Raw genomic sequence first — 144,179 nt, 5'->3', positions numbered from 1 at the left:
ATGTGGATGAGATTTGCCAGCGTACAGGCTGTGCTACGTGATTTGCTGGCGTACGGGCCGAGCTATGTGATTTGCCAGCGTACGGGCTGTGCTATGTGATTTGCCGGCGTACGGGCCGAGCTATGATAAAATGTGTAATCCCGGCGTACAAATCGATGATTTTCATGAAATATGTATATGTGAAAAATGATATGATTGATTTGATAATTATTGATATGAGATATCCATGTATCACGATTTTAGTATATGTATATGATATCATAACCTGGTTGGCTTGGTCTAGGCTAGCACTTGCACGGTACCGTTGCTATGTGTTCATGGTCCTCGTGATCATTATATCTATGTTAACGCCGCTGTACGGAGTGGTGTGAGATTGGATGGTCGATGTGGTTATTTTCAAGAAGTGTGCTGTTATCGCCCCTGGTGTATGGACCGGTCTGGGTAGACCCATCGGACCTACAGATTACTGTTTGGCTTGGCAGTGGTCTGCTAACCATTGTCAGGTCCCGCCTTCGGGCCACACAACCCAGTCATGTGGGGGTAATACATGACAACAGCTAGCTAACCTACCAGGATTGTTTTATGTTATTATTAGTGTATGAGATGAGATATGTTTATAAAAATGCTGTATATTCTGCTATGTGTTGATATATATGTATGTTTTCCCATATTTGATAAACAGTATTGAATATGTTATGTATGGTATATGTAGAACACATAATACTCATGTTGCCACAAACTGGTATTAGTTTATTTCCCTTACTGAGAGGTGTCTCACCGCTAAATCTTATTAACTTTTTAGGAGCCCCGGATAGGAGAGCGGGAAAAGCCCCGCTGATATAGTACGGTCTATCTGCCCTTTTTGAAGGGTAAGTTTTGTAGGGACAGTTAGATTTTGTGGGAAATGTCCCTAGGTTTTATTGGGATGTATATATGAAAATACAGTGATTGTAGTAAGTATGGTATATTATGGTATATGGTATTGAGATGTACATGTTTGTATATTTTCTGTTGTTAAGGCTTCTGCTTTATGTTTTGATATATCCCTAGTGCCCTCGGGCCCAGGTGGATTGTGACCTGCTGAGTTGGAATGTATGATGTGATATTGATATTATATATATATATAAATATGTGGAAAAAAAAAAAAAAGAGCAGGTCGTGACAGCTTGGTATCAGAGCCTAGGTTGCTAGGTTCTGTAGACTTTAGAGTGCAGCAAGAATAATACCAGAGTTTAGGAAAGGATTTGAGGTTTTTTTCTATAGTCTAGAGGCAAGACTTCCGTGGTAGTTTCTGTGTTTTTCCTAGGCTGACAATTTCAAGAAAACCATAGTAAGCTATTGTCGGGTTGTGTTCCTAGAATGTAGGACTAGGGATTAGCAATGAGTTAGAGATGTTGAGATAAGTGGTGAGGATAGGTGGGTAAATTATAAGGATATGATTACTGAATTGCAACTGCTATTTTCCAAGATGGATCCAGAAGGAAATAGTGCCCATGCGAGTGGCAGTGATGGAGCAGGACCATCAGGTGCAGTTGGGACCGACTCTGATGCGGTATTACGTAGCGTGGCTCAGCAGGTTATGGCTGAGATTGCTAGGAGCTCGAGGGAGTAGAGTGGTCCATTTACAGGCCATGGGTGCACTATAGAGAAATTTATGAAGATGAATCCTCCGGCGTTCTCAGGTGGAGTTGATCCTGTAGCCGTTGAGAACTAGATGTAGGAGATTGAGAAAATCTTGGTTGTGCTGCAATGTACTGAGGAACAGAGGGTCCTCTTTGCCACCTATAAATTGACAGGAGAGGCTGAGAGGTGGTGGACTGCGGTGAGACTATTGGAGCAGCAGAGGGTGACTCCGATAGCTATGACATCGGACCGGTTTAAAGATCTGTTCTTTGACAGATATTTTCCAACTACTGTGAGGGAGGCTAAGGTAGAAGGGTTCCTAAGTCTGAAACAGAGACAACTATCCGTCCAACAGTATGCAGCACGTTTTATCGAGCTCTCTCGATTCGCCCCATACATTGTTCCTGATGAGGTGAAGAAGGCGAGGCAATTTGAGAGAGGCTTGAGGCGAAGTATATTTAGGTAGGTGGTGGTGCTGCGGATCCAGGACTTCTCTGAGTTGGTTGACAGGGCGGCCTTGGCAGAGATTGGTGAGCGTGTTGATGTGGATAAGCAGGGACAGAGGAAGAGATCTGCATCTACGAGCTACCAGCAGGGACACAGGCCGGGTCAGTGGAGGAGAGATAATCATGGTAAAGGGTGGATACAGGGGACGGGAGGACGCGAAGTGCAGACAGGGCAGGGTCTTTGAGTTTGTTAGACTTGTGGTAGGAGGCACTGGGGAGAGTGTCGAGCTGGTGGTGCAGTGTGCTACCGCTGCGGTAGATTGAGACATATAGTGCACCCTACCCCACCAGATGCAGCTTCGGTGTGTTATCGTTGCGGTAGATCGGGGCACATGGTACGAGACTGCCCTACTCCACCAGATGCAGTTCCAGCTCCTAGACCATACCGGGGAGGTTATCAGGCGCCACGTGGGGGCCAGCAGAGGAATACCGCTCCAGCCAGGGTGTTTACTCTGACTCCGGGTCAGGCTGAGGCGTCAGGTGACATGGTGACAGGTATGGTCATTATGCTTTCTTTTAAAGTTATTGCATTATTTGATTCAGGAGCTACACACTCGTTTGTATCCTTGGGGTGTATTAAATTATGTGAGGTTGAAACACAATCATTAGATGTTGAACTGTTGGTATCTACACCGACTGGGTCGGTAGTAAGATGTAGTAGGGTACTTCGAGATTGTCCAGTTGGTATGCAAGGGAAGACCTTGTCTGCTGATCTGATAGTGTTAGACATGCACGAGTTTGATGTTATATTTGGCATGGATTGGCTAGCAGCCAATTTTGCCAGTATAGATTGTCGAGCACGAGAGGTGATATTCAGACCTCCGAGGAAAGCAGAATTCAAGTTTGTAGGGTCCTGTGTGCAATCCCCGGCTCAGCTCGTTTCAGCTATTCAAGCCAGGAGACTACTGTTGAGTGGTTGTTAGGGGTTTGTGGCTGTTGTGAAAGAGATGTCAGAGAATGAATTGAAACTTGCTAGCATGCTTGTAGTAAAGGAGTTTATAGATGTTTTCCTAGATGAGTTACCAGGCTTGCCACCTGGTCGTGAGGTAGATTTCTCTATTGATCTACCTTCCGGTACAATGTAGATTTCTAAAGTACCTTATCGGATGGCGCCAGTAGAGTTAGCAAAGTTGAAGAGTCTGTTGCAGGATCTGCTTGATAAGGGCTTCATACGACCCAGTGTATCTCCGTGGGGAGCTCCAGTTTTATTTGTGAAAAAGAAAGACAGGACTATGAGGATGTGTATAAACTATAGGGAGATAAATAAAGTGACAATCAAGAATAGGTATCCTTTACCCCGTATCGATGATTTGTTTGACCAGCTCTAGGGTACATGGGTGTATTCGAAGATTGACCTCAGATCTAGCTACCATCAGGTGAAGGTAAAAGCAGAAGACATCTCGAAGACGGCTTTCAGGACCAGGTACGGGCATTACGAGTTTCTAGTGATACCGTTGGGTTTGACGAATGCTCCTACGGTATTTATGGACTTGATGAATAGAGTCTTCCACCAATACCTAGGCTAGTTTGTTGTTGTTTTTATTAATGATGTACTGGTCTATTCTAGGAACTATGAGGAGCATGAGACGCACTTGAGGCAGGTTTTGCAGACACTTTAGGAAAAGAAGTTGTATGCCAAGTTCAGTAAATGTGAATTTTGGCTTGAGAAGGTTGTGTTCTTAGGGCATGTTGTATTTGGAGACAGTATTTATGTGGATCCTAGGAAGATTGAGGCTATAGTGAATTGGGCTAGACTGAAAAATGTCCACGAGATTCAGAGTTTCTTGGGGCTAGCAGGCTATTACCGTCGTTTCGTTGAGGGATTCTCAGCGCTGTCAGGACCTTTGATACGACTTACGAGGAAGAATGTCATATTTGAGTGGGATGATAGCTGTGAGTAGAGTTTTCAGGAGCTGAAGCAGAGGTTAGTCACAGCGCCTGTATTGATCATTCCGTCTGGGAGCGAGGGGTATACCATTTACAGTGATGCGTCCTTGAAGGGACTTGACTGTGTATTGATGCAGCATGGCAGGGTATAGGCATATGCATCCAGGCAGTTCAAAGAATATGAGAAGAACTACCCTACCCATGATCTTGAGTTGGCTGCAGTGGTACTCGCACTGAAGATTTGGAGGCATTACTTGTACGGTGAGCAGTGTGAGATCTTCTCCGACCATAAAAGTTTGAAGTATTTCTTTACGCAAAAAGAACTGAATATGAGGCAGAGAAGGTGGTTGGAGCTGATTAAGGATTTTGATTGTACCATCAATTATCACCTAGGGAAAGCAAACGTGGTAGCTGATGCGTTGAGCAGGAAATCCAGGGAGACAGTGTTGGCGGCTATGGGGATCCAGCATCCGATCATAATGGATCTGGAGAGACTCGGTATAGAGTTGGTGGAGAGTGATCTCCCAGTATGTATTGCCAGCCTAGTGATACAGCCTACCCTACAGGAGAGAATTAAAGCTGCCCAAAAGGAAGATCCAGAGCTAGTGGAGGTGATAGACAGAGTACAGAGTGGGCAGGGGGAGGAGTTCAGTATCACAGATGACGGAGCTTTGCGGTTCCGTTCCAGATTATGTGTTCCTGCCGATACTAAGATCAGGAAGACTATTCTAGAGGAGGCTCATAGATCTTTGTATACAGTTCATCCCGGTAGTACGAAGATATACAGAGATCTGCGAGAGTCATACTGGTGGAGTGGTATGAAGAGAGAAATTGCCGAGTATGTAGTGCAGTGTTTGACGTGCCAGTAGGTAAAGGCTAAGCACCAGAGACCGGCAGGGCAGTTGCAGCCGTTATTTATCCCGAAGTGGAAGTGGGATCACATATCGATGGACTTCGTGTTAGGACTGCCGACGGCGTTACATGGCCATAATGCCATCTGGGTGATTGTTGATCGATTGACGAAGACCGCCCACTTTATTCCTATCAAGATCAGCTACTCCCTCAACCGTTTAGCGGAGATTTACATTCAGGAGATAGTACGTTCTCATGGGGTGCCTGTATCTATTGTGTCGGATCGAGATCCACGATTCACATCACAATTTTGAAGGAGTCTGCAAGAGGCTCTAGGGTCTCAGTTATCGTTTAGTACGGCATTCCATCCTCAGTCAAACGGGCAGACTGAGAGGACGATACAGATATTAGAGGACATGCTCAGAGCGTGTGTGCTAGACTTTGGGGGTAGTTGGACTCAGTTCATGCCATTAGTAGAATTTGCATATAATAACAGTTATCAGTCTAGCATTGGCATGACACCAATTGAGGCTCTGTACGGTAAGAGATGCCATTCTCCTTTGTTTTGGGATGAAGTGGGTGAGCGGCGAGTAGTGGGGCTAGAGCTGGTTCAGTAGGCGTGTGATAAAGTTCGTCTTATTAGGGACAGGATCAGTGTAGCTCAGAGCTGACAGAAGAGTTATGCGGACCATCGCTGCAGGAATTTAGAGTTTGTCGTAGGCGATCACGTATTTTTGAAGATAGCTCTGATGAAAGGGTTATGCGATTTGGGAGGAAGGGTAAACTTAATCTTAGGTTTATCGGTCCATTTGAGATTCTAGATAAAGTGGGACCGGTAGCCTACAGGCTAGCTTTGCCACCTGTATTGTCGAGGATTCACGACGTATTTCATGTTACTATGTTGAGGAAATACGTCCCAGACCCTTCTCATGTCATCAGTTATGATGAGTTGGAGCTTAGTGATTCACTGGGATATGAGGAGGTACTAGTACAGATTCTGGATAGGAAAGTACATGAACTACGTAATAAGAGAATTCCTTAGGTAAAGGTTCTGTGGAGGAATCATGTGGTAGAAGAGGCTTCTTGGGAGTCCGAAGAGCAAATGAAACAGAGATATTAGCATTTATTTCAAGAGGTCTAAGTGGATAAAATGTAAGTAGTTAGGTAGTTTCTTTTGTAGGTACATGTAATGATTTGAAAAGTGTAGTATTTTAGTTCTAGAAGAAGTTTCTTTTGTACATGTAATCTTCCAGGACTTGGAATGTAACCACGGTATTCCTCCGTCATAAGTGAGGGTAGGTAATAAAATGAGTAGACCCTTTTTCCTGATTAAAGGATGGCGAGTTACGGAAACAGTAAATTTCGAGGACGAAATTCTTTTAAGGGGGAAGGAATTAGTAACCGGGGAAAAATAAAATTTTAAAAAATAATAATAATAATAATAATAAAAGAATAAAATAAAATAAAATAATTAAATTAACAAGTAAAATAAATAGTATGATAAGGAAAAAATATATATATATATATAAATATTGAAGCATGTATATATATATATATATATATATATGTGTGTGTGTGTGTGTGTGTGTGTGTGTGTGTGTGTGTGTGTGTGTGTATAAGTAAGTTATTATGATATGCATTTAATATATAGGTTAAAGGTATATATATATATATAGGTTAAAGGTATATATATATATATATATATATATAAATATATAATAACTCAAGCTTCTTCAAGAAGCTTTGAAAGTCAAAATCCAATTTGAATTGGATTTTTGGTGTGCGTAGTGCACTCTCTCACTCTCTCTCTCTCCTACGACTCTCTCTCTCTGTTCGATTCCGGGATAGTTTTACGTCGAATCGACAAACCGAAGCCACCATGACGCTCCTAGCGAAGTTCTTTACAAGTCTGCCGGAGCGGATCGTCAGGGAAACGAAGTTGGATTTCATCCCAAATCCAAAGTAAGGCTTTATATTTAATATTTGGATTTTTGACAGTTGAAGAAAGTGATATACGTGTAAAAATACTGAACTTTAATACTGAAAATTTTCAGTTCTAGGGGTGTTGGTTGGGAACGTTGGGAATCATCCCTAAGTTGAGGTAAGACTTTTTAAGCTAAATTTGACTTAGTGGTAGTTATAAAAAATGTTGTAAGTACGAAAATATTAAACTTTAATTCTGCGAGTTTCATTTTCAGGGTGTTGAGTTGAGAATCTTGTGGGTACGGGGAAAATTTTCTTAGGGGCTTTTCAGGAATCAGGTAAGGGGATAAACTAAGTTAGTTTTGTTTTGAGAAAATGCATGTATATATATGTAGCATCTGGTTTCAGGAAAAATAAATATATTTATATATATGATTTATATTTGAAAAATACTGTTTAAATGATGATATGTTGAACAAGTGGAAAATTTGTTTAGTGTGGCATGAGTATAAAAATGTTGTGAAATACTATTTTCTGGGAATGGGGACAATATGGATTTCTATGATGGAAAATCGGCGTACGGGCCGAGATATATATATATATATATATATATATGTGATTTGCCGGCGTACAGGCCGTGCTATATGGATATGTTTGCCAGCGTACGGGCCGTGCTATGTGGATGAGATTTGCCAGCGTACGGGCTGTGTTACGTGATTTGCCGGCGTACGGGCCGAGCTATGTGATTTGCCAACGTACGGGCTGTGCTATGTGATTTGCCGGTGTACGGGCCGAACTATGATAAAATGTGTAATTCCAGCGTACGAGCCAATGATTTTCATGAAATATGTATATGTGAAAAATGATATGATTGATTTGATAATTATTGATATGAGATATCCATGTTTCACGATTTTAGTATATGTATATGATATCAGAACCTGGTTGGCTTGGTCTAGGCTAGCACTTGCACGGTACCGTTGCTATGTGTCCATGGTCCTCGTGATCATGATATTTGTGTTAACGCCGCTGTACTGAGTGGTGTGAGATTGGATGGTCGATGTGGTTATTTTTAAGAAGTGTGCTGTTATCGCCCCTGGTGTACGGACCGGTCTACGTAGACCCATCGAACCTACAGACTACTGTTTGACTTAGCAGTGGTCGGCCAACCATTGTCAGGTCCCGCCTTCGGGCCATAGAACCCAGTTATGTAAGGGTAATACATGACAACAACCAACTAACCTACAAGGATTGTTTTATGTTATTATTAGTGTATGAGATGAGATATGTTTATGAAAATGCAGTATATTCTGCTATGGGTTGATATATATGTATGTTTTCCCAGATTTGATAAACAGTATTGAATATGTTATGTATGGTATATGTAGAACACATAATACTCATGTTGCCACACACTGGTATTAGTTTATTTCCCTTACTGAGAGGTGTCTCACCCCTAAATCTTATTAACTTTTTAGGAGCCTCGAATAGGAGAGCGGGAAAAGCCCCGCTGATATAGTACGGTCTATCTGCCTTTTTTGAAGGGTAAGTTTTGTAGGGACAGTTGGATTTTATGGAAAATGTCTCTAGGTTTTATTTTTGGGATGTATATATGAAAATACAGTGATTGTGTAACTCTGGTATATTATGGTATATGGTATTGAGATGTATATGTTTGTATATTTTCTACTGCTAGGGCTTCTGCTTTATGTTTTGATATATCCCTGGTGCCCACGGGCCCAGGTGGATTGTGACCTGCTGAGTTGGAATGTATGATGTGATGATAATTTATTTATTAAAAAAAAATATGTGAAAAAGGAGCAGGTCGTTACAATGAAGATCTACGACTCGGGCCCAATAGTGATTACATTGCTACATACACAACTACACAAGGTCACTCAGTCTCATCCCGATTACATTGCCATATGCAAAACTACGCTGCGACGATCTCAGGCCCATAGTGAATCCATTGCTACAAACGGTGTAGAGCACACCCTTCGGTGACCAGTCGAAACATACTGGTGATATTTCACACCCCGGATATAGAGCCGGCCACTCTCACCACTGTAGTTAACTGATACATGGCTATTTTACAAATCCCTGGAATCATTTTGGAACTCACGTCCCTATACATTTCAGCGTACGATAATTAGCCGCCACATAACTGTTTTACAAATACCTGGAACAATTTCATACAACCATACATACTACACTTATTTGGTTTACGGCAAATCATATCATTAATAATTTCAAGTATATAGTTTATGCAAATATGGATTACGGTCACCTCAATAATACAATTTTAGCATAACCAACAGTTTTCCAAATAAAGTAGAGATGATACCCGAAATCCCCAATTTTCCCGAAAATTGTAACCCGAAAATCTCACATTTTACCCTCATAAATTTCCCCAAATAAGTAGCCAAAACATACATATGATCGTAGCCTACAAGCTTACCGATCCTGATTTCGAAAATAAACTAATATAAACAGAATCCCCTTACATTAACCCGAAATCCAACTACGAACTCTACGGTCCTCAAAACTACGAACCGAGACTCTGAAATCTACAAACCACAGTACAATACATACTTACAATCCGTACTACTACACATATACCTAATCAGAAATGAAAACCGAGCCTTACCTCAATTTTAGCCCGAAACACGAAATCCTCCGAAACAAGATTCCGATCCGCTAAAAATGTAGAGAATCCTACACTGATCCTCGTTGTAACTTTGAATTTGCGAATCAGATGACGTACGGCGAAGAAAACTAGAGAGAGAGTGTGTGGGGAGAGTTCTAGAGAGAGAGGGAGAGCTTTTAGGAAACTTAGTCCCAAAGCAATCCCAAAATATCCTTTTATAAGCCTTTGACCCAGGGCATTTCATAGACGAATTGGTGTCCTCGTCAACAAAGTCTTTAGAGATTTCGTCGACGAGCCTCTGAATTTCGTTGACGATTTCTTCACTACCTTCGTTGACGAATTATGGCCTTGTCGACGAAGTCTGTACAATTTCCACTTTTACCCGTCTTTTACAAAATAAACTCATATATCACGGTTTGGGTTCTTACATTTAGTTTATTCTCTTACATGATTACTGAAAAGAAACCCCTTAGAATATGCCGGTCCTGCACTCGCAGGGTTCCCCAACCAACACCCTAAAACCAACAATTCTCAAAACTAAACTTCAGTATTTCTCCATGAATAACCTTTCCTATAACGACGGAAAGACCAAATTTTGCATAAAAAGTCTTACCTTAAAATAGGGATGAATTTCGACTCAGTCCCACCAACGATCTACTCTGGCAAACTTGGAGAGAACTTCCTCAGGAGCGTCATGGTGGCCTCAGATCGTCGATTCGGTGAACGACGGAGCCGAAATCGAAGAGAGAAGAGAGAGAAACCGTAAAGGAGAGAGAGAGAGAGAGAGAGAGAGAGAGAGAGAGAGAGAGAGAGAGAGAGGGTATTTTCTGATTTTTCCTATGTAAAAACCGAGTTTTAGCCTATTTATACTATGAGATTCGTCGACGAGCCACATTACCTCGTTGACGAGATCAAGAGGCAATTCATCGATGAACCCTCCCCTTCGTCGATGAAATTTTGAGTTGGCCAAAACCCCCTCTCGGTATTTTCTCGTTGACGAAACGCACCCTCGTCGACGAGCCCAAAGTGCAACGTCGTCAATGAACGCAAAGCATTCGTCGACGAAGTCTGTTGCCGCCTCTTTACTATTCCCATTTTCCTCTCTCTTAATAATTATTTAAATACCATTATTCCTTGGGTCATTACATAACTCCTTTTTTAAATGGGTCGGGTTTGGGTTGACCCGTTTATAAACGGGTCACCTTCTACTAAACTCGAACCTGATTTAAACGGGCGAGTTGCTTGCTAGGTTCTGACCCATTTTGCCACCCCTAATTGTATTTCCACAAAAATGTTATGAAAATTTTATTTTAAGAGAATTTTAGATATTATAATTTATTTTTATTAAGTAAATTTGGCAACTAATTAGCAACTCTCTAAGCCAAACTTAAAAAGGATTCTCCAAACCCCCACGGGTATGGTGCGGTGGAAAGACATCAACACGTAAAAAGGAGCATCAGGGGTTCCAGGTAGATACGCTCACGGAGCCAGCAGTACCTGTGGATGATAATGGAGATGTGTCTCGGGAGTCGGGTTGGCCGAACGTCTAACTGATGCACGAAAGCCATGTCCGCATCCGGACTTTACCTTGATTAGAGAAACTTAGGAGTGGAGGACACTGATCCGTAGGTTTGGTGTCGTACTAGGGGGTCCGAAAAATTTGTTGGTGGTTGGAGTTCCTATGTCATCCCAAAAAAAAATAAGGGTTAATAATCGCCCTAACTTAAATACATTTGTGTTTTGCATCAACCAACCTTTGTTCAAATTTAGAATTTTTCCTCAAATTCATATCGAGATATAATTTTAAAATATAATAATTTTATTATTTACATAAAATACCTTTTTTTCATGTTTAGATTTTTACTTTTTAAATAATATTTAATTAATAAAGTCAAAAAATATGCACTATCACATAAATATTGTGCGTTTCACGCAGATTTTTACTAATAACTCATTTATATTATATATATATATATATATATATATATATATATATTCATAAACATTAAATCATGTGTCGATACTGGAATGTGCGCACATGTAATTAAAATTTTTAACCATTTGTTAATATATAATAATTACGATATCATATTTAAATCTTTAATTTTTTTAAAATTTTTAGGAGGCTTAATAATTAAATTTCAAATAATATTACTATTGGAATATGACTTGCAAAATTAATTGTCAATTTAAAGTCAAATTAAATGATTAAATTCAAACAAAAATAATTTTTTTCTTTCTCTAGAAAAACTAAAAAAAATAATAAATTCATCCAGGATACGGTATATATTATATTAAATAATAAATTATTTAAGTCTCAAAATTGCATAATTTCTAAATTTGTATTCATAATATTTTTCTACCCTACCAAACACATTGCTTCTAGTGTGATTGGTATTAGTATATTAAAAAATAATAATAATAAAATTAAAAATTAAAAATAGAAAAAGAAAAGCAACTCGCACATGGTTTGAAACTACTGGCTAAGAAATGCTGCGGCTTCCCCCCGAATTGAATTTTGGAACTGCGGCCTGCATAATGCATACACCAAACAGCGCCTTAGCAAAATGAATTCTAAAAAATAAAAAAATAAATATGTACACACACACGATCATTAAAGAATGACATGTTTAATTAAATTTTTTAGTTTATGAAACAACATATTTTTTTAATATTTTTATATTTAGTTACCAAAAAAAATGAAAATAAATTAATGTCGTCAAAATTTAATTTTCTTAACTCTTAGTCAAATTAGAATAATTTTTCACTTTAAATGAATATAATATTGAAAGAAAATATAATAAAAAATATTTTTTCTTCTTACTATTCTTTATTTTCTTTTACTCAAGCAAAATTCTTATTCTAAACAAAATCAGTTTCTATAATTTTTGTTAAAAAATGAAAGTGTATCTTACACCAAAAAATTGAGTAACACTAATTATGTGTTTGGAAGCTTGGAAATTTAAGATGTGGATGTGGATTTATGTCCAAAAATTATATTTAATTGTGTCCAAAAATCCATCACACGAAAATTGAGTTCCAAACACGACCTAAGGTAATGAATAAGAGCATGAATTTTGAAGTTTAGATTAGATTAGAATAGATTTAGAAGCGTTCAAAACAATTTTATATTGAGTTTTATTCAAATCCACACAAATTTAAATTTGATATTCCAATTACATGCTCTCATGCATGCATTTGGATCATTAAATTTAACAAAGTAGAGTACAAAACTGTATTAAAACCCCATCTAAATTTACACGAATCCAAACCCAAAGTTTCAAATCCAAACTCCCAAATAAAAAATCTATCATTCTTTGAGATTTCAAGAAAAATTTTGACCTAATATTTTGTGGCATCTTAAATGTTAAATATTTCACTTGTGAGTTTGTCCCACATTGAAAAAATTGAGTAGATGATGGGTGCTTATATACTGGTTGGGCCCAAAACCTAATAGATTTAAGTTTTTAGGTCAAGTTGGTGCTCATCCATGTGTATCATGCCCACCCATGGACTCTTCTGGTGCTAGCAAGTGGTATCAGAGCCGACAATTCGTAACTCTAGGTAAGTGACATTATAAAAAAAGGTTGAGACGTGAAGCTAATACTCCTGACGTACTAACAGTTGGAGGACCAAGTGTGTAACCGAGACTAATAAGGAATCATCTAGGCTTGGAAAATAAATCCAAATACAGTCAAGACGTGGGAGGTAAGATTGGTTTGGAGGGACATGGAATGCAATTCGAGGCAAGTAATGTGCAGTGATAAGGTTCACTTGAACCACTGTTGGATAATTGAGCTTACTTCCATAAGGGATACAATTTTCGTTCAAAGGAGCAGTAGTTGGAACTCACAAGTGAGAGAGAGATTGTTGAGAATTCCACTTGTGAGTTGGTCCCATATTAAAAAAATTGAGTGGATGATGGGTGCTTATATATTGGTTGGGTAGACCCAATAGGCTTAAGTTTTTGGATTAAGTTAGTCCTCACCCATGTATATCATGTCCCCCATGGACTCCTCTGATACTAACATTAAAAATAACATAGATTTTTTTTTCTCTCATTATTTAAATATTATGGCATCTCCTAAGAACATCTCAACGATGAACAAATGAGACTGTTATGTTGGAGGTTTTAGTTAAAACCTTCAAAGAGAGAGAAAAAGTATGGAATGAAAGATGAATGGCCTTCTTTTGTATAGTCTATGTCCATTAAGCTTCCAATTGAATTAATATATACATATATACATACATAACATAACACATAGTAAGTTAAAGACACCCTAAATTTCATGGGGCCCTCTCCAGAGAAAACAAAATCTTATAAAAAGATGCGAACTTTCTTTGACATAAGATTTTTTCTCCCTCCCCGTACTTGTCTTTTTACCTGATAATATGAACATTTTCCATCTTTTTATTAGAATTTAGTGAAGTTCTGTGAGATTTTGAGACCTTCAAAGCCAAATCTTGAAAGAGGTCCATAAAATTTTTGAAATCTCATGAAAGGTCTACACCCTTTCGCCAAATCTTGAGGGAGATTACAATCTTTTTCCTTAAACTTCTCTCCTAAAAGTCACATATCCTAATATAATACATTGTCTATAATATTTTTTGATCTATTAGAAGTCACACTAAATCTAAACTATACGATAACACAATTGGAGGCGATGCAACACATCTCCCATCTCATAGGTGTGGATTACATAAAAGAAAATAGTGCATTATCCCAATTTGGGATTTGTAAAATTAGCATAAGAATGAGGAAGTCAATAACTAGTGGAAAGTGAAATGCATTCCATTTCCAATTTCCACATCTCACGGAATCCAAATAGACATGTGGTATTGGTTGATTTCCATTTCCTTTGTTTGGCAGCTTGTGTTTTGTTTGGCATGATGCTTCCCTTGGCGCACCACAAACCCTTGTGCGCCTTCACGCACCTTTCCCAAAACAAATGGCTTCACCTCACAATCACAATTGGGTGCAATGCATTCTTATTGCTTTGGAGTGTTTGGCAATTCAATGTGTGATGCTAACATTTCCTTTTCAAGTAAACAAAATGAAAAAACAAAGAGAAAAATAGATAAAAATTTCATAAAAACCATTAAATAATTTAAAAAATTGTCGTAAAATACACAAAATGCGAGATTCTTAACCGTCATTCTAAAAAATTAGCTATGTGTTTAGGAAATAAAAATAGAATAAAATTAATTTTGTCACTTTTCGCTCATTCAAAATTCATTTCTATTATATTATATTCAGAAAATTAAAAATAAAATTTTAAAAAATATGATTAATATATGCTATATAATTTTTTCTTGATTGTCATGTTAAGATAGGAAACACATTGGGTTAAAATTGTTTAATGAGAGTTGCGTGGGCTATACACTTCTTTCAATTTGAACTTGGGGACAAGGGAATAGAATGAGAAAGGAATGTTTTCCATTTCAAAAGGAATGTCTTTCCATTTTTCTCATTTACTTGACATTAAGGAAAGAGAAAAAATGTGAAGAGGAAAAATGGAGTGAAAATGATTTCTTTTCTAATCATTCATACGTTGAGTGGAGCATGGATTTCGGACCTTAAATTTTGAATTTGGACGAATTTGAACAAATTTCAATATAATTTTATATTATATTTTATCAAAATCCAATACAAATCCAAATCTAAAGTCTTTCCAAACATGGAAAAAAAATAATTTTTGACGAGATATTGTTCAAAATGACTTATTTTAAGTTAAAAATGACAAAATGGGTCGAAACTCGATAGATGAGCTGTGACTCACCTATTTAAATCTAGTTTGGGTTTAGGAGAATATGATCCACTTATAAATGGGTCAACTCGAACTCGACTTATTTGATAAACATGTTAGACGGGCTTAGGCTGTGTACCCATCAGGTGACCAGTTTAATTATATATGTGTGTGTGTGTGCATTACATTAAAAAAAAATTAATTAGAGAGATGTACTATTTTTTATATTTTTTTTCGTTAAGATATTAATGTAACACCCAGACCCTTAATACGGCCCCAAGGTGCTACTATACATACATATCTTATACAAATCCTCGGAAACCATAACTACTCGCCCTAAACAGGGACATACAAGTATTTCATAATGATCTGTACTCACATATATTGCGAAAAATATAAACATTCATATGGATTCTAGTAGATATACCAGAGTATCTAACTGTTTTTTATCTACATTCATCCATACGTAAAACATAAATTGTATTATATTCCCAAAAAGAAAACACATCTTGACTAAACAACCCAGAACCCATACAAAGCTTACGCCAGCTAACCAGACGCTACTCTCCAAAGTCTTTCTAGAAGACTAGGACCGATTTCCTATAACCCCTGAAACAAAGGTTGTAAGATTGGGGTGAGACACTTCTCAATAAGGTGGAAGAAATTACATCAGTGTGTGACTGTATAGTTATATTCTTGTTTGAAAACGGTTACAAAAATTGCACATTCTCAATACTGTAATATATATATATATATATATATATATATATATATATAACTCCTTGATAATAAAAAAAACTCAATATCATTACAAGTGAGAGTTCTCGAGGTTAGGGTAGGGTACAGGCCCATACACTGTACAATCCCTCCGCCCGATACTCAGACTTGTAACTTTACCCAATAAAACGTTTAAATCATGTATATGCATATTTAGAACATCCTCCAGTTCGAAATTATCATAACTATGTCAGTAACTCCCCGTGGCAAGGGTTGTGCAATAATAAAGCACTAATCGAGCCTTGTTCATGCAAGCATTGTCAGGCATCATAACATACTATAGTCCGACTTGGCTATCACCGCCTTGATCCCTTTTGACCAGTGACCCTTCTTACCAAGCCTACTACTAGGTACACACACTGAAAAATAATTGCGTGTGATTGCACTGTACCTTTGTTTTGGCAACGGTATCGAGCCTACATAATATAAGATTTTTAAGGCTCATATACTATCGAGACAAGTTGCGGTCCCAATATCATATATATAATTTACATTAAAATATAATCACCTGTGCAATTCTAGTATTTTCATAATCTCATTCATGCATACTTTCATTTATATTGTGGTAAAAACTAGCTCGTAACCTCTCGGTTTTACCCTTTTCTCATACTTGACATGGTATCTAATCGACACCTATTTTCTACTATTTTTGATAACTACTAGGAACCTTAGCCCCCATAGTTCATATACATGCATCCCAAATTAGTATAAAATCAATTCATATCATACGTCGCACTTATCTGGTCAAATAAACATTTCATATAGACTGATTCGTAAAATATCATTTTTGCTGCTATTAATAGTTTCAAGTATCTCTTACTTTAGTATTAGTGCAAATAGTGTAGTTTAAGAAGTTTGGAGATCAATGCCAAAAACCTCATTTTTTTCCAAAACTGTAAAATCGTGAAAACCGTAAGAATCAACATTTATACCCAGTAAAACTTTGCAAATAAACAATCTATAAGTACATATAAACATAAGCTACATATCCTGTGGTTTCTTTTTCTAAAAATACTGATGTAAACAAATCGCCTTACCTTTTTATTGAAAACTGAAACACGAGCTTATTAATCCAAAATTACGACACATGATCCTAAAAACCTAAAAACCGAAGAACAATACTTCAATATTATTCAATCTACTACAAGTCTTCCTAAACGAAAATGAATTCAGATCCTTACCTTGATTTTAGGGAAAATCCCAAAAATCTTCAAAATGACGATTTGATCCACTATAACTGTAGAATTTCCTCCCCTGATCCACGCAGAAACTTCCAATCGTAGAAATAGACGACGAACAATGAAGGATCGTAGAGAGAGAGAGAGAGAGAGAGAGAGAGAGAGAGAGAGAGAGAGAGAGAGAGAGAGAGAGAGAGAGAGAGAGAGAGAGAACTCGCTGATTCTAAAGAGAGAGCTTTTGGGTTTTCTTACCCCTTAAGCAACCAAAGATGATATTTATAGAGCCTTTGACCGAGTCAAATTCGTCTACGAAGCGGTGCCTTCGTCGACAAAGCACCCAAATTATTCGTGGACGAAGCTCTTCCTTCATTGACAAACCCCATCTGGATGTTTTCTTTGGTTTGCTCAGTATTTCTTTGTCAACAACGCTCTGAATTTCGACGACAAAGAACTGAAGGGATTTCGTTGACGAATATACTGGCTTCGTCGACGAACACTGCTGAAATCCACTTTTTACCATTTTCTTATTTATTTTCCTTATTTATGGGTTCAGGTCTCTACGATTAATAAATAAAATAAAAGAGTGCAGTTTTTTTTAAACGTCACTTTATATGAAATATTTCAAAAAATAAAAAACAAAAAAATTATATTTTTAAATGGGTTTTTAACGAGTACCCGTTTATGACTCATTTATTAAATGAGTGAGTTTGGATTTATGTTAGTCACTCGTTAGTAAACGGATCAACTTGAATCTGAACCTATTTAAGACCCGCCCAAACCCAACTCGCTAACCTGTTTTGCCACCCCTACTTTACGTTGGTGTTTGGAAACATGAATTTCAAAGTTTGAATTTGTATTTTGTATGGATTGGAATGAAATTCTTTGATTTTGTATTGTAATTTACCTAAATTCGCACAAATTTTAATCAAACACTGAAATCCGAACTTCCAAATGTAGGGCAAATGTATTTTAAAAGTAAAACAATAAGTGATATTATTATAAATAATAACTATTTTTGTGGAGTTGGGGGGGGGGGTAAATTGGAAGTTACAAAATGTCATAGAATTTAATTTAAATTTATTTTTAAAATTAAATTTATATACACATGATTTATATATATTAGAATGAAGTAATAATTCAAATGACTCAACCAATAATTAGAGTCTGCAACTTCAAGAAAGGTTTGGAGGTTCAATACCTCACTATTCGTCAAATAAGCATTCAATATTTAAAATAATTTTTTATTTTATAAAATAAGAAACTTTAACAATAAATTAAAATTAATTAATATTCATTTCTCTCTCTCTTTTAATTTATTTCTTAATTAAATATAGGGTTTCTGTCTTTCGCAACTTGAAATTTGAACTTTAAATTTAAATTTATATAAATTTAATAAAATATAATATAAAGTTATATTAAGTTTATTCTAAATTTACATAAATTCAAATTAAACTTCTAAATCTCAGTTAAAATTTACTAATTTATCATAATTTTATTATGTTCTTAAAGTAATTTGGAAATATTTGTGAAACAATATATATTTTTAATTCTTACTCATACTTCATACTAAATAAAATGAAATGAAATGAAATAAAATACAGGGTAATTTTCCTATAATATATATAATTTTTTTATTTATTAATTTTCCACTAAGAATTAACTTTGTCAACAAAACACTTTCCCTTGTTTTCCTTCTTTTTTTTTTTTTTTGCCCGTTCAAAAATATATAAATGCTTCAAGCGCCGCCGGGTTCTGCACTTGCGATCTCTCTCTCTCTCTCTCTCTCCTCCGGAGCTCCGAGGAAGCTCGCGGTTAGAGGGACCACGGAGAAATTTTCCCATTGCGAAGAAATCTCCGAGCAAAAATCATTAACAAAAACCCTAGGGATTCATTCTTCTTTCGGCGGCTGTATCTCCACAACCAATCCCTGCATTGCTCTCTTCGGAGCAGAGCCTGCCTCGATCTACGGTGCGTAACGTGCTTTTCTGTCTCTTTGATCTCTTCGCGCTGTTGTTTCGTCAATGGAAGAATAAAAAATGTCTTGTGCTTTGTTCAGATTTTAGTTGTTTTCATATTCCCTGTGGCTTCGTTTGGCAGCTGAGAAAACGGAGGTTGGAATGAAAACGTGGCGTAATTGTGTTGTCTAACGTTTTTCCGCAGTTTTGTTTCGATAAAGAATCCAATGGCAGGAACAAGTTTTTTTCTCTTCGTTTCTTGGGTCGAATTTAAAAAGTTTCGAAATTTATGTTTTTTTTTTTTTTTTTTTTCATAACTCAGATTCTTAAAGCTTTAAAAAAAAAATTGTCGCGTTTTTCGGATTATTTATGCGGGTTTTCAGTTTAATGCGGATTCGCTGCTTTATTCACTTTCTGTAGTTTTATTATGATTCGAATGATTCACTGAATTGTGGAATTTGCAGGTTGTCTGTCGGATCGAGCTCGAAATTGGAGAGTTTGAAGTATTTAGCTAAAATTACTTGTTCTCTATTCAGATCTTTGAAAATATCAGTCATAACCGGGTGCATTAAGCATTTGAGCCCCTTCCATTGAGAAGACTACCCAATAACTTGCATTATTTGTCGACACAGCTGTCCTATTCAGTCATTTTTATTTTTAGTACATCAGTATTAATACTGTTCAATTTTTTTGAGCTCATTCGACATGGCGAACACATTGCATTTTTGTGGAGTTAGAACTCCCTACCCTGTTTTTTCAAAGATGTCGTTGTGTCACCAACCTCTTTGGGCACAGCAGCAGCAGCAACCCGATTTTGCAGTCTCTGTAGGTTCAAGTTTTAAACTTTGTAGAAGTTTGAAGGGTTCTTGTAGAGGTAGAGTTCTGAGAGTTTGTTGCGACGGAAAGTATATAGATGTGATTGAAAGGAACAAAACTGATAGCCGAAGTCATGAGCAACTCGAGGAGCAATTGACATGTGTTATGAAATTTGGCGGTTCGTCTGTTGCCTCAGCTGAGAGGATGAGAGAGGTTGCTGACCTTATTCTAAGCTTTCCTGAAGAGAGGCCTGTAATTGTTCTCTCTGCAATGGGAAAGACCACTAACAAGCTTTTACTGGTACTCATAACTTCAATGCTTTTTTTGGTATTCATTCTACTTGCTCGTTTTGTCATGTCAAGTTGCATGTGTGATGAGATTAGTTGCTCGCTTATTAGGCTGGAGAAAAGGCTGTCAGCTGTGGTGTTTCTAATGCCTGCAGTATTGATGAGTTGAGCTTTATCAAAGACCTGCATCTCAGGTTAGAGCTAAGAACCATACATGTTCTCATTTTTTCTTGAATTGCTAAGAACTATAATTGCATTTCACAATTTTTTCTGATTGGGCATAATTTTACTTTATTTAGGACTGTGAATGAGCTTGGAGTAGACAGATCTATCATTTCAAGTGAGTTTCTATTTTGCATGTTTTCCAACTTGATGTTTGTACTTCTTTTTTCTTGTACCTTAATCCTAATTTTCTGCATATTTCCCATATTTAGATTAGTTCATAAAAGGCAGAAAAACAGAAAAATAATTTGTTTAATTCAATAGCTTATACAAATTCCTTCGATATTCCTTGCAATTTATTTGTATTTTATCATATCAGAATGATTTCAAGATTTTCCGCATTTTCCAGTTTCTCTCATTATCTTTTGCCCGTGGACATCAGGTAGAATCATAGGGTATTCTCCAGTCCATGTCAAATCTTACTCAGTTGTTGTTCACACGATGTATTTGTATCCGTTTTTCACAGCCCACCTAGAAGAATTGGAGCAACTTCTGAAGGGTATATCTATGATGAAGGAATTGACTTTACGCACAAGAGACTACTTAGTTTCATTCGGGGAATGCATGTCCACAAGGATTTTTGCTGCATATTTGAACAAGATTGGGGTTAATGCCCGTCAAGTAGGTTTTTTATTTTCCTTCAAATCTCAGAAAATTAGGCTTTATTATATTTTTATTTTATAAATTATTTTATAGCTATGGTATTAATATTTTTTCTAAGAAAATGGCAATGAAGATGACAATTTGTATCTGTTTAATGGTTTATGTGATGCACTTGCAATTGCCTGCCAAGGGTTGGGGAAAGGAGGGGTGTTTCATTATGTGTGGGAGTTCGCAATTTACTCCCACATGCACTTCCTTTTTTGTAGAGGCATGCTCAACCCTCCAACTTCTTGAAAAGTTGGAAAACATGGTTACAATGATGCATTAATAGTTATTGGCTCTGTACTTTGTTTATAAAGAGGGATAGGATTGAAGCGGTCTATGTCAGTTTTTCTCCTTTTTTTAACTTGAGGAATCCATACAAGCAACATGGGCAAACCCCAATCTCAAATTGCCTGTTGGCAAATGACTGATGAATCATGGGAAGTTTGAAGTATGCATGTTTATTTTTGTTGCTACTCTGCAAAATTTGAAGCACCTTCTATGATGTCCAACATTGGCTGCTAGGGAAATTTATTGGATACTTTCCCTTTAACTTTGTAGTTATATTTGGTAAAAGGGCTTTCCTGCATTTTTAATTTGTACTCACATTACCTCCTTGAGAGGAAGTTGTACATTGTTAACACTATTATTGATGAAAATTGATTAATTTTCTTTGTATTATTTTGCAGTATGATGCATTTGATATTGGTTTTATAACAACAGATGACTTCACGAATGCGGACATCTTGGAAGCAACCTATCCTGCTGTTGCAAAAAGGTTAAATAGTGATTGGACTAGTGATCGTGCAATTCCTGTTGTCACTGGCTTCCTTGGAAAGGTCTTTCTATGGGCTAGCTACTTCATTTTTTTGCCTTATTTGTCACTGAAAGAAATCATATGCCCACCCTACTTGATATACTGTTTTCATCTGAGTATTTTGCAGCCATTGATATGTGCTTGATTTGATGCTAGGGTTGGAGATCTTGTGCAGTAACAACATTGGGTAGGGGTGGTAGTGATTTGACTGCCACAACCATTGGTAAAGCACTGGGTTTGCAAGAAATTCAGGTCTGTATGTATCTAGAACATGCGTGTGGCAAAAAAAACCTTGTTTGTATATCTTCATACACGTCTGTCACTACACATGATTCTTGTGTCTGTGGGTTCATGCTCACATCCACACACATGATCACACACTTTTTTGGGGATGCGGTCCCTAACTGATTCATGCAAGCTAGTACTTTTCCTTCGAATTGTGAAATTGTGTTATTTTATTGAGACAATTTTCTTAATGGTTATATTGCGATTCTGAAATTTGGTCCTGTGCAACTTTCATACGTGTTTCAAATGAAAATATCTAAGTACCTTATTTTGATTACATTGCAGGTGTGGAAGGATGTTGATGGTGTTTTGACCTGTGATCCCAACATCTATCCACGTGCGGAACCTGTGCCATTTCTGACATTTGATGAGGCAGCTGAACTGGCATATTTTGGTGCTCAGGTTTTGCAACTTTTTTCTGCTAGCATTCATTCAATTATTACAAAATTTGCTGGTTTCAAATATTGAATTCTTTTTTTTTTTCTCAGTGAATGCTTCAATTTCTTAATTCCACCTTTCAGAAGCACACGAATAATTATTTTGGCTAGATTTTGTGCTGATTCTGTTGCAAGTGTTTTTGGTGAATTAATGATAGATAAATGTAATTCAATTATTCCCACTTTCTAGCAAAGCAACTACTCTTGAGAAATCTACCTTTTTCGCACTGAATTTGTTATCAACTTGACTCAGATGCCATCTCCCTGTGCTGATCTGTATCCATCACCGTTAAGGAAGGCTTTTTTGTCATGTTGGCTCATACACAATTACACATAGTTACCGAAAAACACCAACACCCTAGCAGACCATGTATTGGTGCAAATGTTCCAAAATGTGACACATTTTCATTCCAGAACACCAAATCTGATAATCCAAAGTTTTAGTTTAGCATTATTAGCATAACATATGCTTTTTATTAGAGTGGTGAATCATGGCTGTATAATTCTATTTTCAGTCATTATTAGTCTATCTCATAACAGAAAATCTCTGTGATAATTCAAACACCTAAACATCCTCCCAAATATACCAGTGCCATTACATATTTTTCACCAATATACCTATACAAATATATCCCCAACATTCCACATATTGAGCATGTGCTGTACCTCAATCCCGTTCTTGTTTCATGGACCAGAAAGTTCTGTGTTCTAGGTAACATTTTGATCTCCCAGTCCTGACCTGTATCCATCACAGCCAAGGAAGGCTTGGATTGTTATGTTGGCTTTACCCGCATCTATAAAGGCATGCTTTCAAAGTTAAAATCCTGAAGACATAAGATGTAAAGGTTTTGGAGAGTGTAAAATTACTTCAATGAAAGTGCTTCAGATAACTGCACTTCAACTTCTAAATTTTCACCAAATCCGCCAAACTCATAATTGTGCTCCCTATTTGATTTGCTGTATCACAGATCGAGCTAGCGATTGTATGAATAGAATGATAATTTTACTTGCTCCATTCTAATGTTCTACATCTAGCTCTTTTACAATGTCTTTTGACTGACATGCAGAGCCACTGGCTGTCTTTATTTCTGTAGTTTATTTATTTTTTATTTGTTTCCTTTTTCTTTGTTTTCAAGAGGCTTTATTATCTTTTAAAAGTATTCTTTGCTCCCTTAACAAGTTTCCCTTTTGTTAAAAAAAAATTATAAGAATGGAGGCACTTGGGATTTGAACTATGCTTAATAGAGCTATGAATACCTACCATATTCAGGAACCAATCTCCTTAAAAGCTTAAGTGGGTTGGTGAGGGCTTAAGAATAATTTTGTTATCTAATTATGAGGGACTATACAATTAAATATATATTATATATATTTAAGCTCCCTGAATTACATAGTTTTGTGCCTTTTGCAGGTCCTCCACCCGCTGTCCATGAGGCCAGCTAGGGAGGGCGATATTCCTGTTAGGGTTAAGAATTCTTACAACCCTAATGCTCCTGGTACCCTCATTACTAGAGCAAGAGATATGAGTAAGGTTTGTAGCCGCATGAAGTTTGCAAAATGAAATCATTACCGTGCGGAATACTTAAAATAACATTTTTTAACTTCTTCAAATTCCAGGCTGTACTGACAAGTATTGTCTTAAAACGGAATGTCACAATGTTAGATATTGTTAGCACACGCATGCTTGGCCAATTTGGCTTCCTTGCCAAGGTAAGAAGGCTAATTACCTTCTTGTGCTCGGTCTTCCTGCTGTAATTGCTTTTTAATTCAATGCCACGTATATGACTTTGGGTTCATGCAGGTATTTTCTATCTTTGAAGACCTTGGCATTTCTGTAGATGTTGTAGCTACGAGTGAAGTCAGCATTTCCCTCACGTTGGATCCATCAAAACTTTGGAGCAGAGAACTCATCCAACAGGCAAGCATACAATATCATGTTCCATCTATTATAATTGTATATATTATTTCAGAATTGCCCCTCGTGTACCTTATAAATCTTGGTATTGATAAATTCTTTGCAAAATTTCACCATTTGCATAGGGGTATCTGCATTTGTTTGTTAGTGCTTATGTAATGCACGAGATGCAGTACCATTTATAGAGATCCAAAGCAACTTTGTGAATAATCTTATTTTTTTGTGAATAATCTTATTTTTTTCTTAGTGCTATGCAGTAGAATATCCTTACATTGTATGTTAGTAGTGCTGTCAGTAACTACTAAACTCATCTTGCATGAGTTTTCATTGAGCAGGAACTCGACCATGTTGTGGAAGAGCTTGAGAAAATTGCTGTTGTTAACCTCCTGCAGCATAGGTCAATCATATCTCTAATTGGAAATGTTCAGAAGTCCTCACTGATATTAGAGAAGGTGCAGCATTATTGATTGTTCGCAAGTTGGCTTGATTATTTTTGGATTGCCATGATGGTTTTGTTGTTTCACAATTTAACCCAGCTTTTCCGTATCTGATATTCTTCTTTTGATCTCACATGTTTTATTAGTATTTATGGGGTTATGTTCTGGCAGGTATTTTGTGTTCTTCGTACTAACGGAACCAATGTTCAGATGATATCGCAAGGCGCATCTAAGGTCTCCCATCACTAAATTTCTTGTTTTAGATCTGCTCACTATAACTGCACTCTCTGCGGTGCCGGTATGCTGGCACCTTTAGGTTTTCAATATGAAAACTGCTAAGATTTAATGGATTTCTTAATATATGATCTTAGAATTTTTTCTAGAACTCCATGGTAACATTATTTTTGAGTCGAGTCACATTGGGATACTAGAACTCAACTCAACTTAAAAAATTTTAAGCTCGAAACTAAACTCAAACTAAGTTGATTCTCTAAGTGTTGAACTTCAATTTGAGTCAAGTTGAGTCACATTGGGATACTAGAACTTAACTTAAAAATTTTAAGCTCGAAACTTCAAGTCAAGTTGAGAGTCACATTGGGATACTACTAGAGCTGAAACCGACTTAAAAATTTTAAGCTCAAAACTCAACTCAAACCAGGTTGATCCTATAAATGTTGAACTTGAATTTGCCTTGTTGGGTTCTTAAAACTTGAATTTGACTTGATTAAGTTCAATTTAGTCATAAAGTAATATTTAATATGTGTAGAGAGTATATAAAAGTATTAAAAAAATGTATAAAGTAGAAATCATGTTACTTTAAAATATTGTAAATAGTAAAATAACAAATATTCAATTATGAGGCTTGTGAGTTGCAAAACACGAGTAGCTTGAGGTTGACTTGAACTCGAATAAAGTTAGTTGAGCTGCAGGGTGAGCTTAAGAGCCTGCTTGTCTCTCATATACCCCTACTCAATGTGCATACGAGTCACAGACACACATCTAATCTTGGATGCCCACCAATAATTTGTTATTCGTGTACCTCTATTCAATAACTTGTTATCATGTCCGTAATATTATTATGATCATCTTCCTCTAGCAGGTCAATATCTCACTAATCGTAAATGACAACGAAGCTGAACAATGTGTGAGAGCTCTCCACTCGACCTTCTTCGAGACAGAACTCTCTGAATTAGATTTGGAGTGCGATTCTCTGAATGGTTCTGTTTGACATCTTCAGTGGGACGATGATGAGCATCTTGCTCGGGTTTCCATTCAGAGTCTTAATCATTCCTGGCTTTAATTGTATTCTGTTTCAATCTATTCTCACCTTAGCTTGGGGAGCTGATTTTTTTCCCCCTTGTTGTAGGCTTAAGATGTAGCGTTGTGACCCTTCCTTTACAAGATGCAAGGGTGTTCTGCTTTTTCCTTGAATATGTTGTATCTTCTCCTGCATGGAGGAACAATGAATTAGGGTTTCCTTTGTGGGATATGGCATAGCAAAAATTTATTGGCCAAGTTTTAGGTTCTTATTAGGTTGCATCTCTTCTTCTAGGGTTATTTAACTGTACTATTTGGTGTCATATTTAATAGTTCAAATCATTTTTGGATCGAGTCTTGTTCATGTCGTATTTTTTCCTTCCATGTGAATACTTTGTTAGAAATTTTTTAAGTAGACTACATAATTGATGATTAATTCATCGATCTATTGCTTCTTGTGAAAAAAGGGTATCGAACTAAAGGGAATGTCACTTATAGAAAAATATTTTTAAGGCTATTTATTGATCCAAGTACTTAAAAAAATATTTATTTTTAAGATGTTTTAAATGGGGTTTAAGTTACTTTGATGTCAATTTGTATGTCGTTGATTATTGAGGCTCTATTTAGAACTCGAAAATATTGAAGAAAGGAAAATATTAAGGAATTTACTATTTTCATATCTGGTTATTAAGAGAAGTAAAAATAAAAATAGAAATATATTAAATTTATAAACAAAATTTTAATTTTACTCATCATTAAAATTTGATTTTTATTAGTTTTTAATCATATTAAAACATATTTATAATTTTAATAGCATTTAATATTTAAGAAAATTAAAATAGAAAATTAGTTTCCTCTTCTTTCTTTTCTTTCCTTTTTTCAAATAAAATATTTAATCTAAGCGGAACCTTATAGCCCGTTTGGATTAAGGATTTTATTTGGGAAAATGAAAGAAAAGAAAAATAAGGAGAAAATTCATTTTTTATTATATTTTCCTTCTATATTAAATTCTATTAAAAATAGAAACTTATTTTCATATGATTAAAAATTAATAAAAATTAAATATTAATGATGTGTAAAATCAAAATTTTGTTCGTGAATTTAATATATTTTTTATTTTTTTTCTTACTTTCCTCGATAATCGAACATGAAAACATGAATTTCTTAATATTTTCTTTTCCTCAATATTTTTCAAATCCCAAACAGCGCGCTATTGTGTTATGAAATAGGAAAATATATTTATTAACATTACAATTCCTTTTTCTAAGACTTCAATTGTTATTATCTCATTATTTAAAATACACATGGATTATAATCATTATAGCATTATAGTGTATTGTCACAAAATATTTTTATGTGATTGTATACAATTTACCACATATAATATAAAAAAAGTGGGCGGGGTTAGGCTGGGGAATAAATTATAGCGAAGACACTCATATTTGAATTGATAGAAGATAAAAAAAAAAAAGAAAAATTAATGCTCTAAAGCCTGTTTGAAATTCAAAAATTATTAAATTTTAATTTATATATTATTAATATTTTATTTTTAAAAAAAAATTTAGTCATTTTAAAATAAATTTTAATTTTTGATAGTATTTAATAGAGAAAAAAATAATTATTTTATTTTATTTTCCTTTTTCACATAAAAACTTTAATCCAAACATACCCTAAAATTCTTACAATTTTTTAAAATAGAGTGAATGTGAGAGAGAAGAAGTGTAAGATAGCTAACATGGGCCATGGGCGGCTGGATAGGACCCGGCCCAGTGCAGCCCGACTATGGGCCCATGGGCCCTTGGCCGCTTCCATATCGAAATTAAGAAACTCTAGCACAGCCTCCTCTTTTAGGGTTTAGGGTTTGCCTGCGAGCAATTTGGATTCTGACCAGTACCCTCTCATCACTTCTTCTAAGTCTTTTAGGGTTGATCATGGCGTGCACGATCGATTTCAGATTCCTCGACGATGGCCTCGCGGGCCCTAAGAACAAGCGAAAGAGATCAGAAGAAGGCAGTACTCAAAACCCCACCAGCACCAACGATGATGTCTCAATGGAGATCGACAACCCTCCATCCTCCAAGCGACAAGCCGTACCCTCTTCAGAAGACCCCGATAAACCGGTGTTCGGACGGCCGACCTACGACGGCGTGATCGCCGGAAGAGTCTCCGGGCGGAAGTGGAAGCAGCCGCGGAAGAACCGGGCGTCGGCGGCGCAGGTGAGCCGGAAGGGCACGACGTTCGAGCAGAGGGCGAAGGAGAAGGAGATCAAGAAGGCGTACAAGGAGAGGATGAACGAGCTGAAGGAGCAGATTAGGGCTAACAAGATCGAGAAGAGGAAGATGAGGGAGGAGAGGGAGAAGAAGAAGCAGGAGAACATTCTCAAGTCTGGGACTAAGCTCCAGAAGATCACCAATCCCAAAACGCTGAAGAAGATCGCCAAGTCCAAGCAGAGGAAGCTTCTCAAGGTTGTTCCTGATGATGTGCTCAAGAAATAGACGAGTATGAATCGTATGATTATTTTTTTTTATTATCATCTAAATGTTGAATCCTTTAGTGGGTTTTTGAATTTATAAATTCATTTCTGCAATTGCTGCCTTGCTGGTTCATGCCATTTTTCTGAAATCTATGGATGGTGGTTGATGAATGTTCATCAAAGCTTTCTCAATTTGTTTGCCAGCCAAAACTGTGTTTTGGGTGACTCTGAATTTGTGGGAAGCTTAACAAAATCAACAGCTCCAAATTCAAGTTCTAATGTCCATGTTCTCAAACCGAGTAAATGAAAATGATTTCTTTCATCCATTTTGACACTTCTGCCATTTGAGCTGAGCAAATATAACACTCGTTGATGATGAATAATGGATCACAACACCAAAGGTTCTCAGAAGGTTGATGGTGATTTCTGATCACTTGGAGGATTTGCAAAATGAACAGAAGCTCTTATATGGTCTCAATGGCCTCTGGGAATTTGTTTCATGTAGCTTTACCATCTTATTTCTAGCTGCAAATTGAAATCTACAAATAAATGAAATGAAAAGAAGTATGTATTATTTGTAAAAATATTATTGTTAATTAGAAAATCAAATCCATATATTATTCTATTTAATAAAAAATATAAAAACATTGAATTAAAGTAAATATCAATTAACCACAAAAGTAGAAAATTTTAAAATGTTAGCTAATAATAGTAATTTGAAAACTTTAATTAAAAATTAGTTAATTTTTATTGAGAACATATATATATATATATATATATATATATAATGTTAACTAAAATTGAATTAATTTGTTAATTAGAAAATATTTAAAATGTTAACTACAAATGTCAATTAGAAAATTTTTGCTGAAATCTAATTAATCTATTAATTAGACCATAATTTAAATTTTTTATAAAATTTTATAATTAAAATGTTATTTTTCAATTAGACAATTTTTAAAATTTTAATTAATTTTTCATTAAAACATTAAAAATTAATTACAAATACTAATTAAAATGTTAAAATAATTTAATTTTAAACAACATTTAAAGCATTAATTAATTAAATTGTTAAGAAAATATAGTAAAGTTTGAGCCTACAGCAGGTGCAGGCTTGACAAACCTTGAATCATCAAATGCTAATTATTCATGTGCTCCACCCTGCATAACTCAAATAATTGACTACTTAACTTCAAGGGGCGCAGAATTAGTCACATGGACCATAAAACGGACACGTGGATACCCGGTGTGTAATCCAAAAAAAAAATAATTGACTACTTAACCTATGTTTGGATTCACTTTGAATTTAGATTTGTATTGAATTTGAATAAAATGTAATATAAAATTACGTTAAAAATTTTCCATATCCAAATTTAAGATCCATAATCCATACTTCCAAACAAAGCATAAAAGTTTACAAAAAATATTTTTTCTGTTCTTACCCCTTTGCCAATATACAGTGCCTGAGAGTACAGGAACATTCGGATTATATGATTGTGCGAAAGAAAAAAAAATAGCCTCAAATTAACTTCACTCTATTTTTCATAGAAGTGGCATAACACGATGCAAAACAGAACAATTCCTTTCTTATTTATGAGCATCCATTGCACAAGAATTTGCAACGTTTATGAATCTAACATTACTCAAAAGAGCAATTTGTAAATAAAGTTGATCGAACCTTGCTCAGGAAACATTATTCATCATTGTATATCAGACCTTGGTCTACAACAGATTCTTCTGCATTTTCAAGTTTACTGTATACTTTCTCAGGTAGTCCTCACAATTTATGTTTGAACCTGTTTGACCATTTGCCCATACTAGTTTTAAATCCACAAACAACAATGATCAAACAGTTGGTGTGCGGAACATGGCATAACAGCTTTTAGAGAGGGTGATTTCATCTTCAGGTGTCGTAGCATAGTGGATAGCATCCGAATAAACCTCAATAGAATCACCATTGAAACAATATGTCTGCTCCAAAGCAGAAGCTAAATTAGGAGGAACACTGAGACATGATCGTTTCTAAAGGAATCAAAAGATGATAGTTGAGCATACAGAGAGTTCGATCATTTAGCATAAAATCATTCTTTGCTGTTTGCATGGCATTTCAAAAACTGTTTGAAGCTTGTAAAAGAAATTTGTAATGTGACACGTTGTGGCTAAAGATAATGTACAGTTATCAATGTACTCTAAAAATGATAGCCATAGCATGGGATGAAAGGCCAATGCCGTTTGCTAAACATTATTTTCATTACAGTTTTTCTCAGTTCTAGTTAGCGAACTCCATCTAGACATTTTTATGCTAACAATAAGTAAGTTGGAGTGTTTATAAAAGGAATTAGCACACATAGGGATCTCGTTTCAACTACAAAAGCCATTAATATCATGGAAAGACTAAGCCATTAATGTTGCTCTTTATTTATTTCACTTAGAATTATATGCTTACAAGTTTGACACTGACATTGAATGAATTCACTTATTTGTGTTCTCACTTGTCTTTCGCTAATTATACTAAAGGGAAGTCCTGTGAGGAAAGATCAAAAAGAAAAAAACAGTAATCAAGTATCTTAAGCTTTTCATTGTTTTGAAGCTGCCTTGTTAGTAATAAGATAAGAGGAGCAAAGAGTCTCACCCTGGTATTGAAGTATCTCACCAAGTGGATTATATGTAAAGAAAAACAGTTCAAGAATTTGATTAAACATAACAAGCAGTATTTTCGATGAGCAAAATTCAATAAGCAAGCATAAGCATGACTAGTATGAACACCAAGATGATCTATTTTTCAGGCACAAACCACCCTCAAGTGAAACGAACACGATTGTTGGTTGAACAAGTTCCATATTTAAAAAAACAAAAAGAACAAGAAAACATAACCATTATAATTGCGTTTTTTTTGTTTCTTTCCCTGCACTTATAAACCAAATAACAATGTACTTCAATTCAAAACAAATCCAGTGCAGTTGCTTCAATAGAAGTTGTAGACAGGTGCAAATGCACGAATTGGTGTGTTCTATGTAAGAAATTTGACTAAAGAGAGAGTACCCTAGGGAGCATGCATTCGGTTAAGCTAACAGAACAATTTTCCTTTTTCCTTATGAACATTTCCAAGAGTAGCGTCTATTAATTGGATCAAAGAAATTTACCCATTACTTCTAGTAGATCTTTGATTTTCTGCCATGACAGTTGAAAACGGTAATGGAATAATGGTGCATTCAGAACACTTTTTTAATTCCCTTATTAATTAGCAAGTTTATTATAATTCAATTTTAATTTTTCTAGTTCAAGTTGCATGCTTATGGAGCAATTGGTCTGGTGAAGGATGGGTTGCCAGCTTTATAGAGGATGAGAAGGATTTGGTTAAAAGGTCTTATGATTTTATAGGGATCAATTACTACATTTCCAGATGTGTAATTTCCTCCCACTAAACCCAGATCATGAATCCAAACATGATCAGTTCTAGTATGAGGAGCTCAAAGGCATCCTCCAAATTTGCAAGAATCAAATGTACTGTCAAATAATTTACTTTTTACTTCATATCATTCATTGAATTTTGAGGACAGATGCAAAACAAGTGGTCAGCGTGCTCCATTTTGAATTACATTAATTTTTTCTAAGAAAAAAGGGAATAAGGAAGAAAATTGGAGGGACACAAGGCTATGCCAGCTTTTTCCAAGGAAAATTTCAAACCAAGTGTTTACTTGGGTTGAATGGTTCTTTTCTATACTAACATGTTAATCTTTATTTCTGGTTAAGAACAACTAACAGAAAGGATTTTTGTGCAGCACGTCATCGATCCACCAAACAAAAGTGGTAGAAACAACTTTCACCTAATATATTGTGAAGAAATTCTTCCTAAAAAATAGCAAGCCAAAATCTGTTACTCATTTGAGATGATTCTCAAATTATTTGAGGTTCGCCCTTCATCAGAATCTCAAGGGTTGGATTTGAGACAAAAATTCTTCATAAAAAATATAATGGGAAAAAAAGAAATAAAGAATGTCATACCAGTATCTCATAGAATACCTTTTAACTTTCCTAATTCTTTTTTTTTTTCCTTTCTGAACCTTGAACAAGCTGACAACCTCCTCCTCCTCCTCTGTTTTCTCCTATTTAGAAAGCTTCTATGCAGGTATCCTTCCACTGCTCTGTGTATCACAAATTAACAAATTACAAATTTTTTAGTCATGCAGGGAAACCTAGAAGCTGATTTTTAAATGTAAAGCTCCTTCAGCATACCTGGTTCTCACTGACCACCAATCTGAAATTAGGACAAATTCACATGAATGTCGTTCACAAGAATACTTCCTGCCACACAAGGTAACATGTTAGCTGCAGCAACCGGTAACCACCACTACTCTTCATGTAGCCTTATTAAAATTGAATGTGTGCGCATCTGCATGTTTGCGTACTTGATTAGCACAATTGAGGAGAAGTTTTATCACATAATAAATAATTGATGAGTCAAATTCAAATCCATTTCATCTCCTACATTTTCTTAGGAAACAACCAGAGCAAATCATGCATCTCTCCATAAATAAACAAACATGTAGAAACTTGCATATTCAAATAAAAAAAGTTCACCTAAAACAAAGAATACCATATCAATTTTAGAACTTGCCTATGTCACTAATTATTGGAAATATTGGCCCGAAAAGTGCATATACTTCCTCCAAAGTAGCTGGATGGTCACTAAAAAGCAGAGAGAATAATTACTACACCTAGGCCACCCAATCAACAAACTAAGGTCATGCTTGATTGATACAGCATCTCCTGCGTCACCTAAACCAACTAAGTACACACATAAGTTTGTATTTAGGGAGAAATATTTTGGAAAAAACAATGCAAAAGGGAAGAAATTCAAAAAACAATACTTTCATGCTTATAACCCACTATGGGCAATTAGCATTGCAGATAATGGATCATCCTTCCTAAAAAGCAGCAAAACATCTTCTTCAAGGACCAAGACAGAAATAATAGGTCTGAAATCAAATATAAAAACATTGCACTTAGAATAACTCCCTCCTCCCAAGTCCCAACCGAAAGGTTTGAAAATAGTGATAAAATTGCTAGATTTCTAGAGCATGGACAAGACACTAACCCTATATTTGGTACAAGGAATGTCTATTCCTAGGAATAGATTAGTTAAAATAGGTTAGTTACAATTAGTTATAAAGAAAATTATGTTGATACCAAAGCAAATAACAAGGTGAAACTTTTTATGAGTGCATGACAAGGAATAGACAAGTAATAACTATTTCCAAATTTCACCATGGACATGTCTATTCCTTTCTTATTACATGTTGAATGAAATAATATAAAACATACAAGGAATAACTATTACCTACATCCCAAAATTTCACTATATTCCAATTTTTTTTATCAGAAAATTATAATTATAGACCAAAAAGGATATGTACAAGGACTCTGGGTAAACCTAGGAAGGGATCCCAAAGCTCACATGCAACCAAAGAACAGCAAATACAACTCAACCTGGGGACCCCAGGGGCACACAGGCCTCAAGACAAAAGCACCAACTAACTACTACTAAAAATACATCACAACCTGGGCATACCCAAGGGTGCAAGCACCAAAACTACAACTCAAATACAAATAGAGGGAAATTTATCATATATTATTCTAAAAGTGTGTCTGAACCACTTTTATAGTAACCTCCGGCTGAGTAACAATGCCTTCGAATCTCCTCTTGTTTCGAAAGAGCCACAAACAGTAAACTGCGATGGCCAAACAAACTCTCTTGGCCACTGCTTGAACCCCAGTGCCTTTGCCTTCCTTGTGGAGCCATTTAAGAGTAGCCTTAATAGTAGTCATAGCTCTAGTCACACCCAGCCAACTCCTAATGGAATTCCAGACTGTAGAAGAAAATCTGCACTTAAAAAACAGATGGTCCAGTGTTTCTATCTCAGAACCACAGAACACACAGGTTTTATCAATCCCCTCCCCCCAGATTTTGTCACTTGTCAACAGCTTCCCTCTTACAGCCAACCAGAGAACAAAGGCTTGTTTAGGAGCACAAACATTCTTCCATATCACCTTCTGCCACGGGGCATTCCTCCCCTTCCACCTCCAGAAATTATCGGCCTTAGAGCACTGAAATTTTCCATCCACAGCCCACTGCATTAGCTGAGCTTCTGTCAAACTTCTACCACTGCAATTCAGCATATCTTTAATCTGAACCAGTTTCTTAAACAAGGGAGAGTCTTCATGCTTTGCTGAAGCCTACCACAAATTACCTCCTCTCAAGTACACATGGCTCACCCATCGTGACCAAAGGGAATCCTTTTTGCTTTGAAGATTTCACAGGGTTTTTGAAAGGAGAGCAGTGTTCCAGCTTTTAAGGTCCAAGACCCCAGCCCACCCTCCTTTGGCAAGCACACATCTTTCCAAGCAACAAGAGGCCTTCTCCTACCTCCCCACAGGAAAGCCCTACACAGCTTAACCAAGGAATAGTTATTCCGCAAACCAAACAAGTTGTTTAAGTCATGATGATCTTGAACAAATTGCTACCAGTTTTGGGAATCTAGAACAGATCCTTGGATTATCCCAAACACAACGCTGGGTTGATCTACCAACAACCATTGCAAGTCATCAAGGGATTGTTACAAACCAGACATAGAACCGAGTTACAACGAGCAGCGTATCTGCTGAGTTGATTCATAAGCCCTGGGATGCTCAAGTTCCATATACTGCCTCACTTTCTTAACCCAACTCCCCAGAAAACTCACCATTAATAGGTGGTGAAATTTGACCCACCTAGACTGGGGGGCATTTCATTGTCCTTGAACACCCAATCAGTATTTGGCAGGTGATTCACAGCCACAACATGAGAAGCTGTTGGTTGAGCTATGGAGGTGGGGTTCCCTTGAGCATTGACAAGGTTATTCATCCCTATCCTAAAGCTCGACTTCTGGAACCCTATGGTCAATTTAATAGAAGAGAGACAGCAGAGCCTGAGTCAGACGCTCCCGTCAAACATTTTCCTAGAGGAATCCCAGGCAATAAAATATTTTATAAAGAAATTGGTCTTCTTAACATCTAACTCATACCTTCTCTCAAATAATAAAATTACAAGAATCCTGTCACTTTGAAGTAAATGGGAAAAGCACAAGCAACATCAATCATAGCTGCTCTTTCACAGTTCTAACTCCAAAGACTACTGTACTCTCAAACCAAAAAGTCACTCCACTGATCCACCAAGTGCTTATTAAATTGCAGAATAATATGCAAGTGCAAAATCATAAGCATTTCAAACTAATCAACAATTGCAGAAAAGGAAACATAATTTTGACACACATGAGAATAAAAACCATTAGAATTGGATAACAAAGCTATAACAAATTCATATTTTAAAAGATATACCTATACCCTTACAAATAAGTTTACAATAAGGATAAGAAAAGAAAGTCCATACCAAAAGCAGAAAGGGTGCACCATGAACGGCTAAGGTAACACTGTAAATAGCAGGCTTATTGTGTTGATTTGCTTGGTTAACAAATGCTTTAGCCTATTTTTTTAGGGCCACAGCAAAGTCTCTCCATGTGAGTTCCTTGAACTGATTGAGAAATGTTCTTTTTAATCAAAATGCAGCACGTAGATGTTTTATTGTCCAATTTCAGAGAGATCCAACAAAACTGCCAAGAGCAATCTAGAGGATCTTGAATAACAGAATTAGTTCGAACTGGAAGAAATACTAAGCGGTTGTTTAATATTATTAAGCAGTAAAGAAAAATTAAATGCAGTAAAGTTTATCTAAGATAATACTATTTTAATGCAAACCATTTAGAAGACCCTAATCCTTTAGATTCCCTGCATATTAACAAAACAACAAAAAGAAAATGCTTTGACAGTCTTAACCACTCATGGAATGATATGATAAAAATAGAAATTACCAAATTGGTTAACATCCATACAAATATTCTGAACTCAAATCAGTTCAGCTCAAGCCTGCAACTACAAATTTTGGATCCAACAGCACAGTTGACGTCCTTTTTTTCAAATGCGAACATCTATCATCCTCGTACAAAGGGGAAGTTGGGGGAAAGAAAATTTTCACATTCCTTCATTGTGAACTCCCCAGATTTAGTAATTGTATGAAAGAAAAAATAAAAAATTAGCATAACTAACCCTATATCGATACCGAGTGCTCCGAGCCAAAGCCTTTGGTAGAGCACCAACATCTCCAAGCCCACCTATGGGAAGTTGAGAACTCATCAATTAATTAGTTCTGGATCACACACAAAAAGACCAACACAGCTACAGCCACTCCCCTATTGCTGCTAAAATTTTATATAACCTCATGCATATATCATATGTGCCAAATATCAGGGTGATAAGAAGCGGTGACCTCTTGGGAAGTCCTCGTGTTGCACCCCTCTCTTTTATTAAAAAAAATTAAAAAATGAAAAAAAAATTTAAAAAAAAAAGAGGTGATAAGAAGCTACTATCCATTTGATTGTTACTTCATTTCATACATAAAAAAAATCCAATTTGGAGAGACACGGATTGCACACATGGATCCAGCATCCAAGTAACAAATACAAATTATATTTCAAAGAACCTTTCATCAAGAGAGTAAATGAACATCACCAGAAGAAGTAAGTCTAGAGACGCCACCTCCCTCTATCCGAGAGAAATCATGGCCGTTGATCAACAAGACCACAATTGTTCAATCCCATGCTTCATAAACCTAGGTCTATCCTCATCACAATGTTCCCAAGGCTACTTAGGCATCTAGCTCTTGATCCTAGAAGTCCTTAGCACCTTCCTCAACCACAGGTCCACAACATTATTCCCCGTCTCTGCCTCTTGCAACCTTTTTCCCCTCCCACATATCGTCAGCCCCTCTCAAGGCCTTGACTGCGGCGATGTGGCCACGGTGGTGACCACCAGCTCAGGTGGATGTTCCCCATCATCCTCTTTGGTGGGTAGCAGCTAGCAAGAGGATGAGATCAGGGGGGCTTCTCCCCTGCGACTGGTGCCAATTTGTGTGGTGACCATGAGCTTATTCAGTTTTAGGAATTTTAAGCTAAAAATTGCAATTGAGAAAATGCAGAGCCGCACACATGACAACTGCTCAGATTAGTGAAGAACCAGATGCATGAACTGATTCCAAGGAGACGCCATTGCTGCTGCAGACCACCTATGATGCCAGCCCCCTTGTGAGCCAAACTTTGCAGTTCTTGTGCAATCCCAAACTTGCAACCCCCCTCTAAACCATTCCTTCTCACACATCAAAATCACCCTTCTCTTTCCATACTAAATTACAAAACAATACTCTCCAACCAAGGGTGAGAACATTAAATTTGATGTATACACTGTTCCTTCCCCCCTTCCCATTTTGATGGAATTTTGAATTTATATATGCAATTTATGCAATTGCTGGTTCACGTCATTTTTCTAAAAGCTTTGTATGGTGGTTGATCATTGATGAATGTTCATCAAAGCTTTTTTCAATGTGTGTTTGCAAGTATCCATGTGAAATATCTTAAAACTGTGTTTTGGGTGACTTTGAATTTGTGCCGAAGCTTAACAAAAAATCAACATAATTTTGTTTGTACTTTATTTAAATATACACAAGTTCAAATTCAAGTTTGACTTTCAGGCTTTCACAGTAAATAAGTGTATTTTTCACTCCCAGTGTTTGGAAGCATAGAATTCAGAGCTTGGATTTGAATTTGTGTTCATTTAGAAGAATCAATATAAATTTATATTATATTATTCTCAAATCCACATAAATCCAAGTCCAAGGTTCCTAGTCTCTAAAATGAATTCTTTCATCCATTTTGGCAATTTTGCAACTTGAACTGAAGAATTAAAACAATAATAATTTCCCCAAGTCCCTTAAAAAGAAATTCCCTACAGACTAAAGCAATACAATTTCAAACAATATGGGCTGAATATATATGACATAAACAGTTGTAAATTTGTAATTTCAATTTCTTTTTCATAAATGAATAAATATCCATGTATATTTGCTACAAGTCTACAAAAAAGAGCAGTGTTGCAGGAATTGATTTCGTGATCTTCAGTCATTTTATCTTAGTGATACAATAGGCTGATCTAATTATCTTTCCTTCCCAAAAAAAATATCTAATTCTAGGTTGGTTAAGAGGGGAAGAGATCCTCTCCCTTTTGTCCTATGAACTCACCAATAATCTCCACATGAACAAAACCCATCCCTAAAATGATGGAACCTGCTTGAGTCCCTAATTGTTATTTCCCTTCCAACGATCTTCGAGATCACTTTGATTGCAGCATGGCAGTCTGTACAAGCTCTTAGGTTTTTCATCACCAGTATTGGCGACCCTTCGGGAGTGCTGATCAGTGCAAAGGCAATTGCCAGGCGCTCACTGTGATATTTCAGAGATTCTAATTTCATTTCCTCATCTACATTGTGCAGGGCACAGCTTGTGTCAGGCTTGTACCCTGCCTTCTCCATCTGCTTCATCAACATTTCAATCTTTCCAATGATTTCCTTCATTTGTGGGTGGGACTTATCATTTGCTGAGAATACATGAATCTTGTGTTTAATTTCAACCCAACTATAGGCAGGCACCTTCTTAACTCCTCGATCCCTCATTGCCTTCTTCACCAAGCCAACACTTTCCCACTGACCTCCTGCTGCATAAATATTAGACATGTTGACATAAGCAGCAGCATCCTTAAGCTCCATATTAAAGAGATGGTCCGCTGCCTTTTTAGCTAGTTCTTGATTTTTATGTTTCCTACAGGAGTTTAGAACCGATGACCACATGATCTCATCCGGATCAAATGGCATCTGAGCCATTAACTTCTCTGCTTCATTGAAACATCCACCACGACACAACATGTCGACCATAGAGACATAGTGTTCTCTCTTTGGAAAAAAATTGTAGATTTGAGACATTGAATCGAAGTACCTTAACCCATCTTCAATTTGTCCACAATGGCTGCAAGCGGTTAGAATACTGAGGAAGCTCACTGAATCAGGCTGAAGGCCTGATTGAACCATCTCATCGAAAGATTTGAGAGTGGCCTCACCATCTCCATTTTGAGCATAAGCTGATATCAATGCATTCCAAGAAACTAAATTCCTATCTGGCATCTCTCGGAAAGTTTGAATTGCATCTTTTATGGACCCACATTTTGCATACATGTCTACAAGTGCACTTCCTGAAAATACATTTGACATGAAACCGGATCTGATAATAAATGAATGCAACTGTTTCCCAAGGGAGAGTAATGCCAAACTTGCAGAAGCTCTTAAGACACTGGCAAAAGTGGCTTGATCAGCACTTACTTGGGCTCTACACATCTGGTTGAACAGATTCAGGCCTTCTTCATGGAATCCATTTTGAACATAAGCTGAGATTATGGCTGTCCAGGGAACGCTGCTTCTGTATGCCAGATTTGTAAATATCTTCTCAGCATCCTCAAACCTACCACATTTGGCATACATGTCAACAAGAGAATTGCCCACCAAAATTTCTGAATCAGCTGTTGTCACGACTGCTTGTGAATGGATTTGTCTACCCATTTCCAGATTTAGTGTGTTTGCTGCTATGCTCAACATGGTAGCAAATGGGTACTGTCTCCTATCAAATCCGGTAAACTGCAATTCCCGAAAAAGATGAAGAGATTCTTCGGTTTGTCCATTCCATGCATATCCTGTGATGATCACATTGTAAGAAATACCATCCAACTCTGGCATCTCCTCAAAAAGTTTCCTTGCATGATCGATAATATCATACTTTGAGTAAAAGTCAAGCAAAGCATTACCCACAAACACATTCCAGACAAAATTAGTCTTGACCACAAAACTATGAACTTGTTGCCCAAGAGCTATGTCATTCAAGCCAATTCCAGCACACAGAACTGCAGCAAAAGTAAAATCCGAGGGCCTCAAACCGAGATTCTGCATCTCCAGAAAGAGGTACATTGCTTCTTCACACAATCCATCTTTGGAGTACCCAGTTATCAGTGCATTAAAAGTGACTGAATCCCTTCTGGGTATTTCCTCAAAAACCTGACGAGCTAAACCAAGGCAATGACCTTTGCAATAAGAATCAACTAAAGAATTGCAAACAATGAGAGTGGAATCATATCCCAATTTGAAGACATGGGCATGAACCTGAATCACGTGGTTTACCATCTCATGACCATTGCAACCTGATAAAAGTGATGCATATGTCACATGGTCTGGCTCAGCGCCCACTCTCTGCATACCAATGAAAAGCTCAAACGCTTCCCATGCTCGGTCACACTGTGCATAGCCACTAATCAAGATCGTCCATGACACCATTGTCCGCTCAACCATGCGATCAAACAACTCCCTTGCCCGGACAAGGTTGCCAGATTTAACATAGCCTGAAATCATAGTGTTGGTTGAGATTGTATTTCGTTGAGGCATTTGGTCGAACAGTTGGCGCGCCTGACACAGATCTCCTCTTCTAAGGAAGCTCTCCATTTGAAAGTTGGAGCGTGCCGTGTTTGGATCGAAACCCGTTTTGATGATTCGAGAGTCCACAGCATTTTGAGCATGGAGGTGTGGTTTCACAGATTCAAAGCATCTGGGTTTCACAGAGGAAGCTAGGTTCCGGACTACTGCACCTGCTAAGTGTAATTTCATAGGACGTAAGGAGTTAGATCACTTGCTTAGCCCCCTCTTTTAGGGTTATGGTTTGCCTGCGAGCAATTTGGGTCTAACTCGTCCCCTCTCATTCACTTCTTCTTCGTCATTTTAGGGTTTAGGGTTGAGCATTGCGTGCACAATCGATTTCAGACGATGGCCTCGCAGGCCCCAAGAACAAGCGAAAGAGATCAGAAGAAGACAGTACTCAAAACCCCACCAGCACCAACGACGATGTCTCAATGAAGACAGACAACCCTCCATCCTCCAAGCGACAAGTCGTACCCTCTACGGAAGACCCTGACAACCCGGCGTTCGGACGGCCGACCTAAGACGCCGCGTTCGCCTTAAGAGTCTCCGGCCGGAAGTGGAAGCAGCCGCGGCGAACCGGGCGTCGGCGGCGCACGTGAGCAGGAAGGGCACGACGTTCGAGCATAGTAAGCTCCTCGAGGTGGCTCAAGAAACAGTCTGATTTTATGTTTTTTTTTTTGGTTTTTTTATTCCGAAAATGTCGAACCCGTTAGTGGGCTTTCGAATTTATAAATGCATTTCTGCAATTGCTGGGTTGGGTCATTTTTCTGAAAGCTCTAGATGGCTGTTGATGAATGTTCGTCAAAGCTTTTTCAATGTGTCTGCGAGTGTCCAGTGGAAATATCCCAAACTGTGTTCTGAAAGCTCTAGTTTTGAGTTTTGTTGTTTGTACCTACCACTAGGGGAGAGTTCTTCCTCTACTTATGGCTTAGTCGCGGCCCCCTCTCCCTCCTCGGCCCATGTGCCTGTTCCACTAAGAAGGTGTAATTGTCATTTGCACAATGGCATTCCAAATCCTTGGTATGGGTGATTATTCAATAGTTAATAACTACTTGTGTTCGATTGTTCTGAACTATGTGGCTGAATAGTAAAAATCCAATGTAATATTAGCTAAAGTCTACAGAAAGGAGTGGTGTTGCATGAATTGGTTTTGAGATCTTCAGTCGTTCTCTCTTATTGATACAATGGGCTGATCTAATTATCTTTCCAATCCAAAGGGAAAAAAAAATAATCTAATTCTAGGTTGTGTAAGAGGGGAAGAGATCCCCTCCCTTCAAACGATTTTCGAGACCACTTTGATTGCAGCATGGCAGTCCACAAGCTCTCGGGTTCTTCATCACCGGTATTAGTGACCCTTCGGGAGTGCTGATCGGTGCAAAGGCAATTGCTAGGCACTCATGGTGATATTTCAAAAATTCTACTTTCATTTCCCCATCCACATTGTGCAGAACACAACTTGTGTCTGGCTTGTACCCTGCCTTCATCTGCTTCATCGACATTTTAATCTTTCCAGTGATTTCCTACATTTGTGGGTTGGACTTACCATTTGCCACAAATAGGCGAATCTCGTGCTTAATTTCAACCCAATTGTAGGCAAGCACCTTCCTAACTCCTCGATCCATCATTGCATTCTTACCAAGCAAACACTTTCCCCCCAACCTGCTGCTACAAAGATATTAGACATGTACACATAAGCAGCAGCATTCCTAAGCTCCATATTAAGTGACGATCTGCTACCTTTTTAGCTAGCTAGTTCTTGATTTTTGTGTATCCTACGGGAGTTTAGAATCGATGACCACATGATCTTGTCCAGATCAAATGGCATCTGATTCATTAACTTCTCTACTGCATTAAACCATCCATCACGACACAACATATCGACCATTGATACATAGTGTTCTCTCTTCGGAAAATTTTTATAGACTTGGATCATTCAATTTGTCCACAGTGGCTGCAAGAAATTAGGATACTAAGGAAGCTCACTGAATCAAGGTGGAGGCTTGATTGAACCATCTCATCAGATAATTTGAGAGTGGCCTCACTATCCCCATTTTGAGCAGAAGCTAAGATCAATGCATTCCAAAAAACTACATTCCTATTTGGCATCTCTTGGAAATTTTGAACTGCATCTTCTATGGACCCATATTTTGCATACATGTCTACAGATGCATTTCCTGAAAATGCATTTACATGAAACCAAACCTGATAATAAATAAATACAACTGTTTCCCCAAGGAAAGTGATGCCAAGCTCACAGTAGCTTTTAAGATGCTTGCAGAAGTGGCCTGATCAGCAATTACTTGGGCTCTAAACATCTGGTTTAACAAATTCAGCCATTCTTCATGGAATTCATTTTAACGATAAGATAAGATTATGGTTGTCCAGAAAACGCAGCTTCTGTATATCAGATTTTTAAATGTCTTCTTTGCTTCCTCAAACCTACCACATTTAGCATACATGTCAATGAGAGAATTGCCCACTGAAATTTCTAAATCATTTGTTGTCACGACGACCTCCAAATTTATTGTGCTTGCTGCTATGCTCAACATGGTAGCAAATGGGTATTGTCTCCTATCAAAACTAGTGGACTGCAATTCCTGAGAAAGATGAAGAGACTCCTCGTGTTGTCCATTCCATGCATATCCTGTGATGATCACATTGTAAGAAACACTATCCAACTCTGGCATCTCCTCAGAAAATTTTCTTGCATGATGGACAATATCATTCTTCAAGTAAAAGTTGAGGAAAGCATTACCCACAAACACATTCCGGACAAAATTAATCTTGAAAGTGAACTCCGAGGGCTCCTAGCCCAGATTCTACATCTCTAGAAAAAATATACATTACTCCCTTACACAATCCATGTTTTGAGTACCTAGTTATCAGTGCTTAAAAGTGACTGAATCCCTTATGGGCATCTCCTTAAAAAGCGGACAAGCTAAACCAAGGCAATGACATTTGCAGTAAGATTCAACTAAAGAATTGCAAACAATGGGAGTGGAATCATATCCCAGCTTGAAGACATGGACATGGACCTGAATCACATGGTTTGCCATCTTATGACCATTGCAACCCTATAAAAGTGACGCAAATGTCACATGGGCTGGCTCATCCCCCCATCTCTGCATATCAATGAAAAGCTTAAACGCTTCCAATGATTGGTCACATTGTGCATAGCCACCGATTCAGATCATCCACCACACCATATTGTTATCGATCTCAACCATGCAATCAAACAACTCCTTTGCCCGAAGAAGTTTTCTAGATTCAACATGGCTAGGAATCATGATGTTGGTTGTGATTGTGTTTCTGTGAGACATTTGATCGAACAGTTGGCGTTCCTGACACATATCGCCATTTATAAGGAAGCTCTCCAATTGAATGTTGGAGCATGTCATGTTTGGATCAAAACATTTTGAACATGGAGGTGTGGTTTCACATATTCAAAGCCTTTGGGATTCATAGAGCAAGCAAGGTTCTCGGCCACTACCTTTGTTATGCGTGATTTCATAGAACATAAGGACTTAGATCTCACACATGCATGTAGTCATACTTAAGTAGTTAATACGGCAATACAAATTTGTACATTCAATATATGGAAGATGGGTTTGGTAAATGGTTGATGGCAAATTAGCAATTCTCCTAAATATTTACAAGAATGAATTACGATATATTAGAGGATATCGCTAAAGGGTTTACTTATTTTGTAATGATGGAACTGATATATGATCTATCAAATAGATAGCAGTGATGTATTGTGTATATATATTGATTGACGTGTAAACTATATTACACATAAATAGTGTGTTATAAGTTCAAGTTTAGTATCAATATAAATACACTTCATATATTTGAAGCACTTGAGGGTCATGACCATTTTAATGTGTCCAATTTGGTTAAAATACTTATTTAAGTCATAATTGATGGTTATAAATAATAAGATGATGATGTATGTCAACAGGCTTAAGAATGTATATGTTGGAATTGGAGTGATCCCAAGAGGGGAGATGAATTGGGTTTTAAAATTTTTTTGGCTAATTTAAACAATTCGCCGATTCACCATAGTATCATATCTCATTCAACATGTATACGTGTATGTAAAGTGAGTTTAATAATAAAAGCAAATATACACGTGTGCAGTATCTTATTTAAATCAAATGTGTGCATGAAAATAATTTTGACATTAAATAAACATTCATACACATGCTGAAATTAAAGTGTAAGAATTTAAATAAAATAGAAAGAAAGACACCATATTTGTTATTAAGGTTCGGCCAAACCAGCCTACATCTTCGCCTTAGGCTTACCCCCAAGGATTCCACTATACTTGCTCACTTAACTGGGCGGAGCAAAAATCTTTTACATTCTCTTCTTACGGGGCGAGGAAAACCCCAACTCAATTACTGGGCTGAGCCAAACTAGTCTCACTTGCGGAGCTGAAACTCTCCAGTTCAATTCCAGGTTGAACCAAACCGGCCTCTTTACGGGGTTGAGACTCCCCAGTTCAATTAATGGGCTGAACCCAAACGTCACAATAAAATCATTTTGTACATAAAATATGCTTTTGAAATACAAGCAGAGATGTACAACATTAGAGTCTAATATGCATTCTCATATGATTTTGAAATGAATCTCATGTAGAGTATGAGTTTTCTCTTAAAATATTTTTCAAGTAAAACTTGAGAATTTGGAAAATGATTGACCTTTATAAAATAGAATGAGAAGTCTCTCAAGCAAGTATATATAATATTGATATATGCTCAAGGCTCCCTCTTGTATAACACAAAGAAATTCTCCAACAAATGTATGTCAAGATAAGAGTAGGAGAATATTAGGGTTTTCTTCAAAATGATTGACCTTAGTAAAATTAATCCCAAGAAGGCATTCAAGCAAAATATATGAGCAAGAATATTAGCCCAAGCCTTCAAGACATTATTCACAATAAATTTATCCAAAAAATATTTTTCCAAATAAAAGAATATGGGAGAAATTTAATCTTTGCAAACATGAAAAATAGAAAGGCCTTCAAGCAATATACATATAGAGAATGTTACATGCTCAAACCTCTTCAAATATAACCCCAAAAATATTTTCCCCAAAAATGGTTTTCAAAAGAAGAGAATAGGAGACATTTTAATCTTTGAAAATATATCACAAATGAAAGAAGAAGATCATCAAGCAATATATATGTATATGATATATGCTCAAGCCTCTTCACATAAAACCTCCAAGAATATTTTCTCTAAAAATGATTTTCAAATAAAATAAGAGTAGGAGAAAATTGAAAATTTAAAAAACAAATGGGGTATTGAAGTGTGGGAGAATCAAATAATGATAAACTAAATTAACAAATGGATTCTCCAACAATTTTCAAGTGTTTTGGGGTTATATTTATAGGCAAAAACCTCTTGTGATCGTTATATAACCGTTGAGACCTTAAAATATATTTTTATTTTTAAAACTAACCATTTTTCGACCATTGGGACACTTTCCCGAGAAGATCGGTCGACCAGGCTCAAGGTACGGTCAACCGAGGCTTGAAATCCACGAGTTTCGATCGACCATAGTGAAGGTTCGGTCGACCGACCTCGACTTTTTTGCGCGGATACTGTTTAGTGTTTTGATCATAACTTTTTCTATACAACTCTAAATTAGATATTATTAATATCACTAGAAAGGTAAGAGAAAATCCCACAACTTTCATGTTAAACACACTTTAAGATAATGAGTTTTGGTTTGAGAAAAATGCCCATCAATGAGATGGAAGAAACATGAAGAGATTTTTTCTCTTATGGACACGTTTCAGTTTTTTGGCCATAACTTTTTTTGTGTAACTCCAATTTGTACGTTCTTGGTATCAAACTCAAGCTATGGGAAAATTCCACAATTTTCATGTTGAACATGGTTTGAGATGAGATCAAATTGAGTAATAAAATTACTTATTTCTAACATTCAGTCGATTGGCCGGTTGACCGACCCCTTTGAAAAATTTAGTTTTTGCTTTCTTTTAACTTTAAAACCATTTAAAAACCTTTGTATAAATTAGACATTTTATGAAAAGAGTTTTTCATATTATTTGAAGGTCTCATGGTCAATCTAAGGTCAAGTAGAGTTTCAATTTTAAATCATGTAATATACATGCACATTCAACCATAATTATTATTACAATCTAGAAAATAAATAAAGTCTTCATGTCTTCTGCTCCTCAATGCTCCATGGAATATGCCAATTAGTGTTCTTCTCAGTGCTCTTTATGACTTCCATTTTGCATTCATCACTTGTACTTACAGAAATATAAACCTGTTCACATTCAGTTACACAAGTAGGATACTGTGGTTTGTCATTATCAAAACAGGGATCGGACTCTTAAAGTCAACAGTATATAATTTGAAAATATGAATTTATTTTGTATTATGTATAGCAAATTGCATTAAAATCCATTAGAGCGAATATCAAATAGAATAGAATATGAGAAGATAAAATAGTTTTAACTTGTTTCAACACCTGCATGTCATATGCTCGTGACATGGATCAAAGAATCCAATTAAAGAAAAAGGTGTTATGACTTACAAAACCACACTATTCACGTGCTACTAAAAAGAAAATGTAATTTTAGTAATGTGTTGAGTTTAGTTGATTATCATGTTGGTCAGTTACCATTGTAATTTAATAATATGTTTTGACATTACTTAACATCGTGTTAGATGGACATATGAGCAAATTCTCACTTAATTAGTGATCTGTCCATCTCTTTCACTCCTTAGGTTTTCCATTAAAACTTGTCTTTCTAATTCCTATTCAAAACCAAAATTCAAATGCCCATGAAATAATAATCTCTTCAAAAAATTGTAGTAAAACAAAATCAAATTGTGTATGCATAAGAGAATAGTTGATCATTTAGAATATAAATTTTCTATATTTGTGCAAAATATTAGTTAGTAGACAATTTTCATAAGAGGCTGATTGTCTCACCTCTTTGTGTTTTGTGTAATTACAAGATATTTTGAGATAATTATGAGCGGTAATGAGATAAATTTGGAATAATTATAAAAATATTTTAAAAGAGTTATGAATAGGTAAAAGAGTATTTTAAATAATTATTAGAAGTTATAAGAATAAATTTGGCATTTTTTTTAAATATTTTTAATATAGAAAAAAATATAATAAAAAAATCAACTCATCTGGCCGAAACCCAAAAAAAAAAAACGCAAAAAAGCAATTTTTTTAATTAATTAATTTTTTTAATTTCAAAAACCCTTCCGGGAAGAACTCGAGACAGGCTATCTTCTCTGGTTGTCGCTCTCCGCCTCCTTCGCTCGCGGATTCTGCCGTGCATTTGCAGGGATGGCTGAAATAGCGACGGTTTCGGAGCGTTGATATGGGCCATCGTGAAGAAAAGCAACTCCTTTCTGGTGAAGGAGTTCGGGAACGGCACCGCGAGAGTGCACTTCAGCAAGAACAGAAACAAACTCTACAGCCCCAAACCCTGCAGGAATTCTGGTATACTTGTTCAGTTTCTTTGCATTTTGTTTGGTTCCTGAGAAAGAAATGAAGTAAAGGGGGGAAAAACTATGCTGCATTTTCTTTTTATTGGTTTGGTTTCGAAGGAAGCAGAAAAAGCTGAATTTAGTATCAATTTCTAGGGCTTTTTGGTCCTTGAAAGCATAACAATCAAATTTATGCGTAAAACCTCTTGCCTAACATATTATCGAAACTGGTTGTATAGAGTTATTCTCCTAGAGTTCGTTAAACTTGAACCATCCAACTGCTAGAGAGAGAGAGAGAGAGGAGCGAGAGAGAGAGAGAGAGAGAGAGAGAGAGAGAGAAATATGTATGTTGAAAGACAGTTAATTCTAATTGAGATAAATTCCCCTCACAATGTTACTTTTCAAGTTACTTTTAAGTGTTTGGATGCATGAATCTGGAATTCACTTGGAATTCCGAATACATGGATGTGTATTGGAATTTCATAGAATTCCAAAACCACAGTTTGGTTAAATTATAGACTTGAATTGGGTTTCCAAAGCAAGTCCAAATCTATTGTTTGGATCAACTTGAGTCCTTTTTTGTATCTGAAACTTTATTTCCAGCCATTAGAGAAATGCTGAAGCTTGATTTTTTCCATCCCTCACTCTTTCTGATAGTTGCTTTGTATTATCATGGTTTCACTAGTCCTTGGTCAGAAAGATTTCAGTCATTCCCCGTTTGAATGTCAGGCAGAACCAATGAATGCGCCAATTCAAGATACCAGAGATCTGAGACCGCAAAACGCTGAAAATAATGTCACAGATGTGGATGGTTTTAGACATCAAGTTGATGAAATATTTTCCAAAGTTGATAAGGTGCGATTTATTCCATGCGCTGTGATAGAGTTTGACTTTCATTTTTTTTTTTTTGGGGGGCTTCTTTTGGTTGATTTATTATTTTTTCATTAATTTAGTCATGTAATTTTTCTCTTCTTTTGGTTTTTTGATTGTAGAACAGCTCCTAAGCTTGTTATGTACTGTTGGTTTGAACTCTAAACCATATTGTGTTACTGTCAAACTGCTAGATTCCATTAATAGGCTGGCTAACATTTGATTTCATAGGCAATATATTGAGGCTATGAACATTTAATTCTCTTTCAGTGCAAAGAAATTCCTCTGTAGTGTTAATGTGATTGAAATGCTGCCTAGAAGATTGAAGGTCATGAAATGTAATAGCTAACGATCCCTCTGATGGAACTCTTAATCACTGCAAATTCTTTGGTGGCCTCCATGATATGATAGTCATGTTTTTTTTTTTTTTTTTTAAAGATAATAAGCGAAGATATATTAAGAGAAAAAGGGATTACAATACAGAGAGGACAAGGTATCCTCAAAAAAAGAAGATAAAAGCAAAGAAAAAACTACCCAAATCACAACTGCCGAGCCCCCAAACAGAACGTAAACAAAACCCACACCATATAACCGTCCCCAAACAAAATGCTACCTAAGAAAGCCTCGTTTCAAACCCGTCCATCGTAGTTGATAGAGCTCTGCAATTTAGCCAATTCCTGTTGTCCCTTCCTAGCCTTCTTCCAAAAGGACTTCCTTTCCCTCTGAATCAACATACCACATACCTTTCTTATCCACCACATGTTGAAAATGAGACATAAAAGTAGGAGAATAATTGATCTCATTCTGCTCATTAGTGTCTTCCCCCTCATTTTCTTTATCATTCCCTGAACAATGTCTCCCTCTAAAACCTGATAGAAAAAAAAAAAAAAAGTCTTCCTCTGAGTCATCGTCAGGAGAAGGAGACTGCAAAGATGGCACACAAAATAATTCTGAATAATCTGACCCAAAGCCTCCTTGTTTGCAAAATCACTATCCAAATCACTCTCCTTGCCTGACACATCTCCCCATTTCTTCTTTGCAGAAGGGGTTTCCTCACTAACCTTATTTTTTATATCTAATTTTGACTCATTCAAGTCCTCTACACAAAATATAAACTACTGACCATTACATAATAGCCTGAAGGTGCATTTTGCTTTTCATTGACTTTTAGCATTGCAGATATATCTTATAGTTGCATGTAGCAGCTCTTGATCTTTAATGTTGAACTTGTAATGATAGGGATGACAGTGACTAAATTTTTTGTGGTTCAAATTGGCTAATATCATGGTTTGCTTGGGCCAATTCACTTTAATTCTCATTCTTATTAAAAGTTTACCTTGTGTGCAAAAATGGGTTCACAAATGTACCCACATGCAACATAAATAAATAAATAAATAATAATAAAAACTGTAAGGGTGTGTGTGTCTGTGTGTTTTTATCATGATTTAGTTTATGTGTTTCTAAGTTCTAATCATGATTTCATTGAGTGGTATTGGTATCATCATGGTTATCATTTTCGTTATAATTTTCATCAATCTTTTAAAAGGTGTAGGCGTGAGGCATGCTTCCTACTAGGGCAAGGCGTTTGCCTCAAGGCATGAAGGCCATTTTATTTTGGGAATTTTTGTGTGAAAATAGATAAAGATAAGCTATGTATATTCCAAGCAGCAAAAATATTAAATCCAAAAAAAAAAAAAGGAAAAATCGAACTTAACTTATAAAGTAATTGTCAGCCATTTTGTAACTTTACATGCTTCAAATTTAAATAAACCTGCCAAGCGATTAAAAGATTATGATTAGAAATCATATAACAGTGAGAAGTTCATTTTACACTATTTTTATGTGGTTTGAATCAAGTTGGATAAGTCCCTTTTGGAAGATTCTCTTTCCTCAAATGCACAAAGCTAGGTTGCGTTAAACAAGATCCTTAGGTTTTTAATATTGATCCACATTTTTAATGAAGCGCATTGTTGGCTTTAGTAGCAGTGTGTAACTCATCACCAATCCTCCTTGTATGTGCAGCAAAAGCTTGTACATGGTTACTAACTTGAGCTTCTTGTAGCAATGGAACAAGATTCGATACATGTTGAGGCTTTTGCCATACACAACTTCAAAAGGTGTTTTCTTGGCAGTCAAATTTACTGAGTTGCTGAAGGTAAATTCAACATGAGGAAGAAGCATGTCCCACCTCTTCTTATGCTCCTGACAATGCATTGCAACAAATCAATGCTGTAATTTGTTGCCTCGGTTTGACCATTTCTCTGTGGATGAGAAGTACCAGTGGAGTTGTGCCCCTAACTTCCTCTAAAGTCCTCCAAAAATTCCTCATGAACTTTTTATCTCAATCACAAGTAATCTTGGAACTCCATATAGTTGCACCTCTTCTGAAAAAAATGACTTTGCCAGATCAGATGCATCATCTGGTTAAGAACAAGGACTGAAATGTTCTCTTTGTGGAATAGTCCAACCACGACAAAGATGAGATCATAAGCCCTTGATGTTTTTGGAAGTGCAAGAGCGAATCTATCTTCAAATGCATGTGTCAACAACTTGAGTAGTCTAGCTATAAAGCTCGTTATCCAGTCTGCTGGTACAGTGTTGAGCTTAACATATATATAATATCAATTTTTTTTATTTATTTAGCTGAGTGCATCTTCAGAGAAGTTGCTGCTATTTTTTACCTATAAAATGCTAATCATTCTGCATTATTTGATTCTATAATCTAACATCCAAAGACATCAGTTCAATTATGCTTCAGCTGATCAGTTACTTTAGCATATCTTGGATGAGCTGAAAATAAAATGGCTTGCTTGTGTCTTCTAATGATTCTGCAGTATATGATTCTACTATTTACCAACCTTTTTTTTATTGAAGAAAGAAAATGAAAACCAAAAATCCTATATCAGTTCTATTATGCTTCAGCAGATCAGTTACTTTGGTATATCTGTTACAAGCTTCTTGAAGAAAAGAAGAAAAAATATCTAACAATGCTATTTAAGTTCTTTATGCCTCATCAGATCAGTTACTTTGGCATCGGTTGTATGAGCTAAAAAAAAAATGGCGTACATGGGATTGAGAAGGTTATGACTGCTTTAATGATCTTGATCACAAGTAATAATTACTCTTTGAAATGTTATTTTTATATTTTTGATGAGGTATGGATATATCAGCTTGCTTCTTCTTGTTTGAGATTTGCCTGTAACTGCCAATATGCCTCTCTTGATGCTCATGAATTGTGGTATATTATATTTTATTTGCAGCTTGAGCAAAGGTTGAATGAGGTTGAACAATTTTATTCAACTACAAGTAAAAAGCAATCGAATGGTTCCAAAGGCAGCTCAATTATGAAGGGCAGAGAGAAAGAGAAAAATATTCTGGGTATTAAAAGGCAGCAGCAGGATGCATCACAAAGGGAGGCAGCTGCTGCAAAGAGAATGCAAGAGCTTATGCGCCAGTTTGCCACAATATTCCGTCAGGCAATTGCCATTGCATTAAGTACCTTCGTAAATTTTGTTCATTGGGCTAGGTTGCAACTGCTTAGAGTTTAGATATATTACTTTGATGTTATTCTTGAAACATGCATTTTTTACATATAAGTTCTTCATAAAGAAGTTGGATTTCATTCTATTCTGGTTTCTTTATCTCAAGTATTTTTAGTGAAAAAAAATCCTCCCCCCTCATGTTGAGTATATAACCATATTAGGTCTAGCATATTATACAATTTTGAAATTTAAATCAACTTTGCACATTCTTATCACTATTTATAAGCTCATGCATCCCCTCAATATAAGCCCATTGAGCTTGAAAGTGGTGAACAAGGCACAAGATTACCATTTATCTAGTGTTAAAATTTAACTGTAAGAATGGAGACACCTGGGATTTGAATTTGGGATCTCTGGGTACAGAAAACCTGATAACTTATCGAGGAACCAGTCAGTCTAAAAGTTTAAGCCATTTGATGAGGGCCAAACTGTCAAAGAATAGGTTTCTGTTATCTTCTGATAATTACAAGGCTGTTTTCATGTTCTTTGTCTTGTAAACAATTGACAATTTCCTTTTTGTAGATATCTATTTGTATTTCTTCTGTTTTTCTAATAAAATTTCTTTAAAGCATCCTCACTAAATCCTTATAATTGGACATTACATGATCCAAATGGCACTTGAATTTTTGGGAACACTCCAAGAATTAAACATTGGATGTTGCATACTCTATGACTTAATCCTTGTTCCTTACACATGAAAAATGTATGATTGCAATCTTTTCTGTGTAAAATTGATGTAATATGTTATATGCACGGAGAGTGCAAATGACAATGATAGTGTTGAATAACAATTACCTATCCATGTACAAGGCCATTTTGGTGCAACGTAATAGACTAAAACCCTTGCTCTATGAAGAGCTCATGTTTGGGATTGAGTCTTGTGACATATCACTTTATGCTAATGATGTAGGACAAGTGAGAGAATTTAGATATATAGAGAGAGAGTTGAGAGAATTAGAAGAGGCAGCAGGAGGAAGACAGAATTAGTGTAGATTTGGGGACGGAAGAAGGAAGCAGAAGAAGAAAGCAGAAGAAGAGAGAGAGATACCAGAAATATCCCAACCTAAAATGAAAGTCCTAGCTGCCAAATAAACATCTAAAGTTCCCCATTGGTTGTTCTCCATCGAAAACCTCTTGTTAGAGAAAACTCAGCCTCGAGTTTTGTAATCTTGTAATACCTTTAACTCCACATGTAGGAACAAAGTCCAACATGTAGGCAAATCAAGAGGAGGCACAATCTGTGTTGCATTTTCTACACCATTGGACAATATCTAGAAGATCCTCCAACTGCAAGCATCATAGAAAGCTGCAATGTCCTCTGATAAAATTACCAGTCCTCCAAACAAGAAATCAATATGTATCCAAATCTATTGGCAGCTCAAGAAAATATACATTTGGCCCACATTCTAGGATGATGGACAATGTTTCAGTGAATTTGGTTAGGGAAAATGTGGAGGGAGAAGATGAGAGGGATGGAGACACAAGTTTACTAAATTGAGGAGAAACAATCTGAAGGGTATTTCAACAATAGGTTCCATGATTAAAGAATTTTCAACAAACTTTGGAGCAACAATTGTTCCTCACTCAGCCTCGAGTTTTGTAATCGTGTAATACCTTTAACTCCACATGTAGGAACAAAGTCCAACATGTAGGCAAATCAGGAGGAGGCACAATCTGTGTTGCATTTTCTACACCATTGGACAATATCTAGAAGATCCTCCAACTGCAAGCATCATAGAAAGCTGCGATGTCCTCTGATAAAATAACAAGTCCTCCAAACAAGAAATCAATTTGTATCCAAATCTTTTGGCAGCTCAAGAAAATATACATTTGGCCCACATTCTAGGATGATGGACAATGTTTCAGTAAATTTGGTTAGGGAAAATGTGGAGGGAGAAGATGAGAGGGATGGAGACACAAGTTTACTAAATTGAGGAGAAACAATCTGAATGGTATTTCAACAATAGGTTCCATGATTAAAGAATTTTCAACAAACTTTGGAGCAACAATTGTTCCTCACTCTTGGGGTGAGAAATGGAAAATAGAGGTTGAAGAGAAAGGTCATTGACAAACATATCTGCCCTAGCAGTTGGCAACTCATCTTGCTATTCATTGCAAGTCTCATCAACCAAGTTTGGTGACAAATCAAGTTCCACATCTGGCCTAGAGGCTCCAACAGTGCTTAGGGTCACTAAAGACAAGTCAACAATCTCATTTGGAGAAAGATTCATGATTCACGACCATAAAAGAATAAAAAAATTGTGCACTAGTTATATGCAAAACATTTATGTAGTCATGATATTCTATTATGCAACAATTTGGATTAGCAGTTTTGATATCCTCAACAAGTTGAGTTTTCTCTTGAACGTCTTGGGTGGGCCTAGGACATTGTCGAACATTTATAAACCTTTTGATTTCATCTCACAACCCTTTCTTGAACAAAGGAACATTCTGGGTTCCATTTTAAGAGCACACCAACAAATGAGATCTGTAAATTTAAGGTAATAATTGTTAACATTAGAAGAAAGTTGTCTAAAACTACACAATTAGTCTAGTAATTGTGGAGGATTGCCAATTAGGTAGGAGCTACATATACAGAACCATAGTTATCAAATTGAGATTTGGATCGTGAACGAAATTTCAATTTGGAAATCAAGAATTGAGAATCAAATCGTATTGTAAGATTCAGTACATTTCTCCAAAATCAATTCCAAATGACATGCATATCTTTATATGAACAAGTAAAATAATACACATTTAAAGTTTGACAATAAAAAAATTATGTATGCGCTTTTCCTAAACAAACGACAAGTAAGAGAATGATCACGAAATATTATTAAAAATAATTAATATTTTAATCGACAATTAAAAAAATTTCATGCACATTCTTTCTCGAATCAAGAGGAAAAAATAATTAATTTTCAAAAATGATAATATTTGAAAAGACTACTAAAGGAAACCATCTTTTGAATCTTAACAGCATGATGGAACATGAATACCACTTTGACCGATGAATGTTCTACCCATTCTTCTCAATGACAAAACACTATACTCCTCCAAGGGTGAAGAATGGTTTTGCAAAGGCAACATAAGACCTATAGTTCTGTTTTCTCCTCTATTTTAGCACAAAACTAAGGTAGGCAAGGAATGTAAGGTAAAAGGGTGTCCCCAGGCCACAAGGTATATAAATAAAAGCGATAAAAAAAAACGAGGTTTTAAGCTAGTCGAGCATCTGTCAGGATACAAATTACAATAGGTCTAGAAACATGTGAATTGATAGATTCATATCGATTCATTAGATTCACGAGGTGAATCAATAGATTCGGCAACGAATCAGTTGTTTTTAGATTTACTAGTAAGATTCGAATTGATTTGGTGTGGATTTGTGCGAATCATATGAATCGAATCATGAATCGTAAGATTCTAACAACTATGCACAGAACTGACTTTTTTTTTTCCAATTGGATGGTGAATATGGACCAATGCAAATTCAGACAAGTACCAAATAGATAAGCAACATTAAATCAATTTCTATGGAGTCCAAGTAGTGTAAGTGCATTCAATGCTACCAAAAGGTCCTTGCTCCGACTTTGTGTTGGCAGTCCAATATCTCAAGCTAACTTCCAATTTCTCAAGTTTACGCAAATAAAAGCTCACAAAATGCAGCAAATGAAGTCTGAATCCAGTGTTGTCCTTCCAAAGATGTATCATAGGCTAACACTTGAATTTCTCCTAAATTCTGCTTCAATATCTCAAGAAAAACCCAATTTAGTGCAACTGGAATTAATTTATCGCAAATCTGAAAGCAAGTGAAGACCCTGGCAGTTTCTTGGTCGCAGGATGCCAGCATGTGGGGTGTGTGCACCGCTGGTGAGAATCCTCCAGTGATGAAACTCTGGCTTGTGGCAGATCAAGGCTTGGGGAGTTGAATAGTGGTGGTAGTCTGTTGAGGGAATACTGGCTGATCTGAGCTTCCAGAAGGAGGTTGGCTGGAACACCTTCAAGTGGCATGTGGGCCCACACCCCTTGTTGGTGGGGGTGAAATTGCAGGGAGGTGTTTTTTGGTGGTGTCTGTCTATGATAGCATAGGAGGTGTTGAGAAATTCTTGCTGGAAGTTGGGGTTTCAAACCAGTGACAGAACTGTAATTTTCTGGAAATATTGCAGGTGAACATTGCTTGCAATTTCTGAACTCTGACTGGCTGCATGGTGATCGTGGTTTGCTCTGATACTAATTTGATGTAGGACAAGTGAGAGGATTTAAATATAGAGAGAGAAGAAGGAGAAGAAGAAAAAGAAGACGAAGAAGAAGACGGAGCAGGAGGGGGAGGAAGACCAAGCCAGTGTAGAGTTGGGGGAGGAAGAAGTAGAAGAAGAAGAAGAAGGAAGCAGAAGAAGGAAAATGAAGAGGAAGCCGAGAAAGAGAGAGAGAGAGGGAGGGAGGGAAACTGCAGCAATCTGATTCAAATAACTGTACAATAACTTACACGTCCAATGCTTATACCACTACTGCTGCTAACACATGTTTGCCTAAAAACACCAATAAAACAAGGAATTACAAAATAACCCAAAAGTAGTTAAAATACACAAAATAAACCTAAATTTGCCAAACTTCTAAAATATCCTGAGATATTCCAACTTAAAATAAAGTTCCAGCTACCAAATAAATATCAAAAGTTCTCCATTGGCGGGTCTCCATCAGCTAAAGTTCGGAACATATTCGGCTGACCCCCACTGAAACCCTGCTTGATGGAACCAGCATGTGGCAATGGCCTTTCAGATCTGTTATATATAGAACACGCCTTGTCCTAATGGGACAAGCATCTGGAAGGATGCTGTGTAGGGGCACAATCTTTTGAAGCTAAAGCATTTACAGCTTCTGTTCTCAGCTATCATCTGTTTATTATTCTAGTGAAAGTACATATATTATTTGAATTTATTAAACATTTGGATACGTTCTCTGGTTGAAATGGCTTTCTGTTTACCGCAATAAATTCATTCTACATATTGCTTTGGGTATATAATATATTTAAAATTTTGGGACTTGACTACTAGATGTTTTTGGGGAAAGGGTTTTAACGCATATTGTGATAGTTGGCATTTTTTCTTCTCGTATCAAGCAAGTCAATTAACGTATACACTGAGAGCAGTATTTTGACCATCATTTCATCATTTTGAAACTAGTTATGTTCTTTCCTTTAATTCAACATTTTCTATAGAACCTCATCAATTGGATGGCCTCAAGTTAAACCAGTTATATCTATCATTTCTCTGTAGTTAATTGCAAGTTGTTTTGCCTTGTGTTTTTTTTTTTTCCCTTGAGTCTGCAGATCACCCAGCACAAGTGGGCATGGCCTTTTATGCAGCCTGTAGATGTCAAAGGTCTTGGTTTGCACGACTACTATGAGGTATCCTTCTTCCCTTTTTTTAGTTCTCTAAAAGAGTTATTCCTGTGGTCTGTAGTTACGTGTTTGATTTATTCTCCCAAAAGAGTTATTCCCATGGTCTATAATTACATGCCTGATTTTTTCTCTCGATTTTTTTTTTTTCCTTTTTTTAATTATCTGGACTGTATATTCATTCTTGATTTTGAATTTTTTTCCTTATAATTCTTTTAGTTTGTTGTTTGTATTCAAGGTTATTGAGAAGCCAATGGACTTCGGTACCATAAAAAATCAAATGGAGGCCAAGGATGGTACTGGATATAAAAATGTTCGGGAGATATTTGCTGATGTGAGGCTGGTTTTCAAGAATGCTATGAAATATAATGATGATAGGAGTGATGTTCATGTAATGGCTGATACTTTGATGAAAAAACTTGAGGAAAAATGGCTGCAATTTTTGCCTAAAGTAGCTGAAGAGGTAATTCTTTTTCTCCTTACATGAACCACACTCACGCACAGTGAATGACTTCTATTGGGAGTTCATTCTCTGTGGTTCCTTCTGCTGTGAAATATGTTAAACCATCTGGGTACTGGGATTTTATTTTAAAATCATTTGTTAACTTCCATGCATTATTATTTCCAGGAAAAAAGACTGGAAGAGGAGGAAGCAGAGACGCAGTTGGAAATGCAGCTTGGTCAGGAGGCTGCTCATGCCAAAATGGCAAGGGATATAAGTAATGAGGTAGGCCAAATTTCTGAAGCCTTATTTAACAGGGCAACATAATATCTGATTCATGCTTTGAACAAATTATTTTGAATAATTTTCAGCTTTATGACATTGATATGCATTTGGAAGAACTTCGAGAAATGGTGGTTCAGGAGTGCAGGTTTGTTCTACAACACCATTTCGACTGCTATAGATTTTGATACAAGTAGTGCTGGGTTCACATGTGTTTTCATGCATTCTAATCTGTCTTCTTCGCTGTGAGACCTTTTCCTTAGATAGTGTACTAAGTTATGCTGCACTACCAAATAGTTCAAGGGAATTTAGAATATTATAATGTGTATTTCAAGAAGCTATTTGACATTGATGACATGCATAGCTTTCACTGATTAGAAGAAAACGTTATGTGACAAATCATGCTTAAAAAAGAAACAGAGAAGCGCATCCCAGAGTGCAAGGATCCTACACGTGGGGTCTGGGAGGCTATTTTCTGCAACCTGATTCCTGTCTTGCTAAGAAAATCTTAATCTCCATTTCAGTTTTAAATAGTATTATCACTTTAGGATTGTCGCCAAATTATCAAGCATAGCTATATTCTTAGGTGTAACTGTAAATGCGATTAAAACTACTAAATCACCTAATGTAACAAGGTGCATCATTGAATCTAGTAGTCATAGTTTCAACTGTAAAGATGGATGAATTTTAAAAGAGTTTTATTTGTTATAGGGGCTCAATTCCGTAGTACAACTAAAACAATTAAATTTTAAATTCGAACTTGGGACTAGCAGATAAATGGCATGTATGATACTAGACAACAACACCTCTTCCACCCCCCTTCCCCGCCCAAAATAATTAATAAATTGCAATAGTCTAACAAGCATGTTATGCAGGCACATGCACATGCCCATGTGAACTTGTAAGTAGTTTCAAATTATAGCTAATAATGTTGAGCCATTAAATGCATGCCTGAACTTATTTTTTTATAATTTCATTCTACTTTTTTGCATCTCCGTGCTCATGTAGAATATTATTTTAGAAAAATGTCTACTCAAGAAAAAAGAAAACTCGGGGCAGCTCTCACCCAACTTTCTCCCGAAGATCTCACCAAGGCACTGGAGATTGTTGCTCAAAACAACCCAAGTTTCCTAGCAGCTGCTGAAGAGGTCTACCTCGACATTGATGCTCAGGTCATCATTTTCCTTTCTCTGAAGTGCTCCCCAATATTATGAATGGAAATTTTGTTTTGGCAACAACGAAGTTATTATGCGTTTTCATGTCCTTCGTGCAGAGTGAATCGACGTTGTGGAGGTTAAAGGTTTTTGTAAAGAATGCACTGGCAATTGGGAAGAGCTCTACAAGCTTGGCTGGGGACAATGACAACATCAATAGCAATTCCAAAAGAAAAAAGGAAATTTGTGATGCTCTTGCCAAGACTGCCAAGAAAAAGAGTAAGAAGCCATCATAATGTTTGATGTACCATAGCGTGATGGAGCTTGATATGGATCATTAAGCCGCCCTGTTGGTTGCATTCCCCCTCGAATAAGCTTTTCTTGGAAAAAAAGTAGGGCAGAGATGCATGAAAGTTATTTTTTCTCTTTGATAAATGTACTGTTGCTAGTAGCAAGCCAGCCAACTCCAACTAGTAGAATTGTGGTTGTGTATACCATTGCTACAATTGAAAGAGGCAACCCTTCTCCTCTCATATTTGCCACTATAATATATATACCACATTTGGAAATATGAGGGACCGTTTTAGTATTGCTGTCAAACTACAAAATTGCAAACTAAAAAAAAGAAAAAAGAAAATAAAAATTAGAAATCGACAACCTATTTAGTTTATATTTGTGAAGATAAAAGAAATAAAAAATCTTAATTAAAAAAAATGTTCATTTTCATCTTTAAATCAAATAATATTATAAAATATAATTAAAGAGAATATAACATATAAAAGTTAATGAGTTTAGGTAAAATGCACTAGTATTTTAGTGTGCTATGTGATCGTATAATATTAATTGAAAGGAGAGTTTTATAAGTGATGTTAGTCATTTTAAATGAATTCAAGAAGTAAAAGTTGCTAAAACATGAACATTAAGGTGGATGACTAGTATAAAATGAAAAGATAAATAAAGAGTTGATTATATTTATGATAAGTTAAGCATAGCATCTGCGGAGGATAAGACAAGAAAAGAGACGGCTTATAGGGTTTGAGCACCTATAATGCATGCCAAAATAGTTCACTAATAAAAAAAAGAGAGTGAGTTATTTTTATTGGTAGTAAAAGAGGAAGATGCAAAAAAAAAAAAAAAAAACTAAATTAGATAACGTGGAAAAATTTAACAACTTTTAAATTATAAAAAGAATGCTCTCGATTATGTGTATTTGCAAAAAAAAAATAAAAAAATCTGCGTGGCCATTGGCCAACCTCTCCAAGTAGGAATTAAGATTTGATTTATTGTATAAGCACATCCCTTGGCCATAAGATTCCTCGTTTCACAAGGGCAAGGGGAGGATCGTCACAGTATACGCAGTCTTATCTCTACTTATGTAGATACATATAGATTGTTTCCTTGAACTCGAACTTACGACCAATCGATTACAAAAGAGCAACCTTTCCATTAAAAGGAGTTTTATATGCTACTTAAGTTGCGAGCTCCGTAGATTTTATCTAAAAAAGTTTTAAATTTAGGATTTGGAAGTTAAAAGACTCAAAATTTAAAGTTTGAGAAAAAAGAAAAAATATTCTTAAATATTTAATTAAGTAAGAAACATAAATCTTATCGCCTTTGGTGATGTTAATAATTTATGTTAGACATGCTACTGTCAAACAAAAATTTATGGAAAAATAAAAGTACAATAGTAAGAATAAATAAATAATTAATAAGAAAAAAGCATGAGAACTCGTGCATATAATTATTTTTTAAAAATAAAAAATCCTTCCCAATTCGAGTCTTAAGCCCTAACCTGTGGGTAAAAGCCCTAGACAGACTCTTTTGCTCTGGTTCTCTTCGGGCGCCTCCGTCATCGCTCTCGGCTTCCGCTGTACATTTGCAGGTGTTGCTGATATGGCGACGGTTCCGGGGGCATTGATATGGGAGATCGTGAAGAAAAACAACTCCTTTCTCGTGAAGGAGTTCGGTAACGGCACCTCAAGAGTGCAGTTCAGCAAGGAGAGCAACAATCTCTACAACCTTAACTCCTACAAGTATTCTGGTATGGTGTAGTTTTGTTGTTGACCTACGTGTTGGCTTAGTTGCTTTCAATGTTATGTTTGGTTCCCGGGAAAGAACAGAAGTGAAGGGGGAAAAAACTAAGCATTTTTTTTTTTTTTTTTTCGGTTTCGAAGGAGGCAAATGAAGGCTGAATTTTTAAGGAGATTAACGCGAGTTTTCATTGACTTTGTTGTTTCAATTTTGTTTAGTAACACCTTTTTTTTTTTTTTTTTTGAGTTTTTTGGTTTTTGAAAGCATGAAAATCAAATTGATGCATTAAACGCATTGGCTAGAATGTTTAAGCAACAAAACCTGCAGAGTCCTGGAGTTCGTTAAACCTGAACCATCCAACCTATTTTGACAGAGGAGATAATCTCAAGTTACTTTTGTATTTGTGGGAGAGAGGGAGTGGGAGAGAGATATACACGAATTTTAACTTAGCAAAACTCTACTGAATAGAAAATCCAGAGGATCTTGATTCGAGTGTTTTAACTTTTTTACTAATTCGGAAACAAATTTACCTAAAGTTTGTTAAATCAAAATCATCCAATTTTTTTTTTCAACAGATCTGATAATGTCATCATTTGTGTGGGGAGTTTAAGGAAGAAATTGACACATTTTTTTAACTCTACAAAACTCCACAAAAGAGAAACAGTAGAGGATCTTTATCATATTCATTTCCCCTTTGAGACTACCAATGGCTGTTTACTGTGTCTGCATTTTTAAGTATTGTGAAGAACGGAAAAAAAGAAAAGAAAAGAAGAGGCACGTTTAATAAAAACTAATAAGGGTTGTATTCACTTCCTGATGTGATTGTCAGGGTTGGCAAATAAGAAAACAGTTACTATTCAACCTGGCAAGGACAGTTCTGTGTTGCTTGCAACCACCAAGACCAAGAAGCAGAACAAGCCTGCACTTTTGCTTCACAAGTCTGCCATGAAGAAGGAGTTCCGGCGCATGGCAAAAGCAGTTGTAAACCAGGTAAGTTATGTGCTGGGGTTATTTTAAATGCTTAATTCTTAATTGTGTTCTTTGATTGGTTGGGGACTGATTTTCTGAGTTCTTTTGATCCACTGCTTTTCAGTAAATGTTGTTGGAGTAGAGTTTTTTCCTGGTTTATCCTTTTTTTAAATAAATAAAATAAATAATGCCTTTTTTGGAAAAATAATTTTCGGAATGTCTTTGACGTAATTTCGCTACTTGGTCCAACAAATCTCGCTGGACCAAGTAGCGAGATTTGCCACGTGTCATGCCCAAGATAAAACATAGGCAAATCTCGCTATTTGTTTTAGCGAAATTTGTTTGCCACACGTCTAGATATAATTGGGTTGCCATTTAAATTTCGCTGCACCAAGTAGTGAGATTTGCTGTGCATATGGAAAATCCCTTTATGGCAGATGTTTAATGACATGCCAAAATATTTTTAATCACGCAAGCGTTTCAAATTTTGCTTGCGTAATTTACAAAAAAAAGTATATAGAGAGAAAATCCCTTTATGGCAGATGTTTAACGACATACCAAAATTTAAACTGTATTTTATCTTATTTAAATAAATAACTATTTTGTTGAATCCAACTAAAGGAAAGGCCCTGCCTATATACTTCACTAGCTGCTTATCTCCCAAATCCCAATCCAATTTTCAGCTGCATTAACGTAAAACATTAGATAAAAAATCTTTGTTTTATAGAGAATTGTCTTTTTTTTTTTAAATAATAAGAATAATAGTTCACCTTTTATTACTGCAAATAGTGTACAAGCTCATTCATAATCATTTGTGGATTCAAGATTTTGTTTGAAAGAAAGAAAAATATAAATTATTTTTGTTTATTTTTTTTTGAAAATTAAATATTATAAGAAATAAGAATGTACTTTAAATTTTAGATAAAATTAAGAAAACAAATATTAATGGTGTATAAAATTAATTTTTTGCTAACTCATTTGTTATATTTTATTTTATTTTGTTTCATCTTTTACTTAGATAGCTAAACATATATATATATATATTACGTTTCTTTACACACAGACCTATATGAAGAATCATACCGATGACCTCGCCTGTAATATTCTAATTCCACCACTTTATTTTCGTCTAAGCCATAAGCTTTGTCTATTCATGCCAAGGAACTTGTTTATTTTTTTAAAAAAAATAAATTTTCTTAAATCAGTGATAATTTTTCAGATGGTATGGTATGATATGCTTTAAACGCAATTTAAATAACATCAATTTTGATGGCCTTCACAATCCATAAAAGAACTGATAGGAAGAAGTGGTTGCTAAAATTGCTCAAAAGCAATATCAATTTACTTGATCTTATAAAATAATTACACAAGTTAGAACAAGCGCAAATTGCAGAGATTGAACTCAAAAAACAAAATGTCACCCTTAACTCAATTACATCATTTAAATGCATATATAATGCAAACAACCAATGTTATAATCAACTAGAAACTGCAAGTGGTTCCAGCTGCATGCGAGATTCTGTTATGCATTGTGCTTTTCCCTAATTAATATAGTTTGAAATTTCTCTTGCGTAATTTACAAAAAAAGTATATAGAGAGAAAATTTCGCTTGCATAATTAAAGGTATTTTGGTATGTCATTAAACATCTGCCATAAAGGGATTTTCTCTCTATATACTTTTTTTTGTAAATTACGCAAGCAAAATTTCAAACGCTTGCATAATTAAAGGCATTTTGGTATGTCATTAAACATCTGCCATAAAGGGATTTTCTCTCTATATACTTTTTTTGTAAATTACGCAAGCGAAATTTCAAACACTTGTGTAATTAAAGATATTTTGGCATGTCATTAAACATTTGCCATAAAGGGATTTTCCATATGCACAGCAAATCTCACTATTTGGTGTAACGAGATTTAAACAAATCTTGCTGCATCAAGTAGCGAGATTTAAATGGCAGCCCAATTATATCTAGACGCGTGACAAGCAAATCTCGCTAGATCAAGTAGCAAGATTTGCCTATGTTTTATTTTGGGCGTGACACGTGGCAAATCTCGCTACTTGGTTCAGCGAGATTTGTTTAAATCTCGCTGGACCAAGTAGTGAGATTACGTCAGAGTCATTTCGGGAATTATTTTTTCAAAAAAGATATTATTTAATATATATTTTTAAAAAAAGGATAAACCAGGAAAAAACTCTGTTGGAGTAGCAATATCTTGACCTTAGTTACCAGAAAACCCTAACACCCTAGCAGACCGCATTGTGGTACAAATGTTCCAAAACGTGGTACATTTTTATTCCAGAATGATAAATCTGACGATCCTAAGTTTTAGTTCAACATTTTTCACATTAGATTTTTTTATTAGTTAATAAAAAGAAAGTGGGAATTATCACATTATGAGTCCATCCTAACTCATTATTTATCCATTCCCATAAGTACAAGTGCTATAGCTTATTCTTCACCAATATATCTATATATGTGTACCCCTAATGTTCCACATTTTAGAGCAGGCGCCATACCACGATCTTGTTGCGATTCCATGAATCAGAACAATCCGTGTTCTAGGTGACATTGTTCTTGACCCAGCAAGTTGTTTAGTTGTTGGTTTTGACAGTGCAGTAGAAAACTCTGGGTATGAACGAATTCTCTAATGTTATTTAGATGTGAAATTATGAAATTAAGTGCGTTCAAACCTAATGCTATTAACGAATTCTCTAATGTTATTGTTAAGTACGTTCAAACTTAATGCTAGATATGAAATTATGAAATAACTAAATGAAAGGGATTTAGATGCTCTTTTTGTGTCAGTAAATTCTGAAATCTTGAAATTTATGTTGACCCTATTTTGTTCTTTGGTTTCTTGTGACAAAAGTTTGGGAGCACTAGTCAAAAAAATAGACCTAAAATATTTCTCCATGTATTTCATGTTAGGTGTCATGTTTTTTGGTAGTATACCAAATGGTTTTCGTAGCCATATATAGAACCCTTGGCATTGTTTTGTTATAGCATACTCAATTATGTTTGAGGTGACTGATCTTTGGAATTTGTTGATTGGCTGAAATGTTATGTATAACAGTCTTGGGCCCAACTGCTGTGAGGTATTGTTCTCTTTGTCCCACTAGCCTCATGAGTTTGTCCTATAAAAAGTGTCTCACCTTGTCGGAGCCCAAACCATTCTTGTAAGCCCAGGATCTCCCTAGTACACATTTGAGGTGGGACTGTGATAGACTCCTGTCCGATCTCTAACGCTCTCGTTAGAGTGGCTTATACCTCTGTGTAGGATCCACCCACATGATAGTACCCCTAGGGTGATTGTGGTACCAAATATAATGGTCTTGGGCCCAACTCTGATGAGGTATTGTCTGTTTTGGCTCACTAGTCTCACAGGTTTGTCCTATAAAAGGCGTCTCACATAGTCAGAGCCAAAACCATCCTTATAAGCCCAAGATCTTCCTAGTATACATTTGGTGTGGGACTGTGACACTATGCAACAATACATCCTGGTCCTATATGCATGGGTGGAGGCTTTCTAAATGCAATAATATTTGTTGGAGCCAGGCCTTTAAATCTAATGATATCTAGTGGTACCAACCTATGTGCAATGGTCTACTAAGTCATTTACCTCAATGTGACGATGATTTTTTGATTATAGATATTTTATACCGTACTCAAATAATCAGTAATGAACATAAATAAACTGAATTCAACTTCTTACAATTAAAATTACAAAATTAAACTTTCTATAACTAGAGAAAGGAGTAGAGGCTTAAGTAACAAATCTATATGATACATAAAATATGATTAGTCTAAATCATTTTTTGGATAAAGACATCCTTACTTTTTGAAAATAAGACCAGATATTCTCAAAACAGGAGGTTTATGTTTTATATATAGAAGTATGAATATTGTAAATAAAATTGTTTGCAAAAATATGGTTGCCTTTTTGAAGTAATTAAGATCAAACATTTTGGGGAAAAAAAAAGAAGTAAACTTCTATAGTACATATGGTAGTATGAATAGTATAAATCATTTTGTGAAAAAAAATATCCTTACCATTTGAAAGTAAGACAAAAAATTACTAAGAATTAAATTTCTAAGCTATATAGAAATTAAAATTAAAATTAAAATTAAAATTAGATAAAATTACACTTAAAATGTCCATAAGTTAATATTTGACCCTAAAAGTTTGGTTAAAAATAAAATAAACTAACAGTGTCTATATGTATCTATTTGCACACTCGTACACACTAAATGGGATAAAACAAAAAATAAACCAAAAGTAACAATTTATTTCTAGGTCTATGCATCTGTAGACCTAGAAATATCTTCCAAATAATAAATTGTAAATTTATTTGAAGTTTTTTTAATAGAAAAATAAGATATATTAAAGAAAAGGATAAGGAGTTATACTGAAAGGAGGATAAGAACCCTCCTAAATAAATTTTTAAATTTATTTGAAGTTGGTCATTTGAGTAAACAGAAAATAATAATGATAAAGATTTTAGTTAGCATGTCATAATTTACAAAAATTGCAAAAACTTCTTATTGTTTTCATTGGAAGAAGTCTTGCAATGAGATTTTTTACAAAAATAAAAAATAATAAAAATGTATGAGTACTTATTTAATTTTTTATTTATAACATCATATAAATATTGATTTTTAATATTTAAAATAATTTTATTAGAGCATACTTGTTGTATCATCTCTTTTTCTTAAAATTTTTTTTATGTCCCTTGTACCTAAGTGGTGTCATGAATAGTGTCTCATGTTTATGTTTGTATTTATAATTTTAAACAAGACATAAATTTTTATAAATAACTTTGCATGCTCATACTTTAATATTTTTAAACTGAATTGATATAATATATTGTTATTTTGTTTTAAAAATATACCTAAACCTTATTAATAATTATAAAAATATTCTGCACTATTATTTTATGCAATCACGTGTAATGTAGGTGATATATTTACTAGTATATTTATATGAGGATGATAGTTTTTAGTTAAAGAAGAAGATTATCAAGATGTTAAAAAAGAAAAAATAATGAACTTGTTTTTATAAATTATTTTACGAAAACAATTTGAGGCTTAAACTTTAATAAATGAAGAAAAGGCTAAAAATCTGAGATTTATTTGCAAAATTTAGCCATTTCAGTTGAGTATTAATTAAATATGATCACAAATGGAAATCTGAGCCCAAATCCCAATTGAAACTTGGAAACTCTTAGGAGATAATGGAGTTTACGGTTAACTAGTTTATTTAATAAAAAGGAAATGCCAAAGAAAAAGCACTGTAATACCTATATGCAAATGTCAGAAGATATTTAAAAGTATAATTACCAGTTTACTATTGTGGAATTAAATCATACAATGAAACTTTGGGAAATGATAATTGAACAAAAATGAAGGTTAGAAACTAAGGGATTGTTTGGTGTCATTGTAAAAAATTAGAGAAACGAAAACCAAAAACTAGAAACATAAACTAAAATCTAGAAACCAATAACTTGTTTGATTAATATTTATAAAACTAATATAAATTAAAATTTAATTAAAAAGTGCTCATTTTCATCTTTAAATCAAATAATATTATAAAAATATAATTAAAATAATAAAATTACAAATAATGCACATTTAAAAATTAATTTAATAACAATAAAATTTATTATAATTATTTTATTTAACTTTTCTATTTTCAAAATTTACTTTATAATAAAAATTTTATTGAATATGACAATTGAAAAATAGTAAAAGTGTTTTGTAATTAGCTTTATTATTATTTCTTAAAATTTATATATATTTATTTTAATTAGATTTAAATTCATATAATCATTTAATTTTTTATTTTAATTTAAAAGTTTATAAAATGAATAATTTAATTCAAAAAAAATGTTTTTGGATATTAAAAGTGCTGGCAATAGGTTGCCAAAACAACTACAACAACAACAAAACCAAGCCTTAAGTCCTACTAGGTGGGGCCGGCTATATGAATCATTTTCCACCAATTTATGCGAGGTTGTCAAAACAGCTGAAAATCATAAAATCTGGTTTTCAGTTTTTTGTCGAACGGCTGAAAACCGGCAACAAAAATAGAAAACTAATAACGTAAACAAACGTGTCTTTTATAATTTGTTTCTTCATTGTGGAAACAGAAAACAAAAAACAAAGACAATAACAAAAAAACCCTGAGGTTTTAAAATTTTTAGTTTGGTTTATGCGTGACACAAACTATAGTAGCTATATATCTGTTAAGAAGACTAACAAAAAGGTTTTTGATAAAGAAAGACTTGCTTACGGTTCTTGTAATGGGGTACCTAATTAAAAAGCATATAATGGGGTATCTAAGGAAGTTTTCTGGTTGATTTTAGAAAGGAAAAAGGGATAGGTGGTATATAGATGTCATTTAGGATATGCATGATGGAATAATGTCCGGTCTGAGGACATGTAAGGACATGACTCTAGATTGAGAGTTTAGGAAATCTTCAATAGGTTATAAGGTGTATATCTATGGTCTGCTTTTGAGTTTTTTTTTTTCTTAATTGTGGTTGAATTTACTACAAGTAAAAAATGAGATTTCATGGCACTCGAATATGTTGTTGGCAGATGATGCTATCTTGATTGACAGAACTAGAGGTGAAGTGGGATCTAAGTTAGAGTTATAGAGTGAAACTTTAGAATTTAGATATTTTAAGATAACTAGAAGCAAAATAAGTACATGAAATGCAGTTGTTGTTAGGAGGAATAGTAGGGAAAATATTAAACTTAGTAGTTTAGAAATTCTTAGCACTTATAGATTTTGTACGTTGGATCTAGTATGCATGGTTTTAGAACCTGGGCAGCTGGTCGGACTGGGCTGGATCATAGCCCCGTCAGTTCACCAGTCTGAATACAACAGGAAACCTGAATTTGAAGGGAACTGGGATGAACCCAGCCAAACCAGGTGACAAGGCCTGACTCTGTCACACCCAGTGGACTGGCTAGGGTGGCCTGGTCCCTTTTAACAAAAAATTTAGAAAATGAGGCTAACAAAACTTGAACCCTGCACCTGAAACAAGAAGTATGAGGAGGTTACTAATACAACCATCCATATGTCTCGAGTAAATTGTTGAACAAAAAAATAAATATATGCAAGATTTAGGTTACAAATATACATAATCAAATACATGCATGTAATGTACAAATGAATTAGAATGTTAATATTTATATCCTTAATTTTTAAAATTGCATCAAATATTTGTTACTAGTCACTACCATGTAACAATTCAAGAATGCTTCTAAAATAGTAAGAAAAGGTATACATAAATTATCTTGGGCGTTGTTATTGATTTATCTCAATTAGCTAATGGCAAATTATAATCTGGTTATGTGTGTCTGTGTGTATACTGGTCTGAATTTTAAAACCATGCTATTATGTAAGCTGAAGGAGAAAGTTAAGAAATTGTAATTCAAAAGTTAAAAAATACATGTGGAATTTGCATATTTTGTGATTGTAGAGTAGTGTTAAAACTAAAAGGAAAGTATAGGTTGTAGATTGCGGATATTAAAATGGTTTAAGTAGTACAATACAAAAAATAAACTAAGGAACGAACATATTTGTCATAAGTTAGGTGTAGCTCCTATGCAAGATAAATTAGGGAAGGGTGATTCAGATTGTTCAGTATTTGCAATATAGGTGAAACAATAACACACTAGAGAGGAGGGATGAGTTGGTTGTTGTTGATGGCAGTAGGAGGGGGAGGGGGAGGGGGAGAGAGGAGTGGACCTAGAATAACTTAGATCAAGAAAATGAGTAAACAATACCCTACTTTCAGAGAATCTTGCCTTAAATCATGTTGACTGGTGGAAGAGTATTCATGTAGTTGGCACCACTTTGGTGTGACTTAAAGCTTAGTTGTTGTTTCTTTTGTAGTGCCAATCAATAAACTTTACTCTCTCTTTTTTTTGTCTTGTTTTGTTTGGTACATGGTACTATGGTGGAATGTAAAAAGATTCATGGTTGACCCCACTTAGTGGGACTTAAAAAGCTTGGTTGTTGTTTGTTTTGCAGTGCCATCCAAGAAACTTTTACTTTTTTTCTCTTATAATGTTTTGATGCATGGTAGAATAGATAATGATACATCTGATATTTGAAAAAAAACTTTGTTTTAGGTGTTTAATTGATGTTGGTACAATAAATCTGATTAGTTTATACTAGTACAGATATTTATCATGCATTGGCATCAGTAAAAGCTTTAAACCATGTTGAAAGGCAATCTCAGATGAAAGATTTTTACAGTTTTTAGTATCAGTCCATGGGAATATTCCCCAACTTTTTTTATTGTTGGAAGTTTTTATTTTGAAAGCTTAGCTGCAGCCTACATTAAATCAAATGTTCAATGCCTTCTGCCAGCACTTTCTTTTTTCCTTTTCCCTGTAGAGATGAGAAGCTAACATGTAAGAAGAATCCATAACATGGATACTTTGAAGAAATGCACATGTTACTTTTGGCTTTGAAGCTTCCAGCTTTCCAGGGTCCAAATAATGTCTTAACAACGTGTTCTGTGTTTAATAGGGAGTGATGTAGTGGAGTACTTTATTTTTGAATGATATATCTGGGCAAGCAAGTACTTATAGTATGTTGTAGGCAAGCTAATAGGTATAGTACTGGAGTTTTATTCTATTGGTAGTGTCCCATGCTGGCTGAATTCAAAGGCCATAGGGTTCACTTTTGCCCAATCATTCCTGGAGGCAACAATAAATAGATCAGCAAGTACTGTGCTGTCGTGTTCATCCATTCTATGGTCCAAGTCCTGTACATGAAGGTTTTTTGTTGGGATAACTATGTTGTGAACTAGTGTTTTAACAAAGGAACAATATCCCAAATCATCAAGGGGGTTGTGCTAAATTCACACAACCATTAAGGGTTGCTCTCGGCCCCACAAGATACTTCTTGAGTGGGCATATATGCTGGTAATCTTCGTAGGCTGTCGCCTTTTGTAAAGCGGCATGCTACATTGCCCAAGAAGGCATGAAAAGATGCAGTGGTCCTTTGAACCCCAATTGGTACAAGATGGTAGACTAAGTGAAACAATGGGCACACATTTGATCCTTGCATACGAGTCTCGAGGGTAAATGTGCAACACAATATTCAATAGTGTCATCCATGGAGCTCTTAATCCCTCATGGAAGTTTCAGACAACCCTCATGGATGCTAATAGCTTGCTCCCAAGCTTTTCTTGGGTTGTTCAGTTAGTGCCAATTGTAATGCTGGGGGTGATAGGAGCTTTTTGCATCATTCTAACTTCGGTAAAAGGAAGCATTAAGACGTTAGAGGAGTCAATACCCATCACGAGGATCAGTAATGGCACTAGGCCATGCCAGCCCCAAAGGTTGCCTCTGACACCTCCATGACCGAACAGGTTTCTGCTTCACGTGCTTTTTTCATTGGTTTGATTAGTCCACTTGTTCTAACACGACCTGTTACTATATTTGTTCATAAAAGTTGCTGCAATTGCCATGTTAATTTTGCTTAATGGAGTGAAACATTAAAAATTAGTTTTAAAAAAAAAAAAATCAATTTTGCAGGTGGCAAATAATCACTATAGGGTGGATCTGAAGAATGCAGCCCTTGCAAGGCTGAGTGCTGTGCATAGGAGCCTTAAGGTTGCCAAATCTGGCGTCAAGAAGAGGAACAGGCAGGCAGTTAAGATCCATGGTAGGAAGTGAATGTGGGACTGATGTATGCTGCTGCTTTTCATATCATTTTTTTTGTTCGGTGCAGTTAAATCTTTTTTCTTTTTGTCATTTTTTTCCTTCTAGATGTGTTGTCTTAAGACCTTTTAAAGTTGTCTTTTTTTTCACTCGTTTTTTCCCCCTTCTAGATGTGGTGTGTTAAAAACCTTTTAAACTTGAGTGTTTAAAATGGTCGAGCATTTCACTTGGTTCATTTGTTACGAGTTATTATGTGTAATTTTGTTATTGAAGTATGATTATGAATCTATGATATGATGGTTTACCAATTTAACTGGGAGGTGCCAATGAAGATATGTCTACGCCACAATGAGCAGCACCCGTATCTCGAAGGAATCTTTGTCACCCACTCTCTTATTAACTAGAAAATGAAACAAGCACTAGTGTAATTGTCACATTTTTTGGTTGATATTTAATCACAATAATACATATCTCCTTTTTAAAAATTTTGATATTTTTTATTCTTTTTTTGTTGCCTAATTCTGTAACTCGACCCCAATGATTTAGTTAATAAATTCATAATCAACACCAACTCAGTCAAGTTGCACAAAAAAGACATCAATTTAAATCACACGACAAGAAAAAGCTGCAGTATGAAATAACCAAAACATTTAAGTTTTGAGGTGGCAAGACTCTTATCCCGTGTTTGTTTGAAGAAATAACTATTTTTAGAAATAGATTAATTATGATAGATTAACAATATTAATTATACAAAAAATTGTATTAATACCATAAACAAACAGGGAAGTGAAAATTACATATTGAATGAAATAAAAAAGAACATATATGGAATAGCGCTATTACCTACATTCTCAAAAGTCTTACTTTATTCCATCTTATTTTAAATTGAAGAGCAGCTATTCAAATCATTAATTTCTCCATGTATACCTCGAAATTCAACTTGGGGAAAAAATAAAAGGGGGCAATAAGATGCTTAGAGTTAAATTGAATCAGAATAGATCAAATTGCGCTTGATGTTATTTTGCCGAATATTCTTAAGATTTAAAATTTTTTGTAGAATCATCATCTGTCTTACAGATTTGAATGTTCAAAAATTGAAAAATGGCATATTTAACAAACACATGCAGTAAAAATGAAAACATTAAGATGCAGTGGGTCCTTCCTCGAGCGTCCTAGATCAATATATATATATATCCTAGTTAATAATAAAAAATAATATTAGCATTTAGGATTATACCAGCCATTTCTAACAAAAGCGCATTCACGGCAATTATTGTATGGAGATGAAAGAAAGGTGTATTCTGGCCTCATTCCAAGGCATCAAAGTTTCTATATGCAATGATACAATAAATAAACAATGACTAATAAAAAATAAAAATAAAAATCCGCCATCAAGCACAAAAAGTAGCTTCTATAATGGTTCCTAATTTATCAGAAAAATATACGACTACCTGCCCTCGTCGAAAATCAAATCAGCCCGTTACTCCCATTTTGCATAATCACAAAAAATTACGATTCTTTCTCTGATGTCTGAAGTATCCTGAATCCCCGGCTCCCAACGGCACGGCCATCAACTGTACAGCAGTCTCAACCCAAGAAAAAGAAACTCATAAACAGCATAATAAAAATCAAATACAGCTTTTGGGATTTCCTTCGACCTTGCATTCAGAAACCTGCAAGAAAATCTACATTAGGTCAAGACACTGGATACAAAGTGCTGAGGTTTCTCGAGGATTTTGCAAATGTGGGGGTTAAAAAGTTTATTTCTATCATCAGGCTGCTACGGATCATATCTTCCAGAAGGATATCACCTCTATGCTTGCTTCAATATGGACAAAATGAGTGATGGTGCAGACTTATAACTTAGAAACGGTTCTTGCTTTCTATGTCAAACTAATTATACCTGCATCCAAGGAATCAACTATTCGGAGCATGAAAGAACCAACCCAAAAAGTTCCCCTATACTTCAGATTTCAAGGAATGTCTCATGCACACCAAATCATCCAACCTATTGCCATCCATTTTGTATAAAGAGACACCTTCCATTTGAATATAGTGATCCAACCCAAGACGTTCACCTATACTTCAGATTTCAAGGAATGTCTCACGCACACCAAATCATCCAACCTATTGCCATCCATTTTGTATAAAGAGACACCTTCCATTTGAATGTAGTGATCTTGTGCTTCCATTCGCAGGCTCTCAATAGGCATGACTTCCCATTTACTGTAATTTGAATTCTTCCTGACATCACTCATGTCTGGAGATCCTGAAATTGGACCATTGCTGTCTGGGCTTACATTGCCCCACACCTTACAGCTACCGAACTGTCCCAATCCACCAGCCTGACCCCTCTTTAAGCGCAAGGCTGCAGCATGAGCTCTGCTTATCATTTCTCGATCTGGCACATCTGACCAATCTTGATTCCTTTTTGCTCTCATGGGTGAATGTATCCTAATCACCTGACACATTTACCCCCATATGTTAGTAATAGAATTTTGGAAAATGTTCTTTTTTTTTTTTGTTGGGCAAGTGATGGGAACAAAACTTCTTACACCAAGGCACTCTAGAAGCTGGTAATATGCCCGGCCTTGCAGTGGATTGTGTCCTTTTCTTGGGGTGGAGAAATAACGGGTCCTAAAGGAACACCAATGAACCATAACAATATTTAGTGACCAACTTGAGATGAGAAACAGCACTATAGAGTACATAGGAATTTAGAGACAAAAGAAAGAAGTCGACAAAAAAGGAGGAGGAGGAGGGGAAACCACGTGCAGCAAGTAAACAAATGGACTTTGGAAAAAATATATATTATAGATTGTAAAGCATTAAAATTCACAGAAGACAAAGGATGATGAGGCATGAAGTGTAAAATTCAGAAGCCATAACAAAATGTAGAAGAATTAGCATAGTCCATTGATAAGGGCATTGTTTGAATGGAACTGACCATTCGGTATAGCCAGGATCCACAGTGAAACCATAAATGTCAACAATGTCGCACATGGAAAGTGCTAGTTCTATAGACTTCATTCCAGTTCCTTTGGCACCTCTGCGCAATACAATACCTTGAAAGAGATAAACTGGATTTGAAATACCCTGCATAAAAGTAAAGGATGATGTTAACCATGTGGCATGCCTCTAGAAAAAAACTCTAGGTTAATGCATGTAGCAACAAGGTAAATTTTTTTTTTTTTTTATCTAACCATACTTTTAGAGCGATAATTTCCTATTAGTTTGTTATTAAATTTTCTAAGGAATATAGCACGGCTCTAGCCAAATTCTCAGTAAGTCTGGGCTGTCAACTGTAGAAGAAGTCTGGAACCAGCATAAGAAGAAAATAGGTTGACATTTAGTCATTGAAAAATCCAAGTAATCTAGCCTATAATTTTCTTTATGCATATGATCATCATACTAGTTCATACCTATTTTCACTTCCTTTGCTATAGATTGTTGAATAATAACAATTACACTAGCCATTTGAGATGAAAATTTTACCTTTATCATTGCATTGAAGTCTCTGTGGGTCACACTTTTAATTATAAGTACTTCATCGGCTGCAAGAGAAATGAGACAGTAGTAACCATACCGTGACATAAATAAACAATCTGCATCTATAAGGCTTCACAGTCCCTTCTCCAGTCAACAGTTTGCTCAGTGATGTGGCTCTGCAGGTCCCAGACTAGTAACCCCTCTCCTCCTGTGCTGATTTTTCACGGTTCACACCCACCCCCTCTTGACCTGTATTGATTTCTCATGGTTCACAGCCCCTCCCCCCCCCACCAAAAAAAAAAAGAGGAGGAAAGTATTGATATGGAGGGCAAGAAAATATTACTTTTTACTTTCCACATCCAAAGACACCATAGAAGGAGCCGAGGTGAAATAGAAATGAACTTTTGTTCTTAATTGTTGAACCAACCCCAAAACCAACAAATGGAGTTTCCCTGATCAACAAATAAGAACCAAAAGTTTTCAATCTATAGTCTCCCCCTCACAAATATACTGTCTTTAAGAATTCTTTTTTTTTTTTTCTTTCTTTTTTAATGAACTTCTAATTCTCAAGTTTCCAAGTTTGATTAAAACAAATGCTCTGGGAGAAACACAGAGGGCTTCTATGATGCAAAAGCTGCAACTAATGGCCCTATTGCAACACAAATGATGTACATTGCTCAATGCTCTTGACAAGGGATATTAGCCTCTGTTTTGGGGGACACAAGATGGATTTTGCCCCAAAGGGCCAAAGGGGCAGCCTAATGACAATTCTATCCTTTTAAGCCTCCCACCCCAACAAACTACCCATAAGGGACTGGAGCCCTGGCCTCCAATGGACCAATATGGCAGCCGGGAGACGAATTAGTGTGCTGCTCCTAAGGCATAGTTTCTGGGATATTAGCCACAAAGCACATCATATTATCAGATGAATCAAAAGACTAGAGAGGCACACTATGAACCCAAATAAATGAGAGAGAGCACCAGCAGACATTCTAGATTACTAATATTTATGATGGAGGGCGAGGCTGAAAATTAGCCTGCTGCTGATCCTCACAAATTGTCATTAGAGGACACATGCTAATATTGAAAATTGTAGTCATAAGCAGCATATCAGATTTTCATCATAGTTGATGAAAAAAAAAAAAATGAGAAGGGATCTTCAGAAACAAGCAAAGTAAAATAAACAAATGTACAAACTTACCAGACCCCTTGAGTATAGTAACCATGTTACGAGCAGCACCTCTAACTACAAGCCGGAAATCTCTCTTCAAACCAACATGCTTCGCATATTTCTACAGAGATTTCAAAAAGGAAAAATTAACAGTTACGCCCAAAACTGATGGACAATATGAATGAGGAAAAATTGAACAAAACAAAGAATTACAAAATCACAAAATACTCAAATCACTGTGAAAACCAACACAACAGCCTAGCTCGTTAGATGGAACATCATTAGGACTCTTAGCAGAATCATACTAATATTGCATGAAATAGTGAGAAACTAAACAAAAAAAAGGGCATCCCCAGGCCATAAGGCTCCCAACTTTGCAAGGGTAGGGGGAGGGTCGTCACAGTATATGCAGCCTTACCCCTACTTTTATGCAGAGAGGCTGTTTCCTTGGAACCGTTGATCCAAGGCCCGCCCTGCTTTTCCAGTAAATTAATAAAGCAACTGAAATGAAAGATCTAAAAATAAATATGTTCAAATCTACACCAGCATTTAAAATATTTTACCTCATTAACAGGGGCCTCATTGTCTCGTATAACAGCATCATGACCATCGATCTCTTCCCCAAATTCTGTCTTTAATAGATCACCAGAGTTCCCAACAACGGCACATTTATGGAACTGGCGAGGGTGAAAGGGGGGCTTTGATGGCAGGATTAAATTAAGGTGTTCCTCACAAAGAGACCTATTATAGCATTTGCCTGTCCCCCTTCAACAAAAGAAAGAAGGAAAGCTTTGCTACTTAATCTCAAGTATTGGCTTTTACCATTCAGAGAACAATGAAAATTAAGAAACCAATAAATCAAAGTAGGATGTGTTCAAAAGCATACAATTGTGCTATCCTCTTTGCTGCATATTCTAACCATCCATCCGGCCGAGCATCTAGATATTCTCTTGTCAATACTGTAGTCATGTTACGGTACTGCATACCTCAAGAATTTTAGTGGATGTTATCTCCTTCAAAAGAAATTATCCAAGTAAACTATTCAAAAAATTTTTTTAAAAAACTACTATTACCTGTTCCCAGAGTAGAATAGCATCACAAACATCATAATTGTACTCCAAAGGTTCATATATTTTGAATTGCTCATTGTACTGCAAGCAAAGGATAATACTATCAGCGTTTAAATATAAAAAGTGCAGAGAGAGAGAGAGAGAGAGAGGGATATTAAACAAGAGGCTGACCCAGGTGCTGTTGGTGCCTTCAGGAAATTTGAGTATCAATTTGCAGTGGTCAATAATGTGGGCAGTAAGTCCAAGACCTCTGTTGGCCTACAGATATTAGAATAGAACAGAAACAGCATAAGCATTATTTTTCAAAGAACAGTAATTTCAGTTACTGAAAAAAGTACAACAATAACAACAATTAAGCCCTAAGTCCCACTAGGTGGGGTTGATCATATGAATCTTTTTCTGGCATTCCACACAACTGGGCAATGGCCTCAAAAAGTTAGCAGAGTCAAAATCCTCAATATTTTGCTTCAAGTTACTCAAGGTTACCCCTTGCCCTCCTACCTCTAAATTCTAATATTAAATCACCCATCCACCCCTCACCACTTGGAACATTATTTGGTCTAATGCAAGTGCCTGAAACAACTTCAAGTTCGTCGGTATCATTTCTGTTTATAGTTTATAGTTTTTGTTTCTATATAGTGAAGACATGGACTAGGATAATGCGCTTGTTTACATTGCCAATTTTATGTTTCCGTTATGGGTTTTTAGATGTTCTCAAAGAAAATAAAAACCAGATTTTATGGTTTTTCATTTGTTTTCACAAGTGCCAAAATACAAATTAGCTTTTGTAAACTAAATTATTTTTTAAAAAATAATTTTCAATTAAAACAAAAATTTAATGACTATGCAAATTTAAAATATAATTAAAATAAAAAATATCCATAAAGGTTTTAAAATTTTGAGAAAAGAATAACAAGCCATCTAGTTTTTTTTTTTACTTTTTTTCATTTTCATATACAATAAGATTGTTCTTGTAGAACTAAAAAAGAGAGTTTGAAACATAATAATTCATTCAAATAATTATAATATTTTTTTATTTATATTTTTTCGTTATTTAAATCATATTTTTTAATTGTTATTTGATTAAGGAAAAAAAGAGCACTTGTTCAATCAAGCTTTTAGTTTCTACAAGTTTTATAAATATTAACCATATACGTCCTTTTCAATTTTAGTTTTTAGTTTTAAATTTTTGTTCTTTTTTTCTTTTTTACAATTTTTTACAAGGATACCAAACAGCCCCTTTGCTGCTCTTTCCTTATCATATATTCTGCATGTTCTATGTTACATGTGCTACACCTAACTTACAAAGAATTTTTTGATTACTTCATCTGGACTTATGCCACTCATCCATCTTTTTTTTTTTTTTGTGGAAAGAAAAAGAAGAAAAAAAAACTAAGAAAGAATGTACGTAAAAAAGAGCATATAAAATCCTCCTAGTTAGAATAAAATAGCAAAATTACAATCGAAATAACACAGCCTTCCAATCACACTGTAAATCTGAAAAACACACCCTGTTAAACACCCATCTGCAAAACAGCCCAAAGTAAAGCCAAGTACTGAATTCTATCCCAAAGCAAAAACAAAGACATCTTTTTCCCCGCAAAGGCACGAGAATTCCTCTGCAGCTAAATACCCCACCAAAAGAGAAAAAATCCCACACTTCCACAACTCCAAACCATCTCCATGCCTACCAAACCCCACAAAGGAAGTAGCTAACAAATACTCCACCTAATGAAGGAACATCCAATACTCCCTAAAACATACCAAAAAGCATCCTCCAAACCCTTCAAAAATAAAAAGAACAATGCAGAAAGACATGAGAAGCTAACTGTGAACTATCAAAGAGAACACACATTCTTAGAAGGCCCCCTACTCTACAACAGCTTGATGGGGTTGACCCAGTTAATAACCACCAACCAAATAAAAGCTTTAATCTTTGAGTTAACTTTGCCTTCCAAACACAACCATAGAGCACAAACAGCAGGTTTAACTGAACTGAAAAAAGACTTGAGAAAACTCCCCCAAAGAATGAACAGCCCACAGCCAAGTGTCCCTCCTATTAGAAGGAAAGAAACCCTCAAGCAAACCAACAAGGCTGAGAATTCATCCACCTCCCGTCATTAAGAGACCTATGGAAATGGAAATCCTGAGAAATTTTTTCCCATTTACAATCAAGAAAGACAGGTAATCCCATTGTGCAAAGAGGATAGGCAATAAAGGGCAACGAAAAGAAAGGAACATAGCACAACCGCCCACCCAAGCATCTTTCCAAAAAATTTTGAGACCCATTACCAAAGAGAAATTTAGTAAATGGGATAAAACAAAAAATAACGTTGTGAAATAAACCTTCAAGGACTAGGTAAGGAACATCACTATCCCCATATTTGCATCCCACTAATTTCCATGCATGCCAAATTTGCTTTGTGCCAACAGGAATTCTCCACTAAGGGAAACCACCATAACCATTTACTCAACAAATTTTTAGAAAACCAAATTACCAAGACCCAACCCCACTCTTCCTTAGACCTACACATCACCTTCCAACTAACCAAACAATTCCTCTTCTCCCCAATCCTAGGCCAAATGAAATATTTAATAAATGATAACTCTCTCAACTCTCCTAGCTACACCTAGATGGATTAAAATGGGCAAGAAATACAAAGGAATACTAGAGAGACAAGACTGAATGAGTGTCATATGACCACTTAGAGAAAAAAGAGCACTTCCACCCATAAAGTCACTTAGACACCTGCCCACCCCCACCCCCAACTAGGGAAAAAAATCCCCAAATAAGTAAAGGCCACTCTAGACTCTAGAGTGCCACACATTAGCACATTCAAAAAAGAATCCTTCTGATCATCTACAAAAAAATATGTGTCATCAAAAACTGAATATGAGGCACCACCTAACCCCTCACTCCCCACTCTTAAACCTCTCACAAAACCTCTATCCACCACGCTATTTTTCAACCTGCCCAAAGTATCAACCACAAGAACAAACAGAAAAGGAGAAAGTGGATCCCCTTGTCTAGACCCCTTAAGAAAAACACGACATAGGTTGACTATTGACTGAAAAAGAAGCATTACAAAAGCATCCCCTCATCCACTTCCTCCATCTCACCCGAAACCCTTTCTTGCCATAACCTTATCAAATAAATTCCAACTAACTCAATCATAAGCCTTTTCAATACCTAGTTTGAACACAATCCCCTCTTCTTCCTCCTACTCACATCCTCCACAACCACACTGCTACTAAAACAGCATCCACGCTGACCCCCAAAAAGCACTTTGAACTGGACATGGAGAGTATCCAATTGCAAAACTCAGCCTATCTGCAAGAATTTTAGCAATAATCTTATACATACTAGAAACTAGTCTGGTAGGCTGAAACATCCACTCATCCATCTTACCATTTTCATTTCTAAAATGATTACAAATTGCTCTCCATAAATGAACCTGAAGCCCCTAAATGCAACTTACAATTCGCAGAATGGCAGATCTACATAGGGCCCAGGGTGAGTGATAGCTCCCACTCATATGACAAAAATCTCCTTATATTAAATATGTAGGAGGCTTAAAGTAGCAGGTCTTTTTGGGATTGCTTCCACTCAACTTGCTGTTGATTAAGGTTTAAGTCAAAATAAATAAAAATTGGGAGCTATTTCAAAATTAAAACGAGAAAATAGTGGGACAAGGAAACCCAATATAGTGAAAGTTTGAATTTTTTTGTTCTGATTAGACTCTAATTTATGTTTAAATTGATATTGACATTGTTTTAATTAATTATTATAAATGAATAATTGTAAAAATAATTAACCTTATAATTCATTTTTTAAAAAAATTAAAGTACTTTATGCATAAACTTCAGCCCCCCACTGACCGTAGGTCCTGCATCTGCCACTGACTGGTAACTCACTCTAAAAATCAGTCATGCTAGATGTCTCTAGCAAGAGTGGTTCTCTTAAATTCGAATACTGTATCTCAAATTTTGACATACAGGAACCGATAACAGTTTAGAAGTGATTAATGTTTACCAAAAGTTTAACAGGGCCGGTTCAGAAGACAGCAATTCAATTGAGCTACAAATGCAACTTCTTAATATTGAGAGAATTGGGGAATAATTAACAGGAACTCCAAAGTAGAAACACAAATAAAAGAAATCAAACGAAAAGCTCACCCCCGCCCGCCAAAAAATGATGAGGCCAAGCGGAAGTTTAGATCCAACATGATCCAGCAAACATACAGATTTAATCAGATAAATCATGGACGACGGTACAAAATTGAGAAATAAAAATGTAACAAATAACACCCACCACGCATTGTTGTACACTTGATTGGAAATCCGACAAAATTCGAACTTCCTCGCTTCTAACAACATCGACTTTCTCGTTACCTGCAGCCAGAATATGTCAAGTATGAACACAACGCGCGCGCGGAGAATTCGAAGTTAGGGTTTGAGAGAGGCATAGGAGCAACTGACCAGTGAAGAAAGAGGACTGGAGAGCGAAAAGGAGGAGAGAGAAAATGGCGGCAGCGCAGACGAGATGAAGAATGGTAGGTCTCCTGCCGCTATTGTTGTTAGAAGATGATGCCTTCAGAGTTCTCGTCATTACACATTCACACCGACACACAGCTCTCGCACTCGGAGAGAGACAGAGACTCGGGGAGATCCCAGTGAGGAAGTCGGGCAAAGCTCGCGAGCAGTATGGGCTATCAGGCAACCAAACAGGAAGAAAATATGAGAAATCGAGAACGGCACCGTTTCAACCACAAATACTTTGCTTATGTGATTGTTTTAGACAAGCAGAAGTGCTCTTAGCCACAGGTAGGCTGGTGAAAAAAAGGTTAACGGGTCGAATTTGGATCCGACCATAAATGAGTTGAATTCGATTGTCCCATTTATAAATGGGTGAATAAATTATAAATTCAAACCCCATCCAATTAATAAATAGGATATTCATAGGTCTTCATTAAAAAATCAATGAGTTATTTTTTTAGTTTTTTTTTTATAAAAAATAACTTTTGTTTATTCTTTTCTCATTAGTATCTTAACATTTGTGAGTTAATAACACTTATTTATTATTTAATTTAATTTTTTATTTGAATATTTTTTTTTTTAAAAAAAAAGCGATTTAATAGCACTTACAACCTATTTATCATTTTTTTTCTTAATATTTTTTTTAAAATAGTTATGTAACTTGTATCTTATTTATATTTGTTCAAAAAATATATAGTACATCATACATGCATCAAATATCATAATTTATACATAGATATATATAGAATTTATTTATTTATTTTATAAAAATCTAAACGAGTGAATCAAGGGGTACCTAACCCAAATCCAGCTAACCTGCTTATTTATTGAGTTGGGTTCGAATTGATCTATTTATAGATGAGTCATTTCTTCTTAAACCAAAACTCGTTTTAAGCAGGCGAGTAGCGAGTAATGGGTTATCTGTTAGGTCACGGCCCATTTTGCCACCTCTACAATCTTACCATTCCCTCTCAAGTATTTTTAAGTTTTAAATTTAAATTTCTATAAATTTGAATAAAATTTAATAAAAGTTTGTATTATATCATCTAAATTTATGTCAATTTAAATATAAGATTTGTGCGGACCGAAATTAACAGCATTCGAATGTTCTTAGACAAATAAGAAGGTTACGAAGGATGACTTTACTTTGTTCTCATAGCATAAGGCTGCTTGATCTTCTTCTACCAATTATTCTCAATGAAATGTCCATTCTCATAAAATTAGTTAAAATAATACAAACTTTTACATTGTCATTTATTTTATTATAATGGTTTTTTTTTTTTTGTCTTCTGTCTTTTGTAAAATATTGTATTGATATACGATATCCCATTTTACTGCCATCACCGAATTCAAGTAGTTCTCCATTTCAATTATCTAATTCAAAAACAACAAAAGTTATTTCTCATTAAATTTAAGAGTACAATTTAACATTCACTTGATATTTTTTTCTCCAATCTTTAGCACGCTTCTAGTTCTATACTTCAATATTTTCATTTGCTACATCCTGATTTCACTTTAATAAAAGCAACACCCACTTTAATAAAAGCAACACCCACCCTTCAACTTGTACAAACTGACAAAGTAAACCTTTGTCAAATAATTTTCTTACAACAATTCTATAACACAAACAAAACCTTTAAAGATTTTGTTTGTCCAACATCAAATTTAAATGTGTAAATTTAACTCAAACTGATGCAATCCAGTCCACAGATTCCTTACCGCAAACTTTCCCCGCGACATCGCTTCTTATAGTAGGAAAAAAAATGAAAAAACTAATGTACAAGAAGTTAGAAACAAAGCTATAGAAACAGACCAAGAAGTAATTTCAATTTTACATAAAGGGGTAAACCGAACCGTACTTCGCCAAAGCCGTGTACAAATGAGTCACAAAGTTAAATTGGCATCATCCATCCTTCTAGGGAAAGGAAGCATTGCCATGTCCCAGAACAAAAAGAAAACCAAACGTAACCAACATAATCTGTGCCGATGCATCAGTAACGCCTGCCACCGGCGGTGGACATGAGGACTCGAGTTGGCTTCTTCCCCTTCTTTCCCGATTCATTCATCTTGGGTGCCTCCAAATTTTCCACAGATTTCTCCTTCGATATAACATTGGCAAATGAAGGTATACCTGAACTTCTTGAACCTGCTGAAGCAGTATCATTAAGTAGGGCAACAAATCAACTTAAGGAGAAAGGGTGAACACAGGCGCATACACCCATGGTAAGTTATCCCACAAATCCTAAAATTTCAGTGTTATACTTAAATCCTTAATGTTTTATATGTGACAATTAAATTCTTAAAGTTCAGCTATTTTGGCTCCCTCGAATAAGAACTTGGACAATGCTGAATACGGAGGTTCAAATATCAAAGGTTAAGTTTGGTTCGCAGAATGCTTATTCTCAAAAATAGATTAATTTTAATAGGTTAATTATAATTAGTTATACAAGAAATTATATTATTACTATAAAGTAAATGACAATGTGAAACATTTAATCGGTCCATAATAAGAAATTGACAAGAAATAACTATTCCCAAATTTCATCATGGGATGTCTACTCCTTTCTTATTACACGTTCAATGAAATAATTAGGAATACATAAAGAATAACTATTCCCTTGATTGCTAAAATCTAAACTATATTCCAATTTATTCCAATGAATAGCTACTTCGCCGAAAACCAAACGAGCCATTAACGTCACCATCAAAAGATGGGGGAATAAACAAGCTTGGTTCACAGGATTGGAATAGAATTGGGTGAAACAGAAACAAATTTTTCATTTGATTTCATCATGGTCACTGTTCAAATTTTCATTCCGTTTCATTCAGCGAATCAAACATTCATTTCATCTTATATTTGGTATGCTAGAATGAAATGGATTGAGAGTGGAATGGAAAGGAAAATTATATGATGAATTTTTAAAATGGAAAAGACCAATTTCATTTCATTTCATTTCATTCCTTTCTTGTCTACCCAACAAATCAAGTGTAAGTGTAACTCAGTGGAACTTCAGACTTATGAGGACACATGCGAGCCCCAATTGGGGGTGGGGTTTGGGCAGTGAGTATTAGTAATAGGGGAATACCAGTTGCGCTAGAAGAGTCACTTGCCCCTTCGGCATAATGTGAAGAATGGGCTTCTTCCACTTTCAAGGCTGGGGAATCATGCCCTGCCGCAAAACCAAGCCTTGTAACACTTGAGAATAACCTCCGCTCCCCCACAGTTGGAGGGCTTGATGATGTCACAGCAGGATTTCCCAAAGCTTAAATGTGTGAATTAAGAAATAAATAAATTAGCAGCCATTTTTAAAAAAATCCAGGCATATAAAACTGTATACACAATTTGAGCAACTTCAATTAGAAGAGGAAAACTGGAAGAGAGGGTTATTGTAGTATATATTTAGAAAGGTATTAGTCAACAGGATCAAGCAAATGTTTTAAGTTTGAACAAGATAATCTAACCAGCACAATCAGGGAAAATTACCATGCAATGATACAAAAGAATTCTTGAGAATATACAGAAAAACTGGCCATAGCACCATTAAGTGCAAATCATCTTGATGGAGGGTAAAAGTAAAACTAGTCCCGCAAACATCTCAAACAAACTTAAATTTAAGCCTTTTGCAAGAACAACATCTAGAAGCACGACATTACCTTCAAAGTCATCCGTGGAGAAGTCAGGGGATTCATGATATGAAGACTGTCCAAAGTTAAAAGGTATGAACACAGATTGTGCACTAGCAGCTTCAGCAGCTTCAGAAGCTTCAGCTTTTATTTTATCCATGTGTTCCTGTAAGAATATATGAATATAGCAAATGAACTCTGAGGAGCTATTTAACCATATGAATGCAGTCATGATATTCCTCTAACTAGGGGTGAGCATAATTCAGTTAAACCCAAATTAACCGAGTAAATTCGATTGGTTCGGTTCGATTTTCATTTTAGTTGAATTTCAGTTTTCGACTTTTGGTTTTTGATTTAGTTTTCCAGTTTAATATATTCAGTTAACCAAATTAACCAAATAGTATACATTAATAATTAATAATTATATATATTTTACATATTAAAATATTTTATATATTATATATACTAAAATTTTATATATATCTTTTATATATATTATATATATTAAAAACGTATATATATATATATTATATATTATTTATATTTTATATATATTAAAATATTAAATTAGTTAACCGATTTAACTGAAATTCGGTGGTCAGTTTTGAATTCGGTTAATATGAAATTCAGTTCAGTTCAGTTAATGAGATTTTTTAACCAAAATTTTTCAGTTAATTCGATCAAAAACCGAATTAACTATACCAACCGAAAGCTCACCCCTACCTCTAACCAAAAGAGGCTTAATTAATGAGGATAAAGTGATAAATGATACTAAAACGACATGTAATAGTGCCCCAGCTTAAGTGCCAAGAAACAGCTGGCACAACTATAGCCATTCAATTTAAATATGAAATTCTGCATAACCATGTCATGCAGATTTGAATATCTTGTGGAACAATCTGAAATAAAATTTAAGCAAGATCTCAAACAACAATATAATACATCTACAATGGCATTATAACTGACGCAGAAGAAAGGAGAGATTTTTTTTTTTTATTTAATTATTATTTTAATTTGTTTAGGAAGTAAAAGGCTTATCTTGCACCTCTATTTATTCAGGTATTTAAAGTTATTTTCATTCTTTCTTTCTGACCCAAATCAATTTTCATAATTAGTTTCCATATGTAGAATTGAGTGGCAAACTTACAAAAGAAGTCACTGTGTACATTGTGGAGAGATTGAGAATTGAGACTTTGCCCTTTGTTCAATTTCCTCACCCCACCCTTCCTTTTAGTATCTCTATTCCCCAAATTTCCTTTGTTCTTTTCTCTTGCCAATCCACAAATACATCACTTAGAGTAAAAATAATAATAAAAAAGTTTTGAGTTAGAGTTTCCAGGCTCGCTAAAATGACTTGTAAACAGAATCCCATGATACACAGCTTAACATGCACCCAGATAATCACACAATGCGAATAGAAGGCATTGGATCCAGATAAAGATTGCTCACTGTCCAGATTTAAAATTCTTTCATTATTCTGACTGGAAAATATGACAAGCATGAATGCATGAATATAAGCTCTAGTAACAATTTAGAGTAGCAGTATGGTGGCACTGGTTTGAGTCCACGAATCAGCTTTTCCAGAAATTGGGGTAAGGCATGCCAACTGTAACAGACCTATGTCACCTGTGTCATGGGTCGAACACTTCACACCGCGTGAAGGGTCATGCGGCACTAACTAAAGCACTCTTACTAATCAACCAAAGTATCCCGCGGTTAACAACAAGAACACATTCTCAACATGCAAAGTAAGTGGAAGCAGTAAGCAGTAATGCAAGCAAAAATGAGGATCATGCAGTAAACATTTAAGCAACGTAATTCATTAACAATACCTCCGTAGGCAATGTGTGTTTAGCGAGGGAGACAAATAGGATAAACAAGTTTACAAATGCTAGTAAATTTTACAATGATTAATAAACATTCACCCTTCCCTAAAAAGCTTTATATGTTTTTCTAAGTCTAGCACTAGTGAACATAAAACTGAGTACACACCAAGGCATTGACAAACTCAATGAACAAAACCTAGACAAATATTTACATGATGCTAACCCATCCCAGGCACACGAGCGCAGTCACAGACAAGCATCATGCCCTGAACAAGCTTAGCTCGTGACACCTAGAATCTGCCTTCCCCAAACACTTCTATAAGCAGGAGACAGGTGCACTAGGCCAAGCCTTCTATATTTTATACCCACAAGACAACTCCAGATTTCATGGCTAAGATTGAACAGGAAATGCTGTTTGATGACACAGAGAAGCCTCACCGTCACTTCCCACCAAGAAGAACTACAAAATGTTCCATGACATACCCCAGAAAAAAAATATAAAATGTCCCATGAAATATAGAAATAATCTGCCACTACAAACCATTTCCTATCAACCTCAAATTAACAAATGCAACAAGAAGAATTGAGCCGACTCAAATTAAAGATGCTGGATGAATAGGAGGAAGACCAGAAAGAAGAAGCATGCATCAACAATAAATGACATAATGGCCTGTGGTTCGGAGAAGGAATGCCATAGATGTGCTTCAATTTATTTAAAAAAAAAAAAAAGAGGATTTGTGTACCCAAATCATAGGTGAGATTTAGGGCTTGTTGAATTCAGATGTACATGTAACATTTTAGTTCATAATGAGTAACAAGAAATAGGTGGTTGCTTTTACCTAGCAATGACCACACTTTGCAGCAAAGTTCTTTTCCTAATTTCCGGGAATTGAGCTCTTCAATAATTCTTACTCAAATCTATATGTTAAAAGTGATGGAATAAAATTTTGATATGAAGATGAAGGAAAACTGAAGAATGAATCACTAAACCAGGCCAAGTGACCAACACTCTCATTACTGCACAAGTCATAAATTCAATGCCAAGAAAATTGGTGCCACCTTATGATCAATAACCCAACTATACTTTCGTTTAGTACTTGAAACATTTGCTTCAAAAATCTTCTTGTAGGAATGCTGCAATTATTGTTTCTTCCTTCTCCCTTCCTAAGTTTAATATGGGTGTGTGTAAGGTGCACAGTCACGTGCTTGTGTGTGTTTTCTTGACTTCATTATTTCTATTCCCTTCCACACCTGAGGAGAGTACATCACAACGACAACCCATAATTCATAAAACACATCAGGAAACATGGGCTTACTAATACTGGCAAACAAAGCAAGAGGGGAAGAAGTCCATTCTACTCCAAACAACAATAGTGGCAACGATAGCCACTGAAAAGACACAACATAGAAACATGAACCTGCCAGCCAGAGACTTAAAACCGACTGATTACCTTCCTGGCAAGCTGCTTCCTTTGCTTTTCCCTCTTCTTAATTTCATCCATAAATGGTGACAAGGAATCAGGAGGCAATATCTCACTCAGATCTATTTCACAAAGCTGGAACAAATAGGATGTTATTAGTAGGAATAATGAGCAAAACCACACCAAACACAACAGAGGAAAAATAATAAATCACCTGAAATGTTGTGGTTAAAGAAAAATGACTTAAGTAACGATAGCGCCTCCTCATAGCCTCTGACTGAGTGACAGTCTCCAATTGCAAAATCTTGCCACTGATTCTGCAATTACTAAATTCTAGTTAGAAAGCACTCCATTGCTTATCACAGCAAGAAAGTGGTGCCACTAGTTCAATTTCCATATTTCATATTTACTTAATTGGACTTAATAATTGAAGGCTTATGAGCAGGCAGAAATTTAAGCGCTTCAAATTTCCATTCCAATCTCCATATATATTCTCCTGAGTGGCTGAGTCAGCAAATGTTTGTCAAATTGATACACAAAAGCCAACATGATATGGAAAATTAAGCATTAGATGGACAGTTGACAGTTCAAATTTCCCAAACATTTATAACATGTTCATTTGTGCAACATCCGTCCAACAACTGTCCTGTAAGTAAGATATCAGGGCCAGTTGTTTGGCAGCCCAGCCCAGGCTGTGGCCCTGCATGCAACACAGCTTGCTAACCTAAGCAAGATAGACCTACGAAAGCAATTTACATAAAAATATAAACCATCATTTGTTACACAAGTATTACACAATAAACATATACACCAAATCAATTCTTGCATTGACTTTTTTTTTATATAAAAGAAGAAAATAATTCAATAAAGAAGAAATTAGATTGATAAACATTAATTCCATTTGAAATATGGATTACTGAGCTAAAATTTCAAGAACTCAAACCTAGCCATATGTTACGGGACTTTGCTATGTGTCCTACACTCTTAGTCCAACAAAGACTAGATAGGTTACGCAGATAATTGCTCGTCCCTTAGGCATATGCCAAATGATGCCTCCAGCAGTAGAGGAATGCAAATTTGCCTCCCATTAGTGAAAGTATTTTGGATGCCTAAATAAAGGAAAAACCATTTTCGACCTACAGGCCAAAGCTTCAGCAACATATTAGAATAACCTCTTAAACACAGCCAGAATAATGTTCCTGCTCATTATTTTTAGTAATATATGGGCAAGTGCCAAACTTAAGGTTTTCTATAGCCAAATTTGTGGTTTTTCTTTATATCAGCCATAGTAGTTAGGCGCAAAGGAGCTTTGAAGCCGAGGTGCAAGGCGAAGGCGCGCGCCTCATAAAGGTGAGGCGCACAATTATTAAAATGGTGTAAAATGTCTATTTGGGGTAATTGATATACGAACATATGAATATCTAGTACTATTAGAATTTAAAATGCCAAAACATTCAATTACAAAATTGAAAATTTAGCCCAAAAGCATCAACAATTCAACATAGTTCAACGTCAAAAGAAAAGAGTACAAATCAAAAAATAGTAGCTAAATTTCAATAAAATAAATAAATATTATGTATTAGTTATAATTTATAAACTCACATTAATTAAACTAAATATTACAAATTAAAAAATAGTAGCTAAATTTCAGTAAAAAGAATAAATATTATGTATTAGTTATAATTTATAAACTTGCATTAATTAAACTAAATATTTAACTAGTAATTACATATAAAGAAGAAGAAGAAAAAGAGTAGCCAAATTTCAATAAAAAGAATAAATATTATGTATTAGTTATAATTTATAAACTTACATTAACTAAACTAAACATTACAAATTTAAAAACAGTAGCTAAATTTCAGTAAAAATAAATAAATATTATGTATTAGTTATAATTTATAAGCTTAGATTAATTAAAGAAAATATTTAATTTATAAGCTTACATATAAAGAAGAAGAAAAAGAGAAGCAGCAGGCAGCAAGCAGCAGTCAGCAGCACACAGCATGCAACAAGCAGGCAGCAGGACGAAGAAGAAGAAGAAGAAGAGAAGCAGAAGGCAGAAGGCAGCAGGCAGCAGCACATAGCACGCAACAAGCAGGCAGCAGGAAGAAGAAGAAGAAAAACTCGCGAGGGCTCCAGCTGGTTGGAAACGAAGTCGCGAAGGGTTGTGCTTCTTCAAAATGTCGAAGACAAACTCATGATCCTGGTTCGAAGCTCGAAGTCAAAGTAGCGAAGGCTTCTGGTTGGTTCGAAGGCTCGCAGACGAGCTCACGTTGCTGGTTCGAAGGATCGCAAAGGCTCCTGCTGGTTCGAATGTGCAAGACAAACTCACGAAGGGCCGAGAGGGGCTAGGGCTATGTTCGTTCGAGTCGAATGAAGGCTACGGGTCTGGCTGTGGCAATTTCTCCACTTTAAATGACTAAAAATTCACAAGGTGCGACTCACTGCGCCTGTTGCCCCAGTGCGCCTCGTCTCGCCTAGCGTCGCCTCTTGCAGGTCGCCTCGCCTCACCTGGTTTGAGGCACAAGCCTCTTTGCTTCACTGCGCCTTGTGCCTAGGCGCGCTTTTTAACTACTATGATATCAGCATCTAATAATGCTGAAACAATGCCACTAAATTAATTCTTCAGTTACCAATAGCACCAAGAAAAATGACTCGCAAAGCAATTACAGTAGAAGAATTAATAACTTTTCTGTTCGTGACAGCTTAACGAACCTCTTACCCCTTAACATTCCAACCAACCTTCCCTCTCTATATCTATGGCTTGAAAACAGCCTCCTTTGAAGACTATAGTTTGAAGTTTGTTCCCCTCTCAGTAGAAATGGAAGAAGTGCAACTCACCACCTCCCCACTTACTTCTTCTGCAAGTTGATCACCAAACTCTAGCTTCAAATGTGCGAGAATTTTTTTCTCTTCTTATTTTTTTTTTCGACTTTCCATCCACCTCCTCAGTTTTCACCCTAGACCTCATCTTTAACTACTCATCCTAATCAATTTATAAATTCAAATTTGCACAACAATTTTGTATGAAATTTCCCTGGCACAAGTCCATCATATTCTTCTCTAGGTGACAACACTTGAACATCTCAGAGGATCTCTACTTTCTCCATCATATGTTCCCACCCACTCCACTCCTTAAAAGTCTCCTCCTCTCTTAAGGTTGTACTTATTTGTAGGTGGAAGGGAAATGGGAATGGTAACAGGAATGAAGATGTATAATTGAAAATAAAAATCTCTCATATCCGTCCTTACTTTTCATTCCCATTCTATTCTCATTCAACCAAGTCCAACCTTTAAGCTTCAAATGATTGATTAAAAAAAAAAAGCTACTATTCTACTAATAAAACTTTTCCACCAACCTCTCCCCCTTCTAGTCCTTCTCTTCAGAAGCTTAGCCCCAAGTAATCCTATATTCTTCCCACAATGACTTGAAACATGTCCATGAGCACAAGGCCCACCTAGAATACCCCACAAGGAATGTTCATATAGGAGTTTTTTCTTTCTTTTCCTTTCTTTTTACCAGTTTTTTGGGGTTGGGGATTTTTTGGTTTTGTGTGTGTGTGGGGGTGTTTGTGGGGGTGGAGGAGTTGAGAAAGAGCTTCTCATTCCTGATTTTATTACCCATTTATTCCACATAGGGGTCACACAGTGCTGCAATCAAGCCAAGGAATATTTCACCTCCTCCAGACCACATAGCTCTTCATTTTTCTGTCCGCACTTGTGCACTTGTTCAAGTTCAATTTCTCTTCATTTGTGAGACAGATTGCGCATGAAGAGGACTATGGATGGCTTGATATACATTATTAGCCATTGCCCAAAAACTTAAGGGGATGTTTGGTACATTTCTGTTTTCTACTTTCTATCTTCGTTGCTGTGCTATGAAGAAACAGGTGATGATTATACATTTATACGGTTCATAAATTTTCAATTTCAATTGGTAAACAAGTGAAAATCAGACTTGATACAGTACTTTTTAGAATTTACTTTTGTAAATTTGAGCCGCACAGATACAATTTTTAACGAAAACATTAACAAAATTGCCGTGTGAATTTAAAATAAATTATAACTAAAATATCCCTACATTTCTAAAAATTGGAAAAAAAAAACAATAAAATCACTAAAAAAATACAATAGGATCATTCTTGAAGGACCAAAAAGTGAGTTAAAAAATATAACAATTAGTAAAACAACTATAATTAATTTATTTTTTATTGTAAAAATTTTTAATCTTGAAAACGTTAGGCAACTAAAAGCAACATATTCAAAAACTAAAAGTGGCAAAAATGAGAATGCTAAGATGTATTGTAAAACTCTAAAAGATAAACTAAGAAATGAACATATCCGTGGGACGTTGGGTGTAACACATGTAGAAGATAAGACAAGAGAAGGCAGTTACATGGTTTTGAGCATTTGCAGCATAGACACACCAATAAGGAGCAATGAATTAGTTGTGGTTAGTGGCAGTAAGAGGGAGGAGGATAGACTAGAATAACTTTGTACTGAGACACTAAGAATTTGACAATACTCTAATTTCAAAGGATATTGCCCAGATAACATGGAATGAGGAAGAAGAATAAAGTGGCTGACCCCACTTGTAGTAGTAGTACTAGTACTAGTAGCAGTAGCAGTAGTAGTAGTAGTAGTAGTTGTTGTTGTTGTTGTTGTTGTTGTTGCTGTATCTCTCAATTTGCATTCTTCGATATTTTCATTATTATAATCTATTTATTAATTGGTATGTTATCTAAATGCAAAAATGAACATGAACATGAACACAACTAGGTTTTTAATTTGTTTCAGTTTTGAGAATATTAACCACATAGGTTGTCAGTTTTCTAGTTTCTGTCTATGATTTTTTAGTTTTTGTGCAGACTTTCACTTTCATAAATTTTAATAAGGATACCAAAGAATCCCTAGTCATCAATCATATACAAAGTACATACAAATAGATACTTCAAGTGGAAAGGTAATTGAGATAAAATTAGAAAATTGTGGGCTATGAGGGAAGAGATTGATGTGATTGATATTGGGACTATTTGGGTTTCATCAATTGATTGGAAAACCGTAAGCCAGTCTTAAATCTCATTACAGAGAATATGGACTGTTAGATTCGCTGGTCACTAACTCGTAACTATCAGAATAGAGGTGCCGGGACATGAACTGTTAGAATTTCCATCTTTAAAAAAGCAAAGGCACCATAGTTTCATTGTTTCAAAGTTTTTGTTACCACTATATCCTTCCACCTCATCAATTTTGCTTTTGAATCAATCTAAGCTTTAGTTTTCAGAAATTGCCCAACAATGGGGCAGAAACCCTGATGCTGCGTTCTATTAAGGATCCAATCTCTGTAATGGACTTTAAGAATTAAGACTCACCCGTACAGTCTCCCAATCAATGCATGAACTCCAAAGAATCCCCAGTCACCAATCACATCAACCTCTTCTCCCGTAGCACCACAATTTTCTATTTTTATCTCAACTACCTTTCCAGTTGAAATCTTAACAGTTTCATACTTTATGTATGAAACATAAAGACCCTAGCAAAGAGGATTCCCTACAGAAAATTAAAATCGCCATCTTCTTCTTGTTCTCCCAACCTATACTGGATAAGTTCGTAAAGATTGTGTATTTAGGTAGCAGAGCTGATCCAACCTCCAAAGTGTATTACAGGCCCATACAATCACCACACCTCACTACCTCTTAGATGAACCCCATACAAATTCCACTCAGCACACACCAACTTCTTTTTTCGTCTTCCTCGTTCAGTGATGTGCCTTAACTCTCCCTTTGTATATACTTGTGCAAGACCAAACCAAAATCCTCTTCATAATTTTGATCAAAGGATCATAATATCACTTTTTGCAAATGAGACTAAACAAAACCCTTACAGGTTTTGAGTGCTTTTCCCCTAATATTCCTCATGTTTGATATATTCAGTATTTCAATTCCCCTTAGATTATTTCAAGTCTCAACAAAATTCATTTTGTAAGAAAAATATATTGAACAGCATTGTACAATTCAAGACAGATCGTCCACTTATGCGTATACAAATGAAGATTGATGCCACCATCTTGGATACCTTGTATCTACACTGACATCAGGATCCATCTCCTTACACAACAAGATAGCAATTAGTGACAAAATTTACAAATAAGAGTATGTAAGAAAAAACATTGCACAGACATTTTTTTCTGATAGATGCACAGATAAATTTAGTTTTGCTTCAATAAGAATTGGGAACCTATCAAAAAGAGGCTAACTAATTTAAGCAGTGAACATTGTCAGATGAAACTCTATAATGTTAGAGAATGCAGGATTAGGAAAAAAGCAGGCTTCCATCTTTGTTTAGCAGGATGCAAGACATATACTTTCAGTAGCATATAAAGTTTCTGTTTTCTCTATAACCTGTGTGGAAGCATATCGTAGCTCCCATAGTGGTGCAGAAGACACTTCATGTTCAATGGATGAAGAACGAGATGCTGACCATCAACAGCCTAAAACAAACAAGCAGGCAAAGAGTTAGAAGAAGTAACAGAAAATGGCAGTATTTGAATTTGATAAACTAAAAATAAAGAACATGCAGAATTATAATGCATGCAATATCTTCTGGTGTACATTAACAGTGGCAAAAAGGAGAAATGCTAGCCATTGTTCATTTTTTTCACTATTTTATCTTATGATTAATAAGATTAGTTTTCATAAAAACACCAGACTAAGAGTAAGAAACTCATTCATAATGCATTCAATAATTTAGAGGTTGCAAAAATATGAAAGCACCTCAATAGTCCTGTTGCTTTAACTATTATGCGTTCATAACTAATATAGTTCAGATGCAATGAATTGAAATTTTACCCGTACAGGCATAAATAATGGTATTATATTAAATTTGATTTGTAATTTTTTTTAAAAAAAAAAACAAACTTAAAAGCAGTTAATCCATCAAGACCAATCACAAATTTTGGGCCAAAAAGTGCTCATTAGGCACATCCTTGGCCTAACACATAGCCATTTTCTATTTAAAGTTACATATAAAAATATTATGTAATTAAGCAGATCAACCAGATCCATAAAATATGGCCACCATAACTTGTAACTGATCCTCCATATGGTTGATCAGTCCTTTCTTCCCCCCAGTTAACTACATTAGAAGACTGGGAAAAAAAAATGAGAAAACCTTCTAAGTTCTATCTCAATATTTAGCACCTGGTAGAAATTGTACAAGTCCCTGTCCCTTATGTCTCTAGAACCATTTGAATGCCTTTCCAAACTATTTTTTTCATCATTTGAAGAAGACAAAACACCATCGTCCTGGTCCTTGAATGATACACTCCCACCAACAGTTTGAAACAAGCAAGCTCCATCCAATTTTTTTGCTGTCAAGTCCCCAGAACAATCAGTTTTGTTATCAATATCAGGGGCTAATGTGAGACAAGCAAACCCACCTGCTTCATCCCTGGCATTGCTAGCACACACTTTTAAGGGGAGTACATGAAATCCAGTCTGACAGTCAATTTTTTTATCAGCTCTATTGTTGTTGTTAGCCTTGTGCTCTTTCCAATACTTCTTCCTCTGTTCCAACTGCTCCATTGCAGCACAAACATACGGAAGCTTCTCCAAGTCATCAACAAGTCCTGAATCTGCTCTTGCCAGCCAACCGTCTAGCTCTGACATTGCTTCTCTAACAGACAGGTCTACATCAGAAGTAAAAGTGAACTTTGAAAAGGAGTCACAGACTTCAACATTGCCACAAGGCTGGGCATCTGGCTCTTGTTTATATTTCTGAGATAGAATATTTGAATTTTTTTGTCGAGTCAAAAGCATAAATTCTATGGTATCACCAACACAGTAGTACTTTACTTGCTCAATGAAAATGGTGTACAAATCCTTTGAACACATCATTGTAAAACATAAGGGGCATTTTTTCCAACAGTCACCTTTATGATCCTCCAGACCCATGAACAAGTACTGCAGAATGCACGGGAAACAAAAAATATGTCCGCATGAGGTTATCTGTGGACATAAAGGATATTCCAAGCAGATTGGACACTGCATGGGATGCGGCGTTGAATACTTTACACAAATAATATCCTCCCACTGCAACATTTTATCCGGATCCATAGATTCAGGTCTATAGTCTCCAGAGTCTAACACAACAAATTTGTAATTTGCTTGAAGGAATAAATCTTTGTTGTAAGGCTTAATTTTCTGCAGCCTTCTTGGAGGAGGAGGAGGAGGAGCTCTTGTCTGAGGACGAGAAATAGGGTCATAATGAAAATTCAGCAGGTGATTACCATTAATCACCTGGGTTTTTCTACCTGAAGAATGTGGAGCATTTCCATGTATATCGATAGACCCAGAACCTTGTTGCGCGTGCACAGAAACACTGGATCTAGACAATTTTCCTCTGGATTGGAAAGACTCAATCCCTTCTCGACCAGCTGAGCGAGTCTGGGACTGCTTACTGGATTTTTGCTGATGCAAATTTCTCTTACCATTAGGTCCACCCATTTCAGTCACCTAGAGGAAGAAAAGCACAAGTTACAGGAACCATCAATCAAAAGAGAGAAAATTCCATAGCTGATGAATGTTTGAGAAGTGATGAGCAGCATTATAAGCTCCCAAAATAGCTATTCAAGAAATTTACATTTTACATAAATAGGAGCAGCATTAGAGCTCCTATTTCATTGACTCAGGTTTGAATTTCTTGCACCTTAGTTGTACAAAATAAGATATGAAATTCCAAAATCCAAATCTTTCAGCTTCCTGGCCAATAGTATTTCATTTGAAAAATAGTCAGGTTTAACCATTTGCCCTGACATTTGGCACAACATGGGGCAGAAAAGACAACCACGTTCCCTGCAACAAATATTTTACATTGAATATCGAATATACCTTTTTGGACGAAACATCAGAGTCTGCTGTAGCTGGAGCCAACGGTTCTGCAAAAACAATGCATTAACACTCAATAAGCATTTCCCAATTAAGAAAAGATGATGACACTAAATTCAAAAACCATCGAGCAGATAAGTACAATACAATTGTACAAAAAAATCCAACTTGGAGCTCCTACTTTATCGAGTATAAAACTACAGGTCAGTCATTTTAAATTGGACATCTAACCACACAAAACCAGTAACAGCAGATTCAAATTAAAAACCTTGATCAAGTGGGCCGAACATGAAATTTTCCAAGCTCTTAAAACGTTTGACAAATTCGAATACCAATGAAAAAACACCCACACAAAGGTTTAAAAAAAATTCAACTTGGACTTTCTATCCTTTCGAGTTTGGAGCCACAACTACATCCACGTTTGGTGGCCCAAATGAAACCAAAAAATAGATTCAATTTTTTATTACAATTTCATTGAAGAATCAAGCTGTTTTGAGCATTTCAAGAATTTGGGCAAATTCTAGGGCTTCCCTCACGAATCAAACAAGCACAAAATTTTACACCAGCGCACAGCGAAAGTAAGGGGGAAACCTAGAAACTAAAAGACTTTATCACCTGAAACCTCGCTGGACACAGCGTGCGAAGATTCGGGACAGTCGGAGATCTGCAGCGACCCGAATACTGGGACTTGGTTGGAGGCGAGGGCGGAAGGAGAAGGAGAGAAGCGCGAAGAAGGGTGGAGGAGGAATCCATGGTGGGAACTAGGGTTCAGAGAGGAAGCTGGAGGCGTAGGCGACGTCGAATCTTGAGCGTCGGTGGACGAGATGGACATGAAAGTTTGCGATGGTTCTCGTTGGAGTTGTTCGTTCAGCCACAGCCGCTGAAAATTGGAAGTTCAGTCAATATATTATGAGCTTCTGGCATTTGCCGCAGATCCACCGGGCGATGGATTTATGCACAAACCCCCTCGCTTTTGCATTATTTGCAAAAAATACCCCTCGCTTACTTTCATATTCTATAATGTTATCCTTAATGCTAATTAATCGTTGATTTATTTGTGGTCGCAACTAATCTTTATTCATGGACTCTTTAATTAACCAAATCTAAGTTTTCACTTTAACTTCCTATTGCTATAAATTGATTTTTGGAGGGATATTTTAGAAGTAGTAAGTGTCTGAGAGTGGAAATCTTGAGAAAAGTTTTAAGACCGATAATTATTAAAGGAAAGATGAAATTATGTAATAAATGTTTGAATTTGAATATTCCTAACACTCATTTAAAAGATTATTTGTTCATTTGTGCTTCTTGGGATACAAGTTTAGTCATAAGCATTTGAATTTTTTTTTTCTTTTTCTATATTTTTAGGTTTAAATACAGATCTTATTATGTTTGAGCTTTCTTGTTATGTTATTGTTTTTTTTTTTTTATGATTTACATAGGAACTTCAGCCACCAATGAGCCCTTTGAATCCCCTAGTGCGGCACCAAACCTACGGATTAACTTCTTCCACCCTTAGGTCTCATTGATCAGGGTAAAGTCCGGATGCAGATACGACTTCTGTGCATCAATTGGACGTTCGGTCAACCCGACTCTCGGAACACATCTCCATTACCATCCATGGTTCACGCTGACTCACAAAGAATTCTCACCATCCATAGTCTCCGTTGGCTCACAGAACAAACTCTCACCATGCACGATCCCCACTGGCTCACAGATTAAACTCTCACCATCCACAGGTACTGCTGGCTCCGTGAGTGTATCTATTTAGAATTGAACCCCCGATACTCCTTCTTACTTACTGATGTCTTTCCACCGCACCATGTTGTAGGGGCTTCTTGTTATGTCATTGTTGTTCATATGGAAGATGATATTGTTCAAATCCTTGGATTTAAAGAAGGAAATCTTCCTATCAAGCTCTTAGGCCTACCTCTTATTACTAAAAGTTCTTATGTAGAGACACGGAAAAATAATAATAATTAAAATAGTAAAGAAAAAGGGAAATTTGGTTTGGTACAGGACCAACCGTCAACGGTTTGAGGAGTCTCAAGAAAACCGTCGACGATTTTAGTGAGCTCAAGAAAATCGTCAACGGTGTCAATTTATTGAGAGTTGCTAAAAATAGAATTGCGGTAAAAAGGTTTGGTAAAAACGAAATCGTCGATGGTTTTAGGGAAACCATCGACGATTTCCACTGGGGGCAACAACCTATAAAAGACACTTAAGGTTATTTTTTTTAAAAAAAATTACTCTCTCTCTCTCTCTCTCTTCGATTTCTCGTCCGTCTTAAGCCCAAATCGAAGGGTAAACGCAATTTCGAGATCCTAGCAACGAATCTTAGCAGTGTAACCGAAGCAGATTTGTTGTTTAGGCATCCTAGACACCACACCAAGAAAAAAGTAAGAGGAATAGATTATGTTAGGTATTTTTAGAAATCTTACCAATTAATTTGTAGTATACGATTATAGAAATGATATATATGATTTTTCAAAATAATCAGGCATATGGAAATTGTGATTATGAATTATTATATGTATATTTTTGGGAAATCAGGTATTTTAAGTTGAGTAAACTCTAGAAGATGATTTAATGTTAATCCTCAGCAAAATATATTTTTCCCAAGCAGTTGTTATATTATAGTTTATCACTTAAGATGTGTGGCATGAGTATGAATATTATTTTTACGATATATATTTAAGCATGTCAGATTATTTTACGATTATCTAAAACAAGTACAGCTTGACAATGATTTTCAGAAAAATGTTGTAAATATTATAGAAATTATGATATGACAGTTTTCAGCCGGCTTTATGTCATGACAGTTCAGCTAACTTTATGTCGTAATAGTTTAGTCGGCTTTACGCTGTGATTAATTATGAAATGACAGTTTATACAAAAAATATGATATGGCAGTTTTATGCAAAATTATAAAAATGAGATTTAAGTTACGGCTATAATATATGAATTGTATTATATGGTAGTAGAACCTTGATGGATTAGTTCAAATTCATAGCACGGTACTGTAACTATTATGTTAGATTAGTGCCACCTCACTTTTCAAATAGAGTGTTGGCGATTGGATAGTCGATTGTGCCTAGAAAAGAGTAGAGTACCCCCTTGGTAGTCCGGACCATGCTGGGTAGGCCAATCATACTTACAGATGATTTGGCTTAACGTGGTAGGTCAACCATTGCTAAGTCCCGCCTACGGGTGGCACAACCCAATCTTGTGGAGGTAATACATGATATCAATTAGATATCCATCCAAGGGAAAATTTCAGTATGATACAGCTATATCATATGATTTACATATACAAAGAAACTTATTATAATAAAGTATGCTTATGTTGAAAAGTATGTATTTACCAGACTTATATATGTATGAGTACAGATTTACATGACTTACCAATTAAGTTAATTATTTACAAGATATGTTTATGATACACTAGAACTCATGTTGTCACATACTGATGATAATCTATTCTTTCTTACTGAGATGTATCTCACCCCAAGAATTTTAACATTTCAGGAAATACGAGAAATCAAGTCTAGAGTGCTTCGGGGCGAGATCTAGATAGTTTTGTTAAAAGTAAGTTTCTGTGAGTACTGATATGTGTATAGTGATGTTTTGTACACCATGAGTTGTAATTTATGTTTAAGGGGAGATACTTATGTGATGATTGATGGTTTTAGAACTCTGGTATTGTATCTGAGATTTTATGCATATTATGTTCCGTTGTTTGATTCATAGACTGGCTTATGGATAAGTATACCCATTATCCCACTTCAAGTCCGGGTCAGTATATTTATGGTATCAGTGTATTATCATATTTATAGCAGTATAATTTTCAGGTCGTTACATCTTAGGCATGATTGTGGTTGGCTAACTACCGACAAGATTCATAATTGGATTCATAACCATCTCTCATTTCCTAGAAAACTCTTTAATTAATATGGTAAGTTGTTATGAGCATTCAAGGATATCGGTGCTCTTGTACCTTTCTTGCTTTTGATCTTATTTCTAGAACAAAGTTTAAAATTCATCCACTAGAAAGACAATTATTAAAACTTTGGAGGCCGCAAAGTTAGAAAAGGGTTTTACAAACCTCTGACAAAGGGATGTTTTGGTATTCAACTCATATTATAGCAAAATGAAGTTACAACATAATTTTTTTTTTTTTTTTTGTATAATTAATCTTTTAAGATTCTTCTTTAGAGTTTTTTATTTTATTTTATCTTAAAAGTTGAGAGGAAAAAATTTATGAGCTATCAAACCTTCATAATTATTCTCTGACATGGAAAAGAATTCTAGAAGGTAGATATGCAACTTATAGCTACTTTACTCCCTCTTTTCGAAATGGACAGTTTTACAAAGGGCAATCTCTATTATTATGATTTTTGTAGAAATATGATTGATTATTGCTCATTTTCTCATTATTATGGTTGTTGCTCACGTTCCCACTCACTCTTTCTATGCTTGCTTGATATCCTCAATAGTTTAACTCTCTTAAAAAAATTGTTTGCTTAGAGTAATAATATTTGATTTCTCTTTTATGTCTAATCTACTATGAAAGCCTTTGTAGACCATCTTTTTTTCTTTTCTTGGTTATTGTATAACCATGGCCATTTATCTAAACAACAAAAAGAGACCTTTTTAATAGGAAGCTAACTAGATTTGACTTTCTTCTTTGGATTGTAATCCTTCTGAAGTTATTTGCAAACTAAGTTGGTTTCTATTGTATATTACATTTGAAGAGCCAAAAAAAAAATCCTTATTTTTTTTAGAAATCTCCCTTGGTTGTGGATTTTGTTGTTCACAATGTCATGTTAGATGTGAGGGTTAGTTATATTGGAGTGAGAAAGTTACATCACTTTTGTGCTAATTTCATCTAGTTTTTGAATTTTAAGGTTCTTCAACCACCTTCTTTTGTATTTTTAATTGTACTAACATATTCTTCTTGTCTATATCTTTAAAAGAATAAAAATAAAAATAAAACAAACAAACACTTCCACTTTCACCAAGAATAGCTTAAATGACAACTTTTCGATTTCGAAATCTTGCCGCTAGTTTTATTAAGATTGAAATTATGATTGGTATAAGCTACCATTGTTCCTATCATCACATTTGGGTTCATGAAATAGATTGGACTAAAAATAAATGCCAATAAAAAATGAATAAACATTTAACAGATAAAATGTAGGAACTCGAACTAAGAAAAGAAAAGAAATAAATAAATAAATAAAAGAGAAAGAAAAGAGAAAGAAAAGAGAATGAGAGAAAATCGGTTTGGCAATACCAAAACCGTCGACGGTTTTGAGGAATCTTAGAAAACCGTCGACGGTAAAAACTACCGAGAGCAGTTATTAGCCAAACCGTCGACGGTTTTGTAAAGTGCAAAAAAATCATTGACGGTTTTCTACGGGGCAAGGGCTTATAAGTTAGAATCTTACGTCTTTCTTTCATTTCATCTCAATCCTCTCTCTCTCTAAAATTAGGGCTTCGTGTCTCTCTCTCTCTCCTGCACGTCTCTTTCTCTCCTACGGCTTCCCGGGACTCTAGCACGGCCTTCGATTGTCTCTATCTCCCTTTCAGCTTGCAGTAGCTTCCTTCTCGGATTGCCGGATTGTTTTCCCATGGTAGGATCGTGAAAGATAGGGTTTGTTTCCGATCGTTTTAGGCAGTTTTCAAGAATAGGTAAGGGGAATAAGTTATGTCAACTTTTATTGCATTTGAACCTATTAAATTCGAGTAAATGAACTCGTATAGGTTATTATATATGATTTTCTGGTTGATTTAGGCATATGAAAGGGATGGTTTTAATTATTATACGTGTTTGGGGGAAAACCTAAAATGTGTTGGTTGATCATTTCTATTTCCTAAAAATATAGTTTTGGTTAAGTAAAATTGTGGAGATGATCAGACCTAATTTTTAATGAAAAATCTATTTTCATAGGCAATTTAGTATATTACGGATTATCAGGGTAAAAATTGTGTGGCATGAGATTTATTCATATTTTACTGCATAAGTGAATTTGAGTATGTTTATGATATTATATCGTAAAATTATGATTTGGACTATTTGATGGAAATACTACAAATGTGGTGGAATTTGTGAAATGTGATATGACGGCTAAGTGTCAGGTTTGATATGACGATTAAGTGTCGGGTTTGATATGACGGCTGAGTGCCGGATTTGATATGACATGACAATTGAGTGCCAAATTTGATATGACGGCTGAGTGCCGAGTTTGATATGACGGCTGAATGTCAGGTTTTGATATGATAGGTTTTATATGAAAATGTGTATATGGCAGGTTTTATACTGAATTACGAAAATGAGAATTTATTACTATTTTATTACTTAAATTGCATTATATGGTGTAAGAACCCTAAGGACCAGATGTGATGAGAGCACGGTACCGTAGCTAATATTTGAGATGGTGCAACCATACTATTCTAGATAAAAGTGTTGGCATTGAAAAGTCGATTTGGCCACGGAAGGGTTGTGTACCCCTTGGAGTCTAGACCAGGCTGGGTAGGCAAATCGAACTTGCAGACATGAGGTTTGACTTAACCTGGTGGTAGGCCAACTAGGGCTAGGTCCAGTCTTCGGACCATACAACCCGATCATGGGGGTCTATACATGATGATGTTGTATGTCCAAAAGAGAGTTTCTTCTATGCATATATGTAAATTTATATAAATGATATTATTTACCGAGTTAGTTATATTATGAAGAAAATGTGTATTTCCCAAAGTGTAGGTGTGAGTTATGTCTAATTTCACTGAAACTCATGCTAGTCACACAATGATAATAATTTATTCTACTTTACTGAGAAGTGTCTCATCCCAGTAAATATATCAATTTTTCAGGACCTACAGGAAACCAAGTCTAGGAGCTCCGGGGTGGGACCTAGATGATCTAGCCGAGAGTGGGCTTGGTAGGATACTATTTTTTTATGTTTAGTTGTTTCGAACATTTTGGGTTGTATAATGATTTGGGAAAATTTTGGTAAGACTGGTTAGAGAGTAGAACTCAGGTATGTATGGTTGTATAAGTATATTTTGCTTTCGTTGGCTGTATGTTTATATTAATTATGGATGTTGATATGGTGGTATTAGAGTATTATAGGTTTATTTATAGAATATTAGCACTCCGCGCCCCACTGGGTTCGGGGCGCTATATAAAAAACAAGTGATAAATTCAATTTTATTTTGTTCTTACATACCATATAGTGGTATTATTTTTATTTTGACTGTAAGTTGATATAATAATATCACCCATAATATACCATTCAAATATCAATAAAAACATCAATCAATACCAATAAATGCATATTCGTCCTAGTTAAATGTCAACATCGACAAAATATTATTTCTTAAAAATGTTTGGATAATTATTTATATCAAATGTTTCGATGTTGATGCTGGTATTTAGCATCCGTGTGTGTGTGTGTGTGTGTGTGTGTGTGTGTGTGTGTAGTGTTTACAAACTTCTTCAAGCCAATGTACAACTGCAAAAGCGTTGAACAGTTGAACTGAAATAAAAACCCCTATGCAAACATAATGGAATTTCTGTATTTCTTGAATAATTTTGTACAAACCAATTTACAATATTTATAATACAATCAGAAGATCTAAATATGGAAATAATCTCCTTAACAAATCTCTCTCAATAATATACAAGATATACTTCCCTAAATTACTCCAAGATATTCAAAGATACTGGGGATTTCTACACTCCCTCTCAAGTTGGATCATAGATATTGATCATATCGAACTTACAAATGAAATCATCAAAGCTCTAGCGAGCTAACCTTTTAGTAAAGATGTTTGCAGTTTGTTCCTTAGTAGGTACATAAGTCAAACAGATGGTTCCTTCTTCAACCTTCTCTTTGATAAAATGTCGGTCCACTTCTACATGCTTAGTCTTGTCATGTTGAACTGGATTGAGACAGATATTGATAGTTGCTTTGTTGTCACAATAGAGTTTGATAGGGAATTTCACCGAGATATGTAATTCTTCCAAGAGTTTTTGTAACCATAGTCCTTCACATTTCCCTTGTGCAACTACCCTGAATTCATCTTCAGCACTGCTTCAAGCCACTACCTTCTATTTTTTGCTCCTCCAAGTTACCAAATTTCCCCATATAAAGGTGCAATATCCGGTGGTAGACCTTCTATCTTCCACTGATTCTGCCCAATCCGCATTTGTGAAAATTTCTACTTCCTTGCTTTCACATTTCTTGAAGAAGAGTCCTTTGCCCGAAGAACCTTTAAGGTACCTAAGGATCTTGTACATAGCATCTAGGTGAGTCTTTTTTGGTGAATGCATGTGTTGACTTACCACACTTACCGCAAATGCAATGTCGAGTCTGGTATGCGATAGGTAAATTAGTTTACCAACCAATCTCTAATACCTCTCCTTTTCAACTAGTATTCTGCAATCTTCAACCCTCTTTACTGCTTCAATCGAGGTTTTACTAGATTTGCATTCAAGCATGCCAGTTTCAGTTAGGAGATCAAGGATATACTTTCGCTGAGAGACACTGATATCCTTTTTTGATCCAACAACTTCCATTCCCAAGAAGTACTACATTTGTCTCAGGTCTTTAACTTCAAACTCAGCAGCTAGGACTTTCTTTAATCTTTCCATCTCCACCGTATCATCTCCAATTAGGATTATATCATCAACATACACTATCAGAATTGTTTTCTTACCACTTTCAGACTGTTGGAAGAACATAGTGCAATCTGATTGCCCTTGTCGATATCCTTGATTCTTTATCACTTTCGCAGATCTGTCGAACCATACTTTGGGAGATTGCTTGAGTCCATACAAGGAATTCTTGAGTTTACATACTCCGTTTTCTTCTTCTTTCTTACTGAAACCTAGTGGTATCGTCATGTAAACTTCTTCTTCTAACTCGCCATTTAGAATTACATTCTTAATGTCGAGTTGTTGTAGTGGGCAATCTAAGTTAGCTGCCAAGGACAGGAAGACCCGAACTGTATTCAATTTTGCCACTGGTGCAAATGTCTCTGTGTATTCAATGTCATAGGTATGTGTAAACCCTTTTGCAACGAGTCTGACTTTATATCGTTTAACTGTCTCATCAGCTCTATATTTCACTGTGAAGACCCATTTAACCAACTAGCTTCTTCCCTCTCAGCAAATTCATAACATCCCAAGTTTCATTCCTTCCAGTACCCACATTTCTTCTATGAAAGTTTCCCTCCATTTAGGAATCTCCAAGGTTTCCTGAATATTCTTTGGAATTTTTATCCTATCAAGGTTAGAAGTAAAAACACGATATTCTGTAGATAAGCTTTTATAAGACATGTATTTTGACCAGGGATATTGAGTACATGACCTAGTTTGTTTTCTGAATGCAATGGGTAAATTGATGTCATCGGGTACAAGCTTATCAGAAGGGAGCTCATGACCATCTATTACCTTATCGGAATTGGGCGTGGATTCATGGTTGCTCAGAGCTATCACCGATTCCAACTCTCTTGGTGCCTTAGGTACGAGATTCTCCCTGTTTTTTGTGTTTGACTTTCTTGAGTAAACAAGTATTTTTGTGTTATTTTGTTTTTCTGCATCTCCCCCTGAGGTTAAGTGATCTTTAATACATAACAAGTCAGGAAATGATGCAATGGTAAACTCAAGAAATGATGCAATGGTAGACTCGGTGTATGGCACAAATTCATCAACATAGAAATCAAAGAACCGATCTTCACTCCATTTCCTCCCCCCCCCCCCCTCCCTCTAAAGAGAGGGCTTTAGGAAGTAAAGAGTGATTTCAAAGAACGTGACATCAAGACTAACAAACAAATTATTTTGTTACAAGATCATAACATTTGTAACCTTTCTGAGTAGGAGAGTAATCAGTTAAAAACACACTTAATGGCATGAGGTTCCAATTAAGCATGAACATGAACAAATGCAGTACATCCAAAGATTTTCAGAGAGAGATTGGAGTGGAGTCAAGTGTTGGGAAATCATTCTTGGAGTTTCTGGAGAGGAGTGGCAAAAGAAAGAACTCGACTAGGTATTCGATTAATAAGATGTGTAGCTATTAAAACGGCATCGCCCCAAAAATATTTTTTCATATTTGTAGTGAATATCAATGCCTGAACTACTTCAAGAATATGCTTATTTTTACATTCAGCAACCCCATTTTATTGAGGGATATCCACACAGGAACTTTGATGAACAATTCCATTTTCTTGAAGATAATGTCCCAAGATATCATTGAAATATTTCGTACTATTATCAGTATGTAAAATTTGAACGTGAGTTTGGAATTGAGTTTGAATCATGGAGTGGAAACTGGAGAAAATAGAATGGGCTTCAGTTTTATCTTTCAATAAGTAAACCCAACAAATACGAGTATGATCATCAATAAAAGTAACAAATCATCTCGTGTGAGTGCGATTAAGAGAGCATGAGATCCCCCATAAATCACTGAGAATCATAGTAAAGAGTTTGGATGGTTTGTATGTAGATTTTGAAAAGGGATTACGCTCGTGTTTTGCAAGTTCACAAATCTCACACTGAAATTCAGAAGACGTTTTATTTGAAAAAATGGAAGAAAATAAATGTCTTAGATATTGAAATTTTGGATGACCCATCCTAAAATGTCATAACAAAATTTCACTATCACTAGAAACAAATGCAGAATCACAAATAGTAGTTTTACATTGTTCACTCACATTAACCTCCTCAAAGTAGTAGAGTCTCTCATATTCCTTAGCACCGTCAATCGTCTTCCCCAATGATAGGTCCTGAAAAACACAATAAGATGAAAGAAATTTAACAGAACAATTGGAATTTTTAGTTAATTAGCTAATGGATAGTAAGTTGTAGGATAAATTAGGAACATGAAGAATAAACTCTAGTGTGATGGAGTCAGAGAGTCGGATATTCCCTTTGCCTGTGACAGACGAGAGTGATCCATCTGCAATTTTAACTTTCAAATTTCCAACACAGGATGAATATGATGAGGAAAGATGATAGACATCGGTCATATGGTCAGAAGCACCAAAATCAATAATCTAAGGAGTTTTGGATTTAGAGGTTATATTCAAGGCATGTAAAAAATTACCTCTTTAGGCTAAAGAACCCAAAGAAATATTTGTGGAAGACAAAGCTCTATAATAACTAAACGAGGTTTGGTCTGCCAACTGTCTGAACATTTTCTCATCAATCCCAATCTCTATGTTGGAACCAAAAACGTCAAGGTCTTGCTCCAATCTTTCCTCTTCTTTTTCAATTGTCTCTGCTTCCAGCTCTGTCTCCTCCTCATTCTTGTTCCTCCGTGTAAAGTTCCAAATACACCTCTTCAACATCTTCTTGAGCTTCTAGAGCTCGAGTCTCCGGTACTCCTCGAAGCTCAAGCCCTTCAACTCCTCGTCCAACTCCAAATAGTCGCAATGCCTACCCCTAAAATCGCGATCAAGATACGCACGGCTCTTGTTCTTGCAATGGTCGCCATCACCGCACCTTCTAGGGCTTGTTCTGAAATCTGGTCAGTCGTAGGAGTCTAAACGACGATGACGGCGGTCTAAATCCTAGTGATGGGCTCTATAGCCATTGATGGGACTACAGCTACGATTGCGATTGGAATAGTTGTCTGATCCCAACAAGTAACGACGGTTGTCTCACCCATTATGGTGGCGTCCGGTAGAAGACGACGAGGGCCTTGGTAATGAAGAGGAATCCATGGAGTTCTTGAACCTTGTGGAACTCTGTTGGGGGACCTCGTGAGATTCAGAAGTCATCGAACCTCTACTTTGGCTGGCGATTTCCACCATTGATAGTTAGGTTTAATCTCCTAACTCTAATACCATGAAAATAGAATGGAATTTCTATATTTCTTGAATAATTTTGTATAGACCAATTTACAATATTTATAATACAATCAGGAGATCTAAATATGGAAATAATCTCCTAAACAAATCTGTTTCAATAATATACAATATATACTTCCCTAAATTACTCCAAGATATTTGAAGATACTCGAGATTCCTACACCCTGCAATATGAGGCTATGAGCAAATCCACCAAGCCAAGTCCTTAGCTCATTTGAGATGAGCCTATCTGGAGTTCCTCTTGGAAGTTCTGGAGTTCCTCTTGGAAGTTCCATTAGTGAAAAAATAATCAAACAGGGAAGATGTTATCTAATGCTAAAAATATTGCCAGCCAAAAACATATGATAGGAGTTAAATGAAGAAAAATATAACGTAAGGGTTTTAACGCTCATTGATTCAGTGCATGGCAAAACACTTCATTAATGTTAATCAACAAATAGATTTGACTTCAAAGGAGAATTTTGATTTTCATTTTTAACTTGAAGGGAGTAAATGCCAAATTAACCTCCTTAAGGGAGATTTAAAGTTTACTTTCTGGTATTCCTCATATTTTTGTAGAGTTTTGCACATGCATATTTGAATTTAAAAACATGCTTCATAAGTATGACTGATTGAAAAAAATGCATCAAAATCATAAAAATACAAAGGAAATTTCGACACGAACCAATACTGATAATGAAAATTGACAACTACGTACTGCACACAACGGTTCATCGCATTTAAGCGGACGCTTGTCTGTGATGGATAAATCAAATGGCAATAACCAGCTACAAACAATTCTCTCATAAGAGTTTCAAGTGCAACTGGATTAAAGCCCGGAAAAAAAAAAATGCAGCAGAAGGAGCTCAGTGCCTTATCAAATCTACAAGGATGTCCTGAAGCTCCTGCCCCAAGACATCAGCCATCCCATGCTGGTGGACGGTATGATCAAGGACGATAATCAAGGTGCGAATTTCCATTGGAGCAAGTTCCACAACCAGTTCTGTAGGATCAACAGGTCTTCCCCTCATCACCTCAGGCCCTCCATGGGAGCCCTTCACATTCCAAACAAGCCTCTTTTTTTCCATTTCAGCCCTTTCTTGGTTGGCAGATAAGCTCATCTCTGTCACTTTGCTAATCTGAAGTGAGCAAGAAAGAAGAATGTAAGAGAGAGTAATTGTTACGAATGTGCAAATTTGTGTCGTCATCCAATTGCCTCTACCTTCTTGCCAGGGAAGAGCTTTTTCAGTTCAACTTTTGTCATTACAGAAAGGTCCTTGTCCTCTCCAACCTTTTGCAAAATTTCAACAAAGTCAAGGTGGAGCAAAAGCATGGAAAACTAAAAGCTGACGATTGGACAATTTCTACACAGAAAAAGAATAGAAAGGAGGATCTTTCATATATTGGTGAGGCCATACATCCCTGCTGCTCCCATCTCATATCTATCAGAAAGTAGTGCTTTCGAAGCAACTGTAGGATTATAAGGAATGAATTTCATATGATTTCTCAAGACAGTAGTTTTAGGGGGGTCAGCCTGTAATTGTTGTTAGCTCCTTTCCATGCAAAGTGCATCTACATATAAGTTCGGCAGTTACAACAATAACAACAAAACTAAGCCTTAAGTCCCACTAGATAGAGTGGCTATATGAATACCCTTAAGTCCCACTAGGTGGGATCAGCTATATGAATCATTTTCCACCAATTTATGCATGGGGACCATTTCTTCAGACAAATTCAGGGCTATTAAATGATAAAAAATATAAGTTCAGCAGTTAAATGATAAAAAATGAGCCTTTGTGTCATAATATATATATATAATATGAGAAAAAAATTTAACAAGATAAAGTCAGCCTTTTGTCAAAAAAACATTGGATCTAGGCTCATAATGCTACACAATAGGAGCTCTGTCAAAACAATAAAAGAAAAGGGGGGCAAAAACAAAACAAAACAGCTCAGGAATAGAACCTAACTGACTAAAAAAAGGAGGCCAATTATCCACTGAACTGCACATTAAAAGCAAAGAAGTGAATGACAAGCAGGAATTCTATGAAAAAAGAAAATCAGAAGAAGTAAGATCCCGTGTTTCATGACATGGAAGCCCTATACTAAAGTTAGAACCCCCACCTCAGTTTTGAGAGGAAAAATAAAAAACAATCCCCTTCAAAGAACAAAAGCATTTGAGGTGAATTAATATCAACAATATGGATGAAGTAACAACACAATTTACAAACTTGAAATTTAAATGGAAAGCTAGGACACCGTTTCAGAGGATCACCTTAAGTTATTTAATAGCATATCTATCAAACAAATTGAGGTATGGTGCTGGCATATCAAGTGGGTAGTCAAAATTCAGATATTACATAAAAAAGAGATGTTAAAACCTCATATAAGTGTGCCAACCGAAGGAGAACTTTTCCATCATCAAGCTCCTGCAAATTTTTAGAGGGGGAGAGATTTTAACCATGGAAAGAAAACAAAGGGAGAATCAAGAGCTTAAAATTAAGGCTAAAAACTCCAGGAACTGTACTTTCACAGTTTTTCTTACTCACTGGAGAAAGTAAGAATACTATTATTTCTAATGTCAAATTTGTAAGAATGAATCGAAGTACCTGGAGAGTAATAATGGCAATGTTATCAGGTAAACTATAGGAGTTGTCAATGGCCGAAAATGTTGGTACATGAGAACTTGTCCAGTCATCTCCATCCTACAAAAATGCAAACTTATTCAACCAAATGGTCCATGAGATTAAGAAATATACTTCTATATTATTTTTCATTTCACCTGCTCGGTGAAAGCTAAAAGAAATGGAGAATATATTTCCTGTCCAAATGAACGTCTCCACTTGGCACCCTCTCCTGGAGGGCCAATCCTAAAATAAAATTTCCCTTGGACCTGCAAAAATTAACTAAAAGTTAATTAAAGCAACAAGTAATGCTAAAAACCATTAACAGCGGTCATTCACATTGACAAGATTATGAGGTAGTCAATGTGCGAGGCACCCAGTGTGAAAGGCTCTCACACCATTGGGGTCTTAATTTGAGCCGAAAGACAAACTGCAGAACTTTAGGGCCATCAATTGGAGACAAAAAATGAATACAATGTCTAACACCCTTACACTGGAGGCTAGAATTAACTTCCAACAATAAAGATTTCTGAACAGACTACGACTAAATTAACGAATTGCAAAACATCTAAGCTACATCATCAGCTGGAGAAAGAACCCCGATGAAGGAAGCTCATTAGTGTAAAGTGAGTTGGGTAAGATGGGCTTACAGTCAGTCCTCTGCATTCATTTAGGATACAGTCTGTTTCATTTAGAGCCTCTGCGACACCTCTAGAATCATCATATAGCAGTCTCCTGCATCAAAAGAAGAATATCTGCTATCATTCTGATAATGCATGATGAAGTTTGTCGTCATGAATATTATAGGTGAATACACAATTCATAAAGAAATAAATATATTGAAAGGGGCAACATACCTGTGGAGCATCAGCTCAAATTGTCCATCAACTATACTGGATCCTCCCACAGATCGATCCACCAAAACTGAAAATTCTGTCTTATTATCTTCCATATACATTCCAAGATTAATCTGAAGAGGTGTGAAAAATTAGATATGAAACAAAAGGAGAAACTGAACTAAGTGACTCAGCAACTGAGGGCCTAAAATCTTTTTAAAAAAATATACACAGGTCAAAGCAAGCAATAGAATTTAAAACAATAAAATACCTCTGCATAACATGTTTATTGTGTTTTTAAACGAGAAAAAATGCCAGTATAAATTAATACTTAAAAGAAACTATTTAGCTTTTGATATATCAACTGATTTCTTAGAAGCAATGGCGAGCAAATAATATTAACTAGTAGAACAGACATCCTCCATACAAAATTTCCCACAATAAAATCAGAAGCCCAAAAGTCATACAAGTATTGTGCAATAACTTTTCTTAAAAAATATACATACTGGATAATAATTTCCAGCAACAGGTTGGTCCACTTGTAGTTCCCAGTCTGTCCTATAATCACGAACCTGCAAATCAAGTAAAATTTTAGATTATCATCCTCAAGAGTTAACTGAAAATGGAACCTCAATTCAAATTGTTTCTCTACATGCAATGTGCTGAGGGCAACTGGTTCCATTTATGGCTTATAGATATTCAAATGAAAAACACTGATACCAGCTTCTAGTAATTAAAGAACTGTATAACATTCCCAGTGAGCAACAATAATCTGCAACAAGACAGCATCTAAACTAACAAAATTTGTACTGTACAAAATGGATGAAACATACCCTCTTGATAAAATCACGTCCATTAGAATCAGTGTAGAATGTTTTATTGGTTTCCATTGTAGTCGTGATTTGAGTAACAACTTCTTTCCCAATTCCATCGTCAATGGGAATGGGCCCCACCTGATTTTTAGTAATTTAATAATGCATATAAACCAACATAATAAAAAATTATCAGCTCATGAAATTTAGCGAAAAGCTGGAGCCTCCATTTTACAGTTTCCACCCTCAAAACCTCAACCCCTTTGTAAAAAAAAAAAAACAAAACAAAACAAAAACAAAAACACAGAGAAAAGAAATACCATGTAAAGTTTTCAAACCAAGAACAAATTCGCCGAAAGTACTACAGCCAAATAAAAATGCCAGCAGTAACTTACACTAAACTCAACTTCAACATGGTCCTTTCCCTTGAAAAGTCTGGTGACCTGCATAAGCATTCAATGTTAAATAACAGGCACCATAATAATAAAATTTCTAATTTACTCTTAATGTTTGAGTGTGTGAGTGTGTGTCTGTCTTTTATTGATCGCTTAAGTCTCATAATCTTCTCCAAAATCTAAAGTATCATTACTTGGAGTCTTTAACCAATGGAAGTGGTCAATGTTGTAGCAGAAAAATGTGTAAAGTTAACATTATCACATGTCATGAGTAAGGAATGGCTAACTACATGGCACAGTTATATGATATTCTTACAAACAAAGCTACTCAAATATGATCCTTGATGTAAGATTTGAGATCCTCAATTGCAATATGCACAATGAAAAATGGTTGGTGGGGAAGAGGAAGAGAAATCCTAGCTCTACAGCCTCATAGACAGTTCAGGCAGAACTTTTGAACTTTCTGGAGCTCTAATGACAAAATTGCAACTGAATAATCTGTTCTAAGCCAATCACGTAATCAAATCTGTAAGAGAACATGTTTATTAAATAATCTGATTGTCCCTCTAATCTTATGTCTGCGAAAATTTTGCATTCAAAACTTTCTAAATTAAATCAAGCATGCAATCCATTGGATACCAATATATTTTCACTTTAGCATTATATTGTTTCTAGAGCTGAAAGAAAAGAACTTGAGTTTCATGAAGAAAAAAAATGCACAAACAACAACATTATGACAGAGCAAAGCACCTGATATATCCACTGATTGATTTGTTCATGGACTTCATCAATAACTGGTCCACGCATTACAGTCAAAGGAGCCTGCAATTTTCAAGAGCACCTTTCTAATTGATAATTGCCATAACAGTTAATTATATAGAAGGGATGAATGTAAAAATCCAGAAGGCATAATGCACCTTGGTGTCAGACTTTATGGGATGTGTACCATTTGGACGGAATATATATGCTCCAGATGCCTTCAAACGAATAACATAAACTTCATAAGAAAACAAATAGAAAGAGATAATTTGTTTATTATGTCAAAAATTAATTCAAGCATATTTATAACAAAAAAAGAGAATAAAAACTCCCAATACAAAAGAACATTATTTAACAGGTGTCACCTGAGGATCTTTATCACTTTTATCAGTTCCGTTGTAGTAACTGTAGGACAGTTTGACAGATTCATTGACCTTCAAAACCAGAACAGTGCGTCAGCTAGACAGGAAATTGTTATTATCATTTTTTTATCTATGCATTTTCAGTGTTCTCTGTCATCCTTTTATTTCTTGGCTGTTAAACATCCCCCCTCGCCTCCCCTCCCCCCCCCCCCCCCTGCCCGGGGCAAACCAAAAAAAGCCGAATGATAACAGAATAACGACAACAGGAACAACGACTGCGCACTGAAGGATACAAATGATGTCATTGGTATATTACATACCGAGCTTCTTCTATTAACATAATCAAGTTTCCCTTCATGTGCAGAAAATGTAAGCCTTAAATTTCCCTGACCAACTTCAACAGTGGACTTTCCACCTTTTCGCAAAGTGTATACTGATGATCTGGTTGAACCAGCACCTGCAATTGAAAGTGCATACAGATTACATTGACACCTCAAGAAAGGGATTACATTCTTGTATTTTCTTGTTCAACAAGGAAAGATCATTTCCATAATTAGGGGGAAAAAGTAATCATATGAGTAAACCTGGTCTTTTGGCACTTGAGATGGTGTATGTGCTGAAACCCAGGGGTAGTACAGTGGCCGTAAATGCAATCCAATACTTAGGTGTCTCACTTGGGGTTTTACCCAAGTATGCCTTGACATAGAAGTTTCTTATGCCCAGGCTAACATTGGCTAGAGGAAGAAGCTGTGATTCAATTTCTGTGCCCTCAGAATCATGAACAGTAACACCTTCATTGATAACCTAGATCATATTTAAGTAACTTGTAAGAAAATGAACTTAGAAGCCAAAGTATAAGAACATAGGATTGCAGAACTACTCATGGAAATTGCATCCTCCATAGAGTCTATCAGCTCTATCAGATGACAAATTATAAAAATATCAAAACTGCTGTGGTATACACAGATTATCAGATGCGCACAAGTGTGGTCAAGGCACAACAAATATAAGGGAAGAGAGAGTGCACAGCTCAATTAGTAGCAAATCATAATGCTGCCTGTAACAATTTGGAGTAGCATCAAAGCTGGAACTTTTTTGGCAGCCCACCTATTGAGGTCCCTAGTAATTGAGGATTGAAATCCCACTTGCATGAAGGAGAAATTTTATTTTTCCTTAAAGCTTGAACTCGGAGGAACAATCAAGGAAGCATTTGGTCAGAGGCCATAGAACCAAAAATAGCTGCTGGCCAAAATCACCAATTAACAATCATATAAATCCTCTAGATGATGATACTTTTGAGAAAGAACTAGGGATGTGAATGGAGCAGATCTTGAGCGAGATAGTCACTACCATCCCCCACTCCTCACCTACTGTCCTAAATCCATTTCAGGACAAAACTACTATCCTATCCCGAATCATTTGAAGCCCCAACTCTCATTCAGCCTCTGAATACCGATCCAAGTAGTGCCCTGATATCCCAAATCCACCTTGCAAACTAGATTTTTTTTTTTTAAGTGAAAGTTGTTAATCAAGTTAATATAAAGTGAAGGTTCATATTCTTGCAATCTTTCAAACATATATATTTTTCATTTTTTATCATTCTTTGCTTTCGGGCATAAGGTCATTAGACACATTTTTTCATATAATACAAAAATATTCTGGTAGGTAGGGCATGCCAGGTTATAAACGGGCAATAATTAGGCAGGGGGGATTTGGGGTAGAGAAAGAAACACTTCCCATCTATTGCCCCAAATCCACCTCGGACCATTAAAATATCCCCAACTATTGCCCCAATTATGCTTAAACACATCTCAACCAACCTAGGGAAGGTATTATCCATTTTGACCCACTGACCTCACAATTTTGTCTGATCAAAGGTGCCTCACATAGTTGGAGGCTGAACCATCCTTACAAGTCTAAGATCTCCCTAGTCCATTGTACACATCCACTGTGGTCCAATCTCTAATCAAAAGGGCCCTCAACTCTGAGTGGGGCTTACACCTCTATAGGATCTACTCACATGTTAGTACCCCTCCGGTGACTCTGATACCAAATCAATCTAATTAGTTGGATATAGTTTACATATTATGTCCCATGCTCTTTCGATTGAGACCACAGTTGTTAATGTTAATGGTTTTTCAAGCCATTTAGCATTATTGGTATATGTTAGTGTTAAGTGAGTCAAGTTTTTAGTGCCGTTGCCGGGGAATATAAGTTTTAGTTTCGAACTAATGTTTTTTTCCATTATTTTGATTTTTCTCATGAAAAAAAAAAGAAAAAAAATTGAGTTTTGAAGAAAATATGGCTGCACCTGCACAACACAATCTTATGGATTTTTTGCAGCCTACATGCACCACTGCATCATCTTATACCGTTTTATCTTATAGTGCGCTTAATTTCATGACTCAATGTGGGAGGACGTCATTGATACCTCAGTTCTACGGGATGGAATTCGAGTGTCCTTATCGACACTTGACGGAGTTTGAGTTGACTTGCAATATTATTTTTCCTAGTACTAGAACTGATGAATTAACTAGATTTCGTTTATTTACTGCATCTTTGAAGGATAAAGCGAAGATGTGGTTTAATTCTTTGATGCCTCATTCTGTCTCTAGTTGGAATGATATGGAATGTGAATTTCTGCATAAATTTTCTCCCTCACAAAAAACTCAATTTTTGTAGGAATAGATCAATCAATTCAAGCAAAGAGCTGGCGAGAAATTTCATGAAAGCGGGAGCAATTTAAAGATCTAGTCAATATGTGTTTCTACCATTGATTTGAATCATGGCGCCTGGTCAACTACTTCTACACTGCATTGACTCCTAACTTGAAACAGTTCATCTGTACTGTGTGTTCAAGAAATTTCTTCGACAAGGAGCCTAATGAGGCATTGAATTTTCTAGATCATTTAGCTGACTATGCTCGGCAGTGGAACACTGGGATTGACAAAAGGCCAATTGCAGCTCAGCCATTGAGAGCAGTACATGGTAGAAAGTGGTATGAGACACCCAAAGTTCCAACTGAGACAGATGAAGTCAAAGAAAAATAGGAGGAAGCAAACTCAGAAGTGAAGAAGTCAGTTAATAAGGAGTACCAACCTGTGGTACCTTATTCTCAGAGATTGGCAGCCATGGAACCGTCTCTCCCGACTAGAGTAAATGTCAAGGAGTGCAATACTGAAACAAATCTCTGCAGTGGTAAAGTGAATGGTACATCTAATAAAGAGGATGAGCAGAATGGTGAGAGCTTAAATTTCAAGAAACCAGGTAAAAATTCTAATGTTGATGTTTCTAAAGAACCGAAGGTAACTATTCCGACACTTTTTCCTCAGAGACTGGTTCTTAAAGAATTGAATTTCCTGGACAATATACTGAATAAAGATCCCTTCTTGTTAAAACAAGGAAATCAACCTGCACATGTTTTGTCTGGTACCTTAGAGAGCATTGATTTAATTGAGGCTAACTTTTGTGTAGGTAACAAGATTGATTCATTGTGGCGACTCAAATTTGGAAACGCGCCAATTCAATTTATAGACCTGCACCCATCAGATTAAATTCCTCCCGAACCTCCACCAAACATACTGTGATGTTTTTCTTTCCTTTGTTTTTCATTTTGTTTTATTTTGTCTTATTTTAATTTATTAGCAGGTACATTTTCCTTTAGTTTTAGTTTTCCTTTTCCCTTACCGCTCTGCCCAAGTACGCTTCTACTTCCCTCAGTATCATTCTTTTGCTTCTCTTTTCAATCAATGAGGACAATGCTACATTTTAGTTGGGGGGAGAGCATTTGTATGTGATATTGTGTGATACTATGTGCTTCCACCTGATAAGTTTTAATGTGATATTTGCATTTTATAGATGTTTGCATGTTGGTTAGGCCCACTTTTTGGGAAATACTGGTATTGAGCTCAGAGCATACTGAATTCCTTATTTGTGAACGTTACATGCCCAAATTTTATTTTTTTTTCTTTTTGAGGATATGGAGCATATAGGATGTAGTGCAATAAAAGTTTGAATCAAAAGAGAGCTTTATCCATTTCATTTAGTTGTAACCAAGAGAAGGATGTTGAAAGTCTTGCTACACACACTACACAGGTTAGAAGACTTAGAAAGACTACCTTAGACCATTTCTAGTTGATATACACTTCAGTTGTTTGGGACTCTAATGAATCATATCCTAATGGCTTAGAAAGAAAGAGAAAAAAAAAAGTTGGAAGCAAATGAAAACAAAAAACAAGTCAGGGATTAGTTGCAAAAATAAGAAAAAAAAAAACAAAAAAGGGGAATAAAAATAGGGGCACAATTGTGTAGTGGAAAGAGCTACTTATTACCGGGGTCCTAACTAATCAAAAAAATGGATACCTTGTAGTAACGTGACCTACTACCGGGGTCATAACTAAACAAGAAAGTGGATGTTTTTTGAAGTGTACTAGTGTGAAAGCCGCCAGTACAATGGTTTTAAATTAGAGTAAGACCGTGCGGTTGTCTCAAACTAATTGATTGTGTTTGAAACCGTTAATGTTTGCTGGTGGTCAATCTTGGAATTTTGATCCTCTCTTATACACGTGAGCTTTGTTACATTCCATTACCTTAGTTGTTTTACTAAATGGTGTATAAATCTTCTAGTTGAGAGTAACTTGGATCAATCTATGTCCTGTGTTCCTAAACTCATTAAGCATATTTCATGGTATGTAATTTTCATAAGTATTGAAATTTTAGTGCTTCTCCCCTAGATTGATTGCATTCACGTTATTTGCTAGGGACTAGCAAAACATTAGTTGGGGGGTGTGATTACGCGCTTAAATTGCATAATTAGGTGTTTTAATTCATGCATTACGAATTATAATTTTAATTAAATGCCTAATTAATCTCAATAAATTAACATTGTGTCTCGTTTATAACATTTGGGTTTTATTGAGTAAATTATGAATTTTTGGTATTTTTTATTGCAGGGCGATTATTGGAAGCTAAAAACCGACGGTACTTCGTAATCTATGCGTAACTCTCTCATCCGACCTCCGATTCTGATGATTCAAGATGTTGTAAAAAGATAAGAAAACGCTCTACAATTTTCATGTTTTGCGTTTTGAGAAATACTAGCTGCATCAAGGTCGAAATCGGACGTGAAGTTACCATACGCTGTTTTATGGACTGTTTCGACATTACTCCGTAATATGGGCGTAACTTTCTCATCCGACTCCGATCGAGACGATTCAAAATTCTGGAAAAAGCTGAGAAAGAGATCTACAACTTTCGTATTTTGAGCTTTGAGAGATACGGGTTTTAGTATGGTCGAAATCAGACTTGTTCGCTGAGGGACAGAAACTTAAAATTGAGCAAACAAAACAAGAAATTGAAGAAATAAAACGATGTAGGCCGGGTCCATTGATGTGACCCGGCCATGCAATTCAAAAAAACAAGGGGCTTGTGTGTGTGTGCTGGCCAAAGTGAGGCCTTGGTGCACTGGGAGAGGGAGGGTAGTAAAGGAAAAGCAAAAAGCAAAAGAAAGAAAGGGGAGAAAAGGCTAGGAGGAATAGGGTTTCTTGGCAAGTTGGCAGTGCACGTGATTGGGGGGCTTCTTTTAGCTAAAGAGTAAATAAGAAAAAAAAGCAAAAGGGGCTAGGGTTGTTTTTGGGGGGTTTTTGGCTTTAGTAGGGAGTGTAGGGTTTTGGAAGAACAAGAGAAGGTGGCGTGTGGGAGCTGTGAGGGCAGTGTGCCGCAAGAGAAAAAAAACACAGCAGCTTTGCTGCTGTGTGGAGACCCGAATAGCAGCACTCTCTCTCTCTATTTTAATTAATTTGTTTAGCTAGTTGTTGTGCACCTTATTGTTATTTTAATGGATAGTTTAATGTTGAGTTTATGTTGATTAATGCATTAAACACTTTCACTTCCATTATTGTTGAGTTTATTCTCTCTCTCTCTCTCTCTCTCTCTCTCTCTAGTTTTTTTGTTAGTTTGTTTATTGTTATTTATTTTCATTTTGTCATTCAATACACGTTTTAATATTTAGTTTTGGTGAATCATTACATTGAAAATTCGTATTTGGAGTTAATGTTGAATTTAAATTTCTGTTTGAGTTGGTTGGTGCATTATTGTTATTTAATGGATAGTTTAATGTTGAGTTTATGTTGATTAATGCATTAAACACTTTCACTTCCATTATTGTTGAGTTTATTCTCTCCCTCTCTCTCTAGTTTTTTTGTTAGTTTGTTTATTGTTATTTATTTTCATTTTGTCATTCAATACATGTTTTAATATTTAGTTTTGGTGAATCATTACATTGAATATTCGTATTTGGAGTTAATGTTGAATTGAAATTTTTGTTTGAGTTGGTTGGTGCATTAATCCATTTCACTTTTAAAGAGATTTTTTTTTTTGGTTCACTATCTCTCTCTCTCCTTGTGCCATTTTAATATTTGTTTAACTTTTGTTTGGGATATTTAGAGTGGTTGCTTTTACTCTCTCTCTTTTAGTTTTGAATCTTAAATACTTGTTGGAATGAAATTTTATTTGGGTTGTTTTTATTATTAAAGTCAGCTTGTTTTTCTTTTTAATTAAAGTCGTTAAATCTAGTCTAAGTGATACTTTGTGTTGAGTTTGCTCGCTGCATCTATTAAAAATTAATGTTGGATTTAAGTATTTGTTCAAGTAGCGTGTTTAGGTTATTTTATTGTTGAAGGACTTTTGTTTAGGTTAGCTTAGTTAATTTAGGTTGATTTTGTTATAGTTTGTTAAGATGGTTGAATGGATTGTACTAGGTTAACTTAGTTAATTTATTTGTTTAATTGTATGTCAGTTATTCTCCTGCTTATGCACGTTATGTTCTTGTTTTAGGTTTTAATTTGTTTCAATTTCACCACAAAGTTTCAAAACCCCCAAAATTTAGAATCTAAACCATGTTCAGTAAAATTTGTTTTCTTATTTTCTTTGCCTATTTCGTGCTAGTTTAGAACTAATTTGCATTCCCCGTGGAGACAAACTAGCCTATTTGGGCTAATTATTACACGACGTAGCTCCTATACTTGGGATAGCCCTAGTGCTACTTATTTTTAGAAGTGAGTCATTAGGCTCCGACAGTGCATAGTAGATCATTGTGTATTTTATTATCATACACCATCTGACAAGACATCCTAATTGTGTATGTCGAATCACGGATGATATTGTAATTAATGATGATGATCATCAAGTATTTAGGACCTAAAGCACTTACGACATAATAAGTTTTAGACCAAAGATTTGGGACCATCAGAGTACTTCTTGGATATAGAAGTATAGATATCTCGTATGGGAATTGTCTTATCGCAAAGGAAGTATGTTCTTGATCTTCTAAAATGAGACGAATTTGTTATGATACAAACCTGTTGATAATACCCATGGATCCTAACAGTAGGTTAGTGCCAGAGATGGGTGATGTGTTGCCTGACCGAAGACGGTATCGAGAAGTTGTTGGAAAGTTAAATTGTCACATAGTCACTTCTCCTTATTGTGTATTTGAATGATATTGTAATTACTGGTGACAATGATCAGGTATTTAGGACCTAAAGCATTTCCTATAGACAAAGTTTCAAAAGAAAGATTTGGGACCATTAAAGTATTTCTTGGGTACAGAAGTATCAAGATCTAGTATGGGAATTGTCTTGTCACAGAGGAAGTATGTTCTTGATCTTCTAAATGAGACTAGGTTGTTAGGATACAAACCTATTGATACACTCATGAATCCTAACAGCAAGTTAGCGCCAAGATGGGTGATTACCCGACACAAGACAAAGGAAGACTTGTTGGAAAGTTGAATTATCACACAGTCACTCAAGCAATATATCTTTTGCAACAAGTGTTGTAAGTCAATTTCTTGATTCTCTAAGAATAAGTCGGGGAGATTCAGTAATTCGCATCTTGAGATATCTCAAAGGTGCACCTAGAGGTCTCTTATCAAGATCAAGTTCACACTTATATTTAGGGATATATGGATGCAAATTGGGCTCAGCCACCTTCTAATAGAAGATCTACAATTGGATACTGTATCTTTGTTGGGGTAGTTTGGTTTATTGGAATAGTAAGAAACAAACTGTGGCGGCTAGGTCAAGTGCTTAATCAAAATATAGGTCCATGGATCACACTACATGTGAATTTGTTTGGTTGAAGAACATATTAGAAGAACTAGGTTTCCACATTCTCAACCTATGGAGTTGATGTATGATAACCATACTGCTATTCATATTGGCTCCAACCTGGTCTTCCATGAGTGGCAAAACACATTGAAGTTGATTGCCACTTTGTTCAGGAGAAACTCCTGCAAAAGCTCATTAAAAGCACTCACATGAAGTTAGATTTGCAATTGGCTGATTTATTCACTAAATCCTTGGGGGATGCTCGTGCTAAATTCATTTGTAACAAGCTAGGAGCATAGGATATATATGCTCCAACTTAAGGGGGAGTATTAATGGTTATTTCGACTATTTAGCATTTTTAGTATGTGCTAGTGTTATGTTAGTAAGTGTCAGTTGATAAGGGTATTTTGGTCATTGGTGTATACTTAACATATAATACAAAAAAAGGGAGAGACCTATCATTGTGATTAGGTCTTCCATTTTACTCAAATAATTTAATAGTTAAAATCATGAACCAGACTATGATCCAAATTTAGGTAGTCTATCCAAGTCTAGTGTGGAACCAAAATGAGGTAGGATCGTGATGGGATCATAATTGGATCAGCAGAGTCGCAGGATTCTGATCCCACTTGGGATCCTATGGATCCTATTTCCAGAACAGGGCCCTTATTTAGTTTTAGGTTTTTAGACACAAAGTCCAATAAACAATTTAAGGCTGCCACGATTTGAGCTAGGTCCAACTGGCCCAATTTCATTCTATTTAGGGAACAAAATCTGGGAGCCTGGAGATTGATGCTGTTTTCCCCTAACGTCCAGCAAGAGAGAACTCAAGCTATCAAGCAGTGCAAAGCATGCTTTCTTCAATTGACTACTGCAGAAACTCCCAAGTTCAAGCAAGTGTCTGTTCCTCACAAAGTCCAATAAACAATTTAAGGCTGCCACAATTTGACTGCAGAAACTCCCAAGTTCACTCCTCTTCTTCTTTGTTAAAATCTCCTCTTCTCCTTATCATTTCACAACTTTGTAATTTCTATTTCTTCTTCTTAACCTCCTCCTCCTCTTTTAGTTTGATGGCAAAGAACAGTGACCTTGCAGCAGCAGCCTGCGGTGCACTTTGTTGTTCTTTCTTTTTGCAGTAATGATGGATGAACTTACTAGGAGTATCCAAAATGAGGTTCCAAGGTGTATGTTGTCTGCAGATATAGTTTGCAACAGCAGTGGATGATATTGTCTTGACTGATAAAAACAGAGGTGGAGTAGAATCTAAGTTAAATGGAGAGAAGCTTCAGAATCTAGAAGTTTTAAGTAGAAAAAAGACAGAATATATGAGATGTAATATTAGTCATGTTAGCAGGAATATTGTAAAAAGATTAAACTCGATGGTCAACAGGACAAGAAACTAATAGCACTAGTAAATTTCAATTACTTAGAACCCACTTCACAGGATTAGATTCAAGCCCTAGGGGAAAGTGATCAGAAATGCACTAGGGGCACTTCTGTAATTTTTTGTCTTTCTTTTGGTCTTTTTGTTTTATTCTTTTTCTTGCATTATGGGAGGATATCTTATTCTCCCTGTTTTATTTCTATTCCTTTTGTTATTCTATTCTTCTCCTTTTCTAATAAACTTCTTTGTTTATCCAAAAAAAAAAAAAAATTCACTAGGCACCAGATGACTGTTCTAGCTCAGGATTAATTATAGGACTGAAACACAATTGTCAATCCTTGCCCAAATTTAACAAAGTGCAAGATATTCTCCCATTTTTACTCAATGCCTTCCAAATAGTGCCTTAAAGATTCCCAAGTTTAGTCTATTTTATTGCAACTGTTCTAAGATTCAAAATCTTTCCCTACAACCCCCCCCCCCCACCCCCCACCAAAAATTAAATATTCAAAAAAGCTTCCAATGTATACTCCACCAATTACAGATGGTTAACAGTCTGACTTAAGAAAGAAGCTATCTCCAAGTTTCTTTTTTTCCTCAAAATCCTCAAAATTTTCATCATTGCAGAAACCTGTAGCAGATGCATTTAGTTCCTTTTCCATGGTCAAGCAAAGCTATAAACATATTGAATTGTTTTCATATTTTAATTCTTGTAACATTTCCAATCCATTGAAAAAACGAAAAAAAAAGTGTAAATTCTTATAGAACATAGTCACTTGTGCAAAGATACCGCAGAACACAAAGCTTATCGAAGATTTAACACATCATCAAAATTGTGCAGCATCATTTTCATCAATATATACAGCAAGCATGACCATCACATTTGGTTTATAAAAGAAATAAAAAGACTATAAAAGTTATACTGTGGTTTTTCTGATTAATGAAGTGTTGCCTAAAGATCAAGATGTGTAAAGCATTAAGATCAGAAGCACTCACAGGAATTCGAATTACATCCTCTCTCTTCCACCCAAGAGAATTGTAAACAATTACAATCTGCAGAAGAGATAGATCCCATTAGATGATATATTCTGAAGCAAAAAAGGAAGGCAATATTTTAGCAGTCAGAGACTATGAAAGATATGGTATATGTTCCTTACCAAGCTCTTCCCATTGGAAAGGTCAATTTCTGATGGAGGACAGTAACTTATGTTCAAGAGTGGACACTAAGAGGAAAAAGAATATGCATGTGTCAAAATTCATCATCTCTTGAATTCATTAGCGAATGAAAAGCAAAAACAAAAAAGTATCAAAAATAAAACTGTACACAATACTGAAGCTAAAATATGTGTGTCACTCATCAAAACACACCATTTTAAAGTCATTAATGTCCTTGTAAGCCAATATACCATAGCAGAGTTTAGATCTATTACATTCTCCCTAATCCCTCTCAAAAAAATATATTAAAAAATTCAAAACAAAACCACTTAATTTTTGCCAATGCCAGACAACAAAATGATTTAAACTGTTAAGTGGGGATCAAGTAAAAAGGTCAAATTATAATATTTGTTATTTGAAAAAAAAAAAAAAAAAGGCAAGCATGAGATTTAGCATGTGTTTAAAACTTGAAGTTCAATCATTTATCTCTACTATCAACATACAGTGCCATAATGAGTATTTAAAAAAATATATTAGATACATGCTATATACAATGGTCTGATAATGATAATGTTTTTATAAAATATAAATTATAAGTAAATCATTTAGCTGATGACTACAAGTGCGTATATAATAAGTGCCATCCACTAAATTATACCATGAACTCACAGAGAGCATCCGCCTGTATGAATTGAAACTTGCAACTCAGAAAAGAATGCTCCCTAGTAAGTAGAGATAATAATATACTGAATGTCACTTAAAAGTTGAAACAGTTCCATGAAAATGCAAGCTGTTTAAGCTATTTAATGCAAACAGCTCACTAGCTTAGGGGCTTATAATCTTTTGCCTGTTGAAACTTTGTAGTTGGGTTCCCACACCCAGCGTGAGATTTTGATTCAGCCAAGCAAGCAAGCGATGAAGCAACTAACTCCTCAGCCTGCACTGAGATAATGAAAGTATTAAGCATTTGACCTAGAAGCAGCAAAAATATAACAAGAATGAATGTTTCAAATGTTTAAATCTCTACCTCCACATAGCCCATTGACAGACGTTTTGCATAATCATTAGCCACATGCTGTTTTTCTGTACCAGTTACAGCATCATGATGCTGGGCAATTGCCAAAGCATCTGCCAACGCATCTGTGTTGGGCCCTGAATTACTCCTTCCTTTAAAAAACTCTAATTGCCTTGCCGCCTGATTATAAATCAGAAACATATAGAGTATAAACTCAAAGCATGGTAAGAAAATGTTCAAAATTTCCCAGGATTAAAAAGAGAAATGTGAATGCTACCATGTAATAGCCACTCATCATTCTGACATAGCGTTTGAAGGATGGTCTACTCGTAAAGTATCCAGTCCAGTAACCATTCGCACGATCTGCATATCTAATTTGACGCAAAAATCAGTCTCTAAGAAGGGGCCAGGCTGAGGAAATAATGTACAAAGAATGAGATCCAAAATATTTTAGCTTACGGGAAGAAATCATCGGTCTTGATTGGCCATGATTCATTTGCAGCATATTTTGCATCAGTATATATTGATGGGGTTGAGTAGAGCGCATTAACACGCCCATCCTAGAAGAATCCAAGAACAAATCATTTAGAACAAACAAAAAATTAAAAAACTAACAGATTTCACATTAATGAATAGAGAAAAAGGAAGAGAAATCGAGAGGCAGAAAATACTTTGATCTAACTACATTTTGAGAAAATCAAGTGACACAGTGACAGTTGTATAAAAGAATTGAAATAAAAGCTAGTAATTATTTCTAACAGAAACTGAAGACATATACTGCCAAGAGCACCTTCCTTCCTACATATTAAAGGATGAAGGAGATTCTACAATAGTGACAAACATTAATTGGGTAAGCAAATGAGCTGCAGAGGAGGTGCTCTATAATTTATGAATACATACATTAGTGAATATAGAAACCAAGAAAATCTTGCATATAGAAAAGATGTCAATAACTTAGCTAGGGTCAACATAGACAGTGTTTTGGAGCTCTAATTATCCTAATCTTAGGGAATTTATTCAGACAAATGCAGGTATGGTCAGAGAGAGAGAGAGAGAAGGACCAAAACAAACACAGCTTCTGAGGCTGAATCTCGTATAATGACAATGATACAAGTATGCAAGTAGCCTAGTTTTTCTACATAGAGATATCACCCAAAACATAAAACTACTATACAAAGTTTTGAGCAAGATAGGTGGAGTTACAAAGAAGCTATGCATCACAGAAGGAAGTCCATCACTACTAGCATCATGTTTACAAAAACCATAGTCCTAAGGCCCTAGTGGCATCTGAAATTTGTCTCACAGAGTTATCATCTTTTTCCTAGTATTCATTACAAGGCTGTTACTTTGTATTTTTAGGAAGATCATTGGATTGAGACGACTTCTTTAACTCAATTTTATCCTTGTCTTCTTCATTTAACAACACTCCATTATACTCCAATACTGATTTCTTTTTCTTGCATGAGGACGGACAGTCTTGGGACTTTAATTTCGTGAGAAACTTACGTGAGACAGAAACGGATGATCTCATAATTTTGTTAAATATGCTTGATTCTTTTCATGCTCACTTGGGGAGATTCCTCTCAGGTTTTTACTTGCAAGAGTTTCTGTTCTCATCTAGTAAGTGTTCCTAATGCTGTTCCTTTATGCCTCCATTCTTTTATTAAGAAAGCTAATGTTCCTTCAAACACAGGACTTTTACTTGGACTATGATCCTTAGTAAAACGAATACTAATGTCTTGCTTTAAAAGCGAAGACCAAATAAGGCCTATTACCAAATGAATGTGTCCTTTCCTTTAGGAGTGAGAAGACTTGTTCACATTTGTCCCTATATTGTCCTTTTTCCTGGGTTCTTTGGAATAATTTGTTTGGAGTTCTTTGTGGGAGTTGGTTTTCTCCCACATTTGTTCCTACATTGTCCTAATATTCAGTACAAGGATGGTAATGGGGTGAGTAGTCATTTTTGGGAAAATCATTGATTTAGGAGGTTCCTTTGGCTCGAGTCCTTGTCTGTTTCATTTATCAACCCTCCATGTTACTCCGATTTCTGATTTCCTTTTCTTGCAAGAAGGTGGGCAATCTTGGGATTTTATCTTGTGATAAACATAAATGAGACGAAAATGGTTGACGTTGTCCTTTTGTTGAATCGTGAATGCGCATGATTCTTTTCATACTCACTTGGAAAGATTCCTATGAGGATTTTTACTAGCAAGTATTTCTTTTCTCACTTAAATTGTGTTCCCAGTGCTAATCCTTTTCTCCTCCATTCTTTTATTAGGAATGCTAATGTTCCCTCTGATAAGCAACCACTTTCTTACCTTAAAGCTTAAGTTAAGAGCTAGTGGGCCAACGGTGCATATCAAGCCTCAACACTCCCCAACATGTGCATCCCCATTGCATGTGGAGAGATAAACAAGCAATAAATACAGCCCACTATACAATTAACAAAAGTTTTAACAACCATATAATAACCGCAGATAACAATACTAGAACCCAGGGCCTCCCAGCAACCATGACTCCGTTACCATACTAAGCAACCAATTCACCTAAAAGCTTAAGTTTAATGGAAATGGTCCAACAATGTATACCAAGCCTTAACACCTTCAACAATAATGACTTTTACTTGGACTATGATTCTTAACAAGATCAATACTAATGTCTTGCTTCATAATTAAGACCAAATAAGGCACTATCTTCAAATGTATGATTCCTTTGCTTTCAGAGTGGAGACACTTGTTCACATCTCTTCCTACATTGACCTTTTGCTTGGGTTCTCTAGAATAATTTGTTTAGAGATCTTTTAAGGAATTGGGTTTGTCCCTCATCCTTGGATGCTAATGATTTGCCTTAGAAGCAAAGACCAAATAAGGTCCTGTCACCAAATGTATATGTCTTGCTTGAAAAGTGGGCAGAATTGCTGTATACATCTCATCTTTAACCCCGTGGATCGGCCTCAGGACAGCCTATCAAAATTGAGAGCCCTCAACAGTGAGATTGGCACATTGGTGATTAAATAGGAGTTCCCAAGGTTATTTGGGGACTCGAGATGTTTTTCAATGACCAAATTCAGTCATATCCTGCCAAGGCCCAGAACAGGAACAAAGAGGGAGAAAAAACAGAGAGAAAAAAGGTCAAATCTGTGGAGTTTTTTTATCAAATTTAAAGGGATCCCAGGCCATCCATTGGATGGCCAAGAGCCCGAAGGAAAAACTTTCACCTAATCAGCCAATAAGCAGACCCCTATGGAGCTCCTTTAGGGACCAAGAATTGGAGAAAAGAAAGGATATAAAGGAGGATAGAAGAGACAAGGAATTAAGCAAATTACCAAGCATTACACCATTATTTGTGGAGAGATTAGAGAAGAACCAAAAGGAGATCGAAGAGAATACTACCGGAGACCACTGAAGGATTTCAATGCATCTCCCATTTCTTGCATACTCAAGCTAGGAGGTAAGGTTCTATATCATTGTTTTCATGTTGATTTGCTATTATGCTTAGGGTGATAGCATGCTTAGAGCTTTCTTTTTTATTATGTGCATCAATGATTCGCTACCATGTTGACTGAACTTAAGTTTTGGGGTCACTTATTTTTTCTAAAACAAGACTCCTTCATAGTTTGAATTCCTATATTTCAAAATGGCTAATTTGTAGTGATGGCCCTTACGGTACTAAAATATGCTATCAAGAGATGATGGTCCATTAAGATTCCTATTACCAAGGAAAGTAGTAGTTGTCCTCACATTGAGTGGGAGGGTTCCTATATGATAAGACCCTGGGGTTTCATTGCGGAGAAATTGGGGAAATTTAAAGAAGAGAAAATAGCAAGAGAAAAAACGGAGTTTGATCACTTCGAGGAGATCTACCTTGAAATTAGCCAAAGGCCATGAATTATGTTATTGCTTCATTGCTTGAATGCAAAAGTCCCTTAGGGGTTACACATATATATAGGGTAGAGAAACTTACTCCTGTAAGGAATGTAAAATACCCCCTTGAATCCTAATTGATTTGGGAATCCTAACAAACATTAAATAATCCTAACACTAAATAGAATTCCAATTGATTTGGGAATCATATTAATTAGAAATCGCAATTGATCTGGGAATCCTAATAAACATTAAACAATCCTAAAATTAATAGAATCCTAGCTGCTTTGGGAATCATAACACATTAATTAAGAATCCCAATTAATTTGGGAATCCTAACATTCCCACCTTCTTCAAATCAGCCTTGTCCAAAAGGTTGAGCAGCAATAAACTCAAAGAATCTCTCCACTTTGTAGCTACATGCACAGTGGCTAGCATCTCTTTGTCAATCATGCCAATGTGGGATGGAGAACAATCCTTACTGGTAAAAGCAATGGGGCATCACCAATGCCAACTCTTGATGCATCAAACTCAATGATGAACACCTTGTTGAAATCTGGCTAGGCATTGTGCGCTTAAACTTGACAAAGGCTTGTTCAACTTCCTTTCTCCATTTGAATGCATCCTTTTTCAATAGAGCGGTCAGTGGAGCACTAATCGTTACATAATCCTTGACAAACTTGCAGTAGTAACCAATCAACCCCAAAAATCCTCGCTGCATTTTATTGTTTGTGGAATAAGCCAGTCTATTATTCCTTGTACTTTAGAAGGGTCAACTCAAACACATGGGCAACAATATGCCCAGGGTATTCCATGTGCGGTCGAGCAAAACTGCACTTAGATTTCTTGACAAATAGAAGATGCTCACGACGAGTGACGAGTACAGTTCACAAATGACCTAAATGATCTGGAAATAGACGAATACGATGATCATGTGTTCACTGAGGTGGCAATCCTTGTGACTCCGCAATTAAATCAGAAAATTCTAAAATAAGAGAGTCTAGCCCTTCTTTGTGACCAAATTGATGTTTTAACTCCTATAGTGCTCGAAGTTGTACCAAGCAACCAAGTCGTTCCTTTTTAAGGAGCTTCTCCATACAAAGGCTTGAAACTATAGTGATATTTACCACAATGTTTGCCTTTAAGAGTCACTCTCTGGTCATTCACGACAAACTTCATAACCAGTTTAGAAAAATTCCAAGCTATATCGCCTAAAGTCCTAAACCATTCAAAACCCAATACCACTTCATAGTCTTGTAGTAGCAACAAAAAGAAATCAACGTACAACCCATGATTTTGCATGGTAAGTTCAACCTTCAGACACTTGCTTTGACATATCAAGGTCCTTCAATCTACAACCTTCACATCTAACTTTTCATATTGCTCCATAGGATAGGCTAGTTGTTTAGAAATTTTAGTGTCCATGAAATTATTGATGCTACCCGTATTGATTAAGATAGTAACGGGTTGGCGTTTTAGGAAGCCATTAATTTTCATGGTTTGAAGATTAGCACAACCAGCTAAAGCATGAACTGAAGAAGTAATAGATCATCATTATCATCACATTCCATACCTTCCTGATTAGAATAAAGGAGGTCATCCTCAACCTCTTCTAGCTCCTCCACTAGTTCAATCATTAAGAGTCATTCTTTTTTGCAACGGTGCCCTCTGTGCCACTTTTCATCACAATGCCAGCACAAACCTTTTGTTATTCGCTCTTTTAGTTCCTCTTTAAGGCAATCATTTGGAAGGAGGATTGTGAGGAGCAGGTGGTGTGATAGTGCTGCTAACATTCTGCTTGCCTGGAGTGATGTTGTTCTTCTCCCAACTTCTCTTCTTCTAACTGTGCAAAGGAAATTGCAGTGGTCATAATTCGTGGCCGACACACTTGGGCCTTATGCTAAATGTCAGGTAGGAGGCCTTCAATAAAAGTACCCAAGAGTTGGCTTTCATTCCAATCTTTAGTCCTATTTCAAATCGTGTCTGATACTCCAAGAAAGTGCTAATTTGGCATATTTTAGCAAGCTCTCCATTGATATTCTCACATCCAATGGGCCCAACTTGGACAGTAATCCATAAACAAATGCTGCCACAAAGGCATTACATAATGAGCTTCAAACCAGTCATACCATTGAATAACATCGCCATCCAGACAAAAAAGAAGCAATCTCAACTTTAGACATTTCTGGAATGCAGTGAAAGCGAAAGTATTTTTCAGCCCCAGAAACCCAACTAGTGGGGTCATCATTGTCCCATCGAGGAAATTCCAACTTCATACGAAAAGGACCATGATGACGCTCTCCTTGGTAACCTCCTTCACGCATGTACAATTGCTCCCTACAATTAGCTGATGCAGAGACATCATCATCTCTCTTTATATGGGAAGATGTAATGAGTAGTTTAGATAGCGACGCTTGGATTTCTTGAAATTGAGAATTAAACATATTGCTAAGTTCAGTATTTAGCCTACTAGGATACTAAATTTTCTAAGGTCATTGAGTATGCGTGAAGATCTAGAATTCCAAGGTTTTGATTTATTTAATGGATTACCGGAATCCACAAGGACGCCAAATACCAAATAATATGATCCTAGAGTTTTACTGCGGAGAAATTGGGGAAATTTAAACAATGGAAAATAGTAAGAGAAAATAGGGAGATGTACCTCAAAATCAGCCAAAGGCTATAAATCATGTTATTGCTTCATGGCTTGAATGCAAAAGCTCCGTAGGGGTTACACATATATATAGGGTAGAGAAACTTACTCCTATTAGGAATGTAAAATATCCACTCGAATCCTAACTGATTTGAGAATCCTAACAAACATTAAATAATCCTTAACATTAAACAAAATCCCAATTGATCTAGAATCATATTAAATAGAAATCCCAATTGATTTAGGAATCCTAACAAGCATTAAATAATCCCAACATTAAAATAGAATTCCAATTTCTTTAGGAATCATAACACATTAATTAGAAATCCAAATTGATTTGGGAATCCTAACACTATAATTCAAGATTGACTCATTAGAGATCGTGCTCAAAGTCTCCTCGCCTAAGGATCCTACCACTTGGCTTTGTCAATTTAGGAATAAGCAACATCTTAAAAGACTTGGAAAGGAACCCAAATCACTTATTTTGTTTCCATATCTTCAAAAATGAAGCAAAATAAAATTCTTTCCAAAAAGAAAATGTAAAATTAAATGTTTTCTTTTTTAAGTGGACCCAAGGATGGGGTCCATACTAGTTCATATTTGCTCTTACAATGTCCTTTTGCTTGGGCTTTTTGGAATAAGTTGTTTGGAGTTCTTTGTGATAATTGGGGTTTTTCCATCATTTTTGGATGCTCTTTATGTTGTTAATTTTATAAGTTCTGGAATAAAGAAGGAGAGAAAACCTTTGTGTTGATACACAGTTCTTCGTATCATTGTTGCATCTAGTTAGAGAGGAATGCCAAAATTTTGAAGGGCAAAAGACACTAACCTACCCTAGGGTTTGGCAAAAAGAACTCAAACTTCCCCTAATATTTCAAAAACCACACGGACCTCCCCTAAGGATTGGTGAATAGACATGAATCTCCTTGAAGTTCTAAAAATATCATGGACCACACTTGACATTTGATGATTGGACACTTATACCCCCTCCTTGGGTCTATCTTTTCGCCAAATATCAAAAGAAGTTCACCTTTTTTAAAAAAATTTAAAATTCAAGAGGTCTATGGTATTCTTGAAATCACAAGGAGATCCGCCTCTTTTTGTGAAACCTCAAAGGAGGCAAGTGGAATTTTTGAAACCTTAGGTGACCGTCTTTTCATCAAATGGAGGTCAATGTCCTTTGGTCAGGCGCACATAATTGTTGTCTTTCTTAGGGGTGGACATTGGTTCAAAATTTTTGACATACTGGAAATTCAGTTTGGGTTGCATTTGGAACATGAAAAACAGACTCAAACCACAAAATTGTACCCTTGTATTAATTATTTTTAAATATTATATGGTACGTCTTGATTATGTCAAACCAACTTCGGTAGTTCATTATATTCTTTGGATATATTTGATTCTTTATCTTATTCTTTAGAGTTATACTCTATGTTGTCATGGCTTAAGTTGATCTTGGATGAAATAAGGTATACATATACACAAGCAACATGAGACAAGGTATGCACACACACACATTCATATATACATAAATACATAAATATATATATATATATATATATATATATATCTATAGTGCATGTGTTGTCCTATATTATTTGTTTTAGAGTGCTTTGTTTTCAATTGACTTGTTTTGCATACCCATTTTAATTAAGATTCAACTTTAAAATCTAAATTGTTAGTCAAAACTGACCCAAACCGTGATTGCAGATTTGACATTTCACAGTTTGTTTGGTTTTGGTTTATAATTTCTCCAAACCACCAATGGTCAATTCGGTTTTGGTTTCATAGTGAAACTGACTTGAACCGAACCATCCTCCCCCCCCCCCCCCACCTTGTCCTTCTTGGGTCACTACAATTTTCTGCGAACGGCTTCTACAGAAATGCTTCTCTAGAAAATGCAAGGAGATTGGAGTGTTTTCTTTGCATTTGTTGTTTTCACTAACTTGTTGGAGGATGCCTTTTCCTCGACCCCTTTACCATATTTGTACAAATAGAATAGCCATGTAATATTTCCTTTTTGTTTTGATGTGTTTCTTTCCTACTCTCTCTCCAATAAAACTCTTTATTCATTGGGTGTATAAGTACTTCGTGTATCATGCAATCAGAATACAGACTTAACTTCGAATCTGAATTCTCTCTTCTTTCTCTTCTCTCTCCTTTCTCCTCACTCTCATGTACACCCTTTCTTCCTCCTCCATCTCCTCCTCTTCGCCTTGTAATTCTCCCTTCTTTTCCCCTATATTTCTCTCTAGTATCCCCTTTTTCTTTTCTTTCCCTCCCTTCCATGGGCAGTTCTGCATCACCAAATCAAGTCAGTTCCAGCAGTTCTCTTGCCATAGGGCATGAGAAGAGCAGACTAAGTGATTAACCAAATTGATTCCAATTCAGTAGATAAGTTGAAACAAATAGAATTGTGAACAAGTTCAATAAGGCAAGTATAAAAACACACTAGAAAAAAGCAACAAAAACACACATTTTTTATACTAGAAGAAAGCAACAAAACACACATACACGTGTGTGCATGCATGCACACTCACACTTGCATCTCCACGCTTATGCAAATCTAGAAAAGACTTACCCGGTTTACATAATGTATCAGCTTGTCCATCTGCCGGAACCAAGTGTGTGCATATTGATACTTGAAATCTGTTCCCATTGTCCACATTATATGATTTGTTCGAGTTATGTTAGCCTGAAAATGGAAATACAATTGTGAGCATCATTTAACACAGGCCCTTTATGAAGGCCAAAGGTTTAGTTGGAGAATTTGATCTGGACAATTTAAGCCAAAGAAAGCATTTATTAAAAAGTTAAGAAAATGCAATCCCAAAAAGCTATTAAAATGGAAAAAATCAACAAGATTTCACTCTTCCAAAAGTTCTAAAGGAGCACTAGAATATTAAGGGCAAGGTCAACTTTAAGCAGGCCCAGGCAGATATTCAATGTCTTTGATAGCCTTCCACGGATACGGCAGCATTGACTTTAATACATGCAGAATACAGTGACTCATACACATACTGTAATAACCCGAAAAAAAAAATTAAAAAAAATTAATTAATTAAAATTATTAATCAATTAATTAGTTAAATATTATTAAATTAATGTATTAAATAAACAAATAAAAAGAAATAGCATGAAAAAAAAAGTTAAGACTAATTATTAATTAATTAATTAAATAAAAAGGAATAGTAAAAAAATTGAAATAAAGATATATAAATATATATAAGGTTATTATATAATATAAATTAAAGTATATATATATATATATAATATTAAAAGAATATATATTAAATGTAGTAGGATGGATTGGATTTCAAATTGAAATCCATTTCCATCTTCTTCAGCCGCCTCACTGCATTTTATTTGGTTTTACTTTTCTCTCTCTTTGCTTCCATCTCACTCCTCCGTCATCCTCCTCTCTCTCCTCGATTTTGTCGGCCTAACGAGCGCCGATTGGAAAACGGAAGGTACCGTTGAACTCCTAACTCTGCCATCAACATTTCTACTGGAGCGGATTAGTCGTAGGAGCGGCGTAGGTACCATTCCTGGGACAAAATAACCTTTCCCAATTTACTTAATTTCTCTTTAAATCTGTCATTAAATCGACAATCAGGCACCACCATGGGGTCCTAATCGCGATCGTCGTCATTTTGACTAGAGTAAATTTTCAATTTGGGTTTTCTAGACCCCACTCCAAAACAAGAGTGAGATTTGAGAAATTAGGTAAATTGGTTATATTTGAGGGTATAACTATTTATTTAGAATTTATGAGCCTAGGAAATGTTAAAATGGTATTTTTTTAGGATTGATTTAATGGAACTAAGATTTTTATTTCAGGGTCCGAGTGAACGCCGCAGGCATCTTTTCAGAATCCCTATTGGCGTAGTTCAAGAAGCTAGGTAAGGGGAAAAATATATATTAAACCAGAATTTTTATGAATATAATGGAACATGAATTGTGTTATATGTAAGTGCATATATTTCGGTATGAGTTTAAAATGCCAACCATTTAAATTATATTTTTTCGAGTTTAGGGTTGTTTATTAGATACGTATATGTGAAAATGAACTGATGAAAGTGGAAAATATTTTCAGGATAATTATGTAAGAAATGAAAGGTATTTTCAGTATATAACGTTAAATGTTGGTGAGCTTATTTTACAGGCAATGTATGAATTTTATTACTAAATTATGTGGCATGAGTAAATGTAAGTTCTGTGCAAATATATGTTAAATGTATGAGATGCAGACTAAGTAAGTGAAGCATTAAAAATGAAATATGATATGAATCATGCTGCTTGTGTATGTTAATGCAACCATGTAAATGTATGACAGCTGAAAACCGTGTTAGCAGATTCTAGCGCATTTCTATGTGGACTAACTGATGACAGCTAAAAGGAGCTGTGTTAGCAGATTTTAGAGCATTTCTATGTGGACTAACTGATGACGGCTAAAGAGCAGCTGTAGTACGAATGAATGAAATGAAAATGGAATGAAATGGCAATGAAATGACAATGGAATGAAATGTGAAAAGTGAGCGATGTAAATGGGAAAGAGTTACTTAAAGTGAAATGAAATGAAATGTTAAAGCTATGAACATGAACATATGTGAATGGCTGAATAATAACAGAAAGAATAATGTATTATGATATTAGAAGTATTTATACTAATAGAACATGTTACAACTGGGGCAGGGCATACTCTTCGCCCAAGGGCTTACTGAGAAAGGCGAGTGCGCTAGTAGTATCAGATGTAGTAGTAGGTTGCACAACGCATTAGGGCAGAGGAAACCTTCTTGTATGAGCGGTTAGATTTCCCTATCCTTGGGGCTTTTGCTGGTAAACTTTTGTTTGAACTATGTGAGTACGAGATCAATCTAACACTAGAGGGCTACTGAGTAAAGTGAGTGTCCTGATATGCTTCAGTAGTGACCTTCGGGTTGCCAAATGTATTAAAGCAAAGGGGTGCTACTTGTATGGACGGGTAATCACCCCTATCATTGGGTAATCTTGTGGGTTAAATCTTTTGCATGTGATTGATTAGGTTCAGAAAATGATTTCAAAAATTATGTTAACGATTTTCAAATGTTAAATATTATGATGTTATATAAACTCATGTTAGCCACACGTCGTTTTAATATATTATTTCTTCCCTTACTGAGATGTGTCTCACCCGAATATAAATGTATCTTTTACAGGATTTTCTCGAGATCGAGCTTAGAGAGCTCGATGTTTTATAGCATTTTTGGGAAATAGAGAGAGAAAAGGGTATATTTTTATGTTGATTTTGATATGTATATTTTATGTTTTATGTATTGAAGTCTTCAGATAGATGAATAGTTGTGAATACTGGTATTTGAGGATTATGTTTTGAAAACATGTATATATGTGATTACAGTTGGTGAATAGTTAATTTGGATTATGGATAGGAATAGTAAACTCTGGTATTATATTTAGGGAGATTATATTTATATTTTCCGCTGCGTACATGATGTTAGAATTTGAATTATCAGGTAAATGAATGGATTAGTAGCACTCCGAGCCCACGTAGGGGGTCGGGAGTGTTACACATACACTAGGAATTTGCATATTCATTTGAAAATACAAATTCTGTCTTTGAAAAAGCTTTATCCATGATAAATGGTGACCATAAGTCAGACTAGGATATTCAACTCCAAAATGGGGCCCAGGAATCGTATAATTATTTTATCTCAAAGCTGGGAAAAAATATAACAAGTGAAAAAAACCCTAGATGAAAGAAATGCAAAAAATAAGGATAAGGATTAGAAGCTCAAAATTTAGAAAAGGAGAAACAAAACACAGTACCTGAGATACTGCTGCAGCAACAAAGTCATTAACTCTGTCTTCAACATTATAATCAAACAAATTGATGTCATCCTTCATTTGAAAAAAAATAAAATTAATAATATCTGCAATAAAGGAATTAAAAAACTTAGAAAATTAGCAATTTTTTCATAAGACTCACTTGAACAATGGGAGAAGCATCATTAACTTCAAAATAGAAACCGGATGGAGGCTCGTAATTCTCAGGGAATGCACCAGCAAAAATCTGCACACGGTTAAAAGCAAAGTAACAACTTATCAGAAAAAGAATTTCTTCAGTAACAATGCAGAAAAGACCCAAAAAAAAACACTAAAATGCAACTGAAGGGCCAAAAATGTATGACTCTGGCTAGAATGAGCACGCAAGTCAAATTGAATGAATTTGGGGGGTGCGTGGGCGGGTGGTTCAAGCAGTTTACCTGCGCAGATGAGCCCAGGCTTTTAGAAGCTTGCCAGACAACTTCAAGACTTTTCTCATTTTTACGCTTGGCCCTGTCTTGGTAATCTATCCGACCAAAGAATAGTGAGTCAAATCCAACCTACATCAAGAAAGAATTTGTCCAGGAGTAATGAAAATATGTACAAAGAGTTGTCCATTTTTATGATGCCATTTACTGAAGAAAAAGGAAAAAGCTACAGAAAGATATAATTAGGGCCTGTTTAGCATGGTGATAGCTTTTGGCCTAAATTCAGTGTTTACTAAAAAGAGCAGTATTCTCTTAAAGGTGATAAGTATCAGTTTTTTAAAAAATGCCTGTTTCCACAAAACAAAACATTGTTCAGATGCAACATTTAACAACAACCAAACTCGTCTTTGAGTAGCATTTTATTCTTGAGTGTACATTCCTAATGCCCAAATGCAACACTGAACAGGCAAATAATGTATTTAAGGATTCTATTCAAAACTAAAAATATAAGCAGACTTACTTCTGCTCCCAACAAGTAAGCCTGCACAGCAGAATGTCCAAATGGGTCAATCTGCCAACCAATTCTTGGAGTTAGACCAAACTCATCCTTAATAAAACGGTGCCCAAGAGTCGTCTGATCAATCATGTCAATGTAATGTGGAGCTGCCTCATCATGCATACACATACCGCCATTTCTGCGAGAAAAGAAGAATCAAGCCCCAGACTGGATTTTAAAAAATGATGGTTGTTATATTCCACATAATAAGTCCTGGAAAACTTAGAAAAAATAAATAGGGTTTGATATAAAATTTTTATACATTCAACAGAAATTGATAAGAAATACACAGCATGACTGAATACTGGGCATTACTATTGTTAAGGTGGAGAAATTATAAAAGGGCAACAAAATCTACATCATCTATTACATTAACTCCAGTTGACCAGAGCTAATGAGCTCCTTGACAGTTTTCTGTACAGCCTCACTCTGGTCTCTCCACCAACGCTGGAAAAATGCCTGCACCAATCAAGCACAATTGATTGTTATGCACATGACTAATAGCATAATACATAAAAGTTGTATATATGAAATTGATTGATTGAAACAACATCCCCTGGATGAACTGTTCTTAGCCCATGACCAGTAAACAATCAAGCATTAATACCTAATAGTGCAAACCACATTAAATTTTTTTTCAAAAAAAAAAAAAGAGGAAGAGAAAGAGAGAGAGAGAGATCACTACAAAATATTGTGACAAAGTCAGCCAAGCACTGGACATAATGCAGTCATTGTGATGTGAAGAGCTTGTGCTAAGGTAAACAATTTAGACATAACAACAACAAAAGGGATGTTGGCAGTACCATGGACACTTGGAATACATTGTAATATGGAAACGTCAACAATATGGTTGTGATGATAGCAAAAGACACATTGCATCGATAAAAATCTAACATTACCCCTGGTTGAGATGGGATAATTTGGCCTGTCTTGACCTTCTTCTGTAGAAACCTAAGTCCTCGACTTAAATCAAAGGACAGCTATCATATCAAAACAAAGGGAAATGGCTTCCCTACTTCTTCTAACTCCCTATTTTCCCATTGCCATTCACCAGTACAAATCAAGTTGATGAGAATCATTCAGCAAAATCCTCCACTAAACTAAGTGTAACACAACAACTGGGAAGTGGACTAGTAAGTGGCTTTCCTCAAGTTTTATGCCACCACAACTTGAGGATGCATAGACAGGGGATATTGTAGGAGGGGAAGACGGGATTTTCATAGTTATCCACTACAAAATCCTTGCTTGAGAGAGAGAGAGAAAGAGAGATGTCCTGGTTTTTATCAGAGTGATGGTTTGCTCCTTTTAAAGCATGATAAAACAAAAAAAGTAAAAGACCCGAAATTTCTTTTGCATCATTCATTTCTCATCATTTTTCTCAAAAAAAAAAAAAAAAAACCCACACACACACAATGGCAGGTTGATTGAATGAAAACGAAAAATGAAAAAACATAGGAACATTATAAATTTATAATATACTCGCCATTTCAACATAAATGAACTTGCGGTTCTTGTCGGCCAACAGCGCAGGCACAGTAGAATCCAAAACATTTTGCACACAAGCTCCCTGCATTAAACGCGAAGATCACATCATATCACTTCACATAGAGCTCATTCATTTCATGAGATCAAATTGCGAGAGAGAAGGAGAGTACCTGGATGGAGTTGTTAGAGCCAACGTAGTACTGATCGACGGTCTTGAGCCAGCCGACGTCATCGTGAGTGTGAGCAACCAAGTGCACATTGAGCTTTCCGGGGACGATGCTCTGCGAGGTGTTGTACACCATGAACTTGGACTCCGCGCGGAGAACAATCGCCAAGAGAAGAGCGGCGAACACTGCGATCGCCATTACTGCAGCCGGTTGAGTCCAACCCGATTGAGCGAAGTCCGATGAGCGATGAAGTCAGCTGCCACAGATTGTCATCCAAAAGACAACTCACTTTCAAGTTTCTACCACGTGTTCCCCTCCTAAACGACGACGTTTGCGAACGGAAAAGCAAATTATAAGAAAGATAGAGGACAAATGGCATTTAAATATTAATATTATTTTAATTGAATATTATCCTATGTATATTTGATTCTTCTTGTATTAATTAGCAAAACAGGAAATAATTCGCAATTAATTTTTTTCCCTTATTATTCATAAAATATCCTCATCACTATATGCTATCTATGTTATATACTTATTGTAGCGCCTCGACCCGCCACGTGGACCCGGGGTGTTACTTTAGTGATGTCTGTGCACCTGATACTATAATCATTATATAATTACAGTGGGAATAAATAAAACATTCTCTAAAATCCATTATCAGAGTTCTAAACTATTAACATGCACCAAAGTCTCTTGATATCTAAATTACATTCCAATTAAAAGAAAGAAACTAACTCTGTTCGTACACTCATATTACATACTCAGGGACTTTAAAACACAACTTAAATATGGTAGAGTTCTTACTTACACTCACAAAAAACTAACTAGCTATCACCTCGCCCTGGAGTTCGCTAAACTCGACCTCGAGATGGTCCTAAAAAGATAATTTGTATATTAGG

General features: G+C 35.7%; 8 protein-coding genes, 1 non-coding gene and 1 pseudogene across 17 annotated transcripts; 5 read left to right on the top strand and 5 right to left on the bottom strand.

The window, feature by feature from the left end:
• The first annotated feature begins 18,831 nt into the window (after nt 1-18,831).
• LOC131167730 (aspartokinase 2, chloroplastic-like) lies at nt 18,832-28,800 on the top strand. Of its 3 annotated transcripts, none has more exons than XM_058126596.1 (14): nt 18,832-19,108; nt 19,560-20,211; nt 20,310-20,392; nt 20,498-20,538; nt 20,887-21,041; nt 21,755-21,904; nt 22,039-22,134; nt 22,453-22,569; nt 24,016-24,135; nt 24,222-24,314; nt 24,406-24,522; nt 24,855-24,971; nt 25,128-25,190; nt 26,053-28,800. In XM_058126596.1, the coding sequence occupies exons 2-14, from the start codon at nt 19,801-19,803 to the stop codon at nt 26,182-26,184; spliced, it is 1,695 nt and encodes a 564-aa protein (XP_057982579.1). In that variant the 5' UTR covers nt 18,832-19,108; nt 19,560-19,800; the 3' UTR covers nt 26,185-28,800. The 3 variants fall into 3 exon arrangements, with proteins under 3 accessions (XP_057982579.1, XP_057982580.1, XP_057982581.1); XM_058126597.1 differs by having other exon boundaries at nt 18,836-19,108; nt 26,056-28,800; XM_058126598.1 differs by lacking the exons at nt 24,016-24,135; nt 24,222-24,314 and having other exon boundaries at nt 18,880-19,108.
• LOC131167732 (uncharacterized) lies at nt 26,071-28,800 on the top strand. Its single transcript, XM_058126599.1, has one exon. It carries the CDS (start codon nt 28,145-28,147, stop codon nt 28,706-28,708), a length of 564 nt encoding a protein of 187 aa, XP_057982582.1. The 5' UTR covers nt 26,071-28,144; the 3' UTR covers nt 28,709-28,800.
• Nucleotides 28,801-38,619: 9,819 nt separating this feature from the next.
• On the bottom strand, nt 38,620-42,188 carry LOC131167729 (putative pentatricopeptide repeat-containing protein At2g01510). Its single transcript, XM_058126595.1, has one exon. It carries the CDS (start codon nt 41,309-41,311, stop codon nt 38,849-38,851), a length of 2,463 nt encoding a protein of 820 aa, XP_057982578.1. The 5' UTR covers nt 41,312-42,188; the 3' UTR covers nt 38,620-38,848.
• Nucleotides 42,189-42,395: 207 nt separating this feature from the next.
• LOC131167493 (putative pentatricopeptide repeat-containing protein At2g01510) lies at nt 42,396-44,520 on the bottom strand (annotated as a pseudogene).
• A 3,808-nt stretch (nt 44,521-48,328) lies between these two features.
• LOC131167728 (transcription factor GTE1-like) lies at nt 48,329-60,866 on the top strand. Of its 3 annotated transcripts, none has more exons than XM_058126592.1 (9): nt 48,329-48,622; nt 49,339-49,464; nt 52,740-52,955; nt 58,351-58,428; nt 58,658-58,882; nt 59,048-59,146; nt 59,233-59,291; nt 60,165-60,315; nt 60,417-60,866. In XM_058126592.1, the coding sequence occupies exons 2-9, from the start codon at nt 49,348-49,350 to the stop codon at nt 60,591-60,593; spliced, it is 1,122 nt and encodes a 373-aa protein (XP_057982575.1). In that variant the 5' UTR covers nt 48,329-48,622; nt 49,339-49,347; the 3' UTR covers nt 60,594-60,866. The 3 variants fall into 3 exon arrangements, with proteins under 3 accessions (XP_057982575.1, XP_057982577.1, XP_057982576.1); XM_058126594.1 differs by having other exon boundaries at nt 49,295-49,464; XM_058126593.1 differs by having other exon boundaries at nt 48,364-48,622; nt 49,343-49,464.
• Nucleotides 60,867-61,940: 1,074 nt separating this feature from the next.
• Nucleotides 61,941-73,296, top strand: LOC131167727 (large ribosomal subunit protein eL28y-like). Its single transcript, XM_058126591.1, has 3 exons — nt 61,941-62,338; nt 63,158-63,318; nt 72,858-73,296. Exons 1-3 carry the CDS (start codon nt 62,191-62,193, stop codon nt 72,996-72,998), a joined length of 450 nt encoding a protein of 149 aa, XP_057982574.1. The 5' UTR covers nt 61,941-62,190; the 3' UTR covers nt 72,999-73,296.
• Nucleotides 71,703-71,792, top strand: LOC131143600 (small nucleolar RNA R24). The gene has a single exon (XR_009133585.1). It is a non-coding gene; the product is annotated as a small nucleolar RNA R24 (small nucleolar RNA).
• Nucleotides 73,297-74,261: 965 nt separating the features above from the next.
• On the bottom strand, nt 74,262-83,483 carry LOC131167726 (sialyltransferase-like protein 1). Of its 2 annotated transcripts, XR_009140141.1 has the most exons (12): nt 83,193-83,463; nt 83,026-83,105; nt 78,885-78,971; nt 78,717-78,794; nt 78,530-78,621; nt 78,207-78,408; nt 77,674-77,764; nt 76,479-76,537; nt 75,931-76,079; nt 75,539-75,620; nt 74,887-75,445; nt 74,262-74,656 (listed from the first exon to the last, which is right to left on the bottom strand). XR_009140141.1 is itself a non-coding variant. In XM_058126590.1 (11 exons), exons 1-11 carry the CDS (start codon nt 83,320-83,322, stop codon nt 75,062-75,064), a joined length of 1,434 nt encoding a protein of 477 aa, XP_057982573.1. In that variant the 5' UTR covers nt 83,323-83,483; the 3' UTR covers nt 74,262-75,061. The 2 variants fall into 2 exon arrangements, 1 of the variants encoding a protein (XP_057982573.1); XM_058126590.1 differs by having other exon boundaries at nt 74,262-75,445; nt 83,193-83,483.
• Nucleotides 83,484-84,964: 1,481 nt separating this feature from the next.
• LOC131167725 (uncharacterized) lies at nt 84,965-99,927 on the bottom strand. Of its 4 annotated transcripts, none has more exons than XM_058126587.1 (10): nt 99,621-99,927; nt 99,009-99,055; nt 97,559-98,633; nt 97,320-97,489; nt 96,522-96,610; nt 90,335-90,437; nt 90,151-90,255; nt 86,904-87,039; nt 86,336-86,512; nt 84,965-85,398 (listed from the first exon to the last, which is right to left on the bottom strand). In XM_058126587.1, exons 1-10 carry the CDS (start codon nt 99,835-99,837, stop codon nt 85,241-85,243), a joined length of 2,277 nt encoding a protein of 758 aa, XP_057982570.1. In that variant the 5' UTR covers nt 99,838-99,927; the 3' UTR covers nt 84,965-85,240. The 4 variants fall into 4 exon arrangements, with proteins under 4 accessions (XP_057982570.1, XP_057982571.1, XP_057982568.1 ...); XM_058126588.1 differs by having other exon boundaries at nt 84,965-85,395; XM_058126585.1 differs by having other exon boundaries at nt 97,320-98,633.
• Nucleotides 99,928-111,576: 11,649 nt separating this feature from the next.
• On the bottom strand, nt 111,577-143,554 carry LOC131167724 (probable alpha-mannosidase At5g13980). Its single transcript, XM_058126584.1, has 29 exons — nt 143,284-143,554; nt 143,112-143,195; nt 141,999-142,087; nt 141,593-141,767; nt 141,085-141,204; nt 140,808-140,891; nt 140,648-140,719; nt 137,403-137,516; nt 128,765-128,865; nt 128,583-128,676; nt 128,318-128,485; nt 128,138-128,227; nt 127,293-127,358; nt 127,132-127,188; nt 117,231-117,450; nt 116,967-117,103; nt 116,650-116,718; nt 116,443-116,502; nt 116,276-116,347; nt 115,526-115,573; nt 115,152-115,271; nt 114,825-114,890; nt 114,340-114,452; nt 114,133-114,217; nt 113,641-113,751; nt 113,468-113,563; nt 113,240-113,287; nt 112,081-112,149; nt 111,577-111,997 (listed from the first exon to the last, which is right to left on the bottom strand). The coding sequence occupies exons 1-29, from the start codon at nt 143,476-143,478 to the stop codon at nt 111,725-111,727; spliced, it is 3,096 nt and encodes a 1,031-aa protein (XP_057982567.1). The 5' UTR covers nt 143,479-143,554; the 3' UTR covers nt 111,577-111,724.
• Between the last annotated feature and the right edge of the window lie 625 nt (nt 143,555-144,179).

Source organism: Malania oleifera, chromosome 11 (genome assembly GCF_029873635.1).
Source record: "Malania oleifera isolate guangnan ecotype guangnan chromosome 11, ASM2987363v1, whole genome shotgun sequence".
NCBI lineage: Eukaryota > Viridiplantae > Streptophyta > Magnoliopsida > Santalales > Ximeniaceae > Malania > Malania oleifera.
Note: the sequence above shows the minus strand (reverse complement) of the source record. Positions and strands in the feature narration are given on the sequence as shown.

Excerpts from the sequence above, each read along its gene's own strand:
- LOC131167729 (XM_058126595.1), bottom strand. The coding sequence starts at position 41,311 with ATGAAATTACACTTAGCAGGTGCAGTAGTCCGGAACCTAGCTTCCTCT.
- LOC131167727 (XM_058126591.1), top strand. The coding sequence starts at position 62,191 with ATGGCGACGGTTCCGGGGGCATTGATATGGGAGATCGTGAAGAAAAAC. Across the intron at positions 62,339-63,157 it reads TAACTCCTACAAGTATTCTG|GGTTGGCAAATAAGAAAACA; the intron begins GTATGGTGTAGT and ends TGTGATTGTCAG. Across the intron at positions 63,319-72,857 it reads CAAAAGCAGTTGTAAACCAG|GTGGCAAATAATCACTATAG; the intron begins GTAAGTTATGTG and ends TCAATTTTGCAG.
- LOC131167725 (XM_058126585.1), bottom strand. The coding sequence starts at position 99,837 with ATGTCCATCTCGTCCACCGACGCTCAAGATTCGACGTCGCCTACGCCT. Across the intron at positions 90,256-90,334 it reads CTTTAACCACAACATTTCAG|CTTTGTGAAATAGATCTGAG; the intron begins GTGATTTATTAT and ends TATTTGTTCCAG. Across the intron at positions 87,040-90,150 it reads GGAAGCAGCTTGCCAGGAAG|GAACACATGGATAAAATAAA; the intron begins GTAATCAGTCGG and ends ATATTCTTACAG.
- LOC131167726 (XM_058126590.1), bottom strand. The coding sequence starts at position 83,322 with ATGACGAGAACTCTGAAGGCATCATCTTCTAACAACAATAGCGGCAGG. Across the intron at positions 83,106-83,192 it reads CCAGTCCTCTTTCTTCACTG|GTAACGAGAAAGTCGATGTT; the intron begins GTCAGTTGCTCC and ends TTCTGGCTGCAG. Across the intron at positions 76,080-76,478 it reads ACTTCAATGCAATGATAAAG|GGTATTTCAAATCCAGTTTA; the intron begins GTAAAATTTTCA and ends ACTTTTATGCAG.
- LOC131167732 (XM_058126599.1), top strand. The coding sequence starts at position 28,145 with ATGGCGTGCACGATCGATTTCAGATTCCTCGACGATGGCCTCGCGGGC.
- LOC131167724 (XM_058126584.1), bottom strand. The coding sequence starts at position 143,478 with ATGGCGATCGCAGTGTTCGCCGCTCTTCTCTTGGCGATTGTTCTCCGC. Across the intron at positions 128,866-137,402 it reads TGATACATTATGTAAACCGG|GATGGGCGTGTTAATGCGCT; the intron begins GTAAGTCTTTTC and ends GGATTCTTCTAG. Across the intron at positions 111,998-112,080 it reads AGCTCTTCCCTGGCAAGAAG|ATTAGCAAAGTGACAGAGAT; the intron begins GTAGAGGCAATT and ends TGCTCACTTCAG.
- LOC131167728 (XM_058126592.1), top strand. The coding sequence starts at position 49,348 with ATGAATGCGCCAATTCAAGATACCAGAGATCTGAGACCGCAAAACGCT. Across the intron at positions 58,429-58,657 it reads GTTTGCACGACTACTATGAG|GTTATTGAGAAGCCAATGGA; the intron begins GTATCCTTCTTC and ends TTTGTATTCAAG. Across the intron at positions 60,316-60,416 it reads ACCTCGACATTGATGCTCAG|AGTGAATCGACGTTGTGGAG; the intron begins GTCATCATTTTC and ends TCCTTCGTGCAG.
- LOC131167730 (XM_058126596.1), top strand. The coding sequence starts at position 19,801 with ATGGCGAACACATTGCATTTTTGTGGAGTTAGAACTCCCTACCCTGTT. Across the intron at positions 24,523-24,854 it reads GCAGAGAACTCATCCAACAG|GAACTCGACCATGTTGTGGA; the intron begins GCAAGCATACAA and ends TTCATTGAGCAG. Across the intron at positions 25,191-26,052 it reads TATCGCAAGGCGCATCTAAG|CAGGTCAATATCTCACTAAT; the intron begins GTCTCCCATCAC and ends ATCTTCCTCTAG.